General features: G+C 34.1%; 1 protein-coding gene across 2 annotated transcripts; it reads left to right on the forward strand.

The window, feature by feature from the left end:
* The first annotated feature begins 65,900 nt into the window (after positions 1 to 65,900).
* Positions 65,901 to 114,108, forward strand: EIF4E3 (eukaryotic translation initiation factor 4E family member 3). Of its 2 annotated transcripts, none has more exons than XM_074284102.1 (7): positions 65,901 to 65,986; positions 87,958 to 88,030; positions 96,558 to 96,652; positions 98,453 to 98,513; positions 103,357 to 103,423; positions 107,679 to 107,834; positions 112,454 to 114,108. In XM_074284102.1, the coding sequence occupies exons 3-7, from the start codon at positions 96,627 to 96,629 to the stop codon at positions 112,498 to 112,500; spliced, it is 357 nt and encodes a 118-aa protein (XP_074140203.1). In that variant the 5' UTR covers positions 65,901 to 65,986; positions 87,958 to 88,030; positions 96,558 to 96,626; the 3' UTR covers positions 112,501 to 114,108. The 2 variants fall into 2 exon arrangements, with proteins under 2 accessions (XP_074140203.1, XP_074140202.1); XM_074284101.1 differs by having other exon boundaries at positions 65,905 to 66,190.
* Positions 114,109 to 144,179: the final 30,071 nt, after the last annotated feature.

The raw sequence follows: 144,179 nt of genomic DNA on the forward strand, positions 1-144,179 counted from the left end.
ACTCTTCCCAGACATTTTTGTCCTAAAAGCTTGGATCGTTAGGTTTATCAAACACGAGATTATTTTAGTAATTTGCTACAATGTATTTAATCTATTCTATTAATCCACCACTCTATTTCTTAGCCAGTACAAGATTATTTTGATAATTACTGCTCTATAATATAGTTTGAGATCTGGTCTAGCTAGATTACCTTCCTTCACATTTTTCCCCATTGATTCCTTTCATATTTTTTACTTTTTGGTAATTTTTTTTTTAGCTCTAAAAATAATATTTAGTAGTTTGATGACTATGCCATTGAATATGCAATTTAATTAAAGTGGAATTGTCACTTTTGTGATATTGGCTCAGCCCACTCATGAGCAATTAATAATTTTCCCATTGATTAGATATGCCTCTATTTGTTTACAAAGTATTTTATAATTGTATTTATAGATGATAGATTTGATAGGTAGACTTTCCAATATTTATATTGTCTACAGTTATTTTAAATGAAACTTCTCTTTCTAACTCTGCTGGATTTTGCTGATAATATGTAGAAATGCTGATGATTTAAATGAGAGCATTTTATATCCTTCAGTTTTACCACATTTATAAATGATTTCAAATATTTTTTTAGTTGATTCTCTAGGATTTTCTAAGTATACCATAATATCATCTGCAAATATTTGCACTTTTGTATGCTCATTACCTATTCTAATCTCTTTAATTCCTTTTCTTTTCTTATTGTCATAGTTAGCATTTTTAGTACAATATTGAATAATAGTGGCAATGATGAGCATCATTGCTTCACCTCTTATATTATAGGGAATATCTAACTTATCTCCATTACAGATAATGCTTGGTAATGGTTCTATATAGAGATTATTTATCATTTTAAGAAAGGCTCCATTCATTTCTATGCCCTCTAGGATTTTTAATATGGGTATCACATGTATTTTATTAAAGGATTAGGGGTTTTTTGCATCTTTTCAGATAATTTTTGTTGGTGTTATTATTTATATGGTCAATTATGCTGATAGTTTTTCTAACATTGAACCAGCTATGCATTCCTGGTATAAGTCCTACCAGTTTACACTGGATGATTTTTTTTTTTTGCTGTGATTTCTTTGCTTGTATTTTATTTAATTTTTTTGAAAAATTTAAGGAAATGGGTGCATAGCTTTCTTTCCTTGATTTTGCTCTTTCTGATTTAAGTGTCAGAACCCTATTTGATTTGTAAAAGGAATTTTCCTTAGTAGTTTATATAGTATTTGGGATTAATTGTTCTTAAATGTTTGGTAGAATTAACCTGTGAACTCATCTGGTCCTGGGGATTTTTTCTTAAGAGTTCATGGATAACTTATTCAATTTCTTTTTCTAAGATAGGGTTATTTGCATAGTCTATTTCCTCTTCTGTTAATCTAGACAGTTGACATTTTTGTAAATATTCATCCATTTCATTTAGATTGTCCATTTTACTAGTATATAATTGGGTAAAATAACTGCTAATAATAGCTTTAATTTCATCTTCATTGGTGGTACATTCACCCTTTTCATTTTTGATACTGGCAAATTGGTTTTCTTCTTTCTTCTTTAAAGTCAAATTAGCTACTACCTTGTCTATTTTATTATTGATTCCACCTTCCAATAAAATCAGTTCCTACTTTTATTACTTCAATAGATTTTTAAAAAACTTTCAATATTGTCCATCTGTCCTTTAACTTTCAGGATTTGTATTTTGGTTTTTAAATTTAGTATGACCAATTAGTGGTTTTTCCAATTTATACCCACTTCCTTGATCTGCTCTTTCTTACTGATGTATACATTTAGAAGTACAAATTCTTCCCTTCATACAATAGTCAATGATTATAGTAATGTAGCATTTTATCAACCCAAAGACTCCTTCTTCTGGGATAATAATTCACTATTTGATAAAAATTTCTGGGAAAATTGGAAAATAGTGTGGTAGAAACTAAACATTGATCAACATCCTATCCCAAGATAAGATAGAAATGGTTTCGTGATTTAGATATAAAGGGTGATACTCTAAGCAAATAGGAGAAAAAGTGATACTCTACCTTTTGGATCTGTGGAGAAGGAAGGAATTTATGGCCAAAGAAGAACTAGAGAACATTATGAAATGCAAAATGGATAATTTTGATTACATTAAATTTTTTAAAAATTGTACAAACAAAACCAATGCAGCCAAGATTAGAAGGGAACTAGAAAACTGGGAAAAATTTTATATCCAATATTTCTGATAAAGGCCTCATTTCTAAAATATATAGAGAATTAATTCAAATTTAAAAGAATACAAGCCATTCCTCAAATGATAAATAGTCAAAGTATATGAACAGTCAATTTTCAAATGAAGAAATTAAAGCCATTTCTAATGCTATTAAAATGCTCTAAATCACTGTGGATTAAAGAAATGCAAATTAAGACAATTCTGAGGTACCACTTCACACTTCTCAGATTGGCTAAAATGACATGAAAAGATAATGATGAATGTTGGAGGGGATCTGGGAAAACTGAGACATTAATAATCCATTGTTGTTGAAGTTATGAAGTGATCTAACCATTCTGGAGAGCAATTTGGAACAAAGCCCAAAGGGCTATCAAACTGTGCATACTATTTGATCCAGCAGTGGCTCTACTGGACATGTATCCCAAAAAGATCATTAAAAAGGAAAAAGAATCCACATGTGCAAAAATATTTGTAGTCCTTTTTGTAGAGACAAGAAAATGGAAATCGAATAGATGCCTATAGTTGGAAAATGGCTAAATAAGTTGTGGTATATGGATGTAAGGTAATATTATTGTTCTGTAAGAAATGATTTTAGAAAAGCCTTGGAGGACTTACATAAACTGAAGCTAAGTAAAGTGAAAAGAACCAAGAGAACATACAGCAATAACAAAATTATGTGATGATCAATTATAATGGAATTGGCTCTTTTCAACAATGAGGTGATTAAAAGTAATTTCAATAGATTTGTGATGGAAACAGACATTTGCATCCAGAGAGAAGGCTATGGAGACTGATTGTGGATCACAGCATGGTATTTTCACCTTTTTAAATGCTATTTATTTGTTTTTCTTCTTTTTCACTTCCCCCCCTTTTGATCTGATTTTTCTTGTGCAGTCTGATAAATAGGAAAATATTTTAGAAGAATTGCACATGTTTAACCTATATTGGATTGCTTGCTATCTAGGACAGAGCAGAAGTGGGGAGGAAGGGAGAAAATTTTGGATGATCACAAGATTTTGTGAGAGTGAATATTGAAAACTATCTTTGCATGTATTTTGAAAAATAAAATATTATTATAAATTTAAAGAAAAAAAGAAATTCTACCCTAAGGACTGATTTATCTATATCTCAAAATTTATGTTCTCTCATTGTCCTGATATTTAATGAAATTTTTTCTATGCTTTGTTTTTTGATTCCCTTTTTCTTTTGGATTAGATTTTTGTTTCCAATTTGCTTTTAATATATACTTCCATGATCCTTTATTGAATATAATTTTTATTGCACTATATTCTGAAAATGGTATATTTAATAGTCCTTTTCTCATTTGGCTATAAGATTTGTGTGCCTTAAAACATGGTCAGTTTTTATGAAGGTGCCTTATATAGCCCAAAAAAGGATATATTCCTTTCTCTACCCATTCACTTTTCTCCAGAGGTCTATCCTATCTAACATTTCTAAGATTCTATTCATATAATTGATTTCTTTCTTCTTCATTTAATGGTTAGAATTATCTAGAGGGCAAAGTTGAGATCGCCTTTAGTGTAGTTTTATTATCTAATTTCTCTTGTACTTCATTTAACTTTTTCTTTAAGAATTTGGATGCTGTGGCATTTGGCGCTTATATGTTTAGTTTTGATATTCATTGTCTATGGTGCCTTTTACAAAATGTTGTTTCCCTGTTTATCCCTTTCAGTAAGATATATTTTTGCTTTTGCTTTGTCTGAAATCATAATTGCTACCTCTGCCTTTTTCACTTCAACAGAAGCATAATAGATTCTGCTTTAGCTCCTTATTTTAACTCTGTGTGTATTTTTTTGTTTCAAGTGTGTTCCTGAAAACAACATATTGTTGGATTCTGGTTTCTAATCCATTCTGCTATCTAATTCTGTTTTATGAGTGAATTTACCCCATCCACATTCATAGTTATGATTACTAATTGTGTATTTCTCTCCATCCTATCTTTTTCTGATTATAGTTCTTTCTCTTGTTTTATCCTATCTCTCCTCCTGTCTCTTTTGGTTTTGCTTCTGATCAGTCTTCTTTTTTCTGCCCTCTTCCTTTCTCTTATCCCTTTCCCTCCTATTTCCCTGTTGGATAAGATAGATTTCTATACTCAGATGAAGTTGTATATTCTCTCTCTCTCTCTCTCTCTCTCTCTCTCTCTCTCTCTCTCTCTCTCTCTCTCTCTCTCTCTGTGTGTGTGTGTGTGTCTAGCTTTCTCTGTCAGTCTATCTCTCACACATACTTACATATGAATACATATATGTATCATATATACAAATATATGTATATATTCCTTCTTTGAGCCAATTTAGCTGTGAATGATGTTTAAATATTGTTTGTTCCACCCATCCCCCATCATTTGCCTCTTCATTGTGAAAGGTCTTCCTTGTATGCCTCTTTTTTGTAGGATAATTTTCCCATTCTTCCTCTCTTTATCTCCCCTTTTCCTCTTCTATGCATATCATTTTTTACATCATCCCAACATAATTGACTCACTCCCATGATTTCTGTCTATGTGAAATCCTTCTAATTGCCTTAATAATCATAAAATTATTAGAAGTTACATATACCATCTTCCAATGTTGTCATGATTAAAATTAAGATAAACAGAGATACAAAATTCTGAGCATGTTCAATTTATTGATGACTAGAAATTATCAATAAAATGAGTCTCTAATCTCAGTCAGTCAAAAGATTACAAGGTACAGCTTACTAATGTTCATGTATTTTAGGGAAATACAAGAGAATAAAGAACAAGAAGCATCACAGATTGAAAACAATATGATTAGTTACAAATGCTGAAGTATCATAGATAAGGGAAAACAATATGATTGGATGGAAGTCTGAAATGCAGGAATAGCAACAACTCTTTTCATCTTGTTGCTAGGGATACTACTTATTGGTGATATCCATCTACTTAACTAGTTAGTGTCACAATAATATCACACCAGACTTTCCCGGACAGTGTTGCATAGATGACAAACCAGACTCCCTAGCATCCACATGCATCCTTCAAAGATAACATATGTATTCTAATTATACAATGAGTAGTTGAACAAAGATAATAGTTTTCTTTCCATTAAAGTAACTTACAGGAAAACAACTTTTAAGTTTAACTCAGAGAGGAAAATTGAACTTCCGGAATTGTGAACTGAAAAGAGAAAGAAACATGGATCAGGCAGTTGCAAAATGGAATCAATTACAGAATGGAAATCAAGATTTGATTTTTTAAATATAGAAATGCAAATTATCTAACCTTATTGAGTCCTTTTGATTGCCCTTTCATGTTTACCGTCTTATACTTCTACTACTGAGTCTTATATTTGAAAGTCAACTTTTCTATTTAATTCTGGTCTTTTTATCAGGAATGTTTGAAAGTCTTTTATTTCATTAAGTATTTATTTTTTCCTCTTTAAGTTCAGTTTTGCTGGTTATGTTATTCTTGGTTGTAATCTTGGTTTTTTGCCTTCTAGAATCTCATATCCCAAGCTCTCCACTCCCGTAATATGGTAGCTGTGAAATCTTGTGTGATCCTGATTGTTGAGCCACACTATTTGAAAGGTTTCTTTCTGGCAAATTGGAGTATTTTTTTTTCTGGGATTTTGCTCTAATATTCCTGGGCATTTTTGTTTTGGGATTTCTTTCAGGTGGATTGTTTCCATTCCTATTTACTCTCTGGTTCTATGATATTGGGACAGTTTTCCTTGACAATTTCTTGAAATGTGATGTCTAGGTTCTTTCTTCAATTATGGCTTTCAGGTCCTCCAATAATTGTTAAATAATCTCTTCTTAATATATTTTCCATGTCACTTGTTGATAGTTCACATTTTCTTTTATTTTGACTTAATTTCATTGTTTCTTGATGTTTCATGGAGTCATTCCAAATGATCAATTATAATTTTTAAGGAAGTATTTTCATCAGTGTATTTTTGTGCCTCTTTTTCCACGTAGTCAATGACAGATGTTAAGATGACGTTGATGTTATTTTCTTCAGTATTTTTGTGTTTCTTTTACCAAGTTGTTATCTTTTTCATAATTTTATTCTTTTGTTCTCATTTTTTACCCAATTTTTCTTTACTACATTATTTGCTTTTGAAAAATTTTAAAAGTCCTTTTAAGAATTCTTTTTTGGGCTTGTGCCCAATCACATTTTTATCTTTAAATCTTTGCTTATAGCTAGTCCTGCATGCAGAGCTAGCAGAGGAGAATCCTCTGTAACTCCTGACCAGTTATCAGGTCTCCTTACCATCTCTAACTTGAGAGCTTCCAAACCTGCTTCTAAACGTCTGTTGCTACCATCTTGTCTCACTACTTATAATTTATTCACATGAGCTCTAGGCTAGCTTTTACTACCATATCACAAATGTCTATTTCCAATTTCCTAAGATATATCAGAGTGGAAGAATGTCTCATTCTGAACTTTTGTTACCTCTACCACTCCAGAATTTGATTAAGATATTATTTTAAAATTGGAGGGAAATATTGCAAGAGAGCTTAGCTGACTGCTTCCTCTACTCTACCACCTTGCCTCCACCCACTAAATTTTTATATTAAAAAGAGATTTGCTATCTATTATAGAGAATCTTTTGTTTTGTGATAAGCTAAGTGCCACGTGACAGTGAAGACTCAGTTCTTTCAAAATATAATCACATATGGAAAAATCTCTCTTGATCCCTTCTATTGCTAGTTGCTTCTCTCAAGAAATTACTTTGTATGTAATATGTATGCATTGGTTTTGTCCAATAGATGGTAAACTTGTAGAGGGTAGGAATTGCTTAATTTTTGTCTTTTTCAACAGATACCAGCATGTGTGGCACATGGTAGATACCTAAAAATATTTGTTTCAAAACAATCAAAAATGAATGATGAGAAATTATAACTACAAAATCAGGTCCCAAAGAAAAGATATGAGAAGGCACATTCCTATTTTCTTTGTAAAGAGAGGCATAGAACACTGTATATAATGGCAGACTTTACTTGATTGTGTTTGGTTTCTTTGTTATAAGGGATCCCTTGGAAAAGGGGAAGAAGAGAGATCTTTTTTTTTTTTTTTTTTTTTTTTTTTTTTTTGCCTCCATGGCGTTCCATCTTTTAGGATATTGATCTATATAAATTTCACAGTCCCACTCCAATTAGAAAGCTAGACTTACTATATGCCAGCCATTGTATTAAGTGCTACAGATAAAGGCAAAAAATATAGACTCTGTATTCTGGGAGAGATCATCTTCTCAAAAGAAATTTAAGTCCTGGCTTACTTACTACAAAGCCAAAACCCATTTCTCTTCAGCTTCCTTTTTCTGGACTTTTGTTTCTCCATCTGAAAAATAAGGTATCTAGACTAACATCCCTCCAATTTCTAAAAGCCTGTGTCTGAGGCAGGACAGTGTAATAATTGAAAGAGTAGTAGACTGTGAGTCAGGAGATCTGTATTTCTCCCTTTAATTAAGACAAAGTCTCTGAATCCAAATTTCTTTGTCGTCAATTGGAAATGATATGACTAAAATGACATAGTATTGTATCACTAAAACCTAAAATAGTATCTGATACATAGAAAATGCTTAAATATTTTTATTGATTGAAAATGGAAAAATGATTGATTCATTCATTTAAAGAACATTTATTGAGTGCATGTTTTATATAAGAATATACATCCCATCTACCTAAGCCTACTTCAGATACTTACAAACTAGTTGACCCTGGGCAAGTCACTTAACCTTTTTTTGCCTCAGTTTCTTCACATTTCAGTGGTTGTGTACCTATCTTCCTGAGTGGTTGTGAAGATCTAATAACATGATGTATATAAAGAGTTCTGCCAACATTAAAAGCACTATATAACTATTACTATTATTATTGTTAATAATAATAATATAATTATAAGAATAAGTGATCAAAGATCTTTGAAAATTACAGGCATCTTAAATATAAGACATTTGTGATTTTTAAATATATTTTAATCAACATCTTTAAATCTTAATAACAAATGTCTATCTGAATTGATCATAAGACTTATCTGATTTACAATCATAAAGATCCTCCGAGCCAAACTTTTCATTTTGCTTTAGTCAGAAAGTTCCATGTTTTGCTCCAGGTTACATCTGTCAAAACTATTACCTTTGATCTCAAGTCCAAGGCTCTTTCCATTGCTCTATGCTCCAATCTGGAAATTTCCCATTTCTTTTACCCTCTATCTCGCTGTCCCATTCTCCGAGAGTTCCTACTAGGGCTTCCATTTGGGAAAGGGGCCCAAGCCCATCATTCTTCATTCCCCTTCTGACACTGCTTCTAACTTCCTTGATTTTGTCACTATACCTTTGCTGCTATCTCATTCTAAAACTTCCCTCCGTGCTTCCTTATCCTGGAACATCCATTTGTCCTTTTTGGTCGTTTCACCCCAGAATATTCTTCCACCAGAATATCCTTCCACTATAATGCATCAAAAGACTTAGAACAAACAACCTTTATTACTCTCTTGGCTCTGTTGGCTTTCTAGATTTCAATATTATCCTTCCACCAGTGATATCTACCTCCTCATCCTGACACTTTTTTTGGTTGTTATCTTTCTTTATTAAAAAAATAAGCTCCATGAAGGTAGGAAATGTCTTTTTTTTGTAGTTGTTGTTTTTTGGTGCTTATTTTTAAGCACTATTTTTAGTGCTTAGCACAATATTTGGCACATAATAATACCTTAAAAGTACTTTTTAATCTTAATTTGCATGCTATATTCATGTTAAAAATGAATAGACTCCTACTATATGTTGTTTACAGGAAACACACCTGAAACAGGAGGAGACATTCAAACTAAAAGTAAAAGGGTGGAGCAGAATCTATTATGCTTCAGGCAAAACCAAAAAAGCAGGAGTAGCCATCCTCATCTCAGATCAAGCAAAAACAAAAATTGATCTAATTAAAAGAGATAAGGAAGGGCATTATATCCTGCTAAAGGGAAGCATCAATAGTGAAGCAGTATCAATATTAAACATGTATGCACCAAGTGGTGCAGCATCTAAATTCTTAAAAGAGAAATTAAGAGAGCTGCAAGAGGAAATAGATAGCAAAACTATAATAGCGGGAGATCTCAACCTTGCACTCTCAGAATTAGATAAATCAAACCACAAAATAAATAAGAAAGAAGTCAAAGAGGTAAATAGAATACTAGAAAAGTTTGATATGATAGATCTTTGGCGAAAGCTAAATGGAGACAGAAAGGAATATACTTTCTTCTCAGCAGTTCATGGAACCTATACAAAAATTGATCATATACTAGGGCATAAAAACCTCAAAATCAAATGCAGTAAGGCAGAAATAGTAAATGCATCCTTTTCAGACCATAATGCAATCAAAATAACATTTAATAAAAAGCCAGGGGAAAATAGACCAAAAAATAATTGGAAACTAAATAATCTTATACTAAAGAATGATTGGGTAAAACAGCAAATCATAGACATAATTAATAACTTCACCCAAGAAAATGACAATAATGAGACATCATACCAAAATGTGTGGGATACAGCCAAAGCAGTAATAAGGGGAAGTTTTATATCTCTACAGGCCTACTTGCATAAAATAGAGAAAGAGAGGGCCAACGAATTGGGCTTACAACTAAAATTGCTAGAAAAGGAACAAATTAAAAACCCCCAGACAAACACAAAACTTGAAATTCAAAAAATAAAAGGTGAGATTAATAAAATTGAAAGTAAAAAAACTATTGAATTAATAAAACTAAGAGTTGGTTTTATGAAAAAACCAACAAAATAGACAAACCCTTAGTAAACCTGATTAAAAAAAGGAAAGAGAAAAAGCAAATTGTTAGTCTTGAAAATGAAAAGGGTGAACTCACCACTAATGAAGAGGAAATTAGAACAATAGTTAGGAGCTACTTTGCTCAACTTTATGCTGATAAATTCGATAACTTAAATGAAATGGAAGAATACCTTCAAAAATATAGCTTGCCCAGATTAACAGAGGAAGAAGTAAGTAGTCTAAATAGTCCCATCTCAGAAAAAGAAATAGACCAAGCTATTAACCAACTTCCTAAGAAAAAGTCCCCAGGACCAGATGGATTTACAGGTGAATTCTACCAAACATTTAAAGAACAACTAACTCCAATGCTATGTAAACTATTTGAAAAAATAGGGATTGAAGGAGTCCTACCAAATTCCTTCTATGACACAGACATGGTACTGATACCTAAACCAGGTAGATCGAAAACTGAGAAAGAAAACTATAGACCAATTTCCTTAATGAATATTGATGCTAAAATCTTAAATAAGATATTAGCAAATAGACTTCAGAAAATCATCCCCAGGATAATACACTATGACCAAGTGGGATTTATACCAGGAATGCAGGGCTGGTTTAATATTAGGAAAACTATTAGTATAATTGACCATATTAATAATCAAATTAATAAAAACCATATGATCATCTCAATAGATGCAGAAAAGGCATTTGATAAAATCCAACATCCATTCCTACTAAAAACGCTTGAGAGTATAGGAATAAATGGACTATTCCTTAAAATAATAAGGAGCATATATTTAAAACCTTCAGTAAACATCATATGTAATGGTGATAAACTAGAACCTTTCCCTGTAAGATCAGGAGTGAAACAAGGTTGCCCACTATCACCATTACTATTCAATATAGTACTAGAAACTCTAGCCTTGGCAATAAGAGCCGAGAAAGAGATCCAAGGAATTAGAGTAGGAAATGAAGAAATCAAATTGTCACTTTTCGCAGATGACATGATGGTATGCTTAGAGAACCCCAAAGACTCTGCTAAAAAGCTATTAGAAATAATTCAGAATTTTAGCAAAGTCGCAGGATACAAAATAAATCCACATAAATCCTCAGGATTTTTTTTTTTTATTATATATATATATATATTTTATAATATTATCCCTTGTATTCATTTTTCCAATTTACCCCCCCTCCCTCTATTCCCTCCCCCCGACGACAGGCAATACCATACATTTTACATGTGTTACAATATAGTCTAGGTACAATACATGTGTGCGAATATCACTTTCTTGTTGCACAATAAACATTAGAATCCGAAGGTACATGCAACCTGGGCAGACAGATATTAGTGCTAACAATTTTCATTCCCCTCCCAGTGTTTCTTCTCTGGGTGCAGCTACCTCTGTCCATCATTGATCAACTGGAAGTGAGTTGGATCTTCTTTATGTTGAAGATTTCCACTTCCATCAGAATACATCCTCATACAGCATTGTTGTTGAAGTGTACAGTGATCTTCTGGTTCTGCTCATTTCACTCAGCATCAGTTGATTTAAGTCTCTCCAGGCCTCTCTATATTCCTCCTGCTGGTCATTTCTTACCGAGCAATAATATTCCATAACCTTCATATACCACAATTTACCCAACCATTCTCCAACTGATGGACATCCATTCATCCTCCAGTTTCTAGCTACAACAAAAAGAGCTGCCACAAACATTTTGGCACATATATGTCTCTTTCCGCTCTTTAGTATTTCTTTGGGATATAATCCCAGCAGTAGCGCTGCTGGGTCAAAGGGTATGCACAGTTTGATAACTTTTTGGGCATAATTCCAGATTGCTCTCCAGAATGGCTGGATTCTTTCACAACTCCACCAGCAATGTATTAGTGTCCCAGTTTTCCCACATCCCCTCCAACATTTGTCATTATTTGTTCCTGTCATCTTAGCCAATCTGACAGGTGTGTAGTGGTATCTCAGAGTGGTCTTAATTTGCATTTCTCTGATCAGTAGTGATTTGGAACACTCTTTCATGTGAGTGGATATAGTTTCAATTTCTTCCTCTGAGAATTGTCTGTTCATATCCTTTGACCATTTATCAATTGGAGAATGGTTCGGTTTCTTATAAATTTGGGTCAGTTCTCTATATATTTTGGAAATGAGACCTTTGTCAGAACCTTTGTTTTTAAAAATATTTTCCCAATTTGTTACTTCCCTTCTAATCTTGTTTGCATTAGTATTATTTGTACAGAAACTTTTTAGTTTGATGTAATCAAAATCTTCTATTTTGTGATCAATAATGATCTCTAGTTCTCCTCTGGTCATAAATTCCTTCCTCCTCCACAAGTCTGAGAGGTAGATTATCCTCTCTTCCTCTAATCTATTTATTATCTCCCTCTTTATGCCTAAATCATGGACCCATTTTGATCTTATCTTGGTATATGGTGTTAAGTGTGGATCCATATCTAATTTCTGCCATACTAATTTCCAGTTTTCCCAACAGTTTTTTCCGAATAATGAATTTTTATCCCTAATGTTGGAATCTTTGGGTTTGTCAAAGATTAGATTGCTATAGATGTATCCTTTTTTGTCCTTTGTATCTAATCTGTTCCACTGATCTACCGGTCTATTTCGTAGCCAATACCAAATGGTTTTGGTGACTGCTGCTATATAATATAGCTTTAGATCAGGTACACTTAGACCACCTTCCTCTGAGTTTTTTTTCATTAGTTCCCTTGCAATTCTTGACCTTTTATTCTTCCATATGAATTTTGTTGTTATTTTTTCTAGGTCATTAAAATAGTTTCTTGGGAGTCTGATTGGTATAGCACTAAATAAATAGATTAGTTTGGGGAGTATTGTCATCTTTATTATATTCGCTCGGCCTATCCAAGAGCACTGAATGTCTTTCCAATTATTTAAATCTGATTTTATTTTTGTGGCAAGTGTTTTGTAATTTTTCTCATATAATTCCTGACTTTTCTTTGGTAGATGGATTCCCAAATATTTTATACTCTCAACATTTGTTTGGAATGGAATTTCTCTTTGTATCTCTTGCTGTTGCATTTTGTTAGTGATATATAAAAATGCCGAGGATTTATGTGGATTTATTTTGTATCCTGCCACTTTGCTGAAATTTTGAATTATTTCTAGTAGCTTTTTAGCAGAGTCTTTGGGGTTCTCTAAGTATACCATCATGTCATCTGCAAAAAGTGATAGTTTGATTTCCTCATTTCCTACTCTAATTCCTTGAATCTCTTTCTCGGCTCTTATTGCCGAGGCTAGCGTTTCTAGTACTATATTGAATAGTAATGGTGATAGTGGGCAACCTTGTTTCACTCCTGATCTTACTGGGAAAGGTTGCAGTTTATTTCTATTGCATATTATGCTTACTGACGGTCTTAAATATATACTCCTGATTATTCTAAGGAATAATCCATTTATTCCTATACTCTCAAGAGTTTTTAGTAGGAATGGATGTTGGATTTTGTCAAATGCTTTTTCTGCATCTATTGAGATGATCATATGGTTCTTATTAATTTGATTATTAATATGGTCAATTATATTAATAGTTTTCCTAATATTAAACCAGCCCTGCATTCCTGGAATAAATCCTACTTGATCATAGTGTATTATCTTGGAGATGATTTTCTGAAGTCTTTTTGCTAATATCTTATTTAAGATTTTAGCATCAATATTCATTAAGGAGATTGGTCTATAATTTTCTTTCTCAGTTTTCGATCTACCAGGTTTAGGTATCAGTACCATGTCTGTGTCATAAAAGGAGTTTGGTAGGACTCCTTCATCCCCTATTTTTTCAAATAATTTATATAACATTGGGGCTAATTGTTCTTTAAATGTTTGGTAGAATTCACATGTGAATCCATCTGGCCCTGGGGATTTTTTCCTGGGGAGTTGATTAATAGCTTGTTCTATTTCTTTTTCTGAAATGGGACTATTTAAGCAATTTATCTCCTCCTCTGTTAATCTAGGGAGCCTATATTTTTGGAGAAAGTCATCCATTTCACTTAAGTTATCAAATTTATTGGCATAAAGTTGGGCAAAGTAACTCCTTATTATTTCTCTAATTTCCTCTTCATTGGTGGAAAGATCCCCCTTTTCATTTGTAAGACTATCAATTTGATTTTCCTCTTTCTTTTTTTTGATCAAATTTACCAAAGGTTTATCTATTTTATTGGCTTTTTCATAAAACCAACTCTTGGTTTTATTTATTAATTCAATAGTTTTTTTACTTTCAATTTTATTGATTTCTCCTTTTAATTTTTGTATTTCGAGTTTAATTTTTGGTTGGGGGTAATCCTCAGGATTTTTATACATTACCAACACAATCCAACAGCAAGAGATACAAAGAGAAATTCCATTCAAAATAACAGTCGATAGTATAAAATATTTGGGAATATATCTACCAAAGGAGAGTCAGGAATTATATGAGCAAAATTACAAAACACTTGCCACAAAAATAAAGTCAGATTTAAATAATTGGAAAGACATTCAGTGTTCTTGGATAGGCCGAGCGAATATAATAAAGATGACAATACTCCCCAAACTAATCTATTTATTTAGTGCTATACCAATCAGACTCCCAAGAAACTATTTTAATAACCTAGAAAAAATAACAACAAAATTCATATGGAAGAATAAAAGGTCGAGAATTGCAAGGGAACTAATGAAAAAAAAGTCAGAGGAAGGTGGTCTAAGTGTACCTGATTTAAAGCTATATTATAAAGCAACAGTCACCAAAACCATTTGGTATTGGCTAAGAAATAGACCTAGTTGATCAGTGGCATAGGTTAGATTCACAGGGCAAGATAGTGAATAAAAATAGCAATCTAATCTTTGACAAACCCAAAGATCCCAAATGTTGGATAAGAATTCATTATTTGACAAAAACTGCTTAGAAAACTGGAAATTAGTATGGCAGAAACTAGGCATGGACCCATATTTAACACCACATACTAAGATTAGATCAAAATGGGTCCAAGATTTAGGCATAAAGAACGAAATCATAAATAAATTGGAGGAACATGGGATGGTTTACCTCTCAGACTTATGGAGGACGAAGGAGTTTGTGTCCAAGGGAGAACTAGAGACCATTATTGATCACAAAATAGAACATTTTGATTACACCAAATTAAATAAGTTTCTGCACAAACAAAACTAATGCAAACAAGATTAGAAGGGAAGTAACAAATTGGGAAAAAAAAATTTTACAGTTAAAGGTTTTGATAAAGGCCTCATCTCCAAAATATACAGAGAATTGACTTTAATTTATAAGAAATCAAGCCATTCTCCAATTGATAAATGGTCAAAGGATATGAACAGACAATTTTCAGATGATGAAATTAAAACTATTTCCACTCATATGAAAGAGTGTTCCAAATCACTACTGATCAGAGAAATGCAAATTAAGACAACTCTGAGGTATCATTACACACCTGTCAGATTGGCTAAGATGACAGGAACAAATAACAATGAATGTTGGAGGGGCTGTGGGAAAACTGGGACACTGATGCATTGTTGGTGGAGTTGTGAAAGAATCCAACCATTCTGGAGAGCAATCTGGAATTATGCCCAAAAAGTTATCAAAATGTGCATACCCTTTGACCCAGCCATACTACTACTGGGCTTATACCCCAAGGAACTACTAAAGAAGGGAAAGGGTCCTGTATGTGCCAAAATGTTTGTGGCAGCCCTTTTCATAGTGGCTAGAAGCTGGAAGATGAATGGATGTCCATCAATTTGAGAATGATTGGGTAAACTATGGTATATGAATGTTATGGAATATTATTGTTCTATAAGAAATGACCAACAGGAGAAATACAGAGAGGCTTGGAGAGACTTACATCAACTGATGCTGAGTGAAACGAGCAGAACCAGAAGATCATTATACACTTCAACAATGATACGTACGAGGATGTATGCTGATGGAAGTGGATTTCTTCAACATAGAGAAGAGCTAATCCAATTCCAATTGATTAATGATGGACAGAACCAGCTACATCCAGAAAAGGAACACTGGGAAATGAATGTAAACTGTTATTTTTACCTTCTGAATCCAATTCTTCCTGTGCAACAAAAAAATTTGGTTCTACACACATATATTGTATCTAGAATATACTGTAATATATTTAACATATATAAGACTGCTTGCCATCTGGGGGAGGGGGTTGGGGGAGGAAGGGAAAAAATCTGAATAGAAGTAAGTGCAAGGGATAATGTTGTAAAAAATTACCCATGTATATGTACTGTCAAAAAAAAGTTATAATTATAAAATAAAATAAAAATTAAAAAAAATTTAAAAAAAATAAAAATAAAAATAAAAATGAACAGACTTGGAAATAATACCTATCCTATCATGTATGTATAGTACATAAGCCTGTCAAGTTGGATTGTCGGAATTCTGTTACCTCTCTCTTTAGTGTTCTAGATTTTATGGAAAGGGATTGGGAGCTAAGATTTTCTACTTCTATTGCTCTTGAGCCCTTATCTAGTGTGTTTCCTTCAATATTAATAGCTAATTAATCTCTCCAATATCAATTTGACCCATTGATCTCAATATCAATTAATTAATTAACATCAATGAGCTTTTACAAAGAGACACTTGCTGCAAAAGTATAGTGAAATTAGAAGCATAAAAACCATTATCTAATCAGGGTATATTCTCTTCTACATACCCACTCAATTCCTTGGGAGATGAGTTCAAACTTAAAGGAGTTTCTGAAAAGCATTCTTTCCACATTGTTAATTTCTTAATGTGGAATAGATAATGGACAAGTTGCTCCTTTGCTTGAAGAACATGTTAATTCCTGGCTGAATTGAATCAAGCAGATAGCTCCTGAGGGCTGGCTCCTCTCTAGACTGATTGTTGCAAGTAACAACAAACTCTACTATGGACTCCAACTGTGGGACCTCTCGTGGCTTTTCCAATATTTCAAAGCTTCAATCTTATTGGAACTCTGTTCATTCCATCTCCAATTCTCATTCAATTCAATAAATACTTATTGAGCATCTATTATGTGCCAAGCACTGGGGATTTAAAAAGAAGCAAAAAAAAAAAAAAAAAAAAAAAGATCTATTCCCTAAAAGAGTTTACATCTAATACAGAGGAGAGCAACATGCAAACAAATATATACAAAACAACTTCCAGTCTCTGCTTTCAAGAAATTCACAATTTGTTTGGATTTGGCAACATGCAAGTAATTATGTATGTGTATATAATATATACAAGATAAATTGTGGATAGTCTCCAAGGGAAAGCACTAAGAATAAGGAGAACTTAAACACACACTAACTTCTATCTCAACAGCTAATCATAACATTCTATATACCTTTGCATATGTGAGGAATAATTCATTTGAACCCCTACTCTATTCCAAGGAATATTAATCAGTTTGATGATTCCATGGGAATAATTATTGTAAGTTCTGTATTAGACCCCAGAATGATAAGCTACAGATTGTATATTCATTTATTTAATCATAGGAAGTTAACTAGAGGGATTCTACCTTTGTTTTTCTTTGTTGGTATGACCAAACCCAGGGTATGGAAGTGACTGGATTGCTTGGCAAAGTCCTTCAATTTTGTGTGTGTGTGTGTGTGTGTGTGTGTGTGTGTGTGTGTGTGTGCTTCCAGACCATTCTCTCTTGTCCAACATGATCAGGTGATCATTCTATGGCCATCTCATGACCACTTAATCAGTGAAGATACCCAATGATTTACCCAATCTGTGACCTCCCAACATTCCCCCCATAATGTATCATTTTTGGCCCTCAAGTGCAAGAACTATCAAGCAATAAGATTCTCTATTTTACCATGCCTCTTTTGTATATTGGGGTATTAAACTCTATAAATACAAGGTCCTGGAAGAAGGGAACATTTCAGATCATGAAACAGATCTGAGGTCTCTTTCATTAAAGGGGACCTTGCACCCTTTAATAAAGTGCCATTAGCTCAGAGTCTACATCAGTCTCTTTTTTTTTGGAGGATGGGCAATTTTATTCCCCACACAAGCTCTGAAGTCAAATCATTATCCTGTGATATGAATGATCCTGTTTGAAAATGAAGGATGAACAATAACAACAACAGCATGTTCTGAAATAGGAAGGAAAAGAGCCCTTCCATCTTGTATTTCTGGAAGCTGATATGGGGAGTCTCTATGTGGATTAGCAGTAGGCAGATACTAAGCATTCTCTAAAGTCTGAATCCTCAAAGTCTACTTACATAATTACATATATCAAATGCCAAATACTCATAAAACACTAATATTATCCAGCCAGAAACTGAATTTTGAGCCTGGTTTTCTTAATTAATTTGTCAGGTGATTTTTTTTATTGTTCTGTGACTTGCAAGCCATCAGCACTCTTTTCTTAGTAGATTATAGAATCAGGCAAATTCAAGAAGAATTGCACTTACAATATAGAATAAGTAGTTATTGCACTTACAATATAGAATAAGATTTTCAAGTTTGAAGCAACATTCTTCCATATATCAATTTATATGGAGTATTACTTTGTCATTCATTTCCTTGATCATGAAAAAAGCTTATTGTGGCTACCTGTAATTCCATCATAAACTTTTAAGCATACCACAGTTAAACTTCTTCATTTAAAGAAAAAAAGGAAAAATGTTCCATTTGAATTCAGTCTCTTCATCATTTTTACTTTCATACCCATAGGAATATATAGTTTTTCAGTGTTTGGCATTTTGTCTGGTGATTCCTAAGTCTTGAGTTAAAAAACAGGAACAAGAGAGGAAAGTTTATATCCTGTCCCTAACTAAGCTTACATTGCTATTTCTTTCAAGTTGTGCCTTTGTTGAGAGGATTAAAACTGAAAATCTTCAAGGAAAAATCATTATAGTTTTCTCTGGCCTGAATCAACTTACTTCCCTTTTACTCTCTGAAGCTGAAGGCAAGAGTTTTTTTAAAGTTTTCTTAGGCTCTCAGTCAATAGACTCAAGTCTCAAAGATTCATTATATTATGGTAGGTTTTTCCAGTAATAACTTCTTTTTTTCTATTTTCCTTAGAGTCAAATTCATCCCATAGAGACTGGATAAAAAAAAGTTGTCTGAATGGTTTATAACCTGATTCTGCTGTGCAAACATAAAGCCTGAGTATGGGTAAACTTTCAATAAAAATAGTTTTGGGCTTTCTATGACTCATTAGCTTAATTAGTTCTAGCATCACACCAAATGATCATGAAGACCAACTTATTTTACTTATATGGCACTCCTAAATAAGATTAGGTCTCTTGCAAAGTAGACCCTCAATAAAAAAAGGAGACCAAATGAAAGAATAAATGGATTAACTGAGTGATTTCTACATTATATAAGAGCATAACTTGAAAATATTGTAAGTTTGATTCTAGACTATCACAATAAAACAAATATAGCAATAAAGCAAGTCACATGAGTTTTTTGGTTTCCCAGTGCATATAAAAGTTACCTTAACACTAAACTGTACTCTATTAAGTGTACAATAAAATTATGTCTAAAAATCATACATACCTCAATTTTAAAATACTTTATTGATAAAAATAAGTTATCATATGAGCCTTTAGTGAGTTATAATATTTTTGCTGCTAGCAAGTCTTGCCTTGATAACTACTTATTGATAAGGGTAGTGATTGCTGAAGGATGGGATGACAGTTGCAATTTCTTAAAATAAGAAAGCATGAAGTTTGCTGCATGAATTTACTCCTCCTTTCACTTAAACATTTAGCTATGTAGGGTTATCAATTGACCTAATTTCAATATTGTTGTCTTAGGGTATAGGGAAACTCAGAGAGAGAGAGAGAGAGAGAGAGAGAGAGAGAGAGAGAGAGAGAGAGAGAGAGAGAGAGAGGGAGGGAGGGAGGGGGAAGGAGAGAGGGAGGGAGAAGGGGAGGAGGAGGGAGAGGGGGAGGGAGAGGGAGGGAGAGGGAGAGGGAGGAATGGTCAATTGGTCAAAACACACAGAAAATGTATATATTAAATTCATTATTCTAACAGATATAATAATAATAAATGTTTGAAATATTGTAAAAATTAACAAAATATGACACAGAAATAATGCACAATAAAGCAAGCTATTCTATTGAGAAATTTCTTAGATTTGTTATTATTGTTGTTGTTGTTGCTTAGCTCCAATATTTTTATAAAGCAAATAATACAAATCATTTTTAGTATTTTATTCAAATAAAATCAATATTTTATTCAGTTTTTATAATAAATAAATCTAAATAATCATCAACATTCATATAATATATGTATATATATAACTTAGAAACCCTTTGCAATTTTCATATTTATAATTTCTAAAATGAAAATTACCCCATCTAGAATTCTTCCGAAGCAATCATATTCTATATCATACGGTCAGATCTTAACGCTGATTTTTAAGTCTATTGAAAAGAACTAAAGATGAATACTACAAAAGAGCAATGGAAAATATAGTAATAGGGGTGAGTATGTTGAAAGGTATATACAAGGCTCTCCAAACAAGGACTGGAAAAAGAATGTCAACAAAAATATGTATGAGAAATAAAATCTCAACTGGTCATGTGGTGAGAAGAAAGGATGAAAAATAAATGACCAAGATGTACCAAAGGTACCTTCCAATACAGGGAGAAAGGAAAGAAGGCCTCCAGTACATTGAGAGGTGGGTAGGAAGGCAGGGAAAGTAATAGTCATTTATTAAATGATCACTGTAAGTCAAGAACTGTAATAAGTGCTGGAGATAGAAATACAAATAAAAAGCAAGATAGACTTTGCTCTTCAGGAGATTACATCATAATGAAGGAAGATAATTCATAAACAGAAATTAGAAAATGAATGGATATGGAAAAAATAAGGCAACCTATTGAGAAACTGGGGCAGCAAAGACCTTCAGGTCACAAGCACTGCAAAGCAGAAGGAGGTGGAAGGGAAAATATATTTCTCTACTACTAAGAGATGTTATTTCACTTTCTTTAAAAAATAGCTGATTAAATTTAAATTTGTATAGCCTCTTACTGATTGATTAGAACTTTGTTTTCCTTGAAGAAAGATGTTTTTATTTATGTAGATAGGGATACTTAAAAATTTCAAGAATTATGGCCATTGCTTTACCACTGTACCTACTCCAAAGGATCTCTCGACACTGACCTCATCCCAAAATTTTGTGCAATATAGAAAATTCTAGCTCAACACAAACACACACATATAATATACTCAAAATATGTTTCTGTCAGATACTGGGTGATCTATAAAGACAAGGAATGGCCATGATAATTCATATATAGTTGTTCAGATGTTTTTCAGTCATGTCTGACTCTTTGTGACTTCATTTTGGGTTTTCTTGGTAGATATATCACAGAGGCCATTTCCTTCTCCAGTTCATTTTACAGATGAGAGAACTGAGCCAAAAAGGATTAAATGACTTGTCCAGCATTGCAAGTATCTGAGGTCAGATTTGAATTTAGGAGATGAGTCTTCAAATTTTATATATATATATATATATATATATATATATATATATATATATATATATATATATTCTAGTGGATGCACACATGCAATAATGACACCATGATACTAGATTTTTTGATAGTTCTTATTTTTTAAGAGCAGGCAGCCTTATTTTTTTAAAGCCTTACTTATTATACCTTCTATACAGAGTATATATTGTTATGAAGGTTTTAATAGTATCATCTTAGAAGACTCAGAGTACTAGGTGATCCAAAAGCGATGAGGAGATGGATGGCATGTATAAGTAGATTGCAGAATATTACCAGTGCTGGTTTGGAAAGAAGTAGCATCATCAAGGATGGAATGGAATCATCAAGAATGATCCAGACATTATAAAGGATGAAATAGCATCATCAAGGATGAAGTAATGTCATCAAAAATGATCAAGACACCAAGGAAATATATGATCAGAAAAGCAGTACAAGTAAAATTGACTTAAAGGAAATCATTATCTTTTGATAATGGATAGATATCCCATTGCCTACAAAGATAACTACAAGATGTTAAAAGAACTAAAAGAAGATTTTTTGGAAAAAGAAAGAGGGAAAGAAAGAAAGAAAGAAAGAAAGAAAGAAAGAAAGAAAGAAAGAAAGAAAGAAAGAAAGAAAGAAAGAAAGAAAGAAAGAAAGAAAGAAAGAAAGAAAGAAAGAAAGAGAGAAAGAAAGAGAGAGAGAAAGAAAGAAAGAAAGAAAGAAAGAAAGAAAGAAAGAGAGAGAGAGAAAGAAAGAAAGAAAGAAAGAAAGAAAGAAAGAAAGAAAGAAAGAAAGAAAGAAAGAAAGAAAGAAAGAAAGAAAGAAAGAAAGAAAGAAAGGAAGAAAGAAAGAAAGAAAGAAAGAAAGAAAGAAAGAGGGAGGGAGGGAGGAAGGAAGGAAGAAAGGGAGGGAGGGAAAAAGGGAAGAAGGGAGAGAGAGAGGGAAGAAGGAAGAAAGAAGAGAAAAGAAAAGAAAAAGAAGAAAAATGAAAAACTCTTTTTAATATTGGCAACATTGGCAAATAAAGAGTTCTCCAAATGTTGATAATGGGATACTTGTTAATGAAGCAATTGAAGATTTTGAATCCTGAATTAAACTTGAAGCATCAAGACCAATGATAATGCCCTTTTGTGCCACTCTCTTAAGTAGAGAAGTCAGCCCATTTTCAACAATATAGAAACCATCATTATTTATATGCTCATATGAATGTTTCAGCATCTCCTATTTTCATCTGTTGAGGTTATTTAGTGTATAAGTGAAAGAATGATATTCACTACAGGGATGCATAAATAGAAACAACAACAATAGTGTGTCTTCCCCTGACAGCTTTCAGTCACCAGCCTTATTTAATTTATTTGACAATGAATGAATATGGGTTTCTGAATTATGCTTCTTGGTTAGACTTGTGATTTTAGTGGTGTTGGATACTCCCTCTGTCAAGGCAGTTCTTTAATTGTTTGACAACTTACAGTGTTCAAGGCTTTGAGAGACAAGTGATTTGCCCAGCCTGAGCAGACTGAGTTTAGTAATAAGACTTGAATCTAGGTCTTTCTGAATCTGAAGCTAGCTCCCATTTCCCTATTCTTTCACTATCATACTTGTTACTATGACACAAAACAAAGATGGGTCCCATTTTCATATTCTGTAATCTTTTGTCAAGTATTCTTTAACTTTGATGCTTTCTAAAATGAGTTTCATAATTTGTTATTTTATAGTCCTTATTTTAATCAGAGGAATAAACTGAGTGGTTTTTAAAGACTTTTTGAAGCCTTTGGCTCTCTATTTTCAGTTTTATTCAGCAGATGTTTATACTCCCTCTGGTGGTTGGTTCATGTTGATATTCTCAGTTAATTTTTTCTTTCTTTTTTTTTTTTTTTTTGGTTCTAGTACCCCTAAGGATAAAAATATGATTGTGACTACAGAAGATTATGGAATTAAATGTCCTTAAATACACACACACATTGTATATTCACACACATATTTGTATATGTTTTATATATATGTATATATATACACCATATTACACATACACACATATACTATATGTGATAGTATGTGCAAAGTATAAACACATACATTATACATACTATATAAGTTTATACATTAATAATATACATACTATATAAGTATAAATAAATATATATATGTGTGTATATATATATATATATAATATGCATACATGCTTTTAAAAAATCTGAACTGTATATTGATGATCAAAATGACTTCTATGATGGTCTCTTTATCCATTTTCTTCTCTTTACAATGTATTTAAGAAGGAGAAAAAAGGTTAGTGATTATGGTAGCTTTCAATATGAAAAAAAAGTTCTGCAAGTAAAATCCAGAAGATTACTCATCAAGAGGAATTATATAAAGGATTCTTATTTAGGTGTGGTTGATTTAGGTTTAGATTTGATGGTTGAACCAAAAAGCTTTTCTGGTCTCTTCCAAATCTTAGATTCTGTAATTTTATGACTTGAATTCTGGAGCCACACTTCTCTGTCAAAAGAAATAGTTTTATTTAGCTCTTTTGACTTTTCTCTTTATATAACACATACAATTTTGCAACTGTTGAATAAGCCACTTAAAATATCAAAACAATAACCCCAAGTTTCTGGGTCTTTCTGATTTTCTGATACCTCTAACCAGTCTCATTAGAGCTATTGGCAGCAATTGCTTCCTTCCTGTCCCCACAGATCAGCTGCCTTGCCTCTCTTCTTTAAAGCTTTTTTTTTATTTTCAAAACATATGCATAGATCATTTTCAACATTCACCTTTGCAAAACCTTGTGTTCCAAATTTTTACCTCCCTTACCCTCGAGACCTCCTCCCCTAGACAGCAAGTAATTCACTATATGTTAAATATGTGTAATTCTTCTATACATATTTATACAATTATCATGCTGCACACAAAAAAATCAGATCAAAAAGGAAAAAAATGAGAAAGAAAACAAAATGCAAGCAAACAACAACAAAAAGAGTGAAAATACTATGTTATGATCCACATTCAGTTGCTACAATCCTTTCTCTGAATGCAGATGGCTCTTTTCATCACAACATCATTGGAACTGACCTGAATTATTTCATTGTTTAAAAGAGGCACATCCATCAGGATTGATCATCATATAATCTTACTGTTGCTGTGTACAATAATCTCCTGATTCTGCTCATTTCACTTAGCATCAGTTCATATAAGCCTCTCCAGGCCTGTCTGAAATCATCCTGTTCATCATCATTACTTATAGAGTAATAATATTCCATAACCTTCATATACCATAACTTATACAGTTATTCTCCAATCGATGGGCATCCACTGAGTTTCCAGTTTCTTGTCACTACAAAAAGGGCTGCCACAAACATTTTTGTACATGTGGGTCCCTTTCCCTCTGTTATGATCTCTTTCGAATATAACCCCAATAGAAACATGGCTGGATCAAAGGGTATAAAGTTTGATAGTCCTTTGGTCATAGTTCCAAATTGCTCTCCAAAATGATTGGATCAGTTCACAACTCTACCAACAATGTATCAGTGTCCCAGTTTTCCCACATCCCCTTCAATATTCATCATTATCACTTCCTGTCATTTTAGCCAATCTGAGAGGTGTGTAGTGGTATCTTGGAGTTGTCTTAATTTGAATGAAAGATATGCATAGTTTGATAGCCCTTTTGGCATAGTTCCAAATTTCTTGTCTCCTTTCTCATGCAAAAGTATTGTGAACATGAATTTTGCACATATTATGGTTCAAAGACACTTAATAAGAAAGAATAAATCATTCTGGCCATTCTGGATACATATCCTTAAATAATCCCAAATCAACTTCCTTAGTGTTTCAGGTACCTAATAGGAGTAAATTAGTAAACACTTAGAGGGAAGGTGATTTAACCTGAGAACAAATAAGATATAGCTCTTTAGGAAATGATGTGTAACCCTATGCTAAGCTATTGAAAATTCAAGAAAATTTGATGAATCTCATTTCTTTCCTACCTTCTGTTCTTAGCAGCAGGGTTCTTTTCTAATTTCTTCTTTGCGCACTCCAATTTTATTTCTTGTTTCTTCAGTTCTTTTATTAGGTCTTCTAGCCATTCTCAGGAGGTTTGTTATTATCTTTTTTGTTTATGATTCTAGTTAAAACTATTTCTGAATTAGTCCCTTTTTTGGACTTTTGGATTGAGATGGCCTAAAGTAATCCTTCATTGAAGTAGTTTGCTGTTTGTTTTTGCTAATTTTCTTAGTCACATGTTATTGTTGTCCCTGGTTCCCTATGGAGAATTCTTTGTGAGAAATGTGTTTTTTTGTTTTTTTTTCTTCTAGTTGCTGTTTTGGTTATTTGGCAAATTTTTGCTTTTTTGAAACACTGGAGTAGAATTAATAGACTCCTTCACTCACTCATCTTGCCTGTTGCTTCAGATAGCACTGAAATAGGCCTCATTACCTGACCCTTCCCTCCCCCTTCCACCACTGGCTATCTCTTTTCTCTTGTGCTCACTTTCTCTCCCTTCATATGACCACTTTCCAAATTCAGGCTCCTGTGACTTCTAACCAAAATGATCACAGTAACTTCCCGATTGGTCTCATCTCCTCAAATGTTTCCTTTCTTCAATTCATCTTCCAGATTCCTGTGAAACTGACATTCTTAAAGCATGGTTGAACCATGCTATTACCCATTTCAAAAAACTTGAGTGGCTCACTCTTGCCTCCAAGACAAAATACAAACTCCTCTAAGTCTTTTTTTTTTAATTCTTCACAATTTGACTCCAACCTGTATTTCCAGACTTAATTATTATCACACCCTTCTCTCTTGTGTTCTTTCCATGTCAGACAAAATTATTTTATTGTTTTTCCCCTATATATTACTTTATATCTCTCGCCTCTGTAATTTTGCATAGCTTGTCACCATGACCAAAATGCCCTTTTTATATGTCTATCCCTTGTAGAATTGCTGACTGCATTCAAAGCTCAACTTAAATATGGTACCATCACTTACCTCCAGTCTTTACTCATTCCCTACAACTCCCCTAAAAACAACTGCTTTCTTTTTTACTTGTATATAGTATGTACTTGATTAGAAGTAGTAGAAAATGAATTCTTTAAAGTTAATGACTCTTAAAAACAAAACAACAACAAAAAACCTTTGGCTCTTAATCCCAGCTCCTAGCATGTAGTAAGTGCGTAATAAATACTTCTTGAACAACAGAATGTTATGGAAAGAGACCAGTATTTTGAGTCAGAGGGCTTAGACTCAAATATTGACTTTACCATTTTCAGACTACGAATTGTATGTCATTGGCAAGCTACTTAACTTCTCTAGACTCAGTTTCCTCATCTGTAAAATGAGGTGGTTGGATTAAATGGTGTCCAAAGTCTCTTCAAATTCAAATTCTATAACCTGCCCATTCTATAATTTAATTAAATTGGCCAGTTAACAGGAAGAGAGTTTTCAAATCTTCCCAAAAATGTCAAATGGTTCTTATTGACAGGATTAAACAATCCATCTTGTCCATCCTTCTGAAACATGTCTACATCTTCTGGGAGATGAACTCTTAGGGACTTAGGTGAATTTATGCTAAGTGATGAACTTGGATCTTTTTGACAATGAGATGATTCAAAGCAATTCTAATAGACTTGAGATGGAATATGCCATTAGCATCCTGAGAGAGAAATATGGAGACTGAATATGGATCAAAGCATAATACTTTCAACTTTTTTGTTATTTGTTTACTTGCTTTATTTTTATTCCTCGCATTTTTCTTTTTGATATGGTTTTTCTTGTGCATCATAACAAATATGGAAATATGTTTAGAAGAATCATACATGTTTTATCTGTATTGCTTTCTATCTTGAAGAGAAAGGACGAGGAGAAGGATAAAAATTTCGAAACACGAGGTTTTACAAAGGTGAATGTTGAAAACTATTTTGCATGTATTTGGAAAAGTAAAATATTATTAAAAATCACCAAAGGCAAAAAAAAGAAGAAGAAAAAAAGAGCTCTTAGACTCCAAATAAGGAACCATAGCAAAAAAAGGACTGAGCTTCAATCTCTGAACAGATACAAAGCAAAACCAAAAGCTTTAACCAGCAGGTGGCAGTGTTTCAGACAACTTGAAGCCATCCTACTTAGATTCAGCCCCAGAGAAAAAAGCAGTCGATTACTGAGTGTACTCAAAACTCCTTCAGAAAGTGGAAGTGATATTGGGGACTGCTCCTTTCATGAAAAGGTCTAATTAGAGATTGCATCAGATTTTTATTTAAATAAAAAGTTTAGGATTTACTAAAAAAAAAAGTTTTTAATAAGAGCCAGAATTTATATAGTACTTTAAGTTCTGCAAAAGGATTTATATTTATTATTTTGTTTTATCCCCACAATACCTTGGGAATAAGCTATTATTATCCTCATTTTGCAGAAAAGGAAACTGAGATTGGAAGAAGATGACTTGTCCAGTGTCTCATGGCTGCATACATATCTGAGAAAGGATTTATACTCAGGAATTCCTAACTGTAAGTCCAGCATTTTTATCTACTGCACCAAATTGACAAGAAACCTGGCAAATGGGAGAGCTACTTTAAGCCTGCTGTGTTATCCAAATCCTTTTATTGCTATAGACTTCTGGGTTCTACTCATTCGGCTCCTAATAAAGTTATTCTTGAAAAGCTTTTAGAGATGATCTAACCTACCCTTTCATTTTATAAATGAGAGAAATGAGCCTCAGAAAATGGAAAGTATTCGTTAATATAGTATAAAGCCAGTTAGTGAGTAGATGGACAAAAATCAAGTCTCTGGGTTCCTTGTCATGTTCTCTTTCCTATCCACCTGTGTTTTTCACAAATAATAATCTTCATGTCACAGGGATAACTGAAGCCAGATTCACAGAGTAAGGCAACATATTATGGCAGACTAAGTTCTAGACATTAATCAAAATAATCTTTTCTTCACTTATCACCTCAGACACTTCCTAACTGTATGAACCTGGTCAGGCTGTTAAACTTCTTTCAGCTTCTATTTTCTCATCTACAAAACAGAAATAATACTCGCACTTTATTGCTAGTACTAATTGCTAGTGCTAGTACTAATACTAGCACAATGTTGCCATGAGGATCAGATGAGATAGTATTTGTGAAGTCCTTTTCATACTTACAATGAATCTCCTAAATATGTATTCTAGGACTAATAATTAACACAGCTCCTTTTCTCCAAAAAAGAACAAAATAGCTTAACTGTGATATGATTTCTCCCATAGTAACATAACACTTCCTTTGGGAAGAAGTTCCTATCCAGGAAGAAGCTGTTGTTGCCATCCTCCATTAGCTGTAGGCTCCAAAGTATGAGCAAGAAGGAATAATAAGAAGCATCTCTTTTCAACAATGAGGTGATTCAGGCCAATTCAAATAGGCTTATTATGGAGAGAGCCATCTGCATCCAGAGAGGACTATGGGGACTGAATGGGTATCACAACATAGTATTTTCACCTATTTTTTGTGGTTGTTGTTTGCTTGCTTATTTTTTTCTTTCTCATTTTTTATCTGATTATTCTTGTACAGCATGATAAATGTGGAAATGTTTTTAGAAGAATTACACATATTTAACCTAAATTGGATTGCTTGCTGTCTGTGAGGAAGGGATAAGAAAGGGAGAAAATTTAGGAACACAAGGCATTACAAGGATGAATGTTGAATACTATCTTTGCATGTATTTTGAAAAAATAAAAAAACTATTATAAGAAAAGAAAGAAGCATCTAGGATAGACCGTTCATGGATACTGGCTGAACAAATTATGGTTCATAAAGGGGTAATGGAAATAGTATCCATGTATGTATATGTATATACATATGTATATTATACATATATTAAATATATACTATATATAAATATGTATTTTATATATAATATATATTATGTTATATATTATATATGTTATATTGTATATATTATATATTTTTTATTATATATATTATAAATTATATATCAGAATATATGTATATATATATATATATATATATATATATATATATTGACAGGAAGAATCTCTTGTGATTACTCCAATGCTTCTTGGAACAAATGGCCACAAACAAAAGGATGAATCCAAAACTTTGCTTTGCTTTTGAGAAGATGTGTACCATGTGGGGGCCATGCAATCCCTAAAATGCCTAATGAGCAATTAAACAAAATTCTTCATGTTTAGATAGAAGAGGATTTTTAAATTAATTTTTATAATTATAACATTTTTGACAGTACATATGTATAGGTAATTTTTTTTTACATTATCCCTTGTACTACCTTCTGTTCCGAATTTTTCCCCTCCTTCCCTCCACCCCCTCCCCTAGATGGCAGGCATTCCCATACATATTAAATATCTTATAGTATATCCTAGGTACAATATATATGTGCAGAACCGAATTTTGTTGTTGTTATTGTTGCAAAGGAAGAATTGGATTTGGAAGGTAAAAATAATCTTGAAAGAAAAAAAATAATAATGCACAGTTTACACTCATTTCCCACTGTTCCTTTTCTGGATGTAGCTGATTCTGTCCATCATTGATCAATTGGAATTGGATTAGCTCCTCTCTATGTTGAAGATATCCACTTCCATCAGCATACATTCTCGTACAGTATCATTGTTGAAATGTATAATGATCTCCTGGTTCTGCTCGTTTCACTGATAGAAGAGGATTTTAACAGTCGTTAATACTACCACTAATTTGGTTTAAGTGTTTGTGTTACTGTGAGAGTATATGAGAGAACTGAGCCAAAAAGGATTAAATGACTTGTCCAGCATTGCAAGTATCTGAGGTCAGATTTGAATTTAGGAGATGAGTCTTCAAATTATATATATATATATATATATATATATATATATATATATATATTCTAGTGGATGCACACATGCAATAATGACACCATGATACTAGATTTTTTGATAGTTCTTATTTTTTAAGAGCAGGCAGCCTTATTTTTTAAAGCCTTACTTATTATACCTTCTATACAGAGTATATATTGTTATGAAGGTTTTAATAGTATCATCTTAGAAGACTCAGAGTACTAGGTGATCCAAAAGCGATGAGGAGATGGATGGCATGTATAAGTAGATTGCAGAATATTACCAGTGCTGGTTTGGAAAGAAGTAGCATCATCAAGGATGGAATGGAATCATCAAGAATGATCCAGACATTATAAAGGATGAAATAGCATCATCAAGGATGAAGTAATGTCATCAAAAATGATCAAGACACCAAGGAAATATATGATCAGAAAAGCAGTACAAGTAAATTGACTTAAAGGAAATCATTATCTTTTGATAATGGATAGATATCCCATTGCCTACAAAGATAACTACAAGATGTTAAAAGAACTAAAAGAAGATTTTTTGGAAAAAGAAAGAGGGAAGAAAGAAAGAAAGAAAGAAAGAAAGAAAGAAAGAAAGAAAGAAAGAAAGAAAGAAAGAAAGAAGAAGAAAGAAAGAAAGAAAGAAAGAAAGAAAGAAAGAAAGAAAAGAAAGAAAGAAAGAAGAAAGAAAGAAAGAAGAAAGAGAGAAAGAAAGAGAGAGAGAAAGAAAAAAAAAGAAAGAAAGAAAGAAAGAAAGAAAGAAAGAAAGAAAGAAAGAAAGAAAGAAAGAAAGAAAGAAAGAAAGAAAGAAAGAAAGAAAGAAAGAGAGAAAGAAAGAAAGAAAGAAAGAGAGAAAGAAAGAAAGGAAGGAAGGAAGGAAGGAAGAAAGAAAGAAAGAAAGAAAGAAAGAAAGAAAGAAAGAAAGAAAGAAAGAAAGAAAGAAAGAAGAAAGAAAGAAAGAAAGAAAGAAAGGAAGGAAGGAAGGAAGGAAGGAAGGAAGGAAGGAAGGAAGGAAGGAAGGAAGGAAGGAAGGAAGGAAAGAAAGAAAGAAAGAAAGAAAGAAAGAAAGAAAGAAAGAAAGAAAGAAAGAAAGAAAGAAAGAAAGAAAGAAAGAAAGAAAGAAAGAAGAAAGAAAGAAAGAAAGAAAGAAAGAAAGAAAGAGGAAGGGAGGGAGGAAGGAAGGAAGAAAGGGAGGGAGGGAAAAAGGGAAGAAGGGAGAGAGAGAGGGAAGAAGGAAGAAAGAAGAGAAAAGAAAAGAAAAAGAAGAAAAATGAAAAACTCTTTTTAATATTGGCAACATTGGCAAATAAAGAGTTCTCCAAATGTTGATAATGGGATACTTGTTAATGAAGCAATTGAAGATTTTGAATCCTGAATTAAACTTGAAGCATCAAGACCAATGATAATGCCCTTTTGTGCCACTCTCTTAAGTAGAGAAGTCAGCCCATTTTCAACAATATAGAAACCATCATTATTTATATGCTCATATGAATGTTTCAGCATCTCCTATTTTCATCTGTTGAGGTTATTTAGTGTATAAGTGAAAGAATGATATTCACTACAGGGATGCATAAATAGAAACAACAACAATAGTGTGTCTTCCCCTGACAGCTTTCAGTCACCAGCCTTATTTAATTTATTTGACAATGAATGAATATGGGTTTCTGAATTATGCTTCTTGGTTAGACTTGTGATTTTAGTGGTGTTGGATACTCCCTCTGTCAAGGCAGTTCTTTAATTGTTTGACAACTTACAGTGTTCAAGGCTTTGAGAGACAAGTGATTTGCCCAGCCTGAGCAGACTGAGTTTAGTAATAAGACTTGAATCTAGGTCTTTCTGAATCTGAAGCTAGCTCCCATTTCCCTATTCTTTCACTATCATACTTGTTACTATGACACAAAACAAAGATGGGTCCCATTTTCATATTCTGTAATCTTTTGTCAAGTATTCTTTAACTTTGATGCTTTCTAAAATGAGTTTCATAATTTGTTATTTTATAGTCCTTATTTTAATCAGAGGAATAAACTGAGTGGTTTTTAAAGACTTTTTGAAGCCTTTGGCTCTCTATTTTCAGTTTTATTCAGCAGATGTTTATACTCCCTCTGGTGGTTGGTTCATGTTGATATTCTCAGTTAATTTTTTCTTTCTTTTTTTTTTTTTTTGGTTCTAGTACCCCTAAGGATAAAAATATGATTGTGACTACAGAAGATTATGGAATTAAATGTCCTTAAATACACACACACATTGTATATTCACACACATATTTGTATATGTTTTATATATATGTATATATATATATACACCATATTACACATACACACATATACTATATGTGATAGTATGTGCAAACTATAAACACATACATTATACATACTATATAAGTTTATACATTAATAATATACATACTATATAAGTATAAATAAATATATATATGTGTATATATATATATATATATAATATGCATACATGCTTTTAAAAAATCTGAACTGTATATTGATGATCAAAATGACTTCTATGATGGTCTCTTTATCCATTTTCTTCTCTTTACAATGTATTTAAGAAGGAGAAAAAAGGTTAGTGATTATGGTAGCTTTCAATATGAAAAAAAAGTTCTGCAAGTAAAATCCAGAAGATTACTCATCAAGAGGAATTATATAAAGGATTCTTATTTAGGTGTGGTTGATTTAGGTTTAGATTTGATGGTTGAACCAAAAAGCTTTTCTGGTCTCTTCCAAATCTTAGATTCTGTAATTTTATGACTTGAATTCTGGAGCCACACTTCTCTGTCAAAAGAAATAGTTTTATTTAGCTCTTTTGACTTTTCTCTTTATATAACACATACAATTTTGCAACTGTTGAATAAGCCACTTAAAATATCAAAACAATAACCCCAAGTTTCTGGGTCTTTCTGATTTTCTGATACCTCTAACCAGTCTCATTAGAGCTATTGGCAGCAATTGCTTCCTTCCTGTCCCCACAGATCAGCTGCCTTGCCTCTCTTCTTTAAAGCTTTTTTTTATTTTCAAAACATATGCATAGATCATTTTCAACATTCACCTTTGCAAAACCTTGTGTTCCAAATTTTTACCTCCCTTACCCTCGAGACCTCCTCCCCTAGACAGCAAGTAATTCACTATATGTTAAATATGTGCAATTCTTCTATACATATTTATACAATTATCATGCTGCACACAAAAAAAAATCAGATCAAAAAAGGAAAAAAATGAGAAAGAAAACAAAATGCAAGCAAACAACAACAAAAAGAGTGAAAATACTATGTTATGATCCACATTCAGTTGCTACAATCCTTTTTCTGAATGCAGATGGCTCTTTTCATCACATCATTGGAACTGACCTGAATTATTTCATTGTTTAAAAGAGGCACATCCATCAGGATTGATCATCATATAATCTTACTGTTGCTGTGTACAATAATCTCCTGATTCTGCTCATTTCACTTAGCATCAGTTCATGTAAGCCTCTCCAGGCCTGTCTGAAATCATCCTGTTCATCATCATTACTTATAGAGTAATAATATTCCATAACCTTCATATACCATAACTTATACAGTTATTCTCCAATTGATGGGCATCCACTGAGTTTCCAGTTTCTTGTCACTACAAAAAGGGCTGCCACAAACATTTTTGTACATGTGGGTACCTTTCCCTCTGTTATGATCTCTTTCGAATATAACCCCAATAGAAACATGGCTGGATCAAAGGGTATAAAGTTTGATAGCCCTTTGGTCATAGTTCCAAATTGCTCTCCAAAATGATTGGATCAGTTCACAACTCCACCAACAATGTATCAGTGTCCCAGTTATCCCACATTCCCTTCAATATTCATCATTATCACTTCCTGTCATTTTAGCCAATCTGAGAGGTGTGTAGTGGTATCTTGGAGTTGTCTTAATTTGAATGAAAGGTATGCATAGTTTGATAGCCCTTTTGGCATAGTTCCAAATTTCTTGTCTCCTTTCTCATGCAAAAGCATTGTGAACATGAATTTTGCACATATTATGGTTCAAAATCATTCTGGCCATTCTGGATACATATCCTTAAATAATCCCAAATCAACTTCCTTAGTGTTTCAGGTACCTAATAGGAGTAAATTAGTAAACACTTAGAGGGAAGGTGATTTAACCTGAGAACAAATAAGATATAGCTCTTTAGGAAATGATGTGTAACCCTATGCTAAGCTATTGAAAATTCAAGAAAATTTGATGAATCTCATTTCTTTCCTACTTTCTGTTCTTAGCAGCAGGGTTCTTTTCTAATTTCTTCTTTGCGCACTCCAATTTTATTTCTTGTTTCTTCAGTTCTTTTATTAGGTCTTCTAGCCATTCTCAGGAGGTTTGTTATTATCTTTTTTGTTTATGATTCTAGTTAAAACTATTTCTGAATTAGTCCCTTTTTTGGACTTTTGGATTGAGATGGCCTAAAGTAATCCTTCATTGAAGTAGTTTGCTGTTTGTTTTTGCTAATTTTCTTAGTCACATGTTATTGTTGTCCCTGGTTCCCTATGGAGAATTCTTTGTGAGAAATGTGTTTTTTTGTTTTTTTTTCTTCTAGTTGCTGTTTTGGTTATTTGGCAAATTTTTGCTTTTTTGAAACACTGGAGTAGAATTAATAGACTCCTTCACTCACTCATCTTGCCTGTTGCTTCAGATAGCACTGAAATAGGCCTCATTACCTGACCCTTCCCTCCCCCTTCCACCACTGGCTATCTCTTTTCTCTTGTGCTCACTTTCTCTCCCCTTCATATGACCACTTTCCAAATTCAGGCTCCTGTGACTTCTAACCAAAATGATCACAGTAACTTCCCGATTGGTCTCATCTCCTCAAATGTTTCCTTTCTTCAATTCATCTTCCAGATTCCTGTGAAACTGACATTCTTAAAGCATGGTTGAACCATGCTATTACCCATTTCAAAAAACTTGAGTGGCTCACTCTTGCCTCCAAGACAAAATACAAACTCCTCTAAATCTTTTTTTTTAATTCTTCACAATTTGACTCCAACCTGTATTTCCAGACTTAATTATTATCACACCCTTCTCTCTTGTGTTTTTTCCATGTCAGACAAAATTATTTTATTGTTTTTCCCCTATATATTACTTTATATCTCTCGCCTCTGTAATTTTGCATAGCTTGTCACCATGACCAAAATGCCCTTTTTATATGTCTATCCCTTGTAGAATTGCTGACTGCATTCAAAGCTCAACTTAAATATGGTACCATCACTTACCTCCAGTCTTTACTCATTCCCTACAACTCCCCTAAAAACAACTGCTTTCTTTTTTACTTGTATATAGTATGTACTTGATTAGAAGTAGTAGAAAATGAATTCTTTAAAGTTAATGACTCTTAAAAACAAAACAACAACAACAAAAAACCTTTGGCTCTTAATCCCAGCTCCTAGCATGTAGTAAGTGCGTAATAAATACTTCTTGAACAACAGAATGTTATGGAAAGAGACCAGTATTTTGAGTCAGAGGGCTTAGACTCAAATATTGACTTTACCATTTTCAGACTACGAATTGTATGTCATTGGCAAGCTACTTAACTTCTCTAGACTCAGTTTCCTCATCTGTAAAATGAGGTGGTTGGATTAAATGGTGTCCAAAGTCTCTTCAAATTCAAATTCTATAACCTGCCCATTCTATAATTTAATTAAATTAGCCAGTTAACAGGAAGAGAGTTTTCAAATCTTCCCAAAAATGTCAAATGGTTCTTATTGACAGGATTAAACAATCCATCTTGTCCATCCTTCTGAAACATGTCTACATCTTCTGGAAGATGAACTCTTAGGGACTTAGGTGAATTTATGCTAAGTGATGGACTTGGATCTTTTTGACAATGAGATGATTCAAAGCAATTCTAATAGACTTGAGATGGAATATGCCATTAGCATCCTGAGAGAGAAATATGGAGACTGAATATGGATCAAAGTATAGTACTTTCAACTTTTTTGTTATTTGTTTACTTGCTTTATTTTTATTCCTCGCATTTTTTCTTTTTGATATGGTTTTTCTTGTGCATCATAACAAATATGGAAATATGTTTAGAAGAATCATACATGTTTTATCTGTATTGCTTTCTATCTTGAAGAGAAAGGACGAGAAGGATAAAAATTTCGAAACACGAGGTTTTACAAAGGTGAATGTTGAAAACTATTTTGCATGTATTTGGAAAAGTAAAATATTATTAAAAATCACCAAAGGCAAAAAAAAGAAGAAGAAAAAAAGAGCTCTTAGACTCCAAATAAGGAACCATAGCAAAAAAAGGACTGAGCTTCAATCTCTGAACAGATACAAAGCAAAACCAAAAGCTTTAACCAGCAGGTGGCAGTGTTTCAGACAACTTGAAGCCATCCTACTTAGATTCAGCCCCAGAGAAAAAAGCAGTCGATTACTGAGTGTACTCAAAACTCCTTCAGGAAGTGGAAGTGATATTGGGGACTGCTCCTTTCATGAAAAGGTCTAATTAGAGATTGCATCAGATTTTTATTTAAATAAAAAGTTTAGGATTTACTAAAAAAAAAAGTTTTTAATAAGAGCCAGAATTTATATAGTACTTTAAGTTCTGCAAAAGGATTTATATTTATTATTTTGTTTTATCCCCACAATACCTTGGGAATAAGCTATTATTATCCTCATTTTGCAGAAAAGGAAACTGAGATTGGAAGAAGATGACTTGTCCAGTGTCTCATGGCTGCATACATATCTGAGAAAGGATTTATACTCAGGAATTCCTAACTGTAAGTCCAGCATTTTTATCTACTGCACCAAATTGACAAGAAACCTGGCAAATGGGAGAGCTACTTTAAGCCTGCTGTGTTATCCAAATCCTTTTATTGCTATAGACTTCTGGGTTCTACTCATTCGGCTCCTAATAAAGTTATTCTTGAAAAGCTTTTAGAGATGATCTAACCTACCCTTTCATTTTATAAATGAGAGAAATGAGCCTCAGAAAATGGAAAGTATTCGTTAATATAGTATAAAGCCAGTTAGTGAGTAGATGGACAAAAATCAAGTCTCTGGGTTCCTTGTCATGTTCTCTTTCCTATCCACCTGTGTTTTTCACAAATAATAATCTTCATGTCACAGGGATAACTGAAGCCAGATTCACAGAGTAAGGCAACATATTATGGCAGACTAAGTTCTAGACATTAATCAAAATAATCTTTTTTTCACTTATCACCTCAGACACTTCCTAACTGTATGAACCTGGTCAGGCTGTTAAACTTCTTTCAGCTTCTATTTTCTCATCTACAAAACAGAAATAATACTCGCACTTTATTGCTAGTACTAATTGCTAGTGCTAGTACTAATACTAGCACAATGTTGCCATGAGGATCAGATGAGATAGTATTTGTGAAGTCCTTTTCATACTTACAATGAATCTCCTAAATATGTATTCTAGGACTAATAATTAACATAGCTTCTTTTCTCCAAAAAAGAACAAAATAGCTTAACTGTGATATGATTTCTCCCATAGTAACATAACACTTCCTTTGGGAAGAAGTTCCTATCCAGGAAGAAGCTGTTGTTGCCATCCTCCATTAGCTGTAGGCTCCAAAGTATGAGCAAGAAGGAATAATAAGAAGCATCTCTTTTCAACAATGAGGTGATTCAGGCCAATTCAAATAGGCTTATTATGGAGAGAGCCATCTGCATCCAGAGAGGACTATGGGGACTGAATGGGTATCACAACATAGTATTTTCACCTATTTTTTGTGGTTGTTGTTTGCTTGCTTATTTTTTTCTTTCTCATTTTTTATCTGATTATTCTTGTACAGCATGATAAATGTGGAAATGTTTTTAGAAGAATTACACATATTTAACCTAAATTGGATTGCTTGCTGTCTGTGAGGAAGGGATAAGAAAGGGAGAAAATTTAGGAACACAAGGCATTACAAGGATGAATGTTGAATACTATCTTTGCATGTATTTTGAAAAAATAAAAAACTATTATAAGAAAAGAAAGAAGCATCTAGGATAGACCGTTCATGGATACTGGCTGAACAAATTATGGTTCATAAAGGGGTAATGGAAATAGTACCCATGTATGTATATGTATATACATATGTATATTATACATATATTAAATATATATTATATATAAAATATATATTTTATATATAATATATATTATGTTATATATTATATATGTTATATTGTATATATTATATATTTTTTATTATATATATTATAAATTATATATCAGAATATATGTATATATATATATACATATATATATATATATATATATATATATATATATATATTGACAGGAAGAATCTCTTGTGATTACTCCAATGCTTCTTGGAACAAATGGCCACAAACAAAAGGATGAATCCAAAACTTTGCTTTGCTTTTGAGAAGATGTGTACCATGTGGGGGCCATGCAATCCCTAAAATGCCTAATGAGCAATTAAACAAAATTCTTCATGTTTAGATAGAAGAGGATTTTTTTATTAATTTTTATAATTATAACATTTTTTGACAGTACATATGCATAGGTAATTTTTTTTTACATTATCCCTTGTACTCCCTTCTGTTCCGAATTTTTCCCCTCCTTCCCTCCACCCCCTCCCCTAGATGGCAAGCATTCCCATACATATTAAATATCTTATAGTATATCCTAGGTACAATATATATGTGCAGAACCGAATTTTGTTGTTGTTATTGTTGCAAAGGAAGAAGTGGATTCGGAAGGTAAAAATAATCTTGAAAGAAAAAAAATAATAATGCACAGTTTACACTCATTTCCCACTGTTCCTTTTCTGGATGTAGCTGATTCTATCCATCATTGATCAATTGGAATTGGATTAGCTCCTCTCTATGTTGAAGATATCCACTTCCATCAGCATACATCCTCGTACAGTATCATTGTTGAAGTGTATAATGATCTTCTGGTTCTGCTCGTTTCACTGATAGAAGAGGATTTTAACAGTCGTTAATACTACCACTAATTTGGTTTAAGTGTTTGTGTTACTGTGAGAGTATTTTATGATTTTTAGTATAAGGAAATAAATAGTTATCTCATATTTGATTTACATTGTACATTGGAGACTTTTTGTTCTTAATCTTTTGGGGGATATCAGACATGATCAACCAATCATCAGACATCTATCTCTCTATGTGTTTCCATGTCTCTACTATATGTCAAGCACTATGCTGAGCATTAGGGATGCAAAAATGGGCAAAGAGAGTCCCTTTCTTTCAGGAACTTACAATCTAATAGGGAAGACAGCACATACAGAAATATATACAATTATATACATATATATGTATGTATACATGTATACATATGTAATTAAGAGGGGAGGCAAGTATTAAGGGAGGATAGTTAAGAAAGGTCTCCTGCAAAAAAATGAGACTCTAGTTGAGACTTTAAAGGAAGCAAGAGATGTGAGTAGGCAGTGTTAAGGATGGAGAACATTCCAGGTAGAAGAGGCAGCCAGAGAAATGCTGAGAACTGACAGATTATGTATTTTGTTTGTGGAATAGCCAGGAAGCCAACGTCACTGGATTAAAGGGTACATGATATGAGTAATTTGTAAGAAGACTGGAAAGGTAGGAGGGAAAAGGTTGTGGAGGGCTTTCAATGCCAAGCCTCATTTTGTATTATAGATACGGAGGTGACAGGTTACTATTAGAGTTTCTTCAATAGGGGAACAATATGGTAGGACCTGCTTATGAACCAGATTCTTATCAATAAAATTTCCCAGAGTACTAGGGAATGGACTTAATGATCCAAAGAATATGAGAAAAGAGAGAATAATATCCCCCATTAGAAAAATGGATTTCCCCACAGGATATAGCCCATATCCATGGGATAAGAGCTGAGAGGAACATCTCTAGGAGAGAAGGTAAGTAGTACAGTGCTCAAATTTTGGAGGCCCAGTGTCATTTCTTTATATAATTTTGTCTGGACATAGACTTGAGGCTAAAGGTGGTGAAGAAAAGGAGGGGCACTCACTTCCATTTCTGCTTCCCCCCCACTGGAATGTGAGGAGGTCAGTGTTTTCTCAGCTATTCCCGTTTCTCCTCCCACCAGATGTTTCCTGTTCTCTCATCACTGCTCTTAACTCCATTCCTGCAGAGATTCTTTTGCTCATATGCAAAAAAGAAGGAAAGGAGTAAATGAGGAAACATTGCCCAGCCTTGTTCCACGCAGAAAATTTTAAGATTTAATCTCACCTGTAGATTTAAGTTACTAACTAGGATAACAACAACAACAAAAAACAAAAACAAAAACAAAAAACCCTATCATTTTAGAAAGAGAAATTAATTGGCTCTATCTCTTTCTCTGTCTCTGTGTGTGTGTCTCTCTCTTCTCTCTCTCTCTGTCTCTCTCTGTGTGTCTGTGTTTGCCTCTGTCTCTCTCTCTCTCTGTATCTGTCTCTATCTCTTTCTGTCTCTGTCTATCTCTATTTCTGTCTCTGTCTCTTCCTCTCTTTCTCTGTCTCTTCCTCTCTTTCTCTGTCTCTCTCTGTCTCTGTCTGTCTCTCTCTCCCCACATACACATCATGTGTACCTCTGTGTGTGTATATATATATTATATAAATATGTATGTACCAACAACAGCACTGATTCTCTTTTGTTGGATTTAGATTTGGAAAAACCTGAGTTTAAATCCTGATTAAGATATTCACTAACTGTGCAGCAAATTACTTAACCTCTTTCAGTCTCAATTTATCTTAATTTTTGTGCTTTTTAATTTTTTATTATAATTTTTTATTGACAGAACATATGCATGGGTAATTTTTTAGAATATTATCTCTTGCACTCATTTCTGTTCTGACTTTTCCCTTCCCTCCCTTCACCCTCTCCCCTAGATGGCAGGCAGTCTTATACATGTTAAATGTGTTATAGTATATCCTAGATACAATATATGTGTGCAGAACCGAATTTTTTGTTGCACAGGAAGAATTGGATTCAGAAGGTAAAAATAACCTGGGAAGAAAAACAAGAACGCAAACAGTTTACACTCATTTCCCAGTGTTCCTTCTCTGGGTGTAGCTGTTTCTGTCCATCACTGATCAATTGGAACTGAATTAGATCTTCTCTTTGTTGAAGATATCCACTTCTATCATAATACATCCTCATACAGTATTGTTGAAGTGTATAGTGATCTCCTGGTTCTTCTCATTTCACTCAGCATCAGTTCCTATAAGTCTTTCCAAGTCTCTTTGTATTCATCTTGCTGGTCATTTCTTACAGAACAATAATATTCCATAAGATTCATATAAATTTACCTTATTTAGAAGAGGAATAATAATAGTTGTTGTGAGGATCAAGTGAGACAACATACGTAAGATACTTTGTAAACTTTAAGATTATATAAATGCTAACATCATCATTGTTTTCCTTTTGGTCCCATTATCATTATTAGGAATATATATGAATTCCAAAATAGTGAAGATCAAATTTATTTTTATCTAGAAAAAAGAGCTCATTTTAGTACTAAGAAGACACAAACATAGCTTTAAAGGATGGGGAAAAACAACTTTGAAGTAAATAGTCTTAAGCAGCACAAAAGGGGGGGAATGAGAAAAGCTATTTCCCCATCTGGAAATGGCAAGTTAGTCCTTAGTGGCTTATCATCCATCCTGGCTGCTGAAACTGGAGCACCTAGTACCTAGCTGTAACAGCACCAAGAGCTTAGGCAATAGCTCTCAAAAGCTCTCCCCATGGTATCTCTGGGCTCATTTTCCCCAATCTCTGTCTCCTTCAGCCACTGTTTCATTTTGGCAGTCTGTCTAAACTATCACTGTTCTTTTGCTACTGATCCCCATCTTTTTCTACCACTAGACCATGAGATTTTCCTAGTTTGGGGGAAAGCCAGCTCTTTAAAAGTACTAGGTCTTATAAAATCACATATACCTTCCAGAAACTTAGTGCTGCTTGTAGGAATAGATATCAAAATCTAGTCAAGTTTGATATGTACCAGATATTACTATACCATGAGAAATTATGGACATGAAGAATTAAGAGAAACATAGATAGATAGACAGATAGATAGATAGACAGATAGATAAATAGATAGATAGATAAACAGATAGACAGACAGATGAATAGATGATAGATAGATTATTAGATGGATGGATGGATGGATGGATGGATAGATATGGATAGATACAAAGAGAGATGCACAGAGAGATATGAAATAAGCTGAAACAGAAAATATGCAAATATAAAATATAAATAGTTAGCAATAAAAAACTCAAAACAATCAGCTGTCACTATGTAATTATAGTGGAATAGTTATATTTCACTATATTTGTTAGAAGACAGCACATTTAGGCTTGACATAAGTATAATACAGCTTATAGAGATGCACCCTTATGTCTAGCCAGAAATGAATGGGAAGGGTAGTCTGACCACAATTCACTTGTAGGTCTCCTCTTAACCTACTATTCATTCATTGCTATATATTGAATTGGATCATTCTGAGCTCTATAGCAACCCCAGCTTTAATGAAATAATTTTTTTTATAATTAATAAACTTTCCATCTCTTTCTTGTCAGTTAATTAATTAGCTCAATGCCCAATTCTAGTTCATTAAGTATTACTTATTTAATAACTATAGAAAGCTCCTTTCCCAATAGTAATTACTATTATTTCTCTGTAATTAAATAAATACTTAAATCATTGAACAGGCACATTTTATTAACAAATGAAACCAATAATAAAGACATATCTATTTTTAAACATTATGACTATGCCTAATATCTGATCCTGAATCATCTCAATTCCTTGATGTGACAGTAGATGACTCCCCCTTGCTTATTTAGAAACTCAGTGTCACTGCATTAAGTTCCCTCCAGATACTGACTAAAATCTGCCTTGTATTTCTCTTTCACATAGAACTAGCTTGAGTCTTTTGGAAAATAAATTAAATTAGTTTTATTTTGAAGTTTCTTCACTAGTCACAGGAAATGCACTGTATTTACAAGTTTTTCACAAACTTTTTACACAATTATCTTCATAAAGTCTCTTTATAAGTTATCATTTATAATAACTGTAATGAAGACAAATTCTCTGTCTCTTTTTCTATCTGTCTCTGAATCTATGCCTATACATTTGTGTGTCTATTTCTGTCTTTTTCTGTACCTCTGTCTCTGTCTCTGTCTCTGTCTCTTTCTCTCTGTGTATAACTCTATCCCTCTCTCCCTCCTTCTCTCTCTCTTTTTCTCTCTCCTGACTTCAGATTCCCCTGAGACTCTCAGAGATCACAAAATACTAACAGAGCTTGTCACTCTTTTGGAGGATATCCAGAACAGAATTAAAGTCAAAGCATTATGCTGAGTTTCAAACTGAAATATTGCACAATCTATTAAATGAGACCCATCAATCAAAAGAGTTTGGCTTAACTATAAACACTGGAAAAAACAAGTGGATGAAGAATACTTATTATTTAGAGTCTAGAATATCATATTGTTATAAGTTTTATAAATAACCTATACAACTTTTTTCCCTACCAATACAAGTCATGATCAGCATGTATGTACAGGGCCTCTGACAAAACTTGTGTTGGCTGCAAAGACCTTGGATTTATGTTTCCTCTCAGTCTTGAAATACACGATGCTATTGGAAAAACAGAACCCAGTGGCAGGGATTTTCCCTCTTCAGCAGAAGTTTTCAACATCTCTCCAGAGAGATGAGGGGGATGGGTGTTGGGAGAATAAGGAGAAGAGAAGAGGGAGGTAGAATATTCTCTTAACCCATGGAGCAACATGGCTATCATAGAAGGGACCCATAATTCCAGCATGACCCTGGGCAAGAGATTCCCTAAAATTCTCTAGGTCTCAAGTTCTCATCTGTAAAATAATGGTGTTAGGCTAGATGACCTCCAAGATTACTTCTAGCTCCACATTTATGATCACATAATCCCAGGATCATTTTAAAAGGCAACTTAATTGCACAATGGGAAGAATACAATATTAATTCAGTGGACTGCAGCTGGTCTGCTGGCTGGAAGTCTCTCATTTTTATATTAAAAGCAACAGGAGAATCTGTGAATGGCCCAAGACTTTAATCCCTTGAGACAATGAGATCTCGAGGATGCTTTCAATACCTTCCATGGAAAGAACAACAACAAACCTCATGGGACAAAGCTTTGGGATTTTGTAGAGTCCTGAAATGGAGGACTCTACATAGATTCCCCCTCATTAGAACCTACATAGGATCATAGATACAGAGCTGGAAGACACATCCAATGTAGGCCATGTAAATCAACCTCCTCATTTAACATTTATCTTATCTGGCTATTTCAAAGCATGATGTCTTGAAGATAGATAAGGGCATATTGAATGAAGAAAAGAAAAAGGATCTTTGAAAATCTGAGAAATTAGCTCATACTTTACGCCAGATACAAGGAAGGAAAAAGCTAATGGAGAGAAAATGGCAAGAAAGACCAGGCAAACCAAGCGTTAGCAAAACCCATATTATAATAGCCAGAGAATGAACCCAAAATGAAGTAAGAGTCAAGGTAATTTATATTCAAGAGCAGTAACATGGTTACCAAGACAACAGAGCTGGGTCTCAGAAGAGCATGTGCAAGGTTATGCAAATGACAGTCAACTACAACTGGGGTGGAAAGTCTAGGAGGGATGATGGAATGACATTTGGGTAGCTATAGAAAAAAGAAATGATACCTGGGAGTATCATAGGCATCAGAAATTTTTGGAATGTGACTTAATGAAAACAGTGTACCATGTTGAGATGCTAAAGGAGACTAGTGCTATGCACACCCAGTAGGCTTCTTCCCTGTGTTTTAGTTGGACCTATTCCATTAAACATGTGGATAAACAGTGTTTTTTTTTTTTCCAATGTAATCCATGATCTCAAAAGACCATTGATGGATGGTAAGGTAAAGGGGAGGTCAAGAGAGATCGAAAACAACATTAGCAATAATAATTAAAATTCATCACTGCTGTATTTTAAGATATGAAACATTTCATATATTCAATTTCTGTGGTAAAACCAAAGTCCCAATTTCTTACAATCTGTGCCATCTGAAAAAAAAGTTACTCTTGCTTCAAAATACCAGAAAAAAAATTGTGAGATCTCTATACTTTTGAAGCCATAAAATAATCAATTTTATCAGTTCAGAGTAGGGCGAAACCTTAGAAAGCATCTACTCCAATGTCAATATTTTATAGCATAGCAACAATCCCTTCTGAAAAGATTAAGTAAACTAACTCTCCCCATCTCTGACACACAAGTGATTAATGCTCTTATTTACATGTCATATGCTTATTGGATTGAATTATTTTAAAGTTGGAATAAACATTTTGCATTAAAGCAATTGGTCAATTTAGCCAGCTCAAGTGTTCATCTTATTTGACTAGGCAATTTCAGTCAAAGTGGTAGATAACCAGGTTTTTATCAATCAAGAAAAAGAATGGGAAAGTTAATCATGATTTACTTTAGTAATATTATTAAATTAGACTACTGGAACCATTTTTTTTACATTTTTGTGTATCTTGATAATATAAGCAAAATTGCCAGCAATTCCAGTCTATAAATTAAATTCGTCTTACAAGTCCAAAAAAATAGCTAACCATTCATTTATAAATAGATTCAATAGGTCTTTAATCTAGATTTATCATCTATTAATTTGAATAAACATTTATTAAACAACTATTAGGCACTGAAGATACAATTTAAAAACTGATCTTGCCTTTGTGGAGCTTATACATTTCTTGAGAAAGACATGTGTGGGCAATGATTTAAAGTATTAAATTGAACTAGCTTAATTTAATTTTTAAATGGTAACTAATCAGTGAAGATGAGGGAGAAAATATTTTAATGCATTAGTTAGGAAGTGTTAAGGATAATATTCTATGCTACTTTGAAACTCAGAAGAGTAATCCAGGGCTTTACTCTTCAGGAGTGAAATTCATTTAATCTGACCTTTCCTTGCAGTTCTATGGATTAACATATAGTCAACAGTAGTAGTAGCATTACTACTAAGTGATATAACCAGAAAGTTATCAAATAGTCCAAGGACTGGATCTTGCTATAAGTTATTTCTTCACATTGAAGAATATAAATAATCCCTTTATAGTTTGGAAAGTTCTATATTTTATTATCTGATTTTCTTCTATCTTGGTAGTATGTGCCAAAGGATTTCATACTATTCATTTTCATTTTACTGACTTTTCATTTACACATCAGTTCTATCTCAAGTAATTTTAATTCTGTTTTCCCCCTGAGGGCATTAAAAATCCTATGTGAAAATAAAGGAAACAATTGTTTCTAATGCAAATTTAAAATAAGTGTAATGGATTTCAGCTATGACAATTGTTCCCCCATTTAGAAGATGAACACCTAGTTAGATAAAGAACACCATTACTCCTATCATTGGAATGCATCCTGTTACCATGACAACTCATGCCCAGTTTGCCTAGTATAAAAAGTGTTTGAAATTTTTTTTAAATATAAGATTTGCTCAAAAATCATACTCCCAACATTCCAATTTAAGGATCTTAATTTCTTCTTTAATTATGGGCTTTCTTTTTTTAAAAGCTAACAGCTAAAGAGGTTATTTAAGATAAATTTACCATTGAAATAAAATGATTGGAAATCACAGACAGAATGCAAATGAGCATGGGAAATAAAAATATTTTGTTGGAAGCAATCATTTTCTGATGTCTTCCGGTTCAATTAAATCACTGGAGATGATGCAACTACTTATCAAGCTATTATTTGATTTGACATAGAATGATCCAGTTATTTATTTCCATCTGGACATTATAATCACTGAGCTCATATTCCTTCATTGTTCATTTAGAAGTGACTGGTACTCCTTCTTAATGCTATGTTCAATTTCTGGCAAAGAGTATAATTTTATTATGGATTTTCTTTTGGAATGAGAGCTGAGAATTTTTTTGGATCATTAATAATATTTTCTTTGGAATACAATGGGGATAACACTGTATCTTTATTGATAAACTTATATTTCAATTTTGTGAAATATTTTATTTCAGTAAGGTATGAAAACATGAATCAAGGAATTTCCAAAATAATAATGAGAAGAAATCCTAAGGAAGATTGAATCACCTCTCTTCTAAAGTGGGATTATAGGTATCAGTGTCTTGTTAAAAGAACTTTTAATTCCTATACCACATAATAACCACAGTCCAATACATCTCTATTCTTAAAAACTATCCCAAAGTTTGGGCTCTTTGGCTTCAAAAATAAATAATCAAGGTATAAGAAATTAAATTACCTTCAGTTCTTTTTTAAAAATTATCTTTATTTCATTAAATATTTCTGAATTACAAGCAAAAATATTTTTTAAACTTTTGAGTTCCAAATTCTCTCCCTTACTCTCACCCCTCCCAACTCCTTGAGAAGAGAAGCACTTTGGTTTTGATTATACAATTGAATTCATACAAAACACATTTCTATAGAAGCTTCATTGTAAAAGAAAATATAAATTTAAAATGTATGCTTCAATTTGCATTCAGAGTTCATCAGTTCTCTCTAGATGTGATAAGATCATGGATCCTGTGAAATTATCTTAGATAATTGTCTTGAAAAATAATTATGTGTATCACAGTTGTTGTTGCAACATTGGTGTTACAATGTACAATGTCTCTTGTTCTGCTTGTTTCATATCACATAATTTCCTATGAGTCTTCTTCATTTTTTTCTGAAACTATCCTTCTTATCACAATACAGCACATCTTATATTAGAACTGGATAAGCATTTCCTCACTTTCCAATTCTTTGCTATATAAATATTATTGTACAAATAGGTAATTTTCTCTCCTTCTTGATCTTTTTAGGATACAGATATAGTCCACCTGTTACCCAGCTCTGTAGGTAACTAACTCCAAGAAGCTGTGCATGTTTAGTGGACATACTCTGATAAAATTTCTGAACAATTTATTCCAGTAGCCATGAAAACAACTGAAACAAAAATTGTGAAGCATTAGGGGCTTGCTTAGTGAAAACACTAAGTTGTTCATTGCATTCTGGATCATTACCTCTCATTTTGACTTTGACCCTAACACTGGACTTTGATGACTCAGGAAGAGAAAAGCTGACAACTCTTTGTACCTCTACCTCACTTAAAATCCAATTCACTGGCAAGTCAAGACATCTCCCATGATGACCTTGATCCTCTTCAAAAATGAAGGATGAACAATACAACAGTAGTATTGTGGAGTCAACACGTATGCTGAGTTTTATAGCTTTTTGGATTATCTTCTTCTACAACCTCTGCAGCATCTGTCAATTTCCTTTTCTCTTATGTTGGCCAAACTGACAGTTGTGACATGTTACCTCAAACTATTTTAATTTAAATTTCTCCAATCAGTAGTGATTTAGAACATTTCTCATGTGACTATTGATTACCTTGATTTCTTTTTCTAAAATCTACCTATTCATATATTTTGATTATTGTGAACTTGAGAATGGCTCTTAGTTTTATAAATTTGGCTCAGGTCCCTATATGTTTATTTGGGAAAAGAAACCTTTATCAAAAGAAATTGTTGCAGTTATTCCCCAGTGTTCTGTTTTTCTTCTGATTTTAGCTGCATTAGTTTTGAAGTACAAAGGCTTTAGAATTTTATATAACAAAATTGTCTATATTATTTCCCATAATATCTTCCAGCTCTTGTTTAATCATAAATTCTTTCCTTACCATACATCTAAGAGGTATTTCCATTCTTCCCTAATTTATTTATGATATCATCTTTTATGTCTAAATTTTCTATCCATTTTGACCTTATCTTGGTATACAGGATGAGATATTGGTCTATGCCTAGTTTCTGCCAAACTGATTTCCAATTTTCCTAGCAATTTTTGTCAAAAGTTGCATTCTTAACTCCCTATTTTGGATTTTTGAGTTTATCTATGGGCATTTACTACTGTCTGTTGTATAGCCAATTTATTGTACTGATGCACCATTCTCCCTCCCTCCCTCCCTTCCTTCCTTCCTTCCTTCCTTCCTTCCTTCCTTCCTTCCTTCCTTCCTTCCTTCCTTCCTTCCTTCCTTCCTTCCTTCCTTCCTTCCTTCCTTCCTTCCTTCCTTCCTTCCTTCCTTCCTTCCTTTCTTCCTTTCTTCCTTCTTTTCTCCTTTCTTTCTTTCTTTCCTCCTTCCTTCCTTTCTTCTTTGTTTCCTTTTTTCATTTCTTTCTTCCTTCTTTCCTTCCTTCCTTCTGTCCTTCTCTCCTTCCTTTCTTCCCTGTCTCCCTCCATTTCTCTCTGTCTGTCTGTCTCTCACTGTCTCTGTCTATCTGTCTGTCTCTCTCTCTGACAATTGGGGTTAAGTAATTTAACCAGGGTCACATGGCCAGTAAATATCAGAAACCAAATTTGAACTTGTCCTCCTGACTATAGGAGTCAGTGACTACTCTCTGTTTTAGCCAGTACTAGAATGTTTCAATGACTACTGTTTTGTAATATAATTTGAAATCTGGTACTGCCAGACCATCTTCCTTCACTTTGTAAAACTGATTCTTTTGATATTTTTGATCATTTGTTCTTACAAATGATTTTTAAAATTATTTTTCTAGTTCTCTAAAATAATCCTTTGGTGGTCTGATTGGCATGGTACTGAATAAGTAAATTAACTTAGGTAGAACTGTCATTTTTATTATATTGGCTCAGCCTGCCCAAGAGCAATTAATTTTTCATTAGCTATTTAGAAATGACTGTATGAAAAAGTTTTATAACTTTTCCCCTTTATTACCTGGATTTGTACTGGCAAGTAGACTCACAAATGTTTCATATTGTCTACAGTTATGTTAAAGTTTTCTTTCTGTCTTTTACTGCTGGCTTTTGTTGGTAGTATACAGAAATGCTGATGATACATGGAGGTTTATTTCATATCTCACAACTTTGTGGAAGTTGTTCATTTTTCAACTAGTTTTTAGTTAGGTATACCATCATATCATCTGAAAACAATGTAGTTTCATTTCCTTATTGTAAATAACTTTGTATTAAAGTATTTTATTTATTGGAAAGAATTATCCTCAGGATTATTATTAGCATTAATAAATACTTATAGCTTAAAATACTTTAATACAAAGTTATTTACAATGTTAAATTATATCCATAATCATCATTATTGAGGAAATGTCACTAATAAGTTTTAACCACAAATGTACTTCTAAAATGGGGAGGAGAGAGAAAGAGAAAAAGACCAATGTTTACATTTTAATACATTGTAAGAATCCCTTCTAGGGGTGTAAAATGTTGAGTTAATATCATTTTAACACACCCATACCCATATGTGTGTATGCATACATGTGTATATGTATATATGTAACAGACAAAATAGGAAAAGAATATTATGTATCACTATATTTAGGAGAATAAAATTCCAAACAGGATGAAAGAAAGAAATTAAGTAATTTAAGAAATTAAGTAAATTAATAATTAATTATTCTTTAGGATATAAGCCCAGTAGTAGCACTGCTGGATCAAAGGGTATGCACAGTTTAATAATTTTTTGGGCATAATTCCAGATTGCTCTCCAAAATAGTTGGATTCATTCACAACTCCACCAACAATGCATCAATGTCCCAGTTTTCCTGCATCCCCTCCAATAGTCATCATTATTTGTTCCTGTCATCTTAGCCAATCTGACAGGTGTGTAATGATATCTCAGAGTTGTCTTAATTTGCATTTCTCTGATCAATAGTGATTTGGAACACCTTTTTATATCACTAGAAATACTTTCAATTTCATCATCTGAAAATTGTCTGTTCATATCCTTTGACCATTTATCAATTGGAGAATGGCTTGATTAAATAAGATACTTCTTAATAAAAAAATAACCACACTTTTCCCAAATGTTCCTGAAAAGTTTTATATAATTTTTTTTTGGTAAATCAAATCTAATTTTCCAATTCACTTAGGTTATTGTAAAAGGACACATATGAATTTCTGATTGATATTTAATTTTATATTCCTCTCCATTCTTGTCTCTATTTGAGCATGGTAAACATGTTCTTCAATGAATTGTCATCTTTGGAAAGTATCATTTTGTAATATTAATAAAGCATTTATTATGTGCTTTGTGCTACTCTGCTTTACATAACAGATACTTGACTTAACTCAGTGCCAGAACTTAGGCTGGGAATTCATATCAAGCAGAATTGGAGAACATCTATCCTCAAGGAGCTAATTCCAATAGCAGAAGACAATGCATATAGCAGGAGCCATAGGGAAGAAGAAAAATATTTGAAGAGAGTCCAGGTAAGGTAAACTATAGCTAGATATCTAAATATAAGCTTCAGTACTTTAAAATAACAAAGGTGATTTTCCTGGTGTCCTAAGTAACCAATCTGCAGGACTACTGAAACCTAAATAAAAGATGCACATACTCAGTCATGCAGTAAATAAGAGCAGAACATCACCTGGGAAGGTACTACAATGACAATATATATGGGTTCAAAAGTACATGCATATCTATACTATATAGCAAAAATTCAAAAGTAATAAACAAGCTTAGCTAACAAAGCAAAGTTCGCTAGCTACAATAACACTATCAATAGGCCTATAAAATACAACTTAACTATGTGTAAAAAATTACTTAAGAGATTGCTATAGCATGAACATAACACTAAACAATCACATGAATATAACAGCAAATAAGCATACTCAAAAATTCAGGCATTCACATGTAAAACTGCAGTGTTCTGGTTGGTTTTCTGGAGGTTTTGGAGCAGCCTTCATTTTAGTAGTTTCAACACCACAAGAATAGCCAGGAATAAAGCCCAAAAGTCTCTATTGCCTCCTTGCCTGGGGCTTGGCTAGTTTTCTGGAGGTCCTTTAGACCCACCTTGGCTTCAGTGGGAGAAGCAGGAGGACAGACAAGTTAGCTACCACAGTGTTGGGAGATGGAGAGAATGTGTCTCCTTGGCTCTGAGAGCTTGAGCTCCCGCCTCCAGTCCTCTTGTCTTCTCTGAGTCTGTCTCTGAGCCTCTTCTGAGTCTGTCTCTGGCTGAGTTTGTCCCAGTTTATATGCAGTATACTGAGTATAAACCAATCATTATATCACTAGGGAACCATTATATGTTTTAAGATTAAATCAATCATACAGAACTAGAAAACTATTAATTACCATGCTAAACTAGATAACCATTGTTTTTATCAATTCCACTGACTTAACACCTTGTAAGAATCCTTGTTTCAAGTACAGAGTTCTGGCCCATAACATATAACAGTAAAATAGACAACTGTATGCAAGGAATATTTTCTACTGGGTACTAATTGATTTTATTGGCCTTTTCTCCTAATTTCCTTCTTTTTTCTTTCCTTCCTTCATTCTTCTTCTCGATTCTTTTTTTTTTTTTTTTTTTTTTTAATTTATTTTTATTTTATTTTATAATTATAACATTTTTTGACAGTACATATGCATGGGTAATTTTTTACAACATTATCCCTTGCACTTACTTCTATTCAGATTTTTTCCCTTCCTCCCCCATCCCCCTCCCCCAGATGGCAAGCAGTCTTATATATGTTAAATATATTACAGTATAATTTAGATACAATATGTGTGTGTAGAACCGAATTTTTTGTTGCACAGGAAGAATTGGATTCAGAAGGTAAAAATAACAGTTTACATTCATTTCCCAGTGTTCCTTTTCTGGATGTAGCTGGTTCTGTCCATCATTAATCAATTGAAATTGGATTAGTTCTTCTCTATGTTGAAGAAATCCACTTCCATCAGCATACATCGTCGTACAGTATCATTGTTGAAGTGTATAATGATCTTCTGGTTCTGCTCGTTTCACTCAGCATCAGTTGATGTAAGTCTCTCCAAGCCTCTCTGTATTTCTCCTGTTGGTCATTTCTTATAGAACAATAATATTCCATAACATTCATATACCATAGTTTACCCAACCATTCTCCAATTGATGGACATCCATTCATCTTCCAGCTTCTAGCCACTATGAAAAGGGCTGCCACAAACATTTTGGCACATACAGGACCCTTTCCCTTCTCTAGTAGTTCCTTGGGGTATAAGCCCAGTAGTAGTATGGCTGGGTCAAAGGGTATGCACATTTTGATTACTTTTTGGGCATAATTCCAGATTGCTCTCCAGAATGGTTGGATTCTTTCACAACTCCACCAACAATGCATCAGTGTCCCAGTTTTCCCACAGCCCCTCCAACATTCATCGTTATTTGTTCCTATCATCTTAGCCAATCTGACAGGTGTGTAATGATACCTCAGAGTTGTCTTAATTTGCATTTCTCTGATCAATAGTGATTTGGAACACTCTTTCATATGAGTGGAAATAGTTTTAATTTCATCATCTGAAAATTGTCTGTTCATATCCTTTGACCATTTATCAATTGGAGAATGGCTTGATTTCTTATAGATTAAAGTCAATTCTCTGTATATTTTGGAGATGAGGCCTTTATCAGAACCTTTAACTGTAAAAATTTTTTCCCAATTTGTTACTTCCCTTCTAATCTTGTTTGCATTAGTTTTGTTTGTGCAGAAACTTTTTAATTTGGTGTAATCAAAATGTTCTATTTTGTGATCAATAATGGTCTCTAGTTCTCCCTTGGACACAAACTCCTTCCTCCTCCACAAGTCTGAGAGGTAAACCATCCCATGTTCCTCCAATTTATTTATGATTTCGTTCTTTATGCCTAAATCTTGGACCCATTTTGATCTAATCTTAGTATGTGGTGTTAAATGTGGGTCCATGCCTAGTTTCTGCCATACTAATTTCCAGTTTTCCCAGCAGTTTTTGTCAAATAATGAATTCTTATCCCAAAATTTGGGATCTTTGGGTTTGTCAAAGATTAGATTGCTATTTTTATTCACTATCTTGTCCTGTGAACCTAACCTATGCCACTGATCAACTAGTCTATTTCTTAGCCAATACCAAATGGTTTTGGTGACTGTTGCTTTATAATATAGCTTTAAATCAGGTACACTTAGACCACCTTCCTCTGACTTTTTTTTTCATTAGTTCCCTTGCAATTCTCGACCTTTTATTCTTCCATATGAATTTTGTTGTTATTTTTTCTAGGTCATTAAAATAGTTTCTTGGGAGTCTGATTGGTATAGCACTAAATAAATAGATTAGTTTGGGGAGTATTGTCATCTTTATTATATTCGCTCGGCCTATCCAAGAACATTGAATGTCTTTCCAATTATTTAAATCTGACTTTATTTTTGTGGCAAGTGTTTTGTAATTTTGCTCATATAATTCCTGACTCTCCTTTGGTAGATATATTCCCAAATATTTGATACTATCGACTGTTATTTTGAATGGAATTTCTCTTTGTATCTCTTGCTGTTGGATTGTGTTGGTAATGTATAAAAATCCTGAGGATTTATGTGGATTTATTTTGTATCCTGCGACTTTGCTAAAATTCTGAATTATTTCTAATAGCTTTTTAGCAGAGTCTTTGGGGTTCTCTAAGTATACCATCATGTCATCTGCGAAAAGTGACAATTTGATTTCTTCATTTCCTACTCTAATTCCTTGGATCTCTTTCTCGGCTCTTATTGCCAAGGCTAGAGTTTCTAGTACTATATTGAATAGTAATGGTGATAGTGGGCAACCTTGTTTCACTCCTGATCTAACAGGGAAAGGTTCTAGTTTATCACCATTACATATGATGTTTACTGAAGGTTTTAAATATATGCTCCTTATTATTTTAAGGAATAGTCCATTTATTCCTATACTCTCAAGCGTTTTTAGTAGGAATGGATGTTGGATTTTATCAAATGCCTTTTCTGCATCTATTGAGATGATCATATGGTTTTTATTAATTTGATTATTAATATGGTCAATTATACTAATAGTTTTCCTAATATTAAACCAGCCCTGCATTCCTGGTATAAATCCCACTTGGTCATAGTGTATTATCCTGGGGATGATTTTCTGAAGTCTATTTGCTAATATCTTATTTAAGATTTTAGCATCAATATTCATTAAGGAAATTGGTCTATAGTTTTCTTTCTCAGTTTTCGATCTACCTGGTTTAAGTATCAGTACCATGTCTGTGTCATAGAAGGAATTTGGTAGGACTCCTTCAATCCCTATTTTTTCAAATAGTTTACATAGCATTGGAGTTAGTTGTTCTTTAAATGTTTGGTATAATTCACCTGTAAATCCATCTGTCCTGGGGACTTTTTCTTAGGAAGTTGGTTAATAGCTTGGTCTATTTCTTTTTCTGAGATGGGACTATTTAGACTACTTACTTCTTCCTCTGTTAATCTGGGCAAGCTATATTTTTGAAGGTATTCTTCCATTTCATTTAAGTTATCAAATTTATCGGCATAAAGTTGAGCAAAGTAGCTCCTAACTATTGTTCTAATTTCCTCTTCATTAGTGGTGAGTTCCCCCTTTTCATTTTCAAGACTATCAATTTGCTTTTTCTCTTTCCTTTTTTTAATCAGGTTTACTAAGGGTTTGTCTATTTTGTTGGTTTTTTCATAAAACCAACTCTTAGTTTTATTAATTAATTCAATAGTTTTTTTACTTTCAATTTTATTAATCTCACCTTTTATTTTTTGAATTTCAAGTTTTGCGTTTGTCTGGGGGTTTTTAATTTGTTCCTTTTCTAGCAATTTTAGTTGTAAACCCAATTCGTTGGCCCTCTCTTTCTCTATTTTATGCAAGTAGGCCTGTAGAGATATAAAACTTCCCCTAATTACTGCTTTGGCTGTATCCCACACATTTTGGTATGATGTCTCATTATTGTCATTTTCTTGGGTGAAGTTATTAATTATGTCTATGATTTGCTGTTTTACCCAATCATTCTTTAGTATAAGATTATTTAGTTTCCAATTATTTTTTGGTCTATTTTCCCCTGGCTTTTTATTAAATGTTATTTTGATTGCATTATGGTCTGAAAAGGATGCATTTACTATTTCTGCCTTACTGCATTTGATTTTGAGGTTTTTATGCCCTAGTATATGATCAATTTTTGTATAGGTTCCATGAACTGCTGAGAAGAAAGTATATTCCTTTCTGTCTCCATTTAGCTTTCGCCAAAGATCTATCATATCAAACTTTTCTAGTATTCTATTTACCTCTTTGACTTCTTTCTTATTTATTTTGTGGTTTGATTTATCTAATTCTGATAGTGCAAGGTTGAGATCTCCCGCTATTATAATTTTGCTATCTATTTCCTCTTGCAGCTCTCTTAATTTCTCTTTTAAGAATTTAGATGCTGCACCACTTGGTGCATACATGTTTAATATTGATACGGCTTCACTATTGATGCTTCCCTTTAGCAGGATATAATGCCCTTCCTTATCTCTTTTAATTAGATCAATTTTTGTTTTTGCTTGATCTGAGATGAGGATGGCTACTCCTGCTTTTTTGGTTTTGCCTGAAGCATAATAGATTCTGCTCCACCCTTTTACTTTTAGTTTGAATGTCTCATCCTGTTTCAGGTGTGTTTCCTGTAAACAACATATAGTAGGATTCTGACTTTTAATCCAGTCTGCTAACTGCTTCCTCTTTATGAGGCAGTTTGCCCCATTCACATTTATGGTTAGAAGGACTAATTCTATATTGCTTGCCATCCTATTAACCCCTGCTTATGCTTTTCCCCTTTCCTTCCCTTTTACCCTCCTATCCAGTATTAAACTGGTAAACACCACTTGCTTTTCACAGCCCTCCCTTTTTAGGATCCCTCCCCCACCTTAAAGATCCTCCCCTTATTTTATCCCTTTTCCTCGAAATTACTGTATTCCCTTCCCCTTAGCTTACTCCTTCCCTTTCACTTTTCAATGAAGTGGAAGAAGTTTCACCATAAATCGAATATGTCTATTGATACACGCTATGTTCATCTCCATCCTTTCTTTCTCTCAGATATAATAGGTTACCTTTGCCTCTTCATGAGATGTAGTACCACCACTTTATACTTTTTTATGATATAATCTCCTTTCCACCTCTAGTTTCTAAGACAAATTGTACATATGTTCTTTACATATTTTTTTTGACAGAAGTATAGTTCTCAAGATTTCTTTTTACCTTTTTTAGAAGTCTCTTGAGTTCTGTATTTGAAGATCAAACCTTTTATGTAGGTCTGGTTTTTTCATCAAAAATAGATGGAATTCATTTATTTCGTTAAATGTCCATCTTCTTCCCTGGAAAATGATGCTCATTCTTGCTGGGTAAGTTATTCTTGGCTGCATACCAAGTTCCTTAGCCTTTCGGAATATCATGTTCCAGGCCCTGCGTTCTTTTAATGTGGACGCTGCTAGATCCTGTGTTATCCTTATTGTGGATCCTCCATATCTGAATTGTTTTTTTCTAGCAGCTTCCAATATCTTTTCCTTTGTCTGATGGTTCTTGAACTTGGCCACTATATTTCTTGGCGTTTTGATTTTAGGGTCCCTTTCAGTAGGTGATCGATGAATTTTCTCAATGTCTATTTTACCCTCTGTTTCCAAAACGTCTGGGCAGTTCTCTTTGATAATTTCCTCGAAAATGGTGTCCAAGCTCTTTTTTTCCTCCCATTTTTCAGGGAGTCCGATTATTCTCAAATTGTCTCTCCTGGATCGGTTTTCCAGGTCTGTTGTCTTTCTGGTAAGGTACTTGACAGTCTTTTCAATTGTCTCATTTCTCTGGTTTTGCTTGACTCCCTCTTGGTTTCTCCTTGAGTCATTCATTTCTACTTGTTCCAGTCTAATTTTCAATGATGTATTTTCTTCACTCACTTTTTTTATATCTCTTTGTAATTGTCCAATTGAGTTTTTATCTTCTATGGAATTTTTTTCCATTGTATTTTTTAGAGAGCTGATTTCTTTTTCCAGCTCTCTAATCCTGTTTTCCTTGGAGTTGTTTACCTTTTCCAGCTCACTAATCTTGTTTCTCAATGATTTGATTTCTTTATCCATTCTGTCTTTGAATGCATGGGATGACTTCTCCAGGCTCTCTTTCCAAGCTTCCCTTTCCTTTTCCCATTTCTCTTCCAGCTCTCTTGTGAGAGCCTTTTTGATTTCCTCTATGAGGTTCTTTTGTATTGAGGAGCAGCTTATATCCCTCCCAGGGGATACATCTGGGGACAGTCTGTTCCTAGTCTCTTCAGCATTTGAAGTCTGCTCCCTCTCCACACAGAAGCTGTCAATGGTTAGAGCCCTTTTGAATTTTTTGTTCATTTTGTCAGAGTAGGAATCAAAGAAAACAAACTGACAAGAGAAACAATTGGTCTGTTTTGCGGGGGATAGGGCTGGATGGTATTAATGGGCTTCCTCTACAGACTGGGGGTAGGGCAGCAGAGAGCCACTAACAGAACAGCAATGACTGTACTGAGTCTGCGCTCTGAGGCTCCGAGAACGCACCGAGTCAGTCCAGGTGGGGGTTGGGGGTGGCCGGGCTCTGAGAGACGCTGGCTTTCTGGGGTTTTAATCTTCACCTCCAGTGTTTACACCCTCTCCACCGTTCCTGGCTTGCTGCCAAGACGGAGCATCCACACTGGGGCAAAAGCCCTTTCACAGAAACGACAGAGATCACACCCCTCCCCCTCCGGTCTGAGCTGTGTGAGCTGCCTGTCTTGCTCTGGCTGTCTGCCCTCAGTCTGCACCCAGTCTGATTGACCCTCCCCCGAACAAACACAGACCTTTTCTGGCGACTTTCAAGGATGTCTTCTCTTGGTGATAATTTGTGGATTTCTTTCTGGGTCAAGCATTAAGTCAGAGGCTTGTCATGAAGTAAGTTCTGAGAGAAAACGAGGAGCTCAAGCAGCTGTCTGCCTCCACGCCGCCATCTTGGCCGGAAGTCCCCCTTCTTCTCTATTCTTTAGCATGTACTAGCTACTTTGCTTAAGTGAAATAGTACATGATTGTAGCTCAAGGAGCTTAACATTCTAAAAGGGGAAATAGCAAATATATACATAATGCAATGTAGATTGAAGGGAAATTAAGAGACAAAGGCACAGTCCCACAGTATAGGTTAAAAGTCACCTCTCCTTCCTATGCTATGTAACTTTCCTCTCAATCTTCCTGTAAATCCTCTACAGGGTTCCAACAAATCAATTATATTTCTTCAGATCCCTTATTTTGTGTAAGTATCAATACAAGCTATCCATATCTCAATATGTGCTTAGCCAACCTCCCTTTCTCCTTCTAGAGCTCCTTGATATCTCTGTCCACTACTCAAAATCATCAAAGCCTTGCTTCTTTTCATTCATAAATTTGGAAACGGGCCACAAACAACTTGATGTAGCAGAGATTGAGGATTAGATTCTAACAGGGCTCTGCCACTTATATTTATGTAATTTGGAATAGATCAAATAACCTAACCCTTAGTTCCTAATCTTTAAAATTTGGGGATTGAATTCAATGTCATGTTAAGTACCTTCAAGCTTTAAATATAGGATCACAAGTGCTGATATTTGGAGATAAAGAAGCTGGGAGTTAGCTTGGGCATCTTCATCATAGAATTTGTCTCCCTGAAAAAAATTCCATAAAGGCTTTAGGTCTGCCATCTAGTGGTCACTGACTTACTAATTTGAACTAAAATTAGTAAACAAAACTAGAAATCTCAAGAGATTAAAAATAGCCCTCTATATTATGTGTGATGTAACCAAAAACATTTAGTTTTACAAAATATATAGAACTTAATAATATAAAAATGCATTGAAGTGTGGCTTTATTTTACCATTTGTTATCACAGATCACGCTATTGCACCCTCCATTCAACATTTCAAATTTATTTTCAGTTGGAGAAAAGAATCAGCCCTTTCCCAACACTTGTCAAGGGGAATTTCAACAGAAATAGAGAAAGGAGGGGAAATTAGCTGGTGTAGTGATAGGTACATCAGCCCTGAAGTCAGAAGAATCTGAGTTCAAATCCGACCTCAGACACTTAACATTTCCTGGCTGTGTGACCCTGGGCAAATCACTTAACCCCAATTGCCTCAGCAAAAAAAGAAAGAAAAGAAACAGAAAAAGGAGATTCTTGAAAGCTGGACAAATAGAATGAGTAGTAACTTTAAAGAGATATTTGTGTAAAAATGGATGGAAGAGGGGGAAAGGAGGGCATCCTTGATGTCAAATGACATAAGTTCTACCCAGGTGCCCTTGGTGTTGTCCTGTAGAGATATGGGGGAAAGTATTAGGTATTTAAATTTTTATTGTAATTAAATGTGTGTAATAGAGACTAGCACATGTTCATAGTGCATCAGCATGCTTGGCTGAGGCAGAATTGCCATGTGGAAGAAATTAGGCAACCTGTTTCCAGGAGAATTGTAATAGCATGTGATGGAAGGGCCTTGGAAAAACTTGAGCATGCATAAACATTCTGTAACTTGCTCCAGTCTGCTAACTACATGATTAGGAGAAGCATCTTTCAATTGGCTTCATATTTATAACTGGGATCATCTTCAAAAAAAGGTCTGAGTCAGCCACAGTCTTGTCTATTTGGTCATATTCTCTTTAACAGAATACTTAGATATTTCAGATTCCATTGGTGAGAGACGTACAATAAGGGCAAAAGTTTGGGCCATTCTGTCAAATCTACCACATGATTCTATGATTCCAGGACTTCTCTTATTTTGGAGTTTGTTATTTCCTTTTAAATGAAGAAAGAACAACATCCCAATATCCTAGTACCCAGGATTTTATCATCAGTTCAGCATGGTGCTCATAGGAGCACCAAAGGAATGTCCTTTGGGAATGGTTTTCTACATCCAACTCATCGATAGCTGGAGTGAGAACTCATCCAGAAGTAATATCATCTAAACATGAACTTATTGAAATTACTGCTATATAGGAATTGAGCTAAGTTTGAATCCACTCTTCCCAAAACCAAGATAGCAAATGGGAATATGTGTTTCTAAGTTAGGGAAAATGTTTGTAGGCTGTTCTTGGTTATCTCTTTGCAAAATTTAATTGATGTTAAGTGGTTACATAAAACTATAGTGCTAGTCACATGGACTTGACAGTGGAAATTTGAGCAAGTGGTAACAAAGAGACACCCACAAATCCTTCAGGGTATCCATGGCCCACTTAGGAGGAGATATGACAGGCATTGCTTTGGGACACTAAAACCAGGTAACACTCTCTACATATTAAAACATCTTATTTTTTAATATGTTTACTATGTCCAAGGCATCATGCTTGAATTTGAGAATATAAAACCAAGTCATTGTGGCTACAGTATATATGGAAAGGTAAGAAGAGGGAAAAGAAGGTAATAGGATTGTTATCTTCTTTTCCCATTAGCTATAAACATGATGTAGTTCAAATATTTTGTTTCATAATGCTGGGTTCAGTCTAGTTCTCCCAAAAGTAAGTTTGTGACAAATATTAATTGAGGTTAGTAATTCTTATAATCAAGTCAATGCAAATCAAATCAACAAGAACGAAATAAGTATCTACTAGATATCTGGCACTGGGCTAAGCATTGAGGATACAAAGAAAGGCAAAAGACAGTCCCTGTTTTCAAAAAGCTCATCAGTATGTGAGCTTTGTATGATGATATTATGAACATTTTAGCAGGGAAATGACTAAATGGGAAAGCCAAAATATATTTCTATAGACTGTCACCTTGTACAATCCAATTCAATTTGATAACTCTGAATTAAACATCTATAATGTATTAAGTGCTAATGATACAAAGACAAAAGCAAAAAATATTGCCGGTCCCCAGGGAGCACATATTTTATTGAGGAAATATAACGTTTAAACAGAAATGAAATACAAGTTAATATGAGAAGGGAGAAAGCTCTAATAGCTAGAGGGAATCAAAAAGAGAATTTCTAGATGGTGCCAAATGAGCCAAACTTTGAAGGAAGCTAAGAATTCCTAGGGACAAAGTAAATGAGGAGGGGGAAACTTCCTAAAATTTAGAGCAATTCAAAAGTGAAATAGACAGCTTTAAAAGATTATGGCTACATGCTCACTTATTAGATATGTCACAGTAGAAATCAATTCTGCATGTTAAGGTTCCCTCCAGCTTCCAGATTCCTTAACTGTGATTCTGGGTACCTTCCAGGAATGGCGAATGAACTGGACAATATGATAGAGGTGGGAAATCATATTGGATTCATAGGAATAATGAGTATGTGGAAAGTTGTAATGTAAGATAAACACTATGGGCGCCATATTGCAAAAACCAGACTAAGGAGTATGAATTTTATTAAGGAGCTGTTGAAAGATTTTGAGCAGAGCCATGACATGACAACATTATTCTTAAGGAAGATATCTGGCAATGGGCTAAGTAATGAATTGGAGAGGAGATAGAGTGGGTGGGGTAGAATGTTAAGATGTTGCAATAATCAGAAATCAGGAAGATGGAAAATCAATTTAGGGGGTGGTTGGAAAATGGGAAATTAGTTAAGGGGGTGGTTGCTCAGAAGCCAAAGGAAAGAAAAGTATGCATAAGAAAGAAATGATCAATAACTTCATCCCTTCTCAAACATCCCATAGCTCTCATTCTCTTCTACCTTCTCAGTTGACAATTTTGATTCATCTTTCACAGACATAATTTACCTAGAGGTCATTTACCCAGAATCATTTCTCCTCTCCTTTCATATCACTCAATAATTTCTATCTCCTTCTCCACCCCTGTCTCACATGAAGAGATGACCCCTTTTCCTTACAAGCTACACTTCTCTACATGGACAAAATGTTCCTATTCCATCTCATCTTCTCCAGTATATTGCTCCTTATCTCTCCCATCTCACTTATCTCCAGTTTCTGCTTGTAGACATCCTCAAAAATCCCTCACTTGATCCATCATCCATGACTGCTAGCTATTATCTTCTATCTCTCCCCCCTTTCATAGTTAAATTCCTTGATATGGTATCTACAACTCCATTTCCTTTTCCCTCATTTATAACTCTCTACAGTCTAGTTTCCAATCTTATCACTCAATCCATGAGAAGTACATGCTCCAAAAAACATAAAATAACCAAGTGGCGGGCCTTCTCTAAGAGAATTCCTTAGCAGTGCCATCCTTAGGGTTTTCTTCTCTAGTATTCTCAAAATTGAGCTTTCCAGGACCTAGCCTTCTACAGTGTGTGTGCAAGTGTCCACACATGCTCGCATGCATTCAAGAGAGTACTTTGGCAGTACCAAATTCCTGGACAAAAAAGGAAAACCTTGGATTCCAGATTAACTGAAAAAAGAGTCTCTGGTCTCCTATCTTTTCTCAGAAAGAGGGGAAAAAAATAGAACAGGGGGAAGGGTCCAATCAAGGGAAAGTTTACCTCATAAGCTAGAACAATGAAATGATATATTCTATGGCAGCCAGAGCCATCCAAAAAATTCCCTCTCAATTCCATTGAGTCCACACAGGTGAAATGGGTATGCCTACATCCTTTAAAAGGAAGATGCCCTCAAATACTTAAAGGTTCATCTATTTGTAAACTAATCAAGTTGATCTGAGAAATTTTCTGATAAATATTCAGTTCCATTAATAGAAGTAATGATGAGACATAAAGGGGCCATTTTTTCACAGCTTGCAAATTATAGCCACTTACATAGCTCCTGAATAACTAAAGTTGATTAGCTACTTAGGTCTAACATGCAAATCAATACAGAGGCTTATGGTTAAGTAGAGTATGTGCTGAATGTATAATCAGAGAATCTGGTTTCAAATCCTGACACTGCCAATTACTAATTGCGTAATGTTTGGGCACATCACTCAATCTCTCCATCTTTGTTGTTTGCTAACTATATACTAGGAAGTTAGACTAGATAGTTTCTAAGGTTCTTTCCAACATTCGATTTATGAACCCATGATCCTAACTTGTAGCTTTCAGACTCTTGAAGGACTGTTATGAGGATCTTTAAATCCAAATAAACACCAAGCACTGGCATTTTGCCATTATGCATTTTCTCAGTCAATGTGATATTATGTGGCTATTTTCAGGGTATTTTGAGGTTAAAAGTGTCCTTGTACTTGAAGAAATTAAGAATTGGTCCAGAAACTAAACTAACACGTTTATTTATCTAATATAAATCACTGGCTTCTGATCATTCATGTACTTTCTTTTACCTCCTGTCTTCATTCCCTCCTCCCATGGCCTGGGTTTTTCCTTAGAAAAAATGAACTGTGCTTGGGGAAAGCATCACTATCATGCTTCCTTTCCCTTTGTATAAAGATTCAGAGGAAAGTACTGAGTCTTTAGACCTCAAAAATGTAAACATCTGTCCAGTCTGACAGTTTTCCAAAAGGACTCAGAGGATAAGCTATCTCCTTGTAACATAAGTATCAAACGATTAAACTGAAGACAATGAAGACATTTCCTTCTTGGAAGCATCAGGAGCAGGAGCAAAAGTCAGCTTGTGACACTGTTGGAAAGACTTCCTAATCCTTGGGATTCACAACCATTTCTGGCACTAAACTCAACTTGAGCTATCAAAAGCATATGGCTGAAGATTACAGTAGTGGTGAAATGTTAAGACCATTTTCTAAAGGTCAAGACCTAAACTAATGTAGACTGTATCCGTGTTCTCTTGGGCTAGAGAGACTTATAAGGGTCATCACTATGACATTGCTGCTTCTAAGCAAAGCCAAGGGACTTTTTAAAAGTAAAGGTTAATGGGGAAACCACGTGATGAAATGGAAACAGCATTGGGTTAGGAGTTAGAGGGCCATCTCCAGGCCTGGATTCCTTGCCCATAAATTTTGTTTGGATTAGGTGGATCCTCACATTTCCTCCTGCTCAAATTTATGGTTCTAAACTCAGAACCCTAATGAAAGAGATTATTGTGTGAGTTCTTAAAACCATATTAGCACCAAGTATTGTTATTTTGTCAACATATATTTTCTCATATATCAGTGGATGCTGAATTTAACAGATATTGAGTGGATGGCTGCAAAAATTTTTTTTCGATGTTAAAAAAAAAGTTTCTCTTACTTGAAGAAGCTGCGGTCCATTAGTGCTGATATGAAATTGGAATATTACTGAGTTCTAATCTTGTCACTCTCGATATCAGTTGTGTTAAGATATTGGACAGTTTGATCTTTGTACTAATATTGTTAATGCTTCTGCAGCTACAAAGTTACCTGATTTGAGGTAAGTTAAAGGAGAGAACACAGATGTTTGAAAAGACAGATGGACAGAGGCAACTGGACAGTCTCCTGCTTCAGCGTGCTCTCTGCGGGGTGGAAGCGGGCCATGGATGTAGGGACCAACGGTCAGTTATGTAGTCTGCAGGGGAGCAGACACGCTAAATGTGGGCACACCCTCCCGCTAAAACAGGGACTCCGCAGACAGCTGCCCTCCCTCTTGGAAGAACTCTGGTCCGCTGTGTGCGAGTGGACAGACGCCTCCAGCGGCCCACCTGCGCACCTGTGTTCCCTGGGGCTGCGGGGACTCTTCCCCATCACTCGCGCTCGCGCCTGCCGGTCAGCACGCCCTGCGCTCTGTCTGGCTCGCGCTGACCGTGCACGCGCCAATCCCCCCTCGCCCCTTCTCCCCGTACCCACTCCCTGCACCCCCACCGCGCGGCTCTTTGTGCCCGGCCCGGCCCCGGGCGAGCTAGCGCCCTGGCAGCAGCCTGGATTGGGCTGGCCTTGACCTCTGGGCGGGCGGACGGCCGGGGGCGGTGCTGACCCTGCTGCAGGACGGGCCCCGGGCCCCCTACGTGGGGCGGAGCCGAGGGCACCCACAGGCAGCAGAGGGCGGGGGGCGGGGAGGAGACGGAGGGCGGGCGCGGGCGGGGGCTGGGGGGGAGGTGACTCAGCCCCGGCAGCCGCGGCCTCCGCTGTGCTGCTGCCTCCGCCACCGCTGGCGCCTCCGCCGCCTCCGGCTTTCTCGGTGCGTGCCTCTGCTCGCTCCGCTGGCCGGGCGAGGGGAGAAAATGGCGCTGCCCCCGGCCGCCGCGGCGGCGACCCTGAGCCCCCTGGAGCCGCCCGGGCAGCCCGACGCCGAGGAGCCGCTAGCCATGAAGCGCCTGGCGGAGTTGAGGCCGGAGCCCGGCGGGGTTCCCCTGCACTCCCCCTGGACCTTCTGGCTCGACAGGTGAGGCCAGGCCCGGGGCAGGAGGCCAGGCCGGGCTTGCTGCACGACCGCGGGTTCCGGCTCCGGGCTCCGGCTCCGGGCTCAGTCCCCGCTGGCCCCCAGCGGCCCTAACGGGGTGGGGGTAGGGGGAGCTTGCGCCGCCGGCCCCGCCCCCAACGGGGCGGCCCAGCCCAGCCCAGCCCATCACAGCCCTCGCCGGCCCGCCCGGCCCACCCCACCCGGAGCGCCGCTGCCGGGGCCCGCTTTGTCTCCCCGGCTGGCTGACCCGCCCCTTTCTTCTCCAGAGCCTGCTCTCTAATTTCTCCTTTGAGCCCAGAGTCTCTTTCCCCACCCCCAGGTTCTCTTCTCCGAACTCCTGGTCTCCTCCGAGTCTCTGCACTCTCCCTCCGAGTCCGCGGGACCAGGTCCTACCGCCGGTCCCGCCCTTCTCCTGCTCCCCGCCTCTGCCTTTCTTTCCTTTCCTGCTCCAGGTTCGGAGCTATCCCTTCCCCAGCCCAAATTCCCTTACTCTCTGGGTCCCCGATGGACTAAACTCCTCCCACTCCTACCTGGTCCTCTTCTCTCCCTAAAGCTAATTCTACACCCAGAACCCCTCCTCTCCCCCCAGCCCATCTTCATTTTTCCCGTCCTCCCCGTTACTTTGCCGTTTTAAAAAGGTAAAGCAGCCGAACTCATGCAACGGGACACTACCAGGGAGTAGCCTCCTGGCCTGGCAAATGCCCCAGAGCCTTGAATGCCTTGCCTCGACTCTCCAACCCCATCCCTCTGGCTTCCGGTGTCTGATCCTGTCCTAGTCCAGGCTGTAACATGAAACCTTTGGAAACTTACTCGGGTTCAAGTTGGTCTGCTCAGTTATTACTTAGCCCTTGTCGGGGTGGGGTGGGAGGAAGGATTTAGAGAATTCAAATCTGTAAAAGTTTCTGCAGCCTCAGGTCACTTCAAATATCAACAAACGCTAAGAGCACCAGACCAAAATTGAAGTAATAGGTCCGGCTAATAAAATAGACACTTCTGTTAAATTCTGACTACTTCTACTTTCAAATACGGAAAATGGGCATAATAACCAATCTTACTTGCCACCTGGAGTGACTGTAAGGAAAAAGTGAAATAGATGCAAAAACTTTTGGAAAAGTTAAAAGTACAGTGCAAACAGGAGATGACAGTTTATTATTACCTTTGTAGCAGGGTTTGGTGTGTTAGGTCTTGAGTGTGTAAAGCAGAAGTTTCATCTCAAAACTCTTTAGTAATTTGGTTCTCAAAGATATTATAGAAGAAGAAAATGATGTCCTCCCTAAAAGGCTAACCAAAACACATTTATGGAAATGTTGTGCAGAGGATCTATTATGACTAATGACTAGGAAAAAATCTTCCGTGAAAGTGCTTCTATAAAAATCTCTTAGGGTAGGCAAGTGTTTAATTTCAAAGGCATTATCTAAAATAGTTTCTTGAGGAACAACAAAGGTTATTGTCTTCCAAATTGGAAAGGATAAGCTGTTCTCACGAAGTTAATATTTTGTTTTAGTTTCTTCAGAATGGATACTTAGACCCATAGGCCAGTCAGTTTTTCCAGATTCTCGGTTTAATTGGGGAAGGGAATGAATCCATTCTTCTGTTTTCCAAAACATTTCAATTTGATTACTTTTGTATAAGACGCAGAATTCTAATAAAACATTTAACTGTCATTATCACCCTTGCCTAAATTAATTTTCCCAAGAGGTAATTGCCTCTATCTCATTGCTTTCAAAGGTGTAGATACAAAGAGAACTTAAAACAAAAATAATAACAATTCTTTATTAGGTATTTACTCTTTTTAGCAATATAATCTGGTATTCAAGGAAGGCAAGTATTATAGTCAATAATGAATTTTTTTTTTGCAGTTTTATTTTTTATTTTTTTTTAATTTTAATTTTATTTTATAATTATAACATTTTTTGACAGTACATATGCATGGGTAATTTTTTACAACATTATCCCTTGCACTTACTTCTATTCAGATTTTTTTCCCTTCCTCCCCCAACCCCCTTCCCCAGATGGCAAGCAGTCTTATATATGTTAAATCTATTACAGTATATCCTAGATACAATATATGTGTGTAGAACCGAATTTTTTGTTGCACAGGAAGAATTGGATTCAGAAGGTAAAAATAACAGTTTACATTCATTTCCCAGTGTTCCTTTTCTGGATGTAGCTGGTTCTGTCCATCATTAATCAATTGGAATTGGATTAGCTCTTCTCTATGTTGAAGAAATCCACTTCCATCAGCATACATCCTCGTACAGTATCATTGTTGAAGTGTATAATGATCTTCTGGTTCTGCTCATTTCACTCAGCATCTAAGTCTCTCCAAGCCTCTCTGTATTTCTCCTGTTGGTCATTTCTTATAGAACAATAATATTCCATAACATTCATATACCATAGTTTACCTAACCATTCTCCAATTGATGGACATCCATTCATCTTCCAGTTTCTAGCCACTATGAATGATGAATTTTTTTGAGAATTTTGTAGACTAAAAGAATATTCATCTTGATTTATGGTTATAGGTATGGAGAAAGTTTTCACACACACATACGCACACCCCAAAGTTTAATTATTAAAAACAAAACTTATTTTGGAATAATAGATTTAGGCTGGAAGGTACCTTATCTAAGATAACCCCTTCCTTTTACAAAAGAGCAAATTGAGTCCCAGAGACATAAAGCCAGCATTTTTTTGCATCGTGCTCTTGTTGTTTGTCTTTCCTTCTCAAAGAGGAATAGTGACATCAGAAGGGTGATGTCTTTACTTGCACATGAATTGGATTTAACTGAGGTAAGGCCAGTGCAAAGTCATTAGCCTCACTGTCCTCCAGAGTGGCAAAATATAGATCAGGACAACTGGAGATCATCCCAGATGCAATGGTGGACCTTGGCCTTTTAAATTTGTCTTTCTCAGGCCTCAGTTTGTCTGAGGCAACACCCTTTCAGTTATTTAAGCCTAGGTAAGAAGTAAGGCAAAAGATAGCCTAGTTTACTTTAAAAAAAAAAATAAATAAATCAACCTGACAGAGGAAGACACTTTTTGGAGTTTCTGGCCAGAACAGAAACAATTGCCACTTACACTTAATCTAAGTCATCAAAATCCAAACAATTGATAAGTGAGGCTTGAACTAGGATCTATTATTGACCAATCAGACAAACTGAGATCTGGGAAATAGATTTTAGTTTTAAATGGCCAAGATCTATCACTGCATCTGGGGTGATATCTGCTTGTTCTGACATATGCCTTACCTCTGGACTCAGATGATCCTGGAAGACATAGTGAGGCTGATTACTTTGTACAGCTCTGTCTCACTCAAATCCAATTCGCTTTCAAGTGAAGACATCACCCTTCTGATGTTATTGGTTCTCTTCAAGAATGAAGGACAAACAACAGTCTTTGCTTAGTAATAACTACTTCCTCTTCCCTAACTGGCCAGTTTCAGTTGGATGATCTTCCTCCATTTCCCTTATCCCACCCCCCTCTTTTTCTCTATCTTTCCCTCCCTTTTGTCTCCCTGTCTACTTGGGGAATTATACTCTTATGTGTGGATGTTCTGCTAAAAGAATATAAATTTTGATTGCTGAAATGTCTTAGGATTTGGGGGCTACATTGTTTTTCTCTTCCCTACTTATTTATTCTATCATTTTAAAAAATGAACAATTAAGCTTTTTGTCCCCTATATTTTCATTTATTATGTCATAAAATTGAGCTTTGGAGAACCAGGCTTTGATAAAGTTCATTGAGATTCAAAGAGAGCTACTTGATCATGCCTTAAACTGTACCTTAGGATCTCAAGAAACTATAGCAATTTTTATTGATTTCTCCAGGTAAGTAGAAGACAGAAAAAAAAAAAAAACTATGTTGTTTCAGTGTTTTCTAATATTTTCTTGAAACAATATACAAGGTATTTTATGATAAGCAGAAAAGGAACAACTCAATAAATAACATTCTTCCACTTAAGAGTTTAGGGTTTTTCTTCATTTTAGTAAGTCAATAATTAATTTGAATATATTTTCTTCTCAGTAGAAAAAATCATTAATATTGATGGATACATTCATTTATTAAACATAATTAGTGCATACATGCCAAATAATAACAATATATTTTGCTCAGATCAATTTTTAAAATGGCTTTTATTGAACAGTTTTACCACCTTACCAACCCAGTATCAGCAATAATTATATACACAGTTCTCAGTTTATGAAGACATTGTGTTTCAAGAGTTTGTTTGGACTTCAGAACATGTCTTCTCAAAGAGACAGTGCTCATCTGAGTTCTGTGGATTTGAATCAGTGGAAAGACTGCTGTGCTTGTAATCAAGAAGACCTCAGCCCAAATATTAGCTACAGAGTTCTCTCATCTCTCAAATAAGTGTCTTGGACTCGATGACTTTGAGGGTCAAATTCAGTACCATATATGCGAAAGTGTCTTGCTCTTTTTCTAGGTAATAGGCAAAATTTTCCAGTAGTCACAATTGTCTTTGGTATCTTCAACACTTTTTCTTTCTCCAAACCTTCATGCTTCCCTAAGTTTCCTACTGAGGTACACATCCTGGTAAAAGTTCTCCTCTCTCTCCTTCCTTGCAATCCAAATTGTCAGTCCTTCAACATGGATTTTAGGAGCAAAGTAAGTATGGATGAAAGTGCCTCATCCCTTAGAAAATAGTTCATTTTTTCAAATGAGCGGATGTTTGTTAGCCCAAATAACTTTCAATATGATGTAATTTCAGGAAAGGAGGAAGAGAAAAGAACAAAAATTTATTAAATGCCTACTCTGTGTTAGGCATTGTGTTAATCAGTCTCACAACTGATTTTGACTCTCACCTGAATTGATCTTCAACAATCCGAGGAAAAACAAATCCAGGAGTAAAGGAAGCATTTGTTGGACCTAGAAGCAGACCAGTTTTGATCTATTTCTACTTATCCCCGTTTCTTTCCTTTGATATTTTTGAGTCCCCCTAGATTTGCTGAAAGTACCAAATATTTGTAAATGAACCAGGAATCTGAAGTGGAAATAAGGGTGGACAGTGACAGCTCTACCTATATCTATTTGTGAGGAGAGTAGTTTGCCAATCAAGATAAATTTAAACTATCAAAAATAAAATGAAGGGTTAACAGACAATGAAGATATCTTGGACTTAAAAATGATAATTCTTTATTCTCCATAGATACAGTATTTCTAAATTTGTATTTGAGTAGTTCTTTTATATATATATATATTTATATATATGTATATATATATATGTATATATACATACATATATACATATATATATAAATGTAATTTTTAATGTTATAATTTAGGGTTATTGAAACATCATCATCATGATCATCCTCATAGCTAGTAGTGATAGAACACTTTCATCTTGGCTAAGCACTTTACAAAGATCCTCACAATGATCTTGTGAAATGGGTTCAATTATTATCCCCATTTTATAGATGAGAAAATTGAAGCAGGTATAGGTTAAGTGACTTACTTAGGGTCATATAATTAAGTGTCTGAGATTGGTTTTAAACACATTCTTCATTCCAAGTCCACCACTCCATTACTGTGCCATATAGCATTTATATAGCACTTTACGTGTTATTTGATCTTCACAAAAGCCCTGTGAAGTAGGTGCTATTAATAATTTTACATGTTAACTTTACCCATTTTATATGAAAGGAAACTGAAACTGAGAGAAGCAGGCAGGAAACAAGCATTTATTACAAAGAAATTAAATTGATTCTGTATCATTTTGCAATTGATCCTATTTGTCATTACTGCACCATTTTGTATGATTGCTCAAGCCACATTTCTTTGTTTCTTTGCCTATGAGCTAAGTTTAGAAGTCCAGTTCTCTTGCTAATCACTGTTCTATTCTTGCCTCAAAGAAATCTGCTATCCTTGAGAGATGCAGGTAGACAACAGAGAGTCTGCTCTGGTGTCTTTATACCACCAAGCTATCCTTCAAGGATGTCTGATTTGTTATTCAAGAAAGAGTGATCTACTATCTCAGACTTTGCAAGTAGACTTAAATATTGAACATTTCTTAGTCACCAGAGGGAAGGAGAGAGTTATTGCTAGTATTTCTTTTCCAATTTCCAGTCATTCCCCCATAATACTGCCAACCCTATACTCAACTGCATTATTTTTCTCATTTACCCAGATCTGCTCTTTATTCCACAGTTATAAAAAGGAGGGAGCTGTGCTTTCTTCTCTGGGTCACTGGCCAAATGAAGTAGCCACTTGATCCACTTTAATTGATTTGCATCCTGCTAATTATTTTTTTATTATTTTATTAAATTCTACTGAGACTTCTTTGTGTTTTACAAATATTATCTCATTTGATTCTCACAACATGCTTGGGAGATAGATACTGTTATCATTCCCATTTTACAGTTGAAGAAACTGAAGTAAAGATCAGATTGTAATATTCTTCTATAAAATGTAATTTTATCTTGTTGGGGTTTCCTTGGATCCTCTGGAGGCAGCCTTAGTTTCAGTTCAGTAATCACCCCAAATGCAGCCAGGTATTAAAGTCCAAATCCTTTATTGTCTCTTTCCAAGTCTTGCTTCCTTCCATGTGGCCCGGTTAGCTTTCTTAGAGGCCTTCTGTAGTCTTGGTTCCGAGAGCTTGAGCTCCCGCCTGCCTTCTTTGGCTTCTGAATCTCCCTGACTGAATCCTGGCTGAGGCTCCAAGAGCTTCTAGTGCACTTGTCTTTCTGGCCCTGAGAGCCTCTTGCTTTTGTCCCACACCAAGTATACCCCAATCATTATATCACTAGGAAACCATTATTTGTTGTAGAATTAAATCAGTGCTAAACTAGATTTAATCATTGTTTCCTCAATTCCACTCAGTACCTTGTTTCAAGTTCTCGCCCATAACATCTCCTTGTAGAATTAAATCAATCATATTGAACCATGCTAAATTAGATAACTATTGTCTCTATCCATTCCACTGACTTAGCACCTTGTTTCAAATTCTGGCCCATAACATCAGATAGCTAGTAAGTATTCAAGGCAGGATTCAGATTCATGTCTTTCTAAATTTTACATTCTACCCACTTACTGGCTACTTGAGAACCAATTTGGGACCAAGAGACCTGGATTCAAATTCTTTCTCTTGCACTTTTACCTATGTAATTCTTGACAAATTACTCAACTTCTCTAGGTCTCATTTTCTCAACTATAAAATAAGGGGGTTGGACTAGAAGGACTTTAAAGTCTAAATCAATTATTCTATGGAAGAGGAAAAAAATTACTAAATGTTTTGCTGTTTAATTTTTTAAGTTGTAAAGAACATACTCTATAAGTACTTCTTGAGAAGCACCTTAGTGCTTCATTAAACTGATTTCAGCTGCTGTGGGTACTTTCTATCAATGAATCTCCAAACCTTTCTTGGATTTTTGTAGATAAAATTGTTGTGAACAAAAACATTGATCACCAGGCATGCCAGCCAATAGTGAACTGCTTTGAATGAAACTAGATTGGTTGTCCATACCACAGGCAGTTCTGTGTTGACAGGTAGTTCCTGTCAAAGGGAATATTGTGTGAAAAGTGAAGGTTCAAACTGTACAATAAATCATGATTTGAAAGCAATTTCCAAGTAAAACCATAGAATGAAAACTATATTTTGATTTTGAAATAATAATGTAGTTGATTATATTTTAATGACAAGAAACAAATAAGTATAAAAAAATCCAGCAAAAGTATGGTTATGGCTATTATTTTATTTACTTTGTTTCCCTATTTATTTCCAATAGCAGATAGTCTTGATAATGATTCCCTCTCTTTGTAACTTTCAGTCTTTCCTTATCTGCTGGCTCCTTCCCTGCTGCCTACAGATATACCCATCACTAAAAAAATGTCATCTTCACTTGAATCTGGTACTGCACCCAGCAGCCATCATTACTGCTTCATTTAGTGCGTTTTTGAAAAGGAAGTTGAATGAGATGTTAGGCAGTTAATCAAACAATAAGCATTTCTTGAGTGCCTACTAGGTGCTAGATACTGTGCTAAGCAATGTCAATACTTCAAGTAACTCCATACTTTCATCTTACTCTGTTGGATAAGACTGACAGCAAACACCCATAACCAAAATCTATGTGTAGGAGAAATTGGAGATAATTAGCTGACGGAAAATGCTAGGATCCAGGGAGATCAGGGAAGGCAACTTCTGGTGGTAAGTGGGAGTTTAGCTGCCACCCTTTTTGTTGTTGTTGTTGTTGTTTGTTTGTTTGTTTGTTTTTGTTTTGTTTTGTTTTGTTTTTTGTTTTTTGTTTTTTCATTTTTCAGGAGAGAAAAGTACAGAGTTAAAGATCCTTTTCCATAACTGTTTAAAATCTTGTGATTTTCTTTCAGTGTCATACTCTACTATTTTAATGAAATTGCCACCTGATGTTATTAACAATTTCTCTATTGCTAAATCCTATGGTCTTTTTCTTAGGAGGCAGCCAGGTGGCTCAATGGATAGAATACTGGGCCTAGGAAGACCTAAGTTCAAATTCAACCTCAGTCAGGTGCTAGCTGTGTGACCCTGGACAAGTCACTTCTTTTTTCCCTAATATAGTGGTTTTCCATTTCAATATCTATCCTATGGACTGTATGGTCCATAGAGTTGATAATAACTAGTGATAGATTGAGAACAAGATGTATTTTCTTTCTTTATCCTTCCTGACCTTCCTATAGCTTCTATACTCTTCTTTCTTTCCTTGGTTTTCATAACACTGCTCTCTGCTCCTTCTCATTTTCCTTGGCTGGCTCAGACATCTATGTCCTCTACTCTCACCGCTGCTGTCCCATCATATTCATAGGCTTTGTTCTAGGATTTCTTCATTCTCCAGACCCCATTATCTTGGTGGTTTCTTAAGATTCCATGGGCTCAATTGTCATCTTTTTGTAGAATGATTCAAATCTACTTATCTAGTTTTATTCTCTCTTGTGAAATATAATATAACATCATCCTTTGGGGACTGAACTTTTCCATTCGTATGACCTTTGAGCAACTCAAACTCACATGTCCCAAATTCCTTATCTTTTACTTTAAAACTGTCCTACCTCTTAACTTTTCCTTCTTATTCATAGCAACAACAAAAAAAAAAAAAAATGGAGGGGACTGAAAGGTATCCAAACCTAGCATCATGATTTAAAGCTGGAAGCTTCTTTAGAGGTATTACAGACTCACCTCATTTTACAGAAGAGAAACTGAGTCATGTTGAGGGACTTTCCTGAGATCCCATGATTAGTGTCTGAGGCAGGATTAGAACCCCTACCTTCCTTATTGAGCATAGTGCTCTGTCTTTGTTTTTGCTGAGGCTAGTACCATCTTTATAATCACTTAGGGTCACAATTTCAGCATTATCCTCTCTCTCTTATCTCTCATATCTATTCAGCTGCAAAGTCTTGATAGTTCAACCTCCACCAAATCTCAAGTATTCATTTCTTTCTCTTTTCTGAATAACTGCAATAATCTTTTTATTGAATTCACCTCTTCCAAATCTCCCTTCTCTAATATATACATACATACATAGAAATAGATATAGGTATATATCCTAAAATAATCTTATTGACTATTACTGCCATACTTAGTAAGTTTCAGAAGTTTCCTTTTGCTTTTAGGGAAAAAATACAAACTCTCCTGTGCTTAGCATTTAAAGCTTTTAAGATCTAGACGCAACTAGTCTTTACTGATTTATTTCACATTCATTCATTTTGTTTTATTGAAATGGGCCTTCTTACAGTTCCTCCAATTCAGTCTGTCACCTCTGTATCTTTTGCAGAATTGTTCTTTATACCTGGAATGCCTTCCCTTTTCACTTCTGCAACTTAAAATCCTTAGCTACCTTCAAGATTCAATTCAGGTTTTATCCTTTATACAAAGCTTTTCCAAATCTCCTAATTGATATTATTTTCTCCCTCCTCAAATTATGTATTATTTATTTATCTCTTTAAATGCTATATTTATGAGAGACACTGGTATAGTAGCTAGAGAGAGAGTTTAGGACACAAATACAAATTCTATTGCTTATAAATAATGGATAAGTCATTTAGATTCTTTCTGTTCTAGGCAATGTCCTAAATGTAAAATTACAGAGCAGTTGTAGGCATGTATTGATAGAGGGTGTTTCCTCATTGGGAATACCTTACACCAAAGAAATCACAGAAATCTTCTAGGTAGCAGGAGAGCCCAAATGCAAGAAAGATCCATTTTGTTTCATTTTGTTTTTCTTTTCCCCAGCATCTGGTATAATAACAGCCATGAAGCAGGTACTTAATAAGTATAAGTCCACTTTACTATGATCATTTATTTAGTTCAATATCTTCATTTTCCATATAAAAGAGCTTGGACTCATAGAAGTCAAATATCCTGCATGTGGTTCACAGAGTTAGTGAGAAAAAGAATCAGGAACAAAGTTCTGTCTCCCACATCCTCATTATGTCTTCTAGCCATGAGGTTAATTCTTTCCACTTGTTCATACGAATAAAGAGAACTGAGACAAAAATCAAGTAGAAATGATGAGGAAAATGGACAAAATAATATGAGAGGGAGATGTAGAAAGGGAAGGAAAGAACTCCAGAAATCAGGAAAGTAGAGGAGGAAGAGGGTATATCTTTGTGGTTTCTAGGAGTTTAGTTCTATAACTGCCTACTTTGATAGAGTATCCTCTTGTAGTATATCAAGGGAGAAACATGGGTAAGCACAATGAAGCTACCTAACTTGGTATATTCATCAGATACTGATAGAGCAGATGCCTAGCACAGACCTACAGATAGCTGGACTATGATGGGATTCAGGCAGTCAGCAAGATTTCAGAAGACCTGTGTTCAAGTAATGACTCTGTCTTGTACTTGGACAGGTCAATTAGCTTTTCTCTGCTTGCAGTTTTTTTCTATTTGTTGATACTACTTGTATTACTTAACTTAATGTTTATTGTGCATATAAGATGTGATAATGTATGTCAATCAATAAACCTCAATTAAATACCTCCTTTATGTTAGATGCTATACTATATACTATGAAATGAAAATGTATGTAAAACTTGCCATACATTTTTATTATCACAGGCATTGTGGTGGGAGTGAAAGCATAATGAATTCCAAAGAATACATTATACATACCTTTCCCTTTTTCATTGCTATTCTTCTATGCATTGTTGGTTAGGTTTTTGTTTGCTTTTCATTTAAAGCTGACTTGCTCTCTTTCTTTTCTATTTTATGGGCAAAAAGTATATTTTATTTCCCACCTTCTTAAACTGTAGTTCTCAATCTCAGAACTGAACATGGGAGACACAAAATTATGATTTACTAATAAATGTTTGATTTGTACACCTATTTTATGTACCTATATATCAGGGGTCACATAAAAACTCCTCTGTCAAAAAGGGGTCAAGTGAAAAAAAATTTAGAAGTCCTGTTTCATTTACCATCTTTCATTTAGTCCATCAACATTCTGTGTAATTCATTGTGTTGCATACAAGGGGTGATAGAAAGATAAATGTAAAGTCTTTACTCTTCAGGGAATTACAATCTATTGTATATGATAGGGGCAGCTAGGTGGCACAGTGGATAAATTGCTGGGCCTGAAATAAAAAATCTGAGTTCAGGTCTGCCCTCTGATACTTTATACTTTATAACCTTGGGCAAACTATTTAGCCTCTTTGTTTCAGATTCTCACCTGTAAGTTGGAGATAATCATAGCATCTGCCTTCCAGAGTTGTAATTGTAATACAGCTTTAAAACACTTAGCACAGTGCCTGGTACAGAGTAAGTTTTATGAAAATTTTAGTTATTGTTATTATTTTTGCTGATCAAAATAATCAGAAATAACATGGAAATTAAAATATGATAAATCTATTAGCAAGGTAGAGTGTTATATAGGATAGCTGAAGCAGGAGAATAATAACTTGGGAAAACTCAGGGGAGGCGAGTTAAACAATATTCAATCATTAATCTCACCAAGTGGATATGCTTAAGAGCTGGTCATTTAAGAAGTCGCAGGTACCCAAGTCTTTCTCTTTTCATCATGCATCTAGTTTTTAATATTTTTTGTAGTTGTAGATGAATAAGTAAGTAATGTCATTGAGTATCAGATGGTTAGCACATTGTCAGATCCAGAGTAGGTACTTAATAAATTGCTGGTTAACTGACTACTTTCAGAACTAGAAATCTCCCAGAATCTTAATAACTGAGAAAAAACCCATCAAGAAAGCAATGACTTTACTAAATATACATTGTGTTAGAGTAAAAGAATAAATCCTTTTCTATAATCTTCATATGAGAATTCTGATCCCAATCACTTCTCACTGCTAAACATAATAGACATATAGATGTAGACATAAATATATGAAGAGGCTACTGTTTTCCAGAGTGAAAAATGTTCTGATCCAAAAACTGTACAATTCCTTTAAGAAAAGAAGAACATCGGAGGATGATAGTATTTATTTAACTTTGTATCAGCAAGTTTCTTAGTGAATAGCCTGATTCCAGAGTGAATAAATAGGTACAATTAAAAAGATAAACAGTTTCAATTGTTTCCTATAGCAATTGAAACTGTTTATCTTTTTAGTTGCTTTTGACTCTTGTGAAACCCTATCAAGATTAGCCCATGTATCCATAACTTAGTCCTGAAGTTGCCTGGAGGCACTGAGAGGTTCAGGAATTTGCCTGTGCTCACACAGCTAGAAAAAAGTCCACAGGACTTAATGATTAGTCTTTTTAAGAAATTTTTTTTTCCTCTAGCTTTATTGACATTCATTAATCTCTCCTCCCCATTTGAAAATCTCATTAAACATTTCCCCATTGCATATAAAATAATTTTTGACAATTTTTAAAAAAATTAAGTTCCAAATTCTCTCTCTCACTCCCACCTTTCCCCCTTTGAGACACTTTAGTATTAGTCAGATTTTAAAGCCTGTGAGATGATTAATAATTGCCTCAGCTGTGTTAGTTAGAAGAAGGCTTTTTGTTAATTGAATGAGAGGCAGTATAGTATAGTCCACAGAGAGCTGGCCTTAGAGTCAAGTTCCAATCCTACTCCTGCTATATATTAACTATGTAATTCTCTTATATATGTTTTTATGTTTTTCTATATAATATGCATCTACTACATGTTTTTTATTCACCTATTCAAATCATATTTTCTTTACTAATCATTTAAGACTTAAAACTTTTACTTTTTTCACCAGCTGGCAGTGTAGTAAAGTTAACAATACCTGAATTCAGATTATGTCTCAGGCACTTCCTTGCTGCGTTGGGCAAGTCACTTAATTTCTTTGTGTCTAAATTTTCTCATCTGTAAGTTGAGAGGTAATAGATAGCACCAATGTTGTTGTAAGGGCCAGTTTGCAAATCTCAAAGTACCTCACAAAATGCTAACTATTATTAAAATTTTCTCAGTCAAAGAAAATTTTAAGCTCTGATTTTGAATTATATGATAGTCATGCTAACCATAATTTTTGACATTTTGAAATATTATCTTCTTGGCAAATGTTAATTTTATACTATGTAGGACTACACTAATAAATCATATTGCTTAGAAAAAAAAGGGAGTCCTCTTTGAAGATACCCCCACAATGTAGATTAAATAGCTTTAGACAAAGACATGTTAAAATGTGATATGAGCTGATTATATCTAGTCCAAATGCTGCAATGTATAATGCATAGCCATTGATCTGGTGTCATTTAAAAGATCAATGGCCATGTATAAATGTAGGTATCAAATCACTGTCAACATTTGTAAAGTCTGTCATAGAACCATTCTTACCTATACCTGGTGCTGTTCAGGGATTATCAGAAGTGCTCTCCAAGTACATTTCCCATATGTTTCATTTCTTACCTACTTATGAAACAATCCCATGTCAGAATAGGACAACCACCTCTCTCTTTTTTCAAGTTAAACATCAAGGCACCTTAGAAAATATGGAATACTGGTAGTACATAGGGAACACAGGTAAAAGCAGAAACGTCATTATTAGATTTTTTATAATTCTTTCAGAACTGGAGTTTGAATAAATGGTCAAAGGACAGATTTGTTTATATAAAACACTCCATGTGTGTCTTACAATGAGGTAAGAGGGAAAGGACAATGGATCTTGAATTGGAGATCCCAAATTCTGAGCCTGCCACCATGTAACCATAGGCAAATCATTTAATCTCTCTTGACTTCAATTTTCTAATCTGTAAAATGAAAGGATTGGACTAGATGGTTCCTGGGATCCCTTCCAGGATATCTAAATATCTGTTTGAAAATTCTACAAGTATTTGTTAAGTACCTACTATGACCAAAGCTGGTTTGGTAGCATAATCTTACTCTGGCATCTGGTTAAAGGAACATAATATGATTTGAAGTCAACAGAATATCACAGTTTCTCCTATTAATTGAGTTTAGAAGTTAATAGTCTATTGGACCAGATTGGGGGAGATTTTAGATATGGAGCAAGGGAAGGAAGGAAGGAAGGAAGGAAGGAAGGAAGGAAGGAAGGAAGGAAGGAAGGAAGGAAGGAAGGAAGGAAGGAAGGAAGGAAGGAAGGAAGGAAGGAAGGAAGGAAGGAAAGAAGGGAGGGAGGGAGGGAGGGAGGAAGGAAGGAAGGAAGGAGAGAGAGAGAAAGAGAGAGAGAGAGAGAGAGAGAGAGAGAGAGAGAGAGAGAGAGAGAGAGAGAGAGAGAGAGAGAGAGAGAGAGAATGAGAATGTGCATGAGATCAAAAAAGATTTAGCCATTTTGGCATTGCTTTCATTGGTGATTTAGTTTTGATTTGCTGAGAACCTAAGTATGTTTCCTGAATGCATCTGAGTGGGAAGGGTTCTACATAGCCTAGCAAATAAAAGAATGAACAATCCCTATAGGGGGAAAAATCATTTTGATTGGAAATAAAAATGAGGCAGAAAGAAACCTATTCTTTAAAAAATAATGTTTTTCAACTCTTAAATAATTTAAGTGATGGAGAGGAACTCCTACTAAATAATGTTTCATTGAAGCTTGGGATAATTTAGTAACCATAAGTCCACTTAATCCATTTTGATTAGTGCATTTAATCATTGTGCAGGGCACTTTTATTAGCAGCACATTGATTGAATATGATATCATTTCCATCCCACTGTTAAAAGTGGTTATTATTGTAGGCATAACATTGACAAGAAAATGTAATCACAATAGTAATTATATATGTTTTTTTTTTTTGGTCTGGACAAATTTTAAATACCTAGAAAAGAGGCCCAGATTTTCAACAGTTCAGAATTATTGATTGGTTTTCATTTATCTCTGTTGGCAGTGGATGTTTGTCATAGAAGTCTCCCACTTTTTTGACTTTTTAATAGTATATAAAAGGAGTTGTGTAAAGTTATGATTGTTGTAATTCAAGTATTCAGAGCAATAGAAATGTCTTCTTTCTTACCCTGTCCCCAAATTTTTGTCTTCTTACATCCCTACTCTCTAGCATAATGATTTTCCCAGAGTGGAAACTTAATAAATGAATTTTAAAATGGTCTGTGGCATGCATAAATACCTAATAAAGAACATTTTAAACATTTAAAATAAACAACAATTTAAAATGATAAAATCATAAATCCTATTTTATAGAAGACATGTATATTTGTGTATACACAAAATTTTCATATACATAATTAATTTTTATGTGTGTGAGTATACCCACATAATTTTAATGTATACATACACATACAATTGTTTTATACAAGATGTCTGATTTCATTACTACAGGGAGATCCCAGTGAGGAAATTCCCACAATAGATAGCAATAGACTGTAATTTCCATTTTGAGAGAGCTGACGAGGTCATCATCATTACGTATCAGAGAAATTTGATACTAGCTCTTTCTGACTCTGAAATCAACTCTTTTCTACCTGTTGATCCAATGTACAGACATATTCAGTCCATCAAATGCATCGAGTACTATCCTACATTCTGTAAATAAGTTCCAGAGATATGGCAAATAAATATCAAATGAAAATGCTCACCATTGTTATTAAATGTTCTTTATTATGTATTTGCACATACTGTAGACCATTTCAATCTAAAAATATTAACCCCTTAGTTTGTATAATGTTTTAGAGACATGAAGACAAAAATGAGAAATAGCCCCTGGTCTTTAAGGAGATTTTCTTCTCTTGGGGAAAAACAATAGGAAAATTATAATATAATTTAAAGAAGGAGAAAGTATTTGTTTTAAAAAAAAATCTCCATTGCCCTTCTGTGTTCCCTCAGTGGAAACCTGAAGAAAAGTTCAGGATCCTAAAAGTAGTGTTGCAAGAGACTTTGTGGACCATCAAACCTAATCTCCTCATTGAATGGATGAGTCCCCAAGAGGAGAGGTGATTTCCCCAAAGGCTATACAAGTAAGAAAAGTCGGGACTGAAATTCAGAGCCAGGTCCTTTGATTCAGATTCAGTGCTTTATAATGTTCCTGGTACTGTCTTCTGCACAGATGTGGATGGAGTACATTTTAGACATGGGGAGGGGACAGGCTGTCAGAGAGGTGAAAAACATTCTGCCGAGACTGGGGTGTGGCTAATAGCCAATTTGGAACTTAGTGTAAATTAAGGGGAAAGAGCATGAAGTAAGTCTGGAAAGATGGGCTAGAATTAGGTTTTGAAGGGTTTTAAATCCAGTCAATATATTTTGTGCTTTCTTTTGGAAGCAATTGGAATCCCATGGATATTTTTCTTTTTGAGCAGTACAGCGACTTGTAAAATTTATTAGTTAGGAATATTGATTTGGAATATGGATTGCAAAAAAGAGGTTGGAAATAGCAATATTAGTTTAAAACTTTTGGGAGTTCTTCTAACTAAAACTGGTATCTGACCAGAGGCAGGTACAGCTTCCACATACCTATTTCAGGAAAAACCTAAACAAAGATGGAATGATGATCAAGAAACCCCATGAAAATCTATTGTAAGTGACTTTATGCATACTAGAACTGTACAAGTAATCAACTAGAAGATGAGGCAGTAACATAGGGGACCCTCCAAAGCTGCCAACAGCCCAGTTAAATAAAAAGTAGGGCTCCCAGAGTGACCCAGAAATGGACCGTTCACTTATAGCAAGTTTGAAATGCTCCCATGGGAAGGCTCCATGGTGACAGAAATTTAAGCACAAATGATAGTAAGAGTAGTAGTAACCAGTCAGGACACAGCAGAATAGGCTTTGGGGCACCCCAGACCCTAGGGCTCCAAGTTCCTTGTCATTTTGTCCTAAAGTACCATAGAGGGCCCTGAAGATCCAATGTTCTGAACCCAATAGATCCAGGGATGAGATGGAGAAGCATGGCTTAAAGCTATTTTTGCAAAGACACAACCCAGAAGATAAATGGCAGTTGAGTTCAGTGACCAGGTAGAGATTTGGAGATGGAGCCAACCATCCCATCCAGTAGTACAGTTGGAATTGGGTAAATGGGGATTGGCAGATAGTCCTTGTCTTATTTCAATATTTTAAGAACTAAGGCTAGAGAATTGAGTAAACAGAAGTATATAATGACCACTCTGAAGAATCATTATTAATTCAGAAATACCCCAAATTCCAACATAAAATTCCATAACCACTGTGGGTGGAGACTTAAAAAAGTGAGTTTGAAATCTTAGAAAAAAATAAATCGAGATGAAAATGAAATAAAATTCCTGGAGGAAAGAGTTGGAAGGAGAATAAATAGCTTAGAACAAAGCAGCAACCCTTATGCAAATAATGGTTTCTCTAAAAATAGAGCAGACTAAACATATCAATGGTTCCCTGAAACAATTTTAAGGATTCTTAGAATGAAATCTAAAAATAGGAAAAAAAGAAAAAAAAAATAAAGGTATCTTCAAGTAAAAACAGCTCGCCTGGAATACAGGTCAGGAATACAGAATCATTGTTACATTCCCTGACATCTGTTTTTAAAAAATAGCTCAGACACTACAACTCAAGAAATCATAAATTAAAACTGATTTTATTAGAACTATAAAAGTGAAAATACAATTCACCAATAACTTCCTGAAATAAACTTCAATACGTAAAGTTGTAGAGATAACTCTCAAATCTAAAATTTTCACATCACCAAAAAAATACTGCAAACATCAAGTACTAATGAATCACAGAGAGGATCATAACAGATCTGGTCACTTCTACTCTAAATAAGATGCTCTTGGAATATGACTTTCCAAAAGGTAAAATATACAGACTAAGAACTAAGAATAATTTAACCTACAAAAATGTAATAGAACACTTTCAAGAATTCTGTGTGAAATGACCAGAGCTTAGTAGAGACCTAGAAAGACAAATTTACTTGGATGACAATAGACCCTTTAGAACCTTAATGTCTTTAAAGGATTTTGAGATAATTAGAAAAAAAAAGAGTGGGGTAGTAATGAAACATGAGTTTGTTCTGAGAGTTTGAAGAAAATAGAAGGGAGAAGAAAAGAAATACTTTTCTAAAAAGGAAGAAGAGGGTACATTGGAATGCACAAGAAAAGCATATAAACATGGAGGAAGGGGCAGAGAGAGTGAGCATCATATGAACCTTATCTGAAATGAACAATGGATGGTTGAGCATACTCACAAATTGAACAAGGGAATAAATAGGGACAGGGAGAAAATAGCTAAACATAAAACAACCTTACTGTTACTGAAAAGTGATAGATTAAAAGAAGTAAAAATAAAGACTGGAAACTAACTGGGTATCAGTTGGGGAACGGCTGAACAAAATTAGGCATATATGAATTGATTATTTTTGTACCATTAGAAATAACAGAAAAATCATTTCAGAGAATTTTGTGAAGTAGAACCAAAAAGAGAAAAGTATCAAAACCAGAAGAATTTATACAATGGCAATAATATTTTAAAGAAAAACAAGATTGAAAGATTTTAGAACAATGACCAATCATGTCTCCATAAGACCTAAGCTGAAGTCTGTTAGATATCTTTTTGCATAGGTGATGCACAAAAAGACATACATTTTTGGACATTTCCCTTGTTACAACTTGTTTTGTTCCACTATGCTTATTTGTTAAAAAGGGATTTTTTTCCTGTTTTGAATTAAAAGGAGAGTTGGATTGAAGGAGATATGAATAGTAATCTTATAAAGAAAAAAAAAATGTTGGCCACTGAAACATTTAAAAATTAACATAATAGAAGGAAGTTCAAAAGGATGTATTTTTAAAAGTGCTATGCAATAAATAGGGTTTTTGTATGATCCTCTTTATGTTCTAGTTTTTGTATGAAAAAGCTTTTTTTAAACTACATACATGAACATACTATTGTGGTATTCTAAGCAAGAAGTGAGAAGGATCCTAACTAGGGTGAGAATTACACTGTTCCCCATGTACAGAATGTTTTTTCTTCTTATATTTGTTTCTTGTAACCTCTTTCTGTATTCAAGTCTCTCACATAGTGCCACTGCCTTCTGATTTCTGCAATTATTTGTATCTCCCCTCAACAACTTTTTAGTGATTTTTATGTATTAATATACCAAGTATATATTTTTAAAAATTATTAAATGTAAATGTGTAGTAATATATTATTTATCCATTCTCTGATTAACAGGATTATCTGTCAGGAACACTTTAGGCTTATAGATCTAGAGTTAAAAGAATCCTCAGGGATAAGTTTATAACCCCCTCATTTTACAGATAAAGAAACTGGAAGCCCAAGGAGGCTAAATTACTTATACAGATCCAAGGAAGTAATAATTATCCAGAGGCAGTGTTCTTTTCAGTAAAATGACTTCAAGCTTCTTAAGGGTAGGGAATATATCTTATTTTTCTATTCATATCCACTATGTTTAGCACATGCTAGGCACTTAATAAATGTGGGCGTTTTGAAGGTGTTGTGAAAGTAAAAATCAATAAGACTTGGCAGTTTTTATCAATAAGTGTTGGCAGTTTGGCAATTGTCTAGATACAGGTTGTAAAGGAAAAGGAAGAGTCAAAAATGATCATGTTTGACACTTAGATGGCTGAAATGGTGTTCATGGATTCACCACCTATTTAAGTGCCTACTGTTTTAAGATTCTCTATTAGGTTCAATTTGTAAGGTTTTTACAGGTAATCCAGACAGCAAAGCTTATTGCAAATAAAGTAAAATCTAGAAAATACATCTGCTTGAACTCTTTAGTTTTTTTTTAAAGAAGTTGTTTGCTAGTTGTCTGTTTCCAAAAACCTATTTTCCACTACCTGTAATCCCCATATATTGAATTTTTCTTAAATGACCAGGGTGAGGAGACAGAATCTTCAGACTAAGCCTTAAAGCACACCACTAAGTGTTTAATGTTCTTAAAGCAAGATCTGCCATAATATGGTACTAGAAAAAACTGGCACAACTTAAGAACCTTAATCCCCCAATATTCCTGAGGCCTATTTCCCAAATGCCACTTTCCTCTACCTGGTCTTCTACCCATCCCCAAGCAAGACTTAGAGTTAATACAGTTTTCTAACCTTAGCTATGTAGCTTGCTACAAATGAGATGTTGTATTATGTTGCCATCTAGTGGAATATGAAGAGAACTAATGATGAACATTCTGCCTGGGGTGATTTTTTTTTTTTTTCTTTTCTTTTTTTAAAATACAGTATGTTTAGTTTCTCTTCACTGGGAGCATAAAAATATGAAATTATTTTAGGTTTTATAAATTTGGTTAAACTAAGATTTAATTTTATTTTTAAACTTTATTCAAGTAAAGAAACTGGAGATATTGTGTTAAGGAGTGCTGGCATTGGCGTCAAAGAACCTGGGTTCAAATCCCAGTCCTGTTATCATTTATTACTTGTGTAGCTTTAGGCAAATTATTTAATCTCTATTTCTTATTTTTCCTATCTGCAAAGTATAAAACCTAGATGACTCTCCCATCTCTAAATCTACAGTCATACATAAAAGGTGGGCAGATGGAAGTATATGTTCCTTAGGAAAGAAACAGTAGGTAAAAGTCCAGAATAATAGAGTTTAAAGAAAGCCAAGAGACTATCTGAACTTCTTTTGTTCTTTACCAATTCACCCTAATTTTAGATACTCAAGAGCAGCATTTGCATAGTGTTTTGAGGTTCGCAAAATACTTCATAAATATTACTTCATTTTCTCTTGTGAGATAGATATTGTCTTAATTTTATGGATGAGGAAACTGAGTCAGAAAGACCAGTTAAGAGATTTGTCCAGAGAAGCAGACCTAGTAAATATCTGAGACAGTTTGAACATAAGTCTTCCTGCCTCTATATCTAGAATTGATTGCTTAAGACACAGTAGAATTGAAATTCAGACCAAAGTCTTCTACCTCCATCTCCAGCTTTTCTTCTACCCCATGGGTTCTGTCTCTAGTTCTGCCACATAATACTCATCAGAGCATAACTTTTCATGTTCCCCATCTTTGTCCATAAACTAGCTTAACTAATTTATGAAGTGTAAGGCCCAATGGCAAAAGGCTATTTATAGCTTATTTATTTTACTTTATTCATCTCCTTTAGACTGTAAAACTTTCCTAGCTCATTTTTAGTTATTGTTAGGCTTCCAAGGAGTTTGGCTGTGCTTATACTTTAAAGAAATAAACATGTTACTTTAAAAAGCAAGAATAATATTTCAGCACCTTTTAAAATAAATAGCAACCCAGCAATTCCAATTCTTTCGGTCAAGCTCTTACCTTTTAAGGCTTTTAAAAAAAGTTTTAAGCTTTATTTTTTATGATTTGTGGATCTTTTATACTTTAAAATGTTATACTTTTAAAATACAATTAATTGAATTATAATTGGCATTTTAATTAACTTTCATCATTTTTGTTGATGGTGGTATTTTACTTAGGTCCCTCCCTGGTACCACAGCAGCTGAATGTGCTTCAAACTTGAAGAAAATCTACACAGTGCAAACAGTGCAGGTAAGAGGAAAGAAAAGTCAAATAATATCTCCATGTTAACTAAATATATGTTTACAATTTATAGCTTTTTCTCTAGTCTTAACAATGTGAACATAAGAAATGTCATGTCAGACTAGTGCAAATATAGAACTAGAGATAATGAGAGATATCTTTAGAACATTTTAATGTATTAAGTGCCTGTGCTTTGCCAGGTCTTCTACTTGACTCTGGGAATATAACCACAAAAAATGAAATTATTTCTGTTGTCAATGAGCTTCTGTCTGTATAATATGTCCATAATTAGATAGGTACAAAATCACGTACAAAATCAATACAATTTAAATTTTAACAGGTAGGCACCAGTAGCCAGAGAAATCCTGGTTAGCCTCATGGTGTTATAGCTGTTTGGTGCTCCATGCCCCATATGTTAGAATAGAGACTAAAATTTTCTAGTGGGAGTCAACATACAATAGTCCAAGTTTGAAAGCTAGGATACTCAATTTCCTTCACTAGTTCTGGTGGTTGATTGTTTAATCTAGGATTCTTTATCTTGCACTGTCATTAACATACATTTTATGAAAAGGAATGGCTACTTCTTAGGATCTCAGAAGAATGAACCACACACTTAGCTAACTTCATATTATTGATTTCATTCATGAATTTATAATCCTAAATCATTTATGACTAAAGGAATTGAGGTAGGAAAAAATATCAAATACTTGCTATGTACCAAGCACTGTGTTACACACTAGGGAATAAAGATTTTTTAAAAGTGATAATCCTTCCAAAGACAACATGAGGGGAGAGGAGGGAGAGAGAAGAGGGAGTTTTTTGTTTTTTCTTTTTTTTCCTGGGGAGAGATGTACATGCTTGTTTGACAGGCAGAGGATGAGATACTCACTACTCAGTTATTTGGATGGATGGATGGATGGTAAAATAACGTATGTCTGGTGTCTAGGACCATCCAGTAGATACAGCTGATTAATTGAGTTAGTTTCTACATAATCAGAAACCAATCTAGTGGGGTAAGCCCTGGGGCAGAAGCTCCAAATGTAAATGAATTAATTCCCCTCCAGAATTTGGGGGGCAAGGGGAATTCAGGAAAACAGAGGTAAGCTCAGAATCTCTGCTTTCATCACAATAGAATATTCCTAGTGAGGAAATTACCAGGGCATATTGGTCACATTGTAAACTATAGTTTTCTGGAGAAGTTCAGTGATACCCAACATCATTTAGCCAAGATGTATTGATATGCTCTATCTCTTATGCATAGTGCTTCTGGACTAAATGGTGTGTGGTAACAAAGTTTCCGTAATTTGTACAAATTACTTAGGATTACCACTGTCCAATAGGTCGAGAATATGATAGACTTCCAAGTGAGAGAATGAGGATGCTGCTACGTATGAGACCAGTGTTTAAACTAATAAAGGCACAGGGTGGTGGATTCAGAGATATTAATGACCCTTTTTTTCCCTCTTACAAATAGATTTTACCAATATTATGCTACCACACCCTCCCCCGAGAGAAGTTGAAAGATAGGATCTGAGGACAGATTAAAAAAAAGGAAGAGTGGTCTCAGATATCTGTCTACCACGTGAGAAATAGGAGGAGAGGAGAAAGAAATGGCAGCTTCAATGGCATGTGTCAGAAATTACTTACACAACAGTTGAAAAACATAGTTAGACAGCAACGTGTGAAATATTGTCACAGGGTATTAATTGTCAAATGAATGATATGAGCAGTAAGTGTTAGAAAAAGTAAAACTTGAGCTGAAACATTCAGTCTAATGGGAGGGCATGTCAGAAAAGGATGTAACATAAGCAAAGTCATGTCTTTCCAGTTGTGTTTGTCTTTTGTCATGGAGGGAACCTGGAATATATGAATTACAGACACTTAGCCTTGGAGTTAGGCAGTTTGAGCAAATGGAAAAGATTTATACAAACTAAGTAGATGTTGTAATGGTCTTATGTTCAGTTTCATGGAAACTGTTAATTCTTGAGTTACATTTAAGTATTCTTCTACAGTTATTGCTATAAATTTTGTGTGAATTAAAAGCTATTAGGTCATGTGAATATTTTTTCTCCAAATTTACTCATAGATGATTTTTTTCTTGCTTTTAAATAGACAATTTATGCTAAGCTGTTTTGTCATTCAGACATACTTACTTATTGTGAAATGTGGGATCATTTTATTCTACCACTACAAAAAAAAATTTAAAAACTACTCTTTTTCTGAATAGTATTTTGAATAGTAAATTCTGCTATCTTCTGGAATGAAAAAAATGGGTATTCCTCAGGCTTTCCCCCATTGCCTTATTATTTTACAATCAATCAATCAATCAAAAAAAAAAATCAAGATTTACTAGGTGCCAGGCATTATAGATTAAAATAAGGCAAAAAATACAAAAAAGCCCTAGGACTTAAAGAAACTATTACTATATACAAATGATATACATTTCAAATAGAAGAAAGATAAGTTCAGAGTAGTAGCATCAAGGGGCAGGCAATAGGAACTGTGAAGTTCTCCTCCAAAAGATATTTTTTAAGCTAAGTCTTGAAAGAATCCCAGGAAACTTTGAGGTGGGGCAAACAAAGCATTTCAGCTCTGAGGGGCAGCAAATACAAAAGTTTGGTAACGAGAGGTATATGCTGCTTTTGCTATATGTAGAATAAATGGAGGGCAGTAAAGTATAAGAAGACTAGAAAGATAGGAAAAAGCAAGGGTATGAAGAAGGGTGCGAAGGATGTTGAGAAAACAGAAACCACAAAATTTTGCATTCGATTGACTATTAAAGTAAAAGTAGAGTCAAGGAAGATGCTGAGTTTGTAAACTTGGATAACTTGGAAATTATTGATGCCCTAAGCTGTAATGGGGAAGTACAAAAGAGGGGAAGGTTTTGGAGCAAATATAATTCTGTTTTAAACATGTAGAGTTAAAGATTCCTATGAGACATCTAGTTTCAGATGTTCAAATGACATTTGGAGATGCAGTATTAAGAGGATAGGACTGGATATATGGATTTTTGAATCATCTGTATAAATATGATATTTGTGAATCCATTAAGACTGATGTGAATCTACAATGCCTAGCACCTAGTAAAGCTTATTAAATTTATTTTGATTGATTGATTGTAAGTCATAAGGCAATGGGGGGAAAGCCTGGGAAATATCCATTTTCATTATATTCCAGAAGATAGCAAAATTTGCTATTCAGATTGATTGATCGTAAGGGAAGGTAATATGTAGTCAGTTCTGCTACAATGTGTGTTTCAAAATTGTGCATTTCTTCCATCACAATTTAACATTTTGAGCATGATACAAATTTCAAGTTTGCTTCAATGCTATTTATTCTTGAGACCTGGTGTTTTGCCTTGCCCAACTGCTTAACTTGCCTGGAAACAAGCTAAGCAGTATCCTGAGTCTGAGGATATGACTACTATTTTATGTAGTACTTATGAATTTTGAAAATTATTTAACATGTGTAAAATTATTTTCTCTATAAGCGTTATGGTTTTTATTGTGTGATTTTGCATAATATAGTGATTTGGGAAATGTATATGTCATGTCAAAGAAGAACCAAAATTTTATAGAGAAAAGAGAATGAGAAAGAGAGAGAGAGAGAGAGATCCATAAAAAGAGGCTTAGAAATGGTCAGATAGGGAGGATGAGAACCAAGACAGAGTAGCATGATGAAGATCCAGAAAAGAAAAAGCGTAGGAGGAAAAGTTAATCAACATTGTTAGGTGCTATAGAGAGTTCAGTTTCAATTGAAGGATGAATTTGGAGACTACATTGCAGATAATTAAGAGGAGAGTAAAAAGAAAGGAATCAATGTTTGAAAATGTTTTTCAGAGTTTAGCAGAAAAGAAAGGAGGAAATATTGGACTACTGCTATTAAGGATGGGAGATCAAGATTTTTGTTTATTTGGTTTTGGTTTTTAGAATAGAAGGAACATGAGCAACTTTGTAGCCAGCAAGTTGAAGTGATTGGCAAAGAATCTAATTAAGGAGAATTCCAAACAATTTGGACATTTCATTTTGTCTTAAACACTGACATATAATGAACATCATTTCAATGTTATGAAAGTCTTTGAGAATATCTGGTTCACATAGAAGTGAATATAGAATCTAAATCAGATGTGGACCTTTTCTGTAGCGTGCTGTTGTCTCCAGAAGCTGCCGGATCACTCTCTGGGAGTAGATCTGCTGTGTCTACTCAAATCTCTCAGACAGATTCTTCTTCCTGTAGTGAACCGTTGTCTCCAGGCAGTTGCCCTTAACTCTTGTCCAGAGAAGTGACTTCCCTTCCTGCAGAGAGCCGCGTCAAGCCTGATGTAGGCAGAGACTTCTCCTCTTCCTGGAGTGCTGTCCTCCAGCCCTTGTCCTTCCCCAGTCCAGACTGCTTTCCAAGCTCAATGTTGCCTCTTTTTATCCTCCCAGAGAATGGGCGTGGGATAATGCAAGGGCTTCTGGGAAGAACCACTTCAGCCAATGAGCTTGCTCCTTCTAGGATTCCTAAGGTGTAAACTCCCTTTACAGGTCTGAGCCAGAGAACTGTCAAGTCAACCTGAGTTCTCACCTTGTAATTGTCCAGAGAATCTGAGTTCTCACCTAGTAATCCTAACACTTTTCCATTTTAAGAAAAAGTTGCTTAGATTCTGACTGCATTGACCCTTTCTTTCCATCTTGTTAAGTTTCTTTTTGAGCCTTTAGAAGTATGGAGTCATTGTGGGGGGCAGTAGATTTCTAATCCGATCAATTTCAAGTCTCAGCTGATCAGAGAATTTGAAAGCCTTATAGCCCAACCCATAATTGGCCAAGAATCTCATCTATAATATTCCTGAAGATTTCCAGTGAAAGAGAATCCACTGACTCCCGAGACCATTCTTTCTATTTTTTCTGGCCATTTTTTTGTGAAGGCTTTCTTCATGTAAAACTTCTCAGTCTCTCAGCAATCTCTACCTACTGCTCTTAGTTTTGATTTCTAGAGCCAATCGGATGAATCTAATTTTTCTTTCTATAAGACAACCCTTTAATTACTTGGAGAGTTATCATGTCTCTCTTTGTGCTAACCATCTCCCATTCTTCCAGTGCATTTTCATGTAGCATGTACTGTATTAGTTATTTACTCCTGGTTGTGTTCTTGCTTTCCATTGAACTTTCTAAAATGTGGGTCCCAGAACTTGCACTCAATTAATAAACATTTATTATACTTATTATGTTGTTATACTTACTATGCAAGATTGTACTGTGTACCAGACATAAAAACGATGCAAAACAATGACTAAGGCAGAGTATAAGGGTACAAGTACTCCCCTGTTCTAGATAACATTCTTCTTGGTGCAGCCTAAGATAATACTTTTCTTTTTGGTGTGTGTATGTGTGTGTAAGAATGTGTGTGTGCAGACTCATAGGAATGTTGTAACACTTTGTATACTTTTATTGAGTGAAGATACTTTTTTAATTCATATTGAAATTATTCATAAAATCCCCAGATTTTAAAATTAGAATGGCTTTCTAGCCTTACATCTCTCATTCAGGGGGAAATTGATTTTTTAAACCCAAGTATGGGATTTTACATTTATTTTATTACATTTGATTAACTAGATTCATCTTTATTAGGTGTTAGCCTAATAAAAGTTTTTTAGTGCTGTTTAAGGCATTAGCTACTCAGTGAATTCTCTAGGAAAAAATCTCCAGTGCCAAATGAATTCACAAGTGAATTCTACCAAACATTTAAAGAACAAATAATTCTAATACTAGGTAAATTATTTGGAGAAATAGGTAAATAATGAACCCTGCCAAATTTCTTCTATGATATAAATATGGTACTAATACCTAAACCAAGAAGAGGCAAAGCAGAAAAAGAAAATTACAGACCAATATCTTTAAGGAATATTGATGCAAATATTTTACATAAAATATTAGCAAAGAGATTAAAATAACCTATGAACACTGGGATTTATATCAGGAATACAGGCCTGGTTCAATATCAGGAAAACTATTACCTTAATTGACCATATTAATTATAAAAGTAACAGAAGTCATATGATAATCTCAATAGATGCAGAAAATCTTTTGACAAAATGCAGCACCCATTCCTATTAAAAAAAACTAGAGAGCAAAGGAATAAATGGAATTTTTCTTAAAATGATGAGCAACATCTATCTAAACCATCAGAAAGGATTATTTGTAATGGAGAGAAATTGGACACATTCCCAATTAGATCAGTGGTGAAACAAGGATGCTTGTTATAATCATTATTATTTAATATTGTACTAGAAATGTTGGTTTTAGCAATAAGAAAAGAAAAAGATTAAATGAATTAGAATAGGCGATAAGAAGATAAAACTATGGCTCTGTGCAATTAATATGATGATACACTTAGGGAATCATCCAAAAACCTACTTTAAATGATTAACAATTTGTCAAAGCTTTGGATATAAAATAAACCAAGGCATTGACTATTTCTTTCAACAACCTGCCCTCTGTAAATTTTATAATTATCCCATCTCTAACTTCATCTAATTCATTTGGGAAATATTTTTAAAAATGAGATAGTGAATATGAACTACCTTGTAAATTGTGAAGTGGTTATCCAATGTCAACTATGATTATTATTGTTTAACATTAGTAATAACAAGAAAATCCTTCAATGTGCAATGATGTAGGACAGATAATAAGCCACATGTGAAAACAAAGGAGCTGAATTAATTCTTTTCATTTTATAAGCCAAATAGAATTATTTTAGATGTAAATACTATTTGAAAACCATTTGCAAGGATATATTTATAGCTTTTTGTTTCCCGAATCCGAATAGAAACTTTAATGTTGTAGAAAATGTGAATATGTCTCATTAAGTTTCCAACCTTACAATGTCTTGAGTTTGGCAGTAAAATAGATTCCCAAAGAATTATGTAATATTGCTTCCTTCAGCATTTCACCATCTTTTAGGCTTATCAAATAATTCTAAAGATTAGAGGAAGTTTATAATATTTGTAGAGGAAACACCATTTAAGTAAGCTGCTTCATAATCTTTAGTCTTCAAGGGTCAGCTCAAAATATATTTTCAATAGACTTTCCATAATTTTCTCCAGTTTTAAATATCTCCACTTCTCCCATTACTTTGCATTTATTTTGTATGTATTGTGTATTTACTTATCTGTGACCATATTTTATTCTCCACCAGAATAATACAAACTCTTTAAAGGCAGGAATAATCTTTTCTCTTTAGCTTTTACATCTGTAGTGCCTGCCTACCACATAGACCACATGGATATTTAATAAATACTTGTTGATTAATTGATTGATTTATTGCAACTATTGTTTTAAATGGAGGTGTTTTAAATACATTAGATATTTTCCCAACACTTTTGTGCTCAGATCCAAGCATTTAAATATTTAAAATATGTTAAATAAAAATTTTCTTCAGTTATGTCTTCTTGGACTATAATCTTCACCTCACATTTGCTAAAAAGAAAAAATTAGTCTAGTGATGGTTCTTTTTCCTTCAGAATCTAAAATTCATTTTTTTCTAGATGTATGAAGACTGAAATTCTAAAGCACTTATGCCATGAGAGTCAGTATAATTGATTTTGGCTAGGTTTAAATTTTTTCTGTCTCATTTGTTGTATGTAAAAAGGTAATATTTTTTTGTCTATAACTATTTTGCTCCTAAAATATGCTGTATTATTGAGCAAAGAGATTTAACCAAGTATCAGTATGTGGCCCAGTTTGGAGATAAGGTGGTAGAGAAACAAAATAATGATATTTTATCCTTTTTACTATAGTCTCTTTTCTTTATTTTTATTATAATTGTTTGTGTTCAAGTATTATTATTAGGTAGCATGAAAATAATCCTAGGAGTTGGGAAGAACTGAGTTAAAAGGGCATGTTAAGGGATTTTTCTGGCTTTAGGAAGTATGATTTGCTATGGTTCTTTGGCTATATGACCTCCTGAAACATCATCTGTTCAATAGGGTGTAAAGAAAAGTAAGAACATAAAAAAATGGTTGTATTCACATACCCCTATAAAGTAAAAAAATGAAATTAAGGTCATATTCTCTCCTCTCTCTCTCTCTCTTCTCTCTTTTTCTCTTTCCCCCTTTTCTCTCTCTCCTCCATTCCTTCTCTCTTTTCTCCCCCACCCTAATTGTTCTCTCAGACTCCCTTGTGCCAGGGTAGAAAATTGAAACATTATTTTTAAGAAAATAATTGGAAATCATCTATGATGTCAGAAAAATCATTATTTACAAATCAATTCTTAGTAGTGTATGATTTCATGTTGCATAAGAATATTTGCTCAGTAACCATAGAACTCTAAAGCATAGGACTTGGCATGGTTTTAGCAAGCAAAATTCTCTATCATTATAAATGTTAATGTTCCTAGTGGAAGGTTGAAAGTGATAATGAGAAAAAATCTATTTTTAATAGCTATAACTTAATGAGAATCATATTTTCCTGCATGTGTTAATTTTGATGATTTAGTAGCATATAAGTTAAATGAAAAAGATTTGAATTAAACTAAAATATGTTGTTTTCTTTCCAAGATATTCTGGAGTGTGTACAATAATATTCCTCCTGTTACTAACCTGCCTCTAAGATGTAGTTATCATTTAATGAGGGGAGAGAGAAGACCACTCTGGTAAGCAAGTCTTATGTAATTTCAGGCTAAAAGTGGGAGGGAAACCACAGTGAAGCAAATAGATTTGTACTGACTTGGAATAAAACCATGACTCTCTACCACTTAAGTCTGAAAATAAAATTTTGAGTTTGTAGTGAAAGAACAACATGCCCACCTAGGTCATCTAAGGCCTTCAGAAAACATGGCTGTTTTCAGCCTTTTCTCCTCAATGCTTTGCATCATTGTCATCAAAAACAAATATTGTTATTAAGCCTTATATTTTAGAGACTTAGAGTTCTTAAGCAGGAGTCTGTGAACTTGTTTTTTTCAATATTGATAACAACATTTCAATATAGTTTCCCTTATTAATCTTATTTTATTTTGTGCATTTAAAATATTATTCTGATTCCATAGGCTTCACTAAGATTGCCTGTGATCTATAATAGAGAAAATGTCAAAAAGTATTGTTTTTGAGAGTTTGGATTAGACATAGTTCCACAGTCTCATGGAGAGACAAGGTAGGATATATGTTTTAAATAAAAAAAATAGACCTCATATGAATTTAAAATATAGAATTATATTAATATCATATAAGATTACTAATGTTATCAGAGAAGAAGCAGTTACATATGGGAGAGACCTCAGAAATCATTAAGTGTTCTTTCCTATCCCTTGCCATTTTAGAGATAAGAAAACAGAACTGGAAAAGTTGCTCAAGATCACACAAGTAATAAGTGTCAAAGGCAAATCTCAAATACAAATCCTTAGACTCCAAATCTGGCAATTTTCAATATAACTCTCTTATTTTTAATCTCCTATCAGACTCCCACACAATCCAATGGATTTTTTCCCCCCATCCACTGTCCCCTTTAGAATCGTAAACCAAACCTCTTCTCAGCCTCATTGTCCTGAATGTTAGCAGAATTTTTCTCACTTTCAATTCAGAAACTATTTATCAAACACCTACTCTGGTTTCAGACAGTGTAAAAGCTGGGAATCCAAAGGCAGAAAATTAGAGAGTCTGTGATCCTTCCTCTTTTCTATTATTCCATACATTCCAGAGGTCATTTGTCTCTTTTTATGTCTATGAATCCTTTTGCAGAATAATATTCTTAAGTGCACAAAAATGCATAGGATTACAAAAGAAAACAATTTTATTTAAATTCAATTATCAAACTATTAAAGAAAAAAACTTCATAGATCTCAGACAGAGAATCCCTGACCCGTTCTCATCAATTTCTTTTGCCCGTGGAGAAAGTGAAATAAAGTTTTTTAAGGGAAGATTCTTTTATTTTGTTTTCTTTTCCAAGGCCATTAAAGTCTATTATTATGTTTATTTTGGCCTTTGTCCTATGCTCTCCACTAAAGTCATACTCAATAACTACCTTGTTAAACTGAACATAGTTCAAATTTAAAATAAATCTAATAGTCTTTAAAAAAAACACAAATAACAAATTTGTGGTTTCATATTCATTATTTTTTGTAGTTCATTGAATATTGGAATGTTTTTTGATGACTGTTAAGTTCATGATAATAAAAAAATTTTTCAGGAAATCTTTGAATGTTTCTTTTTGGTAGGAGGGGATGTGCACAAATGGAGGGAATAGAAAGAGTAGAGGAGCGTCTCTGCTGAAGAAATCACATATAGTTTGATGTAATGAAATGTGTGTACAATGTACACATATATACACATGCATAATACATAAATATACACATGTATGTGTACATGCACGCATACCTTAGACAGATAGTCACTTAATCCACTCATATACTTTTTCAACTTTTTTTTTTTTTTTTTTTTTTTTTTGGTTTTCAATTTAGGGAAGAAGAAAGCAATGCAAAGGGTGGTGTGTGGAAAATGAAAGTCCCAAAGGAAAGCACGGTATGTCTGTACCAGAGCCTTTCTGGAAATGACTCAGCTGGTCCTTTGTTTATTATGTTGGCAGGCAGATTTGTGCCATTCAGAGAAGGATAGTTTGGTTGACTTTGAGTAGAACATAATGATGAAAAACCCCGAATTTCTCTCTTAGCTCTTTCTCTGCCCTATTCTCCCCATCTTGGGAAATCATTTCTCTTCCTCTATAAAGTAGCAATAGCATCACTGACTTATGAAACAGCTTGCAAAACTCAAGGCTGGGCAGGCTGGCATAAAAGGGAATTACTACTAAGAAAATTATTTCTCTCACTTTTCTCAAGTTCCCATATTTTATTCAATTGGCAATATTAAGAAGGTTTTACTCTTGGATTGGTCAAACTTATACTAATTCCATTCTTATTATCATGGGAACCTAAAGATTCTAACCAGTGGCTTTTTTTTTTTTTTTGAAATGGAGGATAGCTCCAATGACTTATAATAACTCTAAATAACACTTTTAAATAATTTCACAGAGTATTTCTTTTACAGTGATTACATTTTCACATGCCCTTTTAAAGCAGAATTGTGTTTTGAATCAGTTTAACATCAAAAAGTTAATGTTTAGGTCTTGGCTCCATCACTCAATTTATGACTTTAAGTTATTTGAAGCCAAGATATTCTTAACCTGGGATCAGAGATCTTTTTTTCCCCTCGATAATGTGATAACAGTATTTTATTTTAATTCTTTTCTAATTGATGTAGTATTGCACACCAGTAATCATTTCCAAATGAGGAAGTCTCAGATAATAAATTGCTTGAGTTTAGGAATTCTCAGCTACAGTAGACTAAACTGACTGGGTTTCTACACTAAATCTGGCATTAATAGTGAGCCTCCAAGACTAGACAGCCACTAGGCTTCTACAGAAGAGCAAAATGGCTCACTTCAGAATGGTGATTGGACATTAGGGCAGGAAATATTGCTATTTAGGAGCTCCAGAGTGGTGCTGGGCCTTGTTTCTGATGGCCAGAATTCTCCCAGTATCCAGTAAAATAGAGGTGACACTTAAGACGTGGAGTTGTTTGCTATGGTGGGGGACATTCAAAAGCAAAACTATAGATGCCTATAATAGAGTTGAGAGTAAAAAAGAAGCATCTCCACATGGGCCCTTATTCATTATATTGAATAAAAATGAACATTAAAATATTACTTTAAGACTTATCAAACCAAAACCAGTCCTTGATAAGGGATAAAAGAAATAATACTCCACAGTCTCACCTTTTCATTGTTTCTTTCATGTATGTATGCTCAAAAGAACTGAAAACCCTCCAGGGACCCATATGTCTGAGCTGTATAGAACCAGATTTATTTGTTAAAGGTGCAAACTATTAGTCAAGATACATTCTTCCAAGTTTTGACTGTTACTTGGCATAAGTATTAAAAAGAAAAAAAATTTAAGGGAAGTAAATAGCAAACTACATAAGGCTTCATAAGCAGAGAGAGAAAGAAGGGGGAGGAGGGAAGGAGGGAAGGAGGGAGAGAGAAAGAGAATGGAAGGAGGGAGATTTATTTTTCATATTTCATTTTTTATTTGCTCAAACATATTAGTAATTGAGTTTTTAAAGAAACTAATGTCTACCTCATTTGAAAGGAATTTCCTCTTCATTTTTTACCTTTCTCCTGAAATCCTTGAAAAAGTTAAAACATCATATGCAAAATCTTAGGTCCTTTGTTTATTATTTGTTTTTTTTAAAATGTGCATTGACTTGAAGAGTATTAACAATTGTCCTTTTGCTACTGCTTCCCCTTTTGGCTTTTTATTTCTGCGGATTCTTTGGATCATGTTAATATTGTTTATATTGTTGTTGCTACTGTATCAGTTGTTCTGATACAGCTTTCTTCACCCTGCATCTCTTGTATATCTTCTCATATTTCCTGATATTATACTTGCAATTACCTGTGGAATTTAATATTCCATTATGGTCACAGTCTATGTTTTCTGGCATTACTTAATCATCATACATTATATAATTTTGTATTTTTTTGCTGTTATATGCAAAGTCACTATGATTTTGGGGATATGTGGTCTGGATGGATTCCCTCTTTCCCTTCCCAATCCCCCCATTCGGTAATATTCTTAGAGTATACATAATGACATTTACATATTAAGTTTTAAGTTAGAATTCACTTTAGTCCTCAAGTTCATTTTTTCTCACCCAGTTAACAGGTAACTGAGCCCATATTTGAACCAGGGTCCTCTGACTTTAGATCACTTTTTTTCTGCTGACTCACATGTATAGTCTTAATAACAGAATCACCAAATTCCTTTGTTTCAGAGGGCCCACTTGGCAACAGGTATCAATAATAATGATTTTTGTTTCATAAGTATACCAGTGCCTTTTCTCTAAGTAGCCAACACTTTTCACAATTCTTAATTAACAAATAGTAACATTGCATTCAATTTCCCTTGAAGCCAAGTGCAACAGAAAATATGAAATGAAAAGGATAATTAATTTTCACTAATCTTAACTTCTCCCTTCCTAATTAATAGTGCTATGCAGAGACACTACCTAGAAACAAATTAGAAGAAAGGCAAAAGTCTTTTTAAAAAATCCTTGATAGTAAATAAAGGGGAATGAGAGTGGGAGAGAACAAGGTGAAAAAAGTACATAGGAGGAACTCAAAGAGCTAAAGGAAAAAGATTTGGCAATAGGGATCTTTACTAGGGATTCTGATTCAGCTTGACTTATTAGACAGATGCCAAGGTCTCTTCTGTCACAAGGCACACAATTATGACACTATCACATACATGTGTCAAGAAACTTAGTGAAATCTTTTTCAGGTAAAATCACAAAGGTACCTTGTTTGATACTTAAAGCCCTTTACAACCTCTCCCAATTGTAGTTTTCCAGTCTTCTTAAATTTTATTCCCTTCTATGTAAGCTGATCCAACGTTTTGGTCTATTGCTATTCTTCACACAAGATACTTCATTTCCTGACTCCATGCATTGGCTATCTCCTATGCCTAGAATGCTCTCCCTCCTCATCTCCAATTCCTAGCTTCTCTAGTTGTTTTCAAGACTCATCTCATCCCTCATCTTTTCTAAAGGTCTTTTTTTATTTCCTCTGCTCTTTTTTCCCTGATCCTGAAGTGATATCTTTCCATTAAAATTGCTTACCATTTACTTTATACACATGTTATAGTTATTTGCATATTGATCACCTCCTCACATACCCCTTTTTGTTTTTGTTTTTTCCCTTTTCTTTATAACCTCAGTACTTAACACAGTGCCTAGAACATAGTAAGTACTTAAGAAATGTTTTTAACTGAATAAATGATTTTGCAAATCAACCAGCTCACAGGAAGAGTTTAGCTTATCCCCAATGGTAACTTATTTACTACTGTGACATTTCAAGACTATGACAGCTTTGACAATAGACACAAAACAGTTAAAATAATCCCCTCTGGTTTCTTTTTCTTTCTTTTCTTTTCTTTCTTTCTTTCTTTTTTTTTTTTTTTTGAAGCCTTTTGTGGAGTTTAAGTTTTTAACATTTAAAAAAAATTGTCCAATGCAAGAAAATCCTTGCAGTTTCAGACTTAAACACAGCAATGATTTGATACTTTTGAAATTAACCCAATAATGAAATTGTTTATATATCTATATCTATATCTATATCTATATATATATATATATATATATATATATATATATATATATATATATATATATATATATATATATATATAAAATATGTATGTTTGGGAGTTATTTTATTTAAGAGCAGAAAACCTTCTAACACACATTTACATATGTATATACACACATATATACACATTCTGGCTTATGAAAGGGGAAATTAAATCTCTCCTAATCTTTTATGAGTGTCACTGACTTTAGCAGTTCTTTTTTCTCAGTTATTCTAAACATGACCAATGCCTTTACTAGAAATTTCTCCTTGCCTCAGTTTACCACAGCTCATTATGATTTCCTGTGTTATAAAATTGCTCTGTTTATGTAATAAGCTTCTCCAGGCTCTTTCCTCTACAATTCTCCACACAGCTGCCAAAGTAATCTCTCCTGTGGACAGATCAAATCACATGATTCCCCTTTCAGAAACATTCAGTGTTATTTTTCTCACTGCCTACTGAACAAAATAAAAACTCCTTAGTTTGGCATTCAAAGCTTCTACAACGTTTACCTCCCACTATTCCTTGAATTCAAATCAATCAATCACCAAGCATATAGAAAAGACCTATTACGTGCCAGGCATTGTCCTTGTCAATGGGCTTATAAAGACAAAAATCAAATAGCCTCTGCCTCAAATAGATGAACTTAATTATTATTATTACCAGGCCTTTTCTTGCTCTCTCCCACCTTTATGTCTTTGCACATCATCCCTAATTCCTGGTATCAAGCTTTCCCTATATTTCTACCTGTTGAAATGTTGTTCAGATACCATACAGCTTCATGAAGTATTCCTTGGTACTGCCTTCTAGACATAACTCTTTTTTTGAACCTCTCACACCATCCTGTTTGACTCCTCCTTCACACTCAAACCCAAACTTACATTGTAAGTTATATGCGTGTTCCTCTGTATATGTGTCCCTCATCCATCCCACTTGTTGATCCCTAGGATAGGAAGAATGTCTTACTTCATCTTTGCAATCCTAGTGTTCTTGCTCAGCATTGGAAGGGATTTAATAAAAGCTGAGTTATTTTAGTATTAAGAATTTTTACCCATCTGACTTCAAAATGTTTGAATTTTCCAAGTGAGCTTGAAAAACTAATGTTTCCTTATAGAAGAGCAACTGAATGGGATCCTGAAATTCATCATCTGAAAATGTGTGTATGTATTTCTCTTCCATGCTAGCCCACAGTTTGGAAAGAGTTGTTGTTAGCAACAATCGGGGAACAGTTTACAGATTGTTCTACAGCAGGTAAAAACAAAAAATCATGGCTCAAACTGCATGTGTGTGTACCTAGTGCTTGGCTTTTGTGTTTGTTCCTTGGCAGAAGTTTTTGTTGGTTTTTTTTTTTTTTTGTGGTTTTTTAATATGATGTTGTTTAGAAGCTGTTTATTTTGTTACTATGTAGTTGGCTTATTTTTTTTTGCATGTAACCAATGTTTTTTATATTATCTTTTTTGGTAGCCTACTGAATGTTCAGAAGTAAAAGAGAAATTTTTATTTAGTCTTTTAACTCTTGTGTGTCCAAATTCTGGAGCTCCCTGTAGACATTTTATCACTTTCCATAAGCTATCTGATTGTCTCAGAAGTTGAACAGTTAAATAAGATTTTATTCAAATTAGTGGTAGCCATCCAAGTTTTTCCATGAAATATAATGAATATTATTCATATTCGCGATTAAGAAATTACTAGAAACATAACAATAGACATAAATGAAGAGACTCTCTTAAATATCAAGCTATTAAAAAACCTGGCAGGTAAAATCTATATACACATAGACAATCAATATCTGTCTTAGAATATAAAATATAGCAACTGATTATTTGCTTCATTTCAATTATTTGTTTCCTGGTTTTAGAAAAAAAATAGCCATAGCTATTTGTATACAATCAATAGGAAACAGAAAGAAAAATTACAATCTACTGAGCTACTAAATTAAACAAAATTGTTTTCATTTTCCTTGTCTCATTTTTTTTAATGGAAAATGAAAAATAAGAGCCAATAGTATCTCCTGAAATATGTGGGAAAGTAAGCTCATTCTCTTGATCTCTCACATTCCCTTTTCCCCTTCCCCCTTTGCCCTCTTGCATTTTCCTGGAGAACCAGTGCAAAGCTTTCATATTCAAGCCACAACTGAGGCTGCAGAGGGAGGGAGGGCTCATTCTCAACTTCTCTCTATGCAGTGTTCTGTGAATTTTTCATCTGGTCCATCTTCTGTGTTCTAGTGATGATAAGTTCAGGACTTTCAGAACCTTGCTAGCTTATTTTTTAAATGCTGAATGGATTTCCCAAAGTCTTGAAGAATGACTAAACATTAGTCATCTAAGCACACAAAAAAGGAGAGTATTTAAGTTCATTTTGAGTCCTCCTTAGATGTTTCATTCAGACAAATTGTGGATAAGTGTATATCAACTGTTTCTCCCTCTTTGGCCTTTAACTCAAGCACAACTGTCTTGAAAAATTATTTTGATAGAATAAAGAGCTTATGAGTTTTCAGATAATTCTCTCAAAAAGAAGGTAGAAACCAGCCATATTCAAGCAGTTTGTAGCTACAACTAATTAAATGATTAAAGTCTTTTGATTTTTTTGGTACATTTATCTCTTAGACATCAACTTAGTTACTTTAGAGATCAGTTGGGTTAAAATGAAATAATTGGCTTAACAGTAAAGAATCTTTATGCATTAACAGAGAATAGTAACTTGGTGAAATGTTTAAAAATATGACTCATGTGTAATTACAAACATGTGAGTCCCTTTGAGAGGCAGTTTTCTGTATGAATTATTTCTGTTTCAGATACTAGGAAAGATGAACTAAGTAAAAAATAGCTGACCAGCTTAAATAAATAATATCTATGGTTACACAACTGTCTCTGGAAATAACACACATTTTATTAAGGTCATGTTTTGCTGGCTAACTCCATGTATAAATAAAATGTATGTTTCCTGGATAGCCAGAAATGCTCTTTCATATAATTTGCTTTATACTTCATGTATAATGTTTGGTGCCCATATTCATGGATGTGATATGCTGAACAAGTAAGAGTCTCAGTCTCTTTCTCTCTCTGCGTCTTTCTCTATGTGTCTCTTTCTCTCTCTTTCTCTCTATATATTTACATGCATGCATACATATTTATACATCTATATACACATATTTGTATATATACATATACATAGTATATATATAATATACAGATTAAATTTAACTGAAAACCTGTCAGCACATTGTTTCTATTTTTAACAAAATCAGAACAATTTGCATAAATAATTTCTTCTATTGTGAAGAAATATGTTATAAAAATTACTTGAAAAGAGGATTATTCCCCCCCCCAAAGTGATAGTTGTTTTATTAGTACCACAAGATAAAAATGCTTTCTCTAAATAAAAATTGTTAGAATAGCAGAACTAGAATATCTCCGTCCATCTAATCTAGTCTAAGATTTTTTTCTGCCTATTTAAAAGAAACAATAGCAAAAAGAAAGACAGAAGAGAAAAACAAAACAGAACATTGTCATATGCCAGCAGAACAACAGGGAGGATTCAAGATCTATAACAATAAATTTCCAGTTCAAAAAAGGATATATAACAGTAGAAGAAATTATATTCACGAGTGTCCATCTTTTCTTTGCTTCCATGTAGGTTGTTCTTTTGTTTCTGTTGCGTATTTTTTTTTACTGCATTCTTTTTTCTCCTTTCACTTCTGCTCACTTCCCCCAAGTAGGCTATAATTAAGTATAGATATATTTCATAGATGTATATTCATACATATATATATTTATTTATATACACACATACAAATACATTCACACCCATCCACAGAGGGCTAAAGTTTCTTTACCTTTTTGTATGTACTTTGGTGTTCTTCTGAAGTCTATAGACTCCTTCTCAAAGTCTTGTTTTCAAATGCATAAAATAAAATACATAGGATTTCAAAGTAAGCCAACTATATTAACATATTTTCTTCTAAAAAAAGGTGTGTGTGTGTTTATATACAACCCCTCCTCTTTTTATTTTTTTTCCCAATGAAGACATTGAGATTAGAGAAGTGAAGTGCTTTTGCCACTTAATACATTTGCTGGCATATAGTAAGTGTTTAATAAAGATTTTTTTTCCCTCCTTCCCAAGGTCATATAGCTCGTAGCCTGGGGCAAAACTAGAACCTAGGTTTTCTAGCCATCAGCTCAGCTTTCTTCCTGCTATATCAATTCTGCTTGTAGCTGAAAGATAAGTACCATTTATTAGGTTCAAATTATTTTTTAAATAAAGAATATAGTGAATTTTTAAAAGGAAATTTTAGAATAAGACTCATTATTTAAATTGTATCTGATTACACAAATAAATTTAGGAAAAACATATGAAAAAATTACTAAAATTTGACACCTGCTAAACAAATCAGGCAAGGTAATGTATAAATTTATCATTTTCTAAATGTGTTGATGCTTGTGTATTTCAGTTTATTAACTAAATGTCCAGTTTTGTGGTGCTGTTTGCAGCACAACCCACTTGTCTTAATGTAATCAAAGTATGCAACCAGAGATATTACTTAAGACTATCACCATTGCATGGGAATAGATAAACTCAAAACTTCCTTTGAGTTCCAGTATTTTCTGTTCAAATCTATAAATATGGAACAAGCGAGCATTATAATAATTATAATAGAACCTCATCCAGTGAGCACTAAATTAGCCCCTTCAACTATCCATAACACTATGTCCCAATAGATTGTGAGATAATAAATCTAGAAGAGGAAAGGACTTGAAAGGGCATCTAGTTAATTTCTATTTTCCCATTTTTCAGGGAACTTAAGTGATTGCTGAGGTCATGCATTAAGCATAAGACATTTGAATTTGAACACAAATCCACTTGTGTTCACACTGCCAATATATTTATCTGTCTTTTAGACATTGTTCTAATAAGTTTGATTACTTGTTTTCCCAATCCACAATAGAAAAGAAATCTTAATTTAAGCATGGCTATGTGAGTAGAAGGTGTTACAAGTAAGCACAGGGATATTAGCTTATCAACTTAAAAATTAGCATCAGGACTCAGAACTTGGGGAAAGAGAGTCCACGGTGAAACAGATATATCCACATCTCAATAGCTCATGAGAGTTTCATTATAACAACTGCTGTCCCTAATCTGCAGTCATCAAGAAGTCATTAACTTCATTATATTTTGTTTAAGATGTCAGGGAAATGTGTGATAAATATTAGAATGGTTTCCACAAAAAATGAATTTAATAATAATAATTTTTAAATGCTTTGATGCTTAGAACAATATTTTTCAGTTATGTGGAGCCCCAGTCCATGACATTGCTGCTGAAAAAAAAGTGCTGCTATAAAATCACTTGTTTGCTAGCTTTTAGCTGATTATGTTTCCAATTTAAAATATAATTAATCCTTAGAGCATATTCCTTTTTTGTTTCATCCATAATTTATGGGCAAAATTATATATTCTGAATCCAAAGATTAACTCATTTCTCTCTTGATCCTGTCTGTTCTCCATGCAGATGATGATGTAATAGGGGTTAGTGTGAGTGTCCGTGATCGGGAAGACGTTGTTCAAGTCTGGAATGTGAATGCTTCTTTAGCAAGTGAAGCAACAGTCTTAGAAAAGATCTATGAACTCTTGCCACACATATCTTTCAAAGCAGTATTTTATAAACGTAAGTACTTTGGTTCCAATTATTCCCTTCTAGGTCATTCTAAACTTTACTTTTAAAAATAGAAGATATATTGTTAATCAGTTAAAAAAAAAAAAAAAGAATCACTTGAGATTCTTATATGTTTAAAAAAAGTCTCCCTAATTCAGACCAGATTTTATTCCTTCCTGTGTGAGTTAGAAATAAAGATACATAAAATATTTGTTACTTTTAAAAATTAAGTCTATCTTATATATGCCATACTCAGTAATGATTGCATTAGATACAAAACTAAGATGGGGATAAATATTTAGTCATTCCTCCCATAAACGAAAATTTAAAATATATAACATTTGTATTATAAGGTGAGGCTAGTTCTAGATATAAAAATGGTTGTATGTTATATTGAAATACTAAACATTCTTTATTATCCATAATTATAAATGCAGAAACTGAAAATGTATTCACTTACTTTGGTTAAAATATGACTACACGTATATATTGACCCAGAATTTCCATTTGAATTTGGATCTATTGTTTATGTATACTTTTAAAGTTCTCTTTCTTATAAAAGAAACAGCTTTGTATATTTTGTTAAAATGTACACAAATGCTGAGTTATAATTTTAACGATAAATTGGAGATTAGAACTGCCCCCTTATTTATCCAGTGAGCAGTGAGTTTCTGGTATGTGTATGCACAAACAATTTTAAGTTTTTTGAAATATTTGAAGTGTTTAAAATATACAAACTTTCAGAACAAATTTCCCCTGTTTTTCTCAAAATTCCACTGCCAAAAGATGGAAGGAGCTTAAAATATAATTTATCAAGATTGGCTGATTGATCAAATCTTCTGTGAAAATAAGAAGCACAAAAGTCAAACTATTCAGGTTCTAAAGAACTCATAGCTATGGTTAAAATACAATGTAATGAGTTTCTTCATTTTAAATGAAGATGAAAAACAAAAAGGGAGTGGTGGGAAGAGTTTCTAGATAAATAATATTCCTTATACTTGGAGCAGGGGGAAATGGTAACTGTCCATGCCTGTTTTATACTATGGATATTATAAAGCTACATTCTTAAAAAAAAAGAAAGAAAGAAAAGTGAAAGTTTATTTTTTACATGTTTTGTCCAGCATGGATTTTTCTTTGACAAAGCAGTTGAGGTAAAGTGATTTGGCCTTGTTAAGTATTTGAATCTGGATTTGAACTCAAGTCCTCTTGACTTTAGGGCCAATGTTCTATCCACTTTGACATCTAAGTTACTGCACTAACATGGATTTAAAAAAAAATCATGACAAACTATTGCAGCAACACTTTTGATATCAGAGTTGTTTTGTTTTTCTTGATGAAATGGGATAGACTATTCTTCCCTGTCCCTTTGGATATTGCTGCTTTGATTGAACCTTACACTATGAAGAGGAGATATTGAAAGGCAAAGTGGTAAAGAGTCCTGGCCTGGGAATCAGGAAACGCGAGTCTTAATCCAGGTTCTGCTGTGTAACTGTGGACAAGGCATTTACATTCCTTGGAATTTAGTTCCTCTAGAAGTAGAGTGTTGTATTAAATGACTTCTAAGGTGTTAACATTCTGTGATTCTATGGTTTGGAGTATTCTAGTTAATCTGAATTGATCTAGAATCAGCAAAATGTAAATTGTTCACATTCATTAAATAATTGGTCAGACTACTTTTTCAGTCCACATTAGTGATCTAATAAGATTGACCATGTGGCAGTATGATTTGCTGCTTAGCAACTAATTGTTGTGCTTGCTGGGGGAAAAAAAAAACAGAATTCAGTTTATTTTTAGCTAATTTAGTCAAGCTGAATGGCCAAACTGAGTATAGATGCCACTGAAAATCATGGCTAAAGACAAGTGTAATTTCTGAGTAGGAAAATCATATTTTAATGGCATATATTAAAATTAAAATATTTCAAATTATCCAGATTTTAATTTAGATAAAATTATTATCATGTTAATGTTGATTAAAACACTAACAATATTTCTGACTCTCTCCAAGATAGATAGTCTTTGCTCAGTAGGATTATCTGCATAATTGTTTGGGAAATATAAGAAATTGCCAGAAATGTTGTTCACTGAGTGATTTGGCATGGAAAAATAGCTTTAGAGTGAACTGAGCACAGGTGACCAGCTTTATGAATGTAGTGTGCAATGATAATACTTTTTGTTCTGGGTTCAAGAACTCAAGAATTGACATATTCTGGATATATTAGAAATCATACACACAGAGAAGAGTGAACTGATATTTATTTGAGTCAGCCAGTAAGTCTGAAAGGAAATTTTATATAGATGATAGATACCTAAATGGATGGAATGGATGAATAAGATAGATAGATAGATAGATAGATAGATAGATAGATAGATAGATAGATAGATAGATAGATAGATATAAAATCTGGCAAGATTTCACTGTAAACAACTTTTATTTTCAGGTCTAACTCTGCTTTTTAATCATAGAATTCATGTTAGGCAGAAGTCTTAGTTTATACTCAGCTTGTATTGAAGAATGGAAGGGAAATCTCTGTACAGAAAGTAGGAAGAATATTTCTATACTATCTTTCTATGCAATTTATACATCAGTCAATCAATGAGCATTTATCAAACATTATATGATAGGTTATATACTAATCATATTATCTATATTATCCATGTATAGTTTTCAGCCAAGATATTTTTTATTGAAGTACAGATCTGAGTTAAAGCAATTTCAGTAGAAGCCCTGACAAGTCTAAGAAGGGAGGAAGTAAAAAAGGAGAGAACAAAGGAAGTAATAAAAAAAAATGAGGGAGGGAAGAAGGGAAAGAGGAAAGGAAGAAAATGGCTAAATAGACAAAGCTGTGAAAATACTTAGTTTTAAAATATAGTATTCATAAAGAATGAGGTATGAATAGTTAAGAGAGACCTAGGAAAATTTGCAAGAAATGATGCAGAACCAAAGAAACAATACAAACACTGAAGACACACTAAAATCAATGTGAAGAAACTACAACATTTTAGTCAATTACAAATGTCACTGTTTGGGCATATAATCAAAGTTAAATAGCATGCATCTCACTCCTGTAGTTAATTGAAAAACTGATTTAGAGGAGTGTACTTTACAAAGTAGGATTTTGTTTGCTGAAAAGTAATTGCTGAGTATAAATAGTGTTTCAGCAAAATGACCAAAAAAAAAGTAGGGCATTTAACTGAATTGCATAGACATGACAATTGAAATGTTCAAAGTTGGAGTTCTGTATCTGGAGTCTGTGAGACTTAAAATTACCCTCAGAAGAATACAGATCTTGAGGTAACGCACACTTTTCTACACTAGTTTTTTTAAGGAGTGAACTGAGGTTAAGATTAAAATAATTTTCAAGGTTCAAAGAAGTCAAACAGTAATAGACATGAAAAGTTGTAAGGTATTTAGATTGGGAAAGGAAGGAAAGATTCACCATTTTGCCTTTGCAATAGTGTAAAGGGTTTGGGCTGATTAACTATCTTAGTTTTAGTTTTTAAATGACCAGTTGGCAGCTCACCAATCCTAGCTTCCTTCAATTCTCAACTCAAAGCCCACCTTTGCCTATCTTCATCACTGGTAGTATTTCCCCTCTGAGATTAGCTCCAGTTTACATGTCTTTTACATTCATTGTTATTTGTATGTTGTCTCTCTCTTTAGATGACAAATACTGCTTCTGCATTTCTTTGTATTCCCAGTGTTTTGCACAATGCCTGGCACCTTGTAAGCACTTAGTAAATTCCTGTTGACTTCTTTCGTTTGTATTGACCAGGGCACTTTAAAGTGTGGAATCCCAAAGTATGAAACTAAATTGGTTGCTATGATTTCTTCCCCCTACCTTGGCATAGCTTTGAAATGTTGTTACCTACCCGTAAAAGATAAAAAATCCAGTTGTCTGGCTTTGTCATTTGTCTTTAGATTTAGGAGCTGCCCTCCAGGTCATAAATTTTCTAACTAGGCACTTGACTCAGGAGGAAATGTTGTAAACCTTAGTTCTAACTTTTTTCATTTAAAAATGTAAAACATGTCATCTTATCAAGTTATAGAACACAATTGTCAACTCCTCCCCCATATTAGACACTGGAATTAGTAAGTAGGAGGAAGTCTAAAGATGACCAGCATCATAGATTTTTTTTTTCCTGTAGAGAATGAAGAAGAAAAAAACTTCAGTGCAAAAAATGTATTATTGAATTCTGATTGAGCAACATAATTATTTTTACTATCTCATGTTGTTTTTTTAGATTGTTTTTAGTTTGTGTTTTAAAACAAGACTTTACAGTATATTGACTATGCTGGGATTTTTTTTCTGATATATTCCATGTGACACTTTTTAATTTGTGAATCTCACTTGGAGCAACATATTTTCTTCATCATCTTGTCCAGTCTTAGTTTCTTGGACACAGCAAAAAGAATCAGACAGCATTACTATTGTTTCCTTATGCTTTGTTTTTTTTTTTTTTATTTTAATTACATATCCCAGGAAACAAATGCATTAGTGAACAGTTACTGGGGAAATGGTATTTGAATTTTCACTGACATTTTAAAATTAAAATAAAATGCTTAGAAAAGGTTGCTCCATCATTCATTTAAATTTTTTGTTTTCTTTCTCCTTTTCTTCCTGCCCTTTTAGCCCATGAAGAACATCATGCTTTTGAAGGTGGCCGTGGAAAACATTAATTGCACTCTGTACAGAATTCTTTGTCCTTGCTTGTTGGTTTTGGATCTGATTTAAGCAGGAGGGAGAGTGGAGAAAAGACTTATTGGAGCAAGATGCTGCCATTTTAGATGTGTTTTTCATCCTCTCAGATTGGGCAATTAGCTCTCCAACTTGCAGGTGGCAAAGGATTTGTGTTGACTTCTAACGTGATATTACTTGCTTTGGGCCTTTAAGATTCTTTCTCTGTAGTTTTCATTCTGATTGTTTTTTTCTTCCATCTTCTTATTTTCCCTTCAATCTAATTATTGTTTTACATAGACTTGTCTCCTTGAGGTACAATGTTCTGGTTTCTCTTAAAAGGGCAAATAGGCACAGCCCTGACAATGCTGCTCTTCCCGATCATGTTATCCATAAAGGAGACTGGCTTGGGGAACCAGGCATTTTAAATTTTTTGTTGTGAAACATTCCTATCAAAATTTTTTTTGCTCATTATTTTTGTTTCAGGAGAAAGGGAAATTGTACTACATGTTCTAACATACAAAGTGGACTGATTTTGCACTGACGAGTACATGTATTGGTGGGTTCAAGGTTCGGAATTAGGGGAGTTTTGTTTTTATACAAAATATAAGATCAAGAAATGATTTATGGTGAATACCATGAGTACCTTTTCATATTGATCCACTCTGGAAATATTTTTAACCAGGACCTCTTTTTGGTTTTTTGAAAGCATTTCTTAAGAGTAGAAGAGGGGGCTTTACTTCAGTAGGAAACCCGATATTCCTTTTGAAAAAGGGAGGTGATAATGTAATTGCTCTGAATTAAGTTTGTTGCCTTCTGAATTTGGTGTGTAGGTAACTACTTAAGGTTTTTCAAATCAATCCTAACGCATTTTGCTAAATGGATTCTCATTTTTAATTTGTGTTCTGTGTAGTTTCACATTATTGACAGTACTCTAAGGGAGGTGGTTTGTTTTTTTTTCCTCCCTTTTTCATTTAGGAGCAGGAAGTTAATTCTCATTTGCAGTGTAAATGTGAATATTTACAAAGTTGAACTCTGAGTGCATTTTATCTATATTAATTATTGGAATTGTTGATATATTTTATTATATTACCAAAGAACTATTAATTTTAGCTGTTTTGGGGGTTTTGTTTTTGTTTTTGTTTTAAATAAGAAACTGCAGAGTAGAAGCAAATGTATAGGCTCTTCTTCCCCCCACTGAATGACATTAGTGTTTTCACTTGGGAATTGTTCATATTGCACTGAAATCCATATCTTTTTTCTAGAAAGTCTTTGTCTATACCTACCTGGAAAAAGCACAAGAATTTTTGGTGTGCTTTTTTTTTTAAACTGTTTCTTTCTTTTACTGTATTTCAGGATTATTGGCAAGTAACACAAGGTTATAAATCTTGTGACAGGGCAAAGGATTCAGCAGCACTGTTTTGCCCAATATTTCTAACTTCTCTTTGCAAAGTTGAACAGCAAAGATATGACTTAAAATAGTCATCAGAAATATATGTTTATGAATAAATAAAATTTTCCATTTAACATTTTTAGAATTCCAGCTGTATTTATAAATAATAAATTGCTCAGTTCACTTACATTATCAATAAAAAAAAAACTTTCTAAAATTGAGTTGCTTCATTGATTTCAAATTGAAATATAAAGTGTTAATAGGCCTGTTTTTCTGAAAACAAGGAACTGCTTATATAATAAATTTACTGACATTCAACTTGTTTCTTAATTTTTCATCAAGCAATTATATGACTCTTATGTCCAAAAGAATAAGAAATGTATCTTTTATTAATAAACTGAACCTGAAGTATTTTTACTTTTAAATATATGTATCTGTGTTAAGGGCTGCACATAGGTTTTCTAAGTAAAAAATAGTAATATTAGCCTTAATTTTTGGTAGTTCCTATTACTTCAGTTAAAAAACATGACTTTGGCACATTAAACGGCTTTTTGGCCAAATGAACTTTAGCAATTGTTTTAGCACCTCTCAAAATTAGTGGTTGTTAAAAAGACTTTAATTTACATAATGTTAAGAACCTATCATCTTAATTACCTTAGAAGAGGATTTTGTTAAATTTTACTTTGGAAATTGTTTTAATTGAATATTTGGTTCATAATATCCTTTGAATGAGCTAAGCTGATTTAATCAGTTTTAAAACCTCTCATTAACTTCCTAGATTAAAGGAGAGAATGATATGTAGAGATGCAAGGAAGCATTTTGTGTGGTTTGTGCCTTTCTTTTTAGCCTCTTTTGCTAATCTTCAGCCAAGTTGAAGTGATGACTTTTATTAGAATTCTGATATTTGTAGCCAAGTCATTGAAGGTGCCAAATCCATAACTACCCAGGCTCTAAAATTCACTTTCTCCAAAAGCCCATGGAAGCAAATGGCTTTGCAAGTAAGCATATGTTGCCTTGGACTTTCTTTGAATTCAAAAAGCTGCATTTCCCCCAAACCCCTCCACAGAACAAGACCAAAGATTTGTTTATTACTCACAATTTCCCATAGGTACTCCTGCAGCAGTAATATTTTAAGTCCTGGTCCCACTGCATCCATTATTAATCTAAACACAATATACAGGGTAACAGTAAGATATAGGCAAGACACCAATCTAACATCGTCAAAATAGCCATGAATTTGGAGCCACAAACATGGGTTTGGATCCTATTTCACTAATTCACTATATAACTATGGGTAGACCATTTGGCTTTGTTGTTGTTCAGTCGTGTTTGACTTTGTATCCCCATTTGAGGTTTTCTTGGCAAAGCTACTGGAGTGGTTTGCCATTTCCTTCTCCCGCTCATTTTACAGAGAGAAATTGAGGAAAATAGGGTTAAGGGACTTGTCCAGGGTCACACTTAGTAAACGTCAGAGGCCAGATTTGCATTCACATCTTCATGACTCCAGACCCAATGTTCTATTTACTGTGCCATCTTGCTGCCCCACTTGGGTTATTCACCTGTGAAACATATGCAATCTCACACAATTATTGTGAGAAAACTTTTTTAAACATTTAAGTGCTATAGAGATGTCAGCTACTTTTGCTATTTTGAAATGTTTCTCCTACAACAAGGATTGGGACAACCTTTAAAGTCAGATGATAAATTGGATTAAGAAAACTTTCTCCTTCAGTTTTGCTTCTTGTCAATATAATAGGCTGAATAAACCTAAAGTGTATCAGGAGCCTAGTAGACCAGTTGTGTCAGACTTGAATAGAAATGGATTCTTGAAGGATATACGTTGACTTAGCCACAAATTCACTTTATATTGTGTTTTTATTTATTTAATTATAAATTTCCTACTTACATTTTAATCTAGGGAATTTTGCAAGTTTGACACTTCTACAGCAGGCTATTAGAATTAGATCCTGGGTTCAAATCCTGGATCTGCTACTTTATTCAGTTCAATTAAACAAGCACTTATTAAGGACTTATTGAGTGACTGGTTCTATTCTTGGAGCTGAGGATGCAAAGACAAATATCCACAAATTACTACAAGCTTGCTCAGGACTGACTTTCTGGCCCTTAATTTCCTTATTCATAAACTTAAGTAGGTAGACTAGGTGAACCAGATACCTTCTGGGATGCAGGGGAGCATCCATGGGTTTGGTGATAAGTAGAGAATAGCTACCCTAAGAGTCAATGTCTATATCATGAACTGAAATATAATGATTGATCCAATTTCAGGTATGATTTGACCAAAATAACCATACATTCTGTTTTTACTCTAATCATTTCAGATGCCTTGGTGACAGTCAAATTATTTGTTCATTGGACATATTTTTTTCTGTATGATCTTAAAATGGAATATTATACTGCATTGCAAATCTTATTAAACAATTGAACATTACAAAGAAAAAAATTGGGATTAGGGACATGGAAAAAACAGTCATAATTTATCCTGAGAATTAACTATGTAAAAAATTACACAGAACTATTATGATATAAAATACTTTGCATACATTAGTAGGCTATTTGTTAAGATGAGTGGCGCAGTTCAATTATCAGCCCCATTTTACAAACTACAGAAACTGAGGTTCTGAGAGGTTTTTACTTGACCTTGAAGACACAGCCAGGAAATGTTTAAGGCTAAATTTGAACCTGTCTCATGACTCCCAAACTGAGTAGCCTCTGGTCATTAGTTACAATTCAGTAACCAACAAGAATTAATCCTGGAATCACATCATTCCACAGAAGATTTCCTCTTTCTTAATTGATCATAGGATCATTCCTTAAGAGCTAGAACAGATATTCATGCCCAACTAGTTCAATGTCTTCATTTTTCAGATGAAGAAATTGAGACACAAGAGAAAGCATTTGCCCAGAATTACACAACTGGTGTCAGAAGTGAGACTCAAATCCCCATATCATCCTAATTCTAAGTCTCTCATTCTTTGCATTTCAGTAAAAGAGAAAACTTTTAGGGATGCAATTAAAATGCAGACAAATCAGCAAGTTCCTTGCAACACATTCTGAAAAAGTGATCTGGAGCACCTAGAGAAATTAAGTAATTTAGGTCTCAGAGCAGGAGAGAAATTGTTCCCAAGTCTTTGTGACTAAGGCTAATTCTTCCCATTAATCCTCAATATCTCCCTCCTCTTTGTTCTTATAGGAATCTAGTCTCTGGCTTGATTTGGGAGGAAATTTTCAGATTGAATTCTTCTAAGAAAAAAAGTTATTTTCATGTAATATAGAACTAAAGGTTAATTCTATGAGAAAAAAATTCATTATTAGAATTCCTTCCTAAGGAATACTCAGAAAGGAGTTGGATGGAGACATACTTTTACAAACATTTTTGATGATATGAGGTCAATCTAGAGCAGTTCTGACCATTGAAGTTTCCAAGAGTGAAATTTAATATCTCTGGGACTCATTTTCTTCATCTGTAAAATGAGAGATTTGGTCTGGTTGGTTTCCCCTTGCTCCTGCTGGTCAGGTCAACCTAATAGAACTGGGACCAAAAATACCTCGGAGACACAGCCAGAATTAAAATGTTTATTCACCTAAAGTCTAAACTAAGTTACTTTTTACATTAAAGTATATTTTGTTATTCTTACACTGTTCTCTATGCTTAGAATGACCTCCTTTGCCTTTAACAAGGCCTTTTGAATTCTTCAGCATCTTTTAAAACCTAACCCAAAGGCCAGTTTTCCCATTAAGCTTTCTCAATTTCCTTGTAACTCCATTATGCACTAATACTTCAGTGTTGTATCTTAAAGTTCTCTGTTTTGTCTTACTGAACCTTAAGCTCCATGTGGGTAGAGACTATGTTACTACATATACTATGCATATAACACATACATATTATGTGATTATTATGTTGGGGGCCCTAAAGCATGCATCTAAATACTTTCTTCCTCAATATTTGCACAGAATAAATACAATAATATTTTTGTTGAATGAATGAGACTGTTCAGACATTAAAATGATAAAGAAAAAAACATAATCTTTTATTTTACAACTTTCTATTATTTTCATTTTGTCTATCCTTATATTATTTCAAAGAAACTCCTCAATCCCCATCAAATTACTTTGTTCAAATCTGTATTTCCAATGCTTCTCTGAGTGTTGAGGAACCTGCCATTACTTAGGTGTGTAAGACAATACTCATTAATAATAACTTTATATCTGGGGTCACAATAAAATGTTCTAGGAAATTTCTGCAAGTATACAATATAAAGTCCTTTATATCTTCAATATGGAGTAGTAGATCCTATTTTCTATATATTATTTCAGTATTTTTAGAGGAGAAAATTAATGTTCAGAAAAAGTGGTTACTCCATATGTGCAGTAACTACTTTTCTATAATGCCTTATGGCATCTGGGGTTCAGCATCATTGAACAAGATTAAATGAATGTTATAGAGCTATAAAAGTGCATGTAAAATAACAGAACTATTGAAATGACTATCAGAGTTGCCTATGGGTGATTTTTTACTAAAATTAATTGTCATTTCTAATAGAAGCACAGTAAAGTCATTTCTAAATCAAAGTATTATTAATAGAGAAACTTGTCAAATAATTTAAGAATGAACAAGATTGCATGAATGATCAGCAAATGTCATGAAATCAAATTTTAATAAGATTTTTGTTCATTATTGTCACAGAAGCTTAGAGCTACATTTCATATGTTTCTTAAATTTGCCATTAGGTTATTCTGTAAAATACTGTTTGATAAATTTTCTATTTTTGTATCCTAATGATTGGAAATTTTGTTATGGCAAGTATGTTTTTAGATGATGCCTAATTTTTAAAAGGCCTCTATTTTTAATGTGATATATATATATATACATATATAATATATATGTATACTATATACATTTCTAAACCGTCAAACTTTAACAATTAAAGCTGATGATTTTTCTTGTAATTTTACTTTGTACACATGCATATTTTGGATTATTTAATTAGGAACTATATATGGAGATATATGGATAAAGGCAAATATGATTTTGGGGAAGCATTTTCTATGTTGAATGATTAACATATGGATATAAGTTTTATTATCATTTGATTTGACTGTTCTGTATGGGAAATTACTTTATGAAGGAATAAACATAAACCAACTTAAATTTTAACTATTCCAAACCTTTAAACAAACACAAATTTTCAATACTCAAAATTAATGCTTGGATAGCATGTCATAAAATTCCTATTCCAAAAAAAAAAAAAGCATCTTAAAAAAAAAAAAAAACTAAACAAGCAAAAATTGCCTGTCCCCAGATATTTTGGGTGACACTAAGAAATAACTTCAAGGTTAAGTAAGAAAAATATTGTTTTCCCAATTTCATCATTTAAAACTTTACCATATTAATTATTTGACATTTCATCATAATAATTAAAATATTGAAAGAATTTCAGGACTTAAGTGGGCATGCCGACATTTGATGGAAACATCTTGGACCATTTGTCCCAAATTTAAAATCTTATCAGTTGTATTCAAAATTATTCATTCTTTAGAACTGTCTGTCTTACTTGTATAAGTTGAACCAGGTTTATTTGCCTTATGTTTTGGATCTGCTTTCTCCCTCACCCCCCTTTTATACCATCTGTGCCCCATGCAGTAGGGGTTCTTTCACATCTGGCAACAAGCTGGGGTAATGCCCTTTCTTTTGATCTTGCTTCAACTAGTGATTTGCTCAATATTTTTAAGGTCAGACTTAAAACTTTTCTGTTCTAGTTATTTTTGATTTTATATTGTATGTTTTGTTTGATGTTCCGATAGATGTGAAAGGGAGGGGGATTATGTTTGTAATTTTTGCTTCAGCATTTTTACAACAAAAAGGTAAGACTATACTTTGTTTTCCTAATATAAGCAATCTAACGTCAATGTGTTTTGGGTTCTTACCACAAAAGTGATGGAGATTTTGTTCCATTCTTGGGCACAACATTCCACTGAGCTAACTTTTCAGAAGTCAACCCATTTAATAGTTCACAACTATATTCATGGCACTGAACTTGTTCTCCCTCATTCTACAACTTTTCCATTTGAATGCATATTTAATGGCTTTTGTTATTCAGTAAAGAAAAATAATCAAAAGTGGCATTTATATAGTGCCTTAAAGTTTACAAAGTGCTTTACATCCATTAGCTCATTTGATCATCTCAGCAACTGTGGGAGGTAGACATGAGTGAACTTAGAAAATGGAAGTTCTTGACCCATGTCAGATCTTCCATACCCTCCAATCCTTAGACAGTTCATGTATATCTCTTGGCTTAACAATATTTTTCTTCCTTAGTATTTAAGCATAAATAGCTTTATTAAGTTGTTTGTTCCTCAGTACCAGTGCAGGTATATAGGCGTTCATCCTCAGAATAGACTGCTCTCTTTTTGAGTATGTCAGTGCCCTGTACTTCTCTGTATTGTTTGCTGTTGCTTTTAATTTTCTTCTTTTTACCTGATAGTCAAGTTGTGTCAATTTAAACTATCATCTTCTCTCACCTCTAACACAACCTCCCATTCTTTTTGCCCTTATAGATGAAATGAGTACCTTTGGGCTATTTATGTCATATTTTTACTCTTTTTTAATATGACCACATTTCATTTTCACTCTCCATTGGATGTTTATTAACACCTTTTATTAGAAATAATAATATAATTTACTTGAAAGGCCTAATCAATTTATATGATTTTTTAAAAAAAATTCAAATGTAGAATAAAACATAAAACACAAGAAGACAGCATCATTCTCTTAAGTTTAAAGTTTTCCTTTCTATGTTCAAATAATATTGCACCCTTGGCAGTTAGGTACCATGTTTTACTCTTTTGGAACACACCTTTGAAAGTGGTCCAATAATTTTCCCTCCAAAAAGGTTGTAAGTTTCTTACATACTGGAACTTTGTCTCCTTTTACATATATTTTTCTCATAATTATTAACATAGATATTTAGCACTTTAAACTCAGGGGTGTATGATAAGGATCTAACACATATGCAGACTCCATCAATTCGGTAAGATGGCATACTTTGTGTGGATGGTGCTGTCTTAGCAAATTGGAACAGGCACATGCACCAGAGTCCCCATGTAGCTGCATAAATCTATTGACAATAGGGACTTCAGAAATCATCTAATATAACTTCTTCACATAATAGATATAGAGACTGAAGCCTGTAGAGGTTAAATTATTTGCCCAAAGTCATAAAGGTAGTATCAAAAGTAAACTCTGAATACAGGCCCTCTGATTCAAAAGTCAGTGCTCCACCCACTGGACAATACTTCTGTATAAAACATTCTACTCATAATCTCTCATCCAAGCCTTCCAACAAATTTATGAGACACGTACAAATATTACAATCCTGATCTTACAGATCAGTAGAAAAAAAAGCTCAGGTGTTAGGATTAAGATTCAAACCCAGGGCTTATGGATTCCAATTGTTCTGTTCCCTTCATCAGCATACCATTCCTCATGTAATATTCAGCTCAATAAGTGCCATTTAATAACCCTTAGAACTGCTTTCAATTTTTTTTTAACATATTGGCTATTAAAGCACTCAGGCCCTCATTCTTTACCAAGTAGATTATTGCAACAGTCTCTAAATTGTTCTCCCTGCCTTGATTTTCTCCCCACTCCAGACCATCCTAAATATTGCTGCCAAAGTGATTTTCCTTAAGTCCAAAACTGGCCATGTTTTTTCCCCTGCTCAGTCAATTCTAGGATAAAATAAAACTCCTCTGTTTAACTTTGAAAGCCCTTGCAAGCCTGGCCCTCAATCTATATTTCTAGCTTCATTGAATATTATTCTTTTTCCCACTCTGCAATGCAGGGAAACTGGCCTCTCCATTTCTCACATCTGACCCTCCATCTCTCACTTATTTGCACTGGCCACATCCCATATCTGCAGTGCACTCTAAGCCATCTGCAACTTCTAGAATCACTCTTTCTTCCAGACATAGTTCAAACAACACTTACATGAAGCTTTTCCTGCCTCTCTCTTATGCCATTTTCTATTTAACTATTTTGTATTTATTTGTGTTTATTCTTCTTTATATTATTCTCCATATACTTATAAATGTCCTTGCATCCTCCATTCAAATGTTAGCTCTTTGCCAGTAGGGATTGTTTCATTTGTAGTATTTTTATCCCTGGTGACTAGTATAGCATCCGTCACATAGTAGATGGTTAATAAATGTTTGTTGATTGATTTTTAGTATTTTAGAAAGATGAGTATTTTGTTTAAAGAAAAAAGTAGCATTTACAATACAGCAAATTAATTACATATACACTGAGGTATGCACATATACACATACACTTATATACATATGTGTGTGTGTACTTTCTATAAACTGTCCAGACTTTGTTTTGTGCTGACTTGCTGATTTTATGCCAGTAAAAATAAGGTTAAATCATGAGCATATTAAAATAGTAATCATAAATCATGAGCTTTTAGAATAATAAGTATATTCGAATCTGGCAACATTTATACAGATGGTTCAGCCAAAGGCATGTTGCTCTCACCCATAAAGATGTGGACATTTCCTCACATAAAGTTTTGTTTGCATCTCAAAAACCAATTGTTTCTTCCTTCCCTCTCCCCAAACATAAATAGACTGTTGAGAAAATAAGACACTAGAGAAAAGTTTTATTCTTTGAGAATTAAAACATGAAATAACATGTTCCACTTTTGCCAACAAGGTTATGTTGTGGAAAAGATGCTACATTTACAGTTGGAGTTCCTGGCCCTGTGTGAGCCTGGGCAAATTATTGCTTTCTTCTGCCCTCTGTTTCCTTATCTGTAAAATTAAGAATGAATGACCTGTGAGATTTTTTCCAGTTCCATACCTGAGATCTGAGGATTTTGAACAATGGAAATGATCAAATGACTTATTACTTTAAAACTTTCCCCCTTCCCCCCCCCCCCAGGCTGGGGTTAAGTGACTTAGCCAGGGTCACACAGCTAGGAAGTGTTAAGTGTCTGAGACCAGATTTGAACTCGGGTCCTCCAGAATTCAGGGCTAAGTGCTCTATCCACTGTGCCACCTAGCTGCCCCCAAAACTTACAAAAATAAATGATATTTTCTATTCCATAAAAAGTTAAAATTTCTTGAAATTTTAAGACTACAAAGGATGGATATATCATATTTTCAAAATAAACAAAATATCAAAGACACTAGAGTTGGGACATTAGAGATCATTTCATTAAATCCCATTATTATATTCATGAGGAAACCTAGAAACACATGAAGTCAAATGATTTGTCTAAAATCATATAAACAGTTATTGGCAAAATTCAAATCTAGAATTGTGCTCTTCAGTGTTCTTTCCAGTATGTTCCAAGATGAAATTCTTGTTCTAGAGGCAGTAAATCAATGCCAGAATAATCAAGAGTTGGTCACAAATAATGACAAAAAAACCACACAGAGCAGGTTACCATGGATGGGATATTCTTTGCATTATTAAAAAGAATATTCGCATTGATAAGATTGCAGATTCCTTTAAGTATCTTTCATGCACACCCTTATATATCGCATAAATTCTATACAATCAAAAAGCCCCCTTTCACTTGTCATTAAGCCTATACTTCCAGCTCCCAGGAGTGGGAGATACATCATTCATTCATTCATGTCTCTCTTCATCTGCTCAAAAACTATTCAGTAAATGCTTTCTAAGAGGAAGACACTATGTCTGTGTAGAGGAAAGGTGAATGAAATCTAATTGCTGTTGCTTTTCAAAGTGCTTACATTCTGATAAGAGATGAGACAAATACATAAATGTCTATGATACCAAAACAATAGGATATCTGCTCTAGGTGTCCAAAGGAAGGAGATAATTGCTTTTGGCAAGGAGAAAGATCAGGAAGTCAACATTGTCAATACTGTAGACATAAAGTATCTACAGTGTATCAGGTTCTGTTCAAAGTGCTAAGAATAAAGAGTTTAAAACAAGACTTTCCCACAAGGAATTTTTTTACTATCAGTGGAGATAATATGTACATATACAAAAATGTAAAGAATATATACAATACAATTCCAAAGTCATTTTGAGCAAAAGAACACTATTAGTTGGATAGGAGTGAGGGTAGGAATCAGAAAGGTCTTCATGCAGAAAGTAATGCATTAGCTGAATCCTTCATAGAGGAGATCATATGATCTGAACCTAAAAGAATAGAGTTAGACATTGCCAGGTAGAAATGGGTAGGAAGGGCATTTCTGATAGAAACAACAGCATAAGCAGAGGCCTGCTTAGGAAGAGGTGTGAAGGGGAAGTTAGGTTTGGCTAAAGCAGAGTTTGAGAAAAAAAAAATGGAAATGAAGATTGGATCCAGATTATGGAAGTCATTGAATATCATCCTTAAAAATCTGGACTCACTGCATAAGTAATGAGTGGCCACCAAAGGGCCACAAGCAAGCATTTTGAGTCATGTTTCTTAACCATTAATATGGATAAATCAATATTGTCGATTTTACAAAGTTCAAATATGCCATGTGCATTATGTATATGTATATATATATATACATATATATATATATATATATATATATATATATATATATATATATATATATATATATATATATAAATGTGTATGTGTGTATAGTGGCTATTATCATTCTGAAGCTTTAATCTACCTATTAAAAAGCTATGTGATTCAGCATCTTGAAAACTCAAACTTATTTATTCCAATTCAACAAATATTAAGTAGCACTGCAAATACAACAAAAAAGAATGAAACAGTCCCCAAGCCATGCATAAGCAAAAAGAAAAATGGCTATGAAATACTATGTGCAAACTTTTTTTTCCTTCTCAAGATAGATAAGATTATTGAACAAAAGTATTTGTTAATTTGATGTAGATTTTCAAATATCTCCATAAACCAAGCCTCTTTACTTTGCCTGGGAGTTCTTTGTGCTTTTTTATGTTAACACGAGGTGATGACTTCTATACCTCAAGATCTTTAATCACATTGGTTATTCACCTTTATTTAGATTATGGTCCCTCTTTATGCTTTACTGAATTATACAGATGAATTGATCTGGCTAAAAAGAGAAATCAATCAGAAAGCATTTATTAAATGCTTATTGTGTGCCAAGCATTGTTCTAGTTAAGTAGTGCATATATAAAGACAAAAAACAACAAAGGAACAGTCCCTGCATTTTAGGGAATTTCAGAGGAAACCTACTAAACATTATGTGGTGGTCTGTCTTCTCATGTCGAAACTCTCTGCTCAATGGAGATTCACTCCCATCATCAGACAGTAGTGGAAAGCCTTCTCAGTTGGTGCCCCTGTTGTTTGGCTTAACCGAGTTATCTCTACACCAACATGAGGCATTGGAGATGGGATTTTATTAAAGATGCTCTTCATTGAACCAGCCAGCCAGCCATATATCCATCCATCCATCCATTCATTCATTTAATGAGAGAATATTTGGAGAGACTTAGCCCAGCACCTAGCACATGAGTGCTATAGGAATGCTTATTTCCTTTCCTTCCCCACCCTTTATTCATCAAACATTTATTAAACACATTCTACATGCCAGATTTACCACTGGACAAGGCAGATCATATATACAGGAATTGCCCTCAAGTAATTTACATTCCATTGGAGCAAACAACAATACACAAATAGAATATGCACACACACATGCAGTTATTGTGTGTGTATATATGTATGTGTGTGCCTATAACACATATACATATATTTACATTCATGCATATATACACATATAAATATACACACATATAATATAATTTTAGGGAAATCCTCCAAGGAATAACTGTCATAAAATCAGCTTGAATTTACATGTTAAATGCATGGAAAGTTGAATTCTTACTCTGTCAAATTTATAAAAGTTTATACATTTTTAAATTCTTTGTAAAGTTTATATAACAAAGAGGGGGATATGGCACTAAATATAGGATATAAAGTATCTTGAGGCAATACTGTGGATTTTAAGCAATTTAAGAAGCAAACGAAGGGTGTGTTATCATACCAATGTACCACAAATGTGCATCTGTGATGTGACCTATCTGGAGACCCTTTCCCAGATTATTCATTCCAGAAACACATGATGACATTAGGCTTAGCCCTTTCTGCTCTTCCACTCACTTTGTGGTCTTTTAAGACTAGAATAAGGTCAAATAATTCTGCCCCCGTACTTCTTTTAGTGACTATTTTCTGGGTGTTACCTAATTCCTCAGACTTCTGATAACTTTGTAAGAAAATCATTGGACAGAACAAAAAAAAAAAAAAAAAAAAAAAAAAATCCAGTCCTAGATCACTGGGCTGAAGAGGGCAAATTTGTTTTAAATAAAAGGAGGCAGCTTTTTAAAAAGAGAGTTTGTTAAATTCCCAAACCCTCTTGTTTCACCTGTTGACCTTGACCTTTTCTTTCAGTTCAAGTTCATACATATTCTTCAAAGAGTGGCCCAGAGGAGATCACACATTTTCCTCGATGACAAATTAATCAAACTTGATTTCTTGGATGAGATAGATACAAAAAAGCTACAACTCCCTAAGGGCTGAAAGTCAATACTGCTCTTCTGGCTCTGATTAGTGTAACAAAGGAATATCTGAGAGCCATCTTCTTCCTTTTTCTGCTGGGGGATCAAGCTGAAAGAGGGCTGGGGTTAGAGAGGAGAAAGGGCTTATTAAAACACATTTCAGCTGTAACCAAGTGAATGGGAAGATATCCTGACAAAGTCAATTACTTTTCTGTAGATGCTCACCTTTTCTCAAGTGTAAAATTTCCTCTGAGGAGATGTTGAGGAAGTAGTTTATTATGAAACTGAACTGTTTATTGATCTTCCCTTTTATGTTACTTTTGTGAGGATGGTTTTAAAACTAAGTAGACTTAGGGTATCTGGAAAAAGTTAGGGCTATCCCACATTTGGGTAAACAGGCCTGCTTTATTGCAACTGTTCAAAAAAAAAATAGAGGAATAGAAAGTCCCTTGGACCAGAAAATTTGCATTCCTGTTAAGGCAAGCCAGAGCAAGGTGAAGCAATATGTAATAGAGTAAAATTGCTGTCTGTCTCCTCTAGCAAATAAGTTCTGTATAATAAGTTATGTGCAATACTCTATGGAAGTGTGAAGACCCTTAGCACAGTTTTGTTTATGTGTTTTTCTTTTTCTGCACAAAAACATCCCAAGGTATATTTTGCTCCATTCTCATCATCCCTATATGGGTCTTTATTTAGAATACTTTCTGTGGCCCAGATGAAGTGTGTTGTGATTCCACTGGTACAAGGCTACATATTTCACTGAAAGTTTTTTAAACAGGCAAAGTACTCCTCCTTTTATATGGTAATATTTTATGAAGGTGTAACTGACATTATTTCCCTACAAATATTTAATTAAAGCTGAATGCCAAGGCTCAACTTTCTGGGTTCATATTTTATAAGTTTGGAGAATCTATTTCTAATTTTACTTCCATGGCACCGGTGAATGCTTTAAAAACTCCATAGATTTCAAAGAGCACAGATTAAATTTAATAACAGAATCCTGAGAAATATTTTAGAATTATTAGTTTCTTACCATCTAGATGAGAATTAGAGATATTACCATCCAAGTAAGCAATTGCATAATACAAATACAAATGTCTCTTATAGACACTTGGTTTGGAAGATCTTTTCTCCAACTACCTTTCTCAACCAGTCAAGCAGGTTTCAAAGTATTTGTGGCATGCCTGACCCCTTAACAATTTAAAGCTGTGGATCTCACAATGAATAAGAAAAACTAAGCTTTGTATCTCTCTCTCCATCTGGCAAAAGCCTAGGTTTCCAGCCTTTATCTCCCACCATCAAATATTCCATGAAGTTCCATTAGACCTGTGCTTTAAGTGCTGGGGGAAGAGAGGAAAGGGAGATTAAGGTTATGGTGGAGTTTGTTTATGAGTATCAATGTAGTGACATTGGTCTGGCCAGAGAAATGTCAGTTTTTAGGAAAATCTACTAAAAATGTATTGGTACTAATAAGAATCAGTAGTCCTGAGGATAAGAGATAAAAATGAAATAGCACCTATTGTCAAGGAGGTTACATTCTTCTCACAAATGGGAAACTAAGAACTACAACAGATACATAGATAAGATATGGCATTCCAGTTCACATCCTCTTTTCACCAGCAATAAAAATTAAATTGCTAGTACTTTGAACAGTCAACTTTTGGAAGACATCCTCACTTCTGCTTGAGGAAACTTTAAAATACAAAAGAATCATTGCAGGGTAATGAGTGGATAAAGTACTGCACGTGGGAATTAGGAGACCTAGATTCAAATCTAGTTTCACCCTGGATTTGCCTTCGCCCAAATGCCCAGGCAGCCATGCCCACTTGGCGTGGTCTTGATGGCACAAGATATTTTACCACCACATTAGTCATGGACCCTGAGCCCCAAGACCAGAGCACAGTGAAGAAATGAGGAACGTGGGGGAAAGGGTGGCAGGAGTAGAGAAGGTAGTGGAGAAAGATGATGCTCATTGTGACCTTCTCCAGTAAACAATGCCTCAGTTTCTGACTAAAAAAGTCAAAACAGACATTTTGCTACTTCCAATACAATGAAACACTTACCTACCTCCGTGTATAAATATTCATTCAGTGGAATGAAAGCTAACATTTGTATAGCACTTTATGGCTTCCAAAGTGCTTTACACATTTGAATCTCATTCCATCCTTGTAATAATAACTTTGGAAAGTAGATACCCCAGGTATGAGATTATCACATTTTATAGAGGAGAAAATGGGTTCAGAAAGATTAAATGATTTATTAATGGTTATTTCAGGTTAGAATTGGGTTTTGAACCCAGTTCATGACCAACTCCCTGTCGTTCCATTATATCATCATAATTTTCAGCCCTTTCCTAAACAGTTGACTATGCCTTCTTAGCTCATCCATTCTTTAAGAAACAGTTTAAATGCCGTCTCCTTTTATAAGCCTTCTTTCAATATCCTCAATGAAACTAGTGAGTAATCTCAACCTACTTTTTGCCATATCATTTTGTGCATTTCTTATATGATTTTTCCTGCTCTCTTCATCTTTTTGTATTAGAAACATCTGTGTACATGTCTTTTATCTCCTCTTTGGAGAAAAGCAAATTTGAAGATATTCAGAGATTAGTAGAAGAGTAGAATCTGTAGTAATGATCAATATTTGACATAATCCTGACATAAATAACTCCATTTTGTAACTGGAGTCCATTTTAGGGCTAAGCAACTTAGAAGAGAGGCACCTGTTGTTTTGATAAACATGTACATATAAATATTATGTTAGTTGTTCTGCTACTTAGTAACATAATTGATTTGCTTCCTTGCTTTTCTGTTTATAGATAGCCAGATGTGTATCCTGTTTTGGTAAACAAGTTGTTTATCTTTTTTTAGAGACAAACATATATGTACCCCTGAGATAAGTCCTTATTGGTAAGGACAAACCACCAACTGGAAATGCTTGGAAACATCTTTTGATTGGTGAATTTCTTTCATCATAAACTTAGGTAATGAACCATCAATCAGAAATTAGATGTGATCCATTAATACCTTTAGCTAGTGCCACAAAAGGCCCATCAGAGGCAACAATCATTAGCTTGCCACTGGATGTCCACTTGAACAAACACCTCCCATTCTCCATACTCAATAAGCGAAATTCAAACACTCCATACTGTCTTGACCATTGAGCTGGTTGGCAGAGACTTGCCAAATTGCCACTTTGGGGAGTCTTTAGCTGGACATTGTAACAAGTCCTGTTATTAGAACACACTTATCTAAACATGTTTGGTTCATTTCTAAAAGAAATAATGCTGTGTTCATTAAGCAAAAAGAATCTTGTTTAAAATAAGATAGCAAATATACTTACCAGGATGTTCTGGGAAATGGGCTGAAGATTTATTCCTAGATAAATTGATGTACCTTGATATGAGTATTATTTATTGAAATGATAAGCATCATTTAAATGATGATTAGCTAAAGAATGATTACATGAAAATGGAACAACTCTATAATTCCACCTCTCACCTGTCAAATTGGCTAATGTGACATAAAAGGAAAATAACAAATGCTGAAGGGGATATAGAAAAACAGGAATACTAATACAGGATTAGTGGAGTTGTGAACTAGTCTAACCATTCTGGAGAACAATTGGAACTATAACTAAATGATTAAGAAACAATATATACCTTTGACCCAGCAAAGTCACTACTGGGTCTGTATCTCAAAGAGATAAAAGGCAAAGGACGTATATTTGTACAAAAATATTTAAAGTTGCTCTTTTTATAGATAGTGTCAAAGAATTGGAAATCCCTATTAACTGGGGAGTGTGATATAATTGTGATGGAATACTATTGTGTTGTAAGAAATAATGAACAAGACAGTTTCAGACACACTTGGGAAAACATGAATTCATGCAAAGTGAAGTGAGCAGAAATAGGTGAATATTTTATAAAATATTAGCAATGATCAATTTTAAAAGACTAAGCTACTCTGATCCAAAGAAAGAATGATGAAAAATGTTATCCACTTACAGAAAATTGATGAGCTCTAAATACAGATTGAAACACATATTTAAATTATTTTTATTTTATTTTGCAAATGTTGTGTACAAATATATTTTATATGATTTCACGTGTATAATCAATATCAAATCGCTTAACTTCTCATGGAGGGATGAGAGTAGGAAGGGGATAGAGTGAGAGGGAGAGAATTCAAAACTCAAAATTTTGAAAATATTAAATTTACATATAATTGGGAAATATTTAATGAAATAAAATAACTTTAAAGTAATTCTATGCATTGATGAAGTGTAAGTCTGTTTAATTATCTGCATATGTAATGATAAATCAGTTTTAAGCATGCAGGATTAAAGTTAAAGGATTCCAAGGAATAAAATCCTGCGGGATTCTTCCTGAATGAGAGATACTCATTGCTCAGTAATGAAATTCTTGTGAAAACACAGAATGTGAATATAAGGAAAACTGACCAACTTAGATATTTAAATGTAATATACACCCCTTTTATATCTCAAGGAGCCTTGATGAGCAGTGTCACTGCTACCAGGTTGGCTCACCTACATCTGATATTTTTGTACAACTTCTCCAATGTCTTTATCGGGTGTAGTAAGCAAATCTACAGTACTGAGACCAGCAGCTTAAAATCCCTAAACACATTTCATTACAATGGGCTGATCGGTTGGAAGTCTGTGGGTAGCAAATGAGCGGATAGCAAGAGCATTATGGTAGTGATGAAACAAAAGGCTGCCACCTCCTACATGAGAACCACTGCCAAGAAGAATGCATAGGCTGCACTCAGCAGCACATGGCATATCATGCATAAGAATGAATGCCACAGAAATCTCCTTATGGCTATCCTCTGCTGAACCAGTGCCATACTTTGAGACCAGAAGTCAGATGTGTTGAAATGAACCACTTATCCAAGAGCACTTAAATGTTTTTCCCACTTCCCTGCAATCATGGCTCAATGACCTGATTTCAATTTCTGGGAAAATAATAGATTATATTAGTTTGACAATCTAGGAAAGGAAATTAATTACAAGAACATGAATGGCTTCACCATGAGGAGATTATGAGCAAATAGACTCATTTGCTAAAGTGAAAGATGAAGAGAATGGTATATATAGATTGATAAACACATACATACATACATATGTAGAAAGATAAAAAGAGAAAGAGAGAGAGAGATGTAAGTATAGACATAAAATTTGCATAGTTCACCTAAATTTTAGTGAAATTTTCATAATGCCTCATATTATTCTTGTGGAGAGATTTTGAGTAGATAATAAAGTCAGATGGATTCCTGTTTGGGTGGTTGAACATCAAGAATAGTTGTTAATGATTTCATACCAACATGATTGGAGCTCAATATTATTTTCAATGATAAACAAAATATAGATTAAAAGCTCATCAAAATTACAGATAACACAAAGCTAGAAGAGATAGCTAATATGCCAGATGATATCCAGGATCCAAATTAATCTTGAAAGGCTACAACTTGGGGGTTTAATCTAATAAAAAGAAATTCAAAGGAATAAATGTAAAATCTTGCACTTTTGTACAAAATAATTACTTTCACAATACAATAACATGATTGGGGCATAGATAGTTAGCAGTTGTTGTAAAAAAGATATGGAACTTTTAGTGTACTACAAGCTCAATATGAATCAGCAGTGTTATGCCATTGAAAGACAAAAAAGCTAACCTAACCTTCACTGCATTAAAAGGGGCATAGCTTTTAGGAACAGGGAGGCAATATTCTTTCCTTATCAGAACCCATCTGGAGAATTTTGCTTAGTTTGGGGACCAATGTTTATGAGGACCACCAATAAGCTAGTGGATATCTAGAGAAAGGAAACCAGGATAAGAGAGAGCCTTGATTTCAAGGCATATGAGAATCAGTTGAAAGAAATGGGCAGAATTATTTGTCCTGGACAAAAGAAAACTCAACGTATTGGCTATCTAGGTGTTTGGCGGGCTGACACAAAAACTTATTACATTTGGTCATAGTGGTTTAAACCAGGAGCAATAGTTGGAAGTTACTAAGAACAAATTTAGGTTCACTCTGAAGTAAGATTTCCTAACAATCAGGACTCTCTAAAAGTGTAAAAATAAAAGTGTAAAAAGATTGTGTAAAAGAGGTGGATGTTGCTTCTCATTGAAGATCTTCAAATAGATGCTGTCCAATTACATGTGAGGTATGGTGTAGTAGGGATTTCTTCATGTAATGGTTGGACTAGATATCCAAATCTAAAATCCTGTGGTCCTCTATATTGTCTATTAAATAATAAATTCATTTGCCAGACTAGAGACAGTGTCAAGACTGGAAACAGGCCTGGCATGCAGTAGGTAACTAAGAAATATATATTTTAAAATGATTGTCAATATAGAAATTATCTACCAAATAATATACCCAAGATTCCAAAATGCACGCTCTCTACATTGAAAGAGAAAAGGTGAATTTTGCCCATTTGTTCAAGATCATTATAGTGTCTTTATTTATTTCCTATTGCAATGAATGGTAGGACATATTGGAAATTTGAGTTGAATTTATCTATCAAGTGTCACAGGATAGACTATGTCTCTTTGTGTTGAATGGACAGGAATTTTGGATATTCTAAAGTTGTCATCAATGTATTTATTGATTTGATTAGTGCTTTTCCTTAGTGTTAAGGCTAGATTGTTCTTGGAGATCAGATATATTCCCTTCTGAGTTTATGTTTGCTTCATTTTGAAGCTCTGGTCCAGATATTCTGACTTCATATACCTGCCCTCAAATTATTTGTTAAGTAGTTTCAAATTAGATTTTAAATTGAATCTGCAAGGTTTTTTCTCTTTATAAATGTTTCCTAATGGGCTAAACAATATCTGTGGCACAGAGCAAGAAACAGAAAGAAAAGAAGGAAAACAAGAAAAAGGAGAGGTTGGGGAAAAGATCCATATAATGGAAGGGATTGCCACCATTTCTGTCTGAATATCATTGAGTACTAAGAAACTGCTGAATGGCACCTATGATATTTTAGTATTATGGATATTAATTAAAATATATAATCACTACATTCCAATCATTTAAAAGAACAAATGGTATCTACTATGTGTCAGGCTGGAAATACCAAAAACCAAAAAACAACAACAGAAAAATAAAGCTCAGTGTCCTTAAGGAATTTGCAATCTAATAGAAGAAATAATATGCAAACAATTATATACAAAGCAATTTTTTATATAGGATTAAATGTGTCTGTTTCAACACATGCATTCTCTGTTCCTATACCATGCCAGGAAGTATGGAACAAAAGAGAAAATAATCTTTCTTCAGTACATCCTGATCAGATCACATAAAGAGTTTCTTGTTCAGTGTGGGCACTGCATCTTGGAACTGAAAGTGGCAAGTTGGATCATGTCCAGGAGCAGGTGATCAGGATCATTAGGAAATTGATTGAAGTAATAGGTAAGGCAGAAACTGAAGAATAGAAAGTTTATATGAAAATAAATAATAACTATCTTCCAGTATCTTGAAGAGAAATTAGACTTCCAGTTAGGTTTTTGCCCACCAGACAAAACTAGGAGTTGTGGGTGTAATGTACCTAAAAGCCATTTTAGTTTCCTTGGAAGGAAAAACTTCCTAATAGTGAGAACTTTATGAAAATGTAATAAGTAGGCTTTCATGAAGAGTATTAGGTTTCGCTCTACCAGTATTATTCAAGCAAAGAGCACTTGGGGATGTTATAGAGGGAATTCCAAATAGTCAATGAATTGAACTAGACGGAAAAACTAGACTTAGAGCTGGATTAGGCAACATTAGAGACCATCTAGTGCAACATTTTCACTTTATAGAGAGATTAAGTAACTAGGCCAAAGTCATACAAGTATTAAATACTAGAAAAAAAGTCTTGAACCCAGATCCCCCAGCTCTAACTCTGATGCTCTTTTCACTGAACCCTTTGAGTTCTCTTCCAGCTCTGAGATTCTAGTCTCCTACGTGGTTATGTATGATAAACAACCCAGAAGGATACGTAAACACATAAGACCACTCAGCGAAGAAGCATTTATTAAGCACTGACTATGTGTCAGAGACAATGCTAAGTACCTGATGGTAAGGAGCAGATCCTGGAACTGCTAATGGTTCAGTGATCTGATCATTCTCTTGATCTTGAATTGAAAGAATTGAGATCAGCAAAAGAAGGGCAAAGAAGGGAGATGATTATAAAGAATTTGATCCCAAGGTTTGAGAAAAGAAAGGTCAAGCATTTTCTTAAGATGCTTGAAAGATTCTGTTCTTTTCCAAGAAGCTGTAGAAAGGACTAGAACTGAATAACTTCTTGGAGTTATAAATGATCAGGAGATCTTTTTCCCTAAAAGAAAAGTACTCACCTTCAACCCTACTTCAACTGCTATCCCAGGGAATTTTGATCCAGTAACTGCATATGGACACAAGCTTTATCTCTCCTCTACACTTTAACCAAATTGGATTACTTACTTTGGATTACTTGGATTACTTTACCATCTGCTCTGTGGCTATATTTTTGAACTTTTTGAGCCACTTTATATTTGAACCTGCCTATACATGTCGATTCCCACTTTTAGAAGATAAGATCTTTGAGATCAAGGACTGTCTTACTTTTATAATTTTATTCCTAGCATTCAGCACAATGCTTGAAACATAGAATAAATGCAATGGATGAAGTATTGACCTTGAAATCAGGAAGGTCTGAGTTCAAATTCTACCTCAGACACTAGTTATGTAGAACATATATCTATCTATCTATCTATCTATCTATCTATCTATCTATCTATCTATCTATCTATATATAATACATATGTAATATATATACACATATCCACACACTATGCAAGTCACTTAACCTTATTGTGCCTCAATTGCCTAATCTATAAATATAAATAATAGCACCTGTATCATAGGATATAAGGATCAAATGAGAAAATTACATTAAGCTGCTTTGCAAACCTTAAAATGACATATACAAATGATAGATATTCATTCTCATCACAAAGCTTGAAAGGCTTTTATAAACAATTCATTCAGAAGATATCCTCAAATAACTTCCAAATAATATTCATTAAATCTTCACAGTGAATAAGAATAAAGTTTCTAGCTTTGTAAAAAAATACAAACAAAAAGAAGTTAAAGTTAGTAACTTTAGATCCTAAATTTTTCTTGTCCTTTTTTGCTTCTTGTCCTCAAGGATAGTTTATGCCCTGTATGTTTGTCAGGAGGGAGCTTAAACAAAATTTTATTATCAGATTACAGTCATTGGGAGAATAATTGTGCACAGTGAATAATTTTCCACAAGAGAAGTTTTATTAGAGATTGGATATTTATCATATTTAGTGGGTTTTTAAAATGGCAGTTAATTATCAGCACTTTGCCCTCCTTTGTTTAGCTAAACACTGAAGTGTTTCTCTTGTCCATGCAACCCACTTGAAAAGTGGCAAAGAAGAAATTCATACTAGAATCTCATCAGGAATTTTAGTATTCCAAACTAATTTTTATTAATAGTGTTTTCATGCTAGGAGGTGAGAAGAAAATTTCCTGCCTATGAAAAAAAATCATGATTAAGTTGTTTTTGTTTTTTGTTTTTTTTAATTTAGAAATTATACCCTAGTAGAAAAGGGAGAGTTTCTTATGTATGTGGGATTTCCATTGGAAAAAATATCCTCCACCAATATATATTTCTCTGCTTCTTTAGAGTCTTAGTGAATGCCTAGAGCATTGACACTCAGTCACTGGCCCAGGATATGTCAGAGGCAAGGTTCTCAATTCAATGCAACACTCATATCCTCTACTATAGTCTTTCTCAACATGAGTAGGGTCCACTGAAATCATTTGAAGGGTGAGAACCTATGAACCTGTCAGTATTCCATAGAACAATCATCTGAATTTGTTTAAACATTTGTTAAGGACTTATGTTTTAAACACTGTGCTGAGCACTGGCAATGCTATCATAAAAATGAAACAACCCTTGCTCTTACTAGAGAAGGACAGGGAACCGACATTTATTATATACCTACTATGTACCAATACTTTTGTCTTATATTGTCTCCTTTGATCTTCATAAGAACTCTGTGATGTAGATACTATTTTTTACAGTTGAAGAAACTGAGGTAGTACCTGTAATGAGATCTAGGAAGATAATAAGTAGAGTAGATTTCCTTGGAATAAAGATAACTCATTTAAAAATATTGATTGTTTGCCTCCTTGGAAGAGGGATTTAGCAATAGGGTTAGGTCTTTTCAATCAATGTATCTTATACAGTCAGCTCTTAATTTCCCTCAAAATTATATTCTCTGACCATATAAATTTAATGGTACCAATGATAGAAGGTAAGATACTTAGATGAAAAAAGATGTTAATTTTCTCTCCCTTTCCCTCTCCTCCTTCTTTCCCTCCTTCCCTCCCTCTCTTTCTTCTTCTCTCCCTTTCTCTGTACCTAACTCTCTGTCTGTCTGTCTCTCTCTCTTTTTCTTGCTCTCCTCTCTCTCTCCTCTCTCTCTCTCTATATATATATCTCTCTGAGTGTGTCTGTGTCTGTTTGTATATGTGTGTAACTAACTGTATGTCTTGTAGTTTTCAAATAAAATACAAAAGATTTGCATATTATTTGATCTTTTAAATTCTGTACTGTTTCTTCCATCAATGTGGATAATTATAAGAGATTTATAATTTGCATAGAAAACAAATGAACTTTTTTTAAAGATTAGAGTTTAAATTTCTCAGAGATACCCTCCTCAACATACCTCTACCCAGTAAACCAAAGCAAAGAAAGTGGATTGTAAATTAGAATTTTTGATCTAGAAGGGAATTTAGACTTCATCTAGTCCAGTGCCCTCATTCTATGAGACTATACAGAGATCAGTCATCTCTCAACTAGTAAGTTACAAAATAAAAACAAGAATCTAAGTCTCCCAACTACAAGTTCAATGATTTTTCACTACATTCCTATCATTTCAGGATTATTTTAAAATATATTCCCTGGAATCATCCTTTTTTTGCAGAGTAGAATTTATTTGTCTTATGTTTTAAATCATCACTTAAATCATTAATATGAAATCTAAGCATTAAAAATAGTAAATCAGTACCAATAGCTTACCTTTATAGGTACAAAATAAATTGATGTCACTATAAAATATAATTATATTTAGGAAGAACATTTTGGAATAGGTCGACATCCTGGCCTTCTGAGTCAGGACAGACAGTCTGGGAAATGATTCTATAGAAAACGACTTTGTATGGCTGGACCCAATGAATAGTCATTAATAGTTTTGATGTCAACTTGGTTGAAGTCTGTAGTGAATAAAACTCTATGCTTAACTCTGTAGTATCTTTATGATTACTTTCATAAAGGCACATATGACAATCTCATCACATTTGCAGATAATACAAAGCTGGGAAAAACAATTAACCTAATGGATGATAAAGCCAGGATCCAAGGAGAACTTGAGAGGCTACAATATTCAAAACAATGTTACAGATAAAGTACAGATACAGAAATAAATATAAAATCTCCCACTTAGGCTCAAAAAATCAATTTTATATGTGAAGATAAAGAAGGCAGGAGCAGACAGATATTTGTTGAAAATTATTTTGATGTTTGGGCATCAACAATTTATCATGTAGCAGCCAAGGAAGTTAATTGAATCTTAGATTGAACTAATAGATATATGTCTTTCAAGAATAAGGTTTCAAGACCCCTGTATTCTGCCTTGGACAGCCTATAACTGTATTATTAAATTTAGTTCAAGCATTAAATTTTAGGAAGGACTTTGATACCCTGGAAAGATAACTAAAATAGTAAAGGGCATTAGCTGAAAGAACTAAATATAAACTACTTGAAGACAACTCACATAATGAATTAATTAATTGTTGTTATAATTAATATTAATAGAACTAATACTTATAGAGAACTCATGGTTTAAGAACATTAGAATCCAAGTATTAAAAGGCTGACACATGGAAAAGGGATTTGATTTGTTCCATTTTGTATGAGAAGGCAGAACTGGGAGAAGTCAGTGTCCATAAACATTTACAACATGTCTACTATGTTCCAAGCACAGTGCTAAGTGTTGAAGACACAAATATGAAAAAGAAAGATAGTCTGTGACCTCAAGGAGCTTATTATCTGGTGGTGAAAATAAGACACAAATTGAAAAGAAAGAGAGGAGGATTTCTGAAAGCAGGAATATGACTGAGTTGAATTTAACTGAGTACAACTGGTAGGAGATGAAAAGATGGTGGTCTGGGAATCCTCTTTAGATGCAGGCTTTGGGAGGAGTTCTTTGTTCTACCCTCTAAGCATCCCATCAAAAGAATAAAGGAAATTGAAAGTACTGATAACATGTGAATATCAAACTCATGCTTTATCCCAGGATAATGAGTTTCTTGATGATGAGGTTTCCTGAGGGGAGGAGGAAGCCCTCCCAAAGCAATGTAATTGTTGAGAATGAATGAAATGATGAGAAGGTAAAAAGAGTTCAATCTAATTTGATATCAGGAAAAACTTCTTAGAAATTGGAATATACAAAAATGGAAAAGGCTATCTCAGGTAATCCCGGAGCCTGGAAATCCAGGCAAAGATTAGATGAGCAGTTGTTGGGCACATTGTGGGTAGGATATTTTTAGGAATATAGCCTGGTCTAATGTGGCCATAGAGGCCTTTCTACTGAAAATCAGTGATTCTGTGAATGCCGGACAGTTTTGCCTGTGGCTAATTAATAATAATAACAATGAAATCACATTTAAAAATTTTATCCCTTGTCAATTGAAAAGTTTTGATCCATTTGACACACTTTACTAATGTTATGTTGGAAAGGAAAATTTGGTTGCAAAAGAAAATTGTTGTTCTTAAGGGAAAAAGTAAAAAAGCATGGCTGGATCTGTATAAATTCCATTTTCTGTGGGAGGGAAGGAATGGAACAAAAGTGGAACTCTTGATAAAGAGTCAGCCTCATCTTCACATGAGATGGACAACATTATTATTAAATCACAACAAAAGTTATATCATTGTCTTTTTATATTTTCAGATATAATAATTTCTGTAGATAGGAGTAGAAACTGCTTTAGTGGGGAATCAAATGGAACTGGCCAGTTAGGCAATACAGATCCTTTTTCTTTTTCTTTTCTTTTTTCTTCCTTCATCTTCTCTTTTTTCTTTCTTTTTTTTCTTCTTTTTCTTTCTTTTCTTTTCCTTTGTCTTCCATTTGTCCACATAGGATATCATACTCTGGCCTACAAGTGCTGTAGCTATAGGAATGTAAATTTTGATAAGTCCCAGGCCAAGTTCCACTTGGTCATTGTTTGTGCCCTGATTGGCCCAGAGTGAATATAAATAGAAATTGTTTCTATTTTGGCCAGAAACTTGGAGAATTTTCCCTCTCAGACTGATACATATTTCTTCCCTCCCTCCCTCCTTTCTTCCTTCTTTACTTTCTTCCCTTCCTTCCTTCCCCCTTTTCCCTCCCTTCTTCCCTCCTTCCCCTTTGTCCCTCACTCCTTCCTTTCTTTCTCCCTTCCTTCTTTCCTCCTTCTTTACCTTCCTTCCTCCCTCTCTCCCTTCTTTTCCTTCCTTCCTTTCTCTTTCACTTCTTTCCTTTCTTTGTTCCTCCTTTTCTTTCTTTCTTCTTTCCTTCCTTCCTTCTTTCCTTCTTCAAAGAGGACCATGGCAACAACATCAATATTAGCTTAAAACAGCCAAATTCTCCTGAAACAAGGAATATCTCCAGTCATCCTGATCTATATTTTGCCATGGAACCCAGATGGCTACTAAGGAGAAAGTGAGGCAGGTAATCTTGCACAGCTCTTCCTCATCTAAATTCAATTCATTTGCATGTCATGGCATCACCTCTCTGTTGCCATTTTCCTCTCCAAGAACAAAGAACAAACAACAATTTTCAAATTCTCAGAAAATGAACCTATCTTAGAAAGTTTATCTCAAGAATACCTTTTTAAAGACAAAACTAATTTTTCAAAAACCAATACAAAACAGTATACAGTTGGAATATTGTTATGATATAGGGAATAATGAATTGATGAAGTTAGAGAAACATGGAAACACAGGCTTATGAAGGAAGTTTTATGCACATTCAAAGAAACAGAGGGCATATCATAGAATATGAATTTATATATGTGTGTGATTATAGATATTGATGTATATATATATGTATATGATTGTATATGTTTATGTATGCATATGTATATGTACACAAATGTGCATGTGTATATATCTCTATGTTTAATTGTAACCTTCAGGTAGGGGGAAGAAGGAAAAAAAATAAAGTAAAATGTGCACAACAGAACAAAAGAAAATCTACAAGGAAACAAAGATGGATAGCTCTGAACATAATGTGCAGTATTTATTACATAGGCTTTCTTGAAATGGAAATTTATTGCTTTATATTTTGAATCCTTTCATGTTCTGCTGTGCACATGGCAATGTTTTTTTTTTCCTTTTCCTACTTCCTATTTAAAATAGAAAAATAGAAATAGAATAGATTTTAAAATAGAAAAAAGCAATACAAAAATTTGTTTCATTTTATTTTGTGACTCTATATCAAAATATCAAAAGTAAAATTTCCCTCATGCTATATATAACTATGATTCTTTGAAAAGAATGAGAACCAAAATTTGTAAGCTATTTTAAGTAACTCAAAATATGTATAAAATTTTTCAATTATTAAATATGTAATATTTATTCAATCATTTATTTAGAAAAAAAAAGCATATGGTGACACTTACTAGAATGAGACCTTTAGAATGGCTTATTAATCAGAACAAGTTCTCTGCCCTATACTTCCTGAGCACCCAAAGATCTAATATTTTAGATGAACTTTAATCGATTTTATAGAAGCAGTGAAATAAAGTAGACAAAACACTAGATTTGGAATCATTAAGATTTGTATTAAAAAACTACTTCTAGTTTTTTCTAATTTTGTGAACCCTCACAAATAGTTTGACCTCTCTATGCCTTGGGCATTTCCCCAGATCTCAGCTGCTAAGTCCTAGTAGGATTTTATTCTGGAAGGAAATTGCTCTGCTGACATCCTTTGGATGTTCAGATTTATTTTGGTTTCGCAAAAGTCGTGCTAATATTATTAAACAGGCCTCCAAATTCATGTGATTATAGTTTTTTATTCTTCTTGCCACACCTCCCTTCCATGATACTGACTTACTTTTTTTTTTAAGTACATTTTCCATATGGAGTGAAATAGAGGGAGGCATGGAGACATCTGCAACATCTCCAGTCTTTGAAGTGTCCACAGGAAATTCAGCAGAAAGGAAATCAGCGGTTACAGACAAAATCCACCTATGGGACTTTTAAACTTTTTTTCTTAAATATTAAAGCAGCTGGTGGTGAAACTAAACCCAAAAGTGCTGAATTCATCAGAAATGGATACATCTTAATTTTTCTCATCTCAAAAGAAAAGCTATTTTTTTCCCATTCAAATAAAAGGAATCTAAATCCCATTGATCATATATTTGAAAAGTTCAGTTATGTATTTTTACCTGAACATTTGTAATATAATATCATTGAATTTTACATACTCATAAGAGAGATTCAACTTATTTATTTAAAGTTAATAGTGTTTCTCATTTTCATTCTACTGCTCAGAACCAGCAAAAGGGAGATTAGTTTTCTGCTTTGTGTGCTAGTGATGGAGAAAAAAAACACATCTTCTATTTGGCACACTCCCAAATTCTTCAAGGTAATGGGCTTATCAAAACCAACCCGGAGTTGTAGTAATCAATCACTTTGTTAACTGTGAGATCCCTGGAAAACCCCCTCCCCCCTACCTCTACCCCCAAAATGTGCCTTCCACATATATGGGAAGCAATACTTCTTTCAAAAGAGCACATTTTGATCCAAATCTGTCTTTGCCTCTACAATAGTTCTGGCAATGGTCCAACATGGTGTACATGGTGTGACCATATGCAGATAAATTCAATCTGGGTGTAGGAAGGATGATCTGACCTCATGTTGAATTTAAGTGGAACTTTCTGGGGTCACCCCCACTACTCCTGTGGAGTGCCAACATTCCTCATGATAAGATGAAAGTTCTATGAAATTAGTCTACTTAATGAGGTGGTTCAGTGGCTAGAGCACCTGACTTGAATCATATCAGAAAGACATGGTCTCTGATACTAGCTGTGTGACCTAAATCATTTGACCTCTGTTTGCCTCAGTTTCCTCATTTGTAAAATAGGTCTAACAATAGCATCCACCTCTCCGTGTTGTTATAATGATCAAATAAAACAATAATTGCAAAATGCTTAGCACTAGTGCATATAGTAGGCACTATTTAAATGGTAGCTATTATTTTTAAGTGTTAGACTTTAGAATCTCATCTGAGTCCCACAGTTGATCAACTACTGCCATTTATTCATTCATTAAGATGTAGTCTTCTCCTTCGCTTTGCCCAGATTCTTCAAATCTTTAGTTTTGAGTCCCTACTAATATGATTCCAAATATCAGACCAAGAAAGTCATGGATTCAAAGGAAAAAAAAAGCATTTCATTACATCTGAATGAATATCTAAATAATGAAGAATTATTTCATACATGAAATAAACTCCCATTGATTTTCCCATCATTGTCAGTGAGAGAAGTGGAATATTCTCCAGAGTGCCACACGCCCCCAGAGTTGTTTCTCAGCTAGAACACCTCTCAAGATGTCACTTCAATCTCTCAGCAACCTCACTGTTGTTCCAGTCTACCTCTGTGAGTGCTTCTTGCTGCATCTCTGTAGAGCATCTGTTGTATGCTCTTGCTGCCATTTCTGGATTTGTAGACTTCAAGAAAGATATTAGTGCATACATACTGGCTGGGAGACCTATCCCCATTGTTGCTCCTGGAAACTGTCAGGTTCTAAATTGCAAACTAACTGCTGATCTCCATGGGAAGAGGGCATTTGCCCACTGGGCATATTTTATACCAAATATATCACAAACCAGATCAAACAAGAATAAATTTTTATAATTTTTTTTGATTCTTGCAAAATCTTGTGTTGCAACTCCCCCTCTTCCTTCCACCCTTTCCCCTAGATGGCAAGTAATCCAATATATGTTAATCATGGTAAATATATAAGTAAATCCAATATAGGCATACATATTTATACATTTATTTTGCTGCTCAAGAAAATCAGATCAAAAAGGAAAAAATAAGGAAGAAAATAAAATTCAAGCAAACAACAACAAAAGAAGTGAAAATGCTATGTTGTGATCCACACTCAGTTCTCTCTGGATATACATGGCTCTCGTCATCCCAAGATCATTGGAACTGGCTTGAAATGTCTCATTGTTGACAAGAGTCACATTCATCAGAATTGATCATTGTATAATCTTGCTGTTGCCGTATACAATGATCTAAAATTTTAGAAATATTACAGTAGACATTGGGGAAAATTATGTATTGCCAGAAACAGCTTTACTTATCTTTAATACCCATCCCATTTTTTGCTTAGAGGAAGAGAGTGAGGGATGTCAAAACAACATAGGTCTTCATGCTGTCCATCATGTTTCTCTACTCCAATCTAACCTTTGATACCATTTCTAGGATTCTTCAACTTGGAAACTTACATGATAAAAAACAGTTTGAAATTAAAAACCCAGAATTATTGCTATTCAGTTCCTTCCTCAATCTCTCCTAAGTATTCTATGGCAGTAAATAAAGGGACCTCTTTTTTCCTTTTAAAATCTTTTTTTTTTTTCTGGGCAAGGGAAGAAAAGTAGATCACAGAGTAAATCTCAT

Source organism: Sminthopsis crassicaudata, chromosome 1 (assembly GCF_048593235.1).
Source record: "Sminthopsis crassicaudata isolate SCR6 chromosome 1, ASM4859323v1, whole genome shotgun sequence".
NCBI classification, from domain to species: Eukaryota; Metazoa; Chordata; class Mammalia; order Dasyuromorphia; family Dasyuridae; genus Sminthopsis; species Sminthopsis crassicaudata.

Excerpts from the sequence above, each read along its gene's own strand:
- EIF4E3 (XM_074284101.1), top strand. The coding sequence starts at position 66,030 with ATGGCGCTGCCCCCGGCCGCCGCGGCGGCGACCCTGAGCCCCCTGGAG. Across the intron at positions 66,191-87,957 it reads TGGACCTTCTGGCTCGACAG|GTCCCTCCCTGGTACCACAG; the intron begins GTGAGGCCAGGC and ends TATTTTACTTAG. Across the intron at positions 98,514-103,356 it reads AAGTCCCAAAGGAAAGCACG|CCCACAGTTTGGAAAGAGTT; the intron begins GTATGTCTGTAC and ends CTTCCATGCTAG.